The sequence below is a fragment of the Accipiter gentilis genome, chromosome 25, assembly GCF_929443795.1.
Source record: "Accipiter gentilis chromosome 25, bAccGen1.1, whole genome shotgun sequence".
Lineage (NCBI taxonomy): Eukaryota > Metazoa > Chordata > Aves > Accipitriformes > Accipitridae > Astur > Astur gentilis.
In genome coordinates, this window is record NC_064904.1 from 3,395,579 (window position 1) to 3,517,474 (window position 121,896).

At 38.7% G+C, this 121,896-nt stretch overlaps 2 protein-coding genes across 9 annotated transcripts; one reads left to right on the forward strand and one right to left on the reverse strand.

Moving 5' to 3' along the window:
• Nucleotides 1-15,937: 15,937 nt before the first annotated feature.
• On the forward strand, nt 15,938-63,095 carry SPATA7 (spermatogenesis associated 7). Of its 4 annotated transcripts, none has more exons than XM_049828688.1 (12): nt 15,938-16,045; nt 27,987-28,067; nt 28,735-28,827; nt 30,400-30,447; nt 41,388-41,521; nt 53,113-53,588; nt 54,676-54,742; nt 56,386-56,456; nt 57,426-57,479; nt 58,867-58,944; nt 61,065-61,122; nt 61,475-63,095. In XM_049828688.1, exons 1-12 carry the CDS (start codon nt 16,006-16,008, stop codon nt 61,955-61,957), a joined length of 1,683 nt encoding a protein of 560 aa, XP_049684645.1. In that variant the 5' UTR covers nt 15,938-16,005; the 3' UTR covers nt 61,958-63,095. The 4 variants fall into 4 exon arrangements, with proteins under 4 accessions (XP_049684645.1, XP_049684643.1, XP_049684642.1 ...); XM_049828686.1 differs by lacking the exon at nt 15,938-16,045 and adding an exon at nt 20,966-21,131 and having other exon boundaries at nt 30,403-30,447; XM_049828685.1 differs by lacking the exon at nt 15,938-16,045 and adding an exon at nt 20,967-21,131.
• Nucleotides 63,096-72,190: 9,095 nt separating this feature from the next.
• On the reverse strand, nt 72,191-120,509 carry PTPN21 (protein tyrosine phosphatase non-receptor type 21). 5 transcript variants are annotated; one of them, XM_049828517.1, is made up of 22 exons: nt 120,131-120,509; nt 118,104-118,227; nt 116,754-116,870; nt 116,061-116,443; nt 104,098-104,267; nt 101,338-101,435; nt 98,763-98,830; nt 98,250-98,320; nt 96,849-96,936; nt 96,560-96,648; nt 94,359-94,446; nt 93,551-93,630; nt 92,268-92,369; nt 91,542-91,602; nt 90,889-90,973; nt 87,323-88,788; nt 84,964-85,101; nt 82,221-82,442; nt 80,891-81,019; nt 80,342-80,576; nt 79,626-79,786; nt 72,191-78,777 (listed from the first exon to the last, which is right to left on the reverse strand). In XM_049828517.1, exons 4-22 carry the CDS (start codon nt 116,238-116,240, stop codon nt 78,649-78,651), a joined length of 3,660 nt encoding a protein of 1,219 aa, XP_049684474.1. In that variant the 5' UTR covers nt 116,241-116,443; nt 116,754-116,870; nt 118,104-118,227; nt 120,131-120,509; the 3' UTR covers nt 72,191-78,648. The 5 variants fall into 5 exon arrangements, with proteins under 5 accessions (XP_049684474.1, XP_049684477.1, XP_049684478.1 ...); XM_049828520.1 differs by lacking the exon at nt 118,104-118,227; XM_049828521.1 differs by lacking the exon at nt 92,268-92,369.
• Between the last annotated feature and the right edge of the window lie 1,387 nt (nt 120,510-121,896).

Here is a 121,896-nt window from a genome sequence, read left to right on the forward strand (position 1 = left end):
AGGCATGGAAGTTTGCTATTACAGGTCCTTGCTAGATAGATCAATAACTTTCTTTTGCCAATGCTTGTGCTTGATATTTCAAGGAGAAACAATACAGCTAATTCTATTTTCTTTAGAATCTTCCAGCTGAGTATCTGAAAACACTCTACCAGCAAAAGTGAATCATGGAAACCTTTTAAAATAAATATTATTATGGCCATTTACAGATGAGGTAATTGGTATATAGAATGGTCTAGCATCTCATCTAATTTCCTGAGAATCCTGAATACAGTGAAAAATGAAAATGAGATTTTCCAAAGCCCAACTACTTAATCAGAAAAAAAGGGTAAGTTCATGACATAAGAACCCAGTCTGGTATACTGAAAAATATTGTTGATAAAGAAATAATATAAGAATCAAGACATATACATATCTGTTACTATCATTTTGCTTGGTAAAAATATATCTCTTATTCCAGCAGTTTATTCCATACAAAACCTTTGCATAAAACCACCCTCCCTCTCAATTACCACAAACATCTATAAATTATACATGCTGGCTATTTGGGTTATAAATCAGCATTTCATATTAATTTCTGGCCATACAGCATCCTCCTTTAATTATAATAAATATCTCATTCTTGATTTTGTAACAGTCCAAAAAGAATAAATCACAAAGGCTCTTTAGTTTTTCATTTTGTGTAATCACAGAAATCTATAGCTGTCAATTTATCCCTGTATGTCAATTTCCTTTTTCTCACTCCCAGAATTCTCTTTCTCTTTTCGATCCTCATTCCACTGTCTTGAGAATTGGCCAAAACTGAGTGAAACACAGATATGTTCACTAAAGATCTTTTTCAACTTTATTTAATTACAAAGCAAAGCTTTTTTGCATTATCTTCCATGCTTTTCAACATTGTTAATGCATTTTGTTTCTCTCATAACTGGGTAAAGACATACACTCAAGGCAAACTACAGAAAAGCTGGGATCCTATTGTTTCCCCATTTCTTGTAAGAAATTCACTGAAGCACTGAAATCAGTACTCACTTAAGCTGTGACAAATTCTAAAACAAATGAGGTGATATTTGGTATTGGACTCTTCAACAGTTTTTTTCTGCTTCAGATGTGTGGCATCTTCATGGCAGATAGGACCTGGTTTGGTTCTGCTTCACTCTGATTTGGCATGGATATTTTAAAAAGTGGGTTTTTTTCTTTTTTTATGCAATGAACACAAAACAAGTTTTGAGATATAGTGAGTATATGCTTTGTGCATGAAAATTCTGTAAGATTGTGGCTGTTTGTCACAAAATTTCCCAAAATGAATAATATTTCAGTTTTGGCTTTAGGAATTATATCATTAAAACAAACATCTATTTTTGGGCCTACTTTATCCTCTACCATGACATTCATTATTCATTAATCAGGGGTTAGTAATAAAAGGCAGTCAACTTCCTTTTGTTAGTAGTGGTTTCTGATTCACACACAGTGGTAGGAGGAAATCCAACTGTTGCAAACATTGGATACACAACAGTCAGACAGCCCATAGCATCTTTAGAGCTGGAGAGACTGCCATGGGAACTGACAAAAGTAAACCAATATAGCTATACATTTCATTAGTTTGGAGAAACAAGTTTTCAGATCAGTAACACCGCAGCAGCCACCACACGGCAAACGTGAGCTAGTTACCAGTAATATAATCCTCAAAACCTACTGAGATCCAAATGAAAAGAAAATTATCAGTAGCCAAAAAAGAAAGGCAATCTAGCTCTACTTTCAGCAAATAAAATTACAATCATTTTTTCTTACACACAAAGAAAAACCAGCTGAACTACCCCTATCCCATTTGCACTTTGTAAGTCAAAGATTTCTGCTACTGTCTTGACTTTTACTAAAAGAACCAATTTTTCTTCAGTCATTTCCAAAGCAACAAGGAAAATATCTCTTATCTGCAAATCTAAAGACAACAGTCTTACACGGAGCCTTGCGTTCACCTCCATTTTGTTTTGATCATGACTGCTTTGTTTTCTGTGTCATCTTCCTTCTCAGATATTTTATTCCACCTTAAAAATTGCTAATGTTCTTAAGGCCAAGAAAACTGAGGTGATTTAAAACTTGCATTAAGCTTTAATCAATCAAGTAATTTGTGTCTTAAATTGCTAACTCCTGAGTCCCTAGACTTAGAGATATGATTAACAAACACCATTAGAATCAAATTACTGCACCTCCAGTAAAGTGAATAGAAATTCCTTCCCCATAACTTCTGCTGAGGTGGAAAGAGCCTGCTAAAATTTTCTAACTCATGGTATTAATGTATAGTTTATTGGGTACTTACTGAAGAGCGTGGTGCCTCATGGTTGTCAGGTGTCTTAGCCCGTCATGGATGAAGGTGAGGACACTGGTCCTTAGCTGTCAGACAGAGCAAGCTTATGAAGTTTAACAACACAATGAAGTTTCTCCAGAAATCTTTCCATAGTTCTGAGAAAACTGAAAAAAGGCAAAGAGAATTGTATGGAGGAGAGGAACATGACTAGCCATAACCAAGCTACCAAGCTCACGGTGATACCAAATAACTGGAAAATTGTGAACATAATATCTGTAATCTAGAAAGGATGAAAATGATCCAGGTAGTCACAGGCCTGCTAGTTTGACCTCAACATTCTTCAAGGATATATTTTAAAGAAAGCAGAAACCAATGGCACGTGGAAATAATTAGTAAATGCAATAAAACCTAATACGTTTTATTAACCAAATAGAACCTGAGAGGTTCTTGAGATGCACTTAGCTAAAAGGGAGACAATGATAGGTAAACTACAAGGATTGGAGAGAGGTTACTGGTGATGATCCTGGAAGACCAGTCTTGGAAGACTTTTGATACTTTCACAGTACATTTGGTGAAATAGCTAGTTGTGCATCTTTATAATGTATGGAATGTGGGAATGATAGAAATTGGAAGGTATTGCCAATACTGAGAAGGAACAGGTTATGATTTGGAAAGTATTTATTAATACTGCAAATTTGTGTGGTACAGCTTAGAACACAATTAGTATTAGCAGCAGCAAGTGCAAAGGCATGCACTGGAGGACAAAGAAGAACTGTTATTACGAACAGCAAATGACACAGGAGGAAAGAGACACAGGAATGTTAAGTGAACATGGGAAGTCTTGGAAAATAAAATTCATATGAATCAGGTAAATGTTTCTAGCACAGATCTTACTAGAATATATGAAGAAAAACATGCATTGGGGGAATAGAAATACTAATTTCTGAAAAGTCAGTAGATGAGCATGAGACTAATACTGGTACAACATTAACAGAGTATACACTGATCATGAATTTAAAGGTTTCTAGCTATGCAAGGAATTGAATTTTTGAGCAAATTTTGAAGAGGGCTGCAAGAATAAAAGCATACAACTTCCAAGACAGAGTTTGAACAGTTTATGGGAGAGATTTATATGATGATGTTGTCTGTCATTAAAGAAACCATTGTAACACATTAAGACTTCTCCCTATCCTAGTCCTATTTCCTTTTATTTCTACATTGGAGAACTGATTTGCTTACTAAGAGTAAATTCAACCCCTTCTAGTCTTGTGTGGAATTGTTATACTCCACTACAGATATTCATGTTTAATATTAAAAATCACTGGCCCTACTGGCTTCTATGACATTAGATTAGGGATAAATACCATTCTGTGTTTAGGTCTCAACTATACCATGTAATCTGCAGTTTCGATATTTATTATTCAAAGGATAGATGTCATTTCTGTTTCTATTGATGATAAGCACAGTGCAAAAAGACTCATCCCAAAAATGCAGACAGGCACATGAACTTAAGTGTCTCCATTTTTACTACGAACTATGCATCACGTTGAGGTGATTTAGACTGCAGCCTGCTCAGGCACCCAAATTAGTGTACACAAGGTCACACAAGTCACTGACAAAGCTATAAACAAACCCTGAGCATCTTGACTCTTGGACCTGTGAAACATCCATCAAACTGAAGTCCCTTTCTTATCTGATGTAACATATTAATGGGAAGGAAAAAAAAAAAAAGGCTTTATACCAAATTTTAAAACAGTAAAATTCAGGTTCTGTCTAAATCTGAACATGGATATTCCTGAATTCTTATGATGACAGTAACAACATAGAAATTTAGTAAGTAGCAGGTGTTTTCCTTGGAACATAACTTTTAGCTGAAGGGAAGTCCTAGACAATGTCACAGAAAGTACTTATGACAATTCTTCCTAGGATTTTTTTTTTTTGTATTAATGAAATGATTCCACAGAAAAATTACTCTTAGAGGATTTCATTGCAACAATTAAACTTCACATATTACATTTTGATTCCTGCCATTTTCTTGCCCATTGCTTTCTTTCACACATGGTTACAAGTGGTTAACATGATGTTGGGAATGTCAGTTTATTTCTAGTAAAACTGTATTTCACATTCACGCAGATATTGAAAAAGTATCAAAGTGCTGTGGAAAATCATAATATTGTATTGTCTTTTGCAGGCAATTCTGAAGCTGCCCTTGAGAATTCCTCTTCTTGACCTTGGCAAAGCTGAAGGTACTCTCTTCAGAACATAGGATCCTGTAGGGTTTAGGGATTAATCCATGCAGGGCCCGGACGACGGAACACCAATGTGATGATTAAAGTCGCCAGTTTATTGAGCTTAGCTAATCATTTTTATACAATTCTCTAAGTTGTTGAGAGACTTTGATTGGCTACTACATGCAAGCACTTGGTGTCCACACGCACAAGCATAAGCGGTGATTGGTTACATCGGTACTGTCCACGCGCACAAACAGAAGACATAATTGGTTGTGTTAATTAGAGCATACAAGACTTGTCTTAGTCCAATTGGTCAAGATAAGCCCCTGAATTGAGGTTGTTTGTGCCAAGTTCCCTTTATCGTGGAATGTGCACCTGTGTTTTCCTAATTGGGATCTTTCTTCTTCTATCTTCTTATTTATTCTGTTCAAGGCCTTCTAAAGGCGCCTGGAACAATCTTGTGACCATGAGCTATTTTCAGGTCCAATAACTAACTTCCATATAACTGAACCCTACATCTCCCCCTCTCTCACTTTTTTTTTTTTTTTTTTTTTTTTTTTTTTGGATAGCATATTGCTGTCTTGTTCCGCAAACGTAGCCCAGCAATCAGTAGGTGTCAGTTTTATGTGGGTGTCCCTACGGAGGCAACTATGGTTTTGCTGCACACCAGCCTGATGCTCTTCGGAAAATCCCGGTATTTATACATTTTCAGAGGAATGGATTTTAGCACACGTGGCCGGCGGGTGCCAAAATCCACCTCAATTGAAAACCTATGACGCATGCACTCGCTGGCCAGGCGCACTGCACAAGTCATAGTTATCTTATCAGTTCGTTCATGGGCTTTGTGATGCGGCCATAATGCACTGAGAATTTTAATCTGTTATGTTAGCTAAGATGACCTACGCATTAGTTTTTGGCTGAGGTGGAATTCGTATTGCCGCACCATCTATGATGCTTCAGGTGATGATGGTCGCATAAATCAAACGGAAGTCCATCAGGGGCTTGCACCTGTGAAAACATAAGCATAATCTCGCCCCGAGGTTATTAATGAAAAATGGACTCTCCCATCACCCTATTTCTAGATTGTTAACTGAGTCTATGACCTTACTTCTAATTTCAGTTTTAACTAACTGTTAGCAAAAAAATTATTTTTTTTTTTTATTTTTTTTTTTTATGAATGACTACATATCAGGTATCTTAAAACTACTTCCACACTCGGCTTCTGTGAGTAATGTTTCGCCGAGGACTGATTAACATTAAACTATATATATATTTACTTATTCTCTACAGCACTTATTCTAAACTGCTTAGCCTCTATACAATTAGTTATAGGTTAGTAGGTTAGTTGATTATGATTAGTTGAATGTCTGTTACAGTGGTTAAAAAAAAATTATTTTTTTTTTTTTGGTGATTAACTCTCTTTTCTACCCACTCGCACTAAAATACATATTCAAAAATGATATCATACTCCATGTTTTTTACACGCATTCTTAATCTCCACATTGACTGCCGGTCTCCGTCGTGATTTGTCTAGTCGGTCTATGTAGGGCTTCAGGACCTGCTGACGTCTCCGCTGCCTCTTGCTCTTGCTCTTCTGAGTTGTTTATGGCATCTGGTCGCTCGATCCATGGCTTGACCCATTTCGCCGGTATCCAATGGGCTTGTTCGTTACCTGTGGAAACACAAGCATACCCTCTTCCCCACGTAAATAATTTGCAAGGTCCTTGCCACTGCTGTAAAACCGGATCGAATACTGAAACTTGCGGCTGATTTTTATCAACATTTTTGTTCCCACACATATGCCTATTAATTGGGATCTGATCCTCAGTACCACGTGGCTGTAGCCAATTCAAAACATACAGTGCTTTACTTATTAACTCTTGGGGAGTACAGTGCCGCATATCTTCCCCCATTTTTAAAATGTTTAAACGATCCTTTAAGGTCCGATGTGCACATTCAACAATAGTTTGACCAGTGGAATTGTGGGGTACGCCAAAATTATGAGCTACCCCCCACATCTGTAAAAATGTTTCTAATGACTGTGCGCGATATCCCGGGCCATTGTCTGTTTTAATTTCTGTTGGCACTCCCATGGCGGCAAATGCTGCCAAAAGGTGCTTAATTACGGCTTTAGCATTGGTTGATATATGAACAGTAGCCCACATAAGGTTCGAATATGTGTCAATAGATACGTGAATAAATTTATATCTCCCAAAACTGGGATATTCCGTAACATCTGTTTGCCAAATTTGCAATGATGATAATCCCCGGGGGTTCACCCCCTGTGGTTGTAAGTTTGGAATATTCGCACAGTCTGGGCAAGCAGCAAGAATAGCTCTGGTTTGCTGCAATGGAAGATTAAATTGTTTACTCAGCACTTTTGCCGACTGATGATAAAATTTATGGGATAGCAGTGCTTGTCCAAACAAATCAGGTTTGGGTGTATTAAAATAGATGTTTGCATTGGCTACTACCAGTTGATCCGCGCGCGCATTACCTTCCACAATGAATCCCGGCAGCGTTGTATGGCTACGAACATGATCGATAAATAATAAGTCTGTCCATTTTTCTAGTAACATCCATAATTTTAAAAGTGTCATAAACAGCTGCTTATTGTTTACAGTTTTTAGTAGGGACCTATGCATACGTTTGACTATCCCCACGACATATTGAGAATCCGAAATAAGGTTGACAGGTGTTTTATCCCATTTTTTAAAAACAGAGCATACGGCTAATAGCTCAAGCACTTGTACTGACCCCTCTGACAGAATGACTTCGGATTTCCAGGATCCATCCTGTAAATATACAAATCCTGCTTTACCTGTCTTGCTGCTAGCATCAGTAAAAACGGTAATGGCCTCCAGCGGCTTATTGCTGCAGATAGAGTGTGGTTCCATTGTTAACATTCTTTTAAATAATGGGTGTGGGGGGGGTAGTGATTATCTACTTCCCCCTTGAAGTCCAGCAGAGCTACTGCAAGGCAGTCATTTTTCATCATGGCATTATTCACAATATCAAGTGATACAGGTAAAATGATTTTGTCCATTTGCTTCCCTGAAATTTGTATCGCCCTTACCCCTGCTTTTTGAATGCACATCCCCAGAGCTTCAATTCTAGTGACTACCGTTTTTGACATGCTAGCAGGCAAGAATATCCATTCTAGTATTACCAATGGGTTTTGTTTTTGCTGCTTATCCCACTGACCCAGAATTCCCGCAACTTCCTTGTCTGAGTTATATACATACAAATTTATGGGCAAATCAGGGATATATCTGCCAGACATAGATGATGTGATTTTCTGCTCAATTGCTGTCAAGGCTCGCCACCCGGGCGCACTTAGATGTAGTACAGAAGTTAGGCTATTGCTGCCCCGCAATAAGTCCAACAGTGGTTGTAAGTCTGTATTGGTGATACCACAATAAGGCCGGATCCACTGCAGGTCTCTGACAAGTTTTTGTACATCATGTACATTTCGTATGTCTTTGTGTAGCGATAGCTTTTGTGGATGTACAGAGGCTTCTGCAACCTCTCACAGACCCCAGGAAAGTTTGACCGGCTGCTGTTAGTCCGTGCCGGCACAGATCGAGGCTGCGTTGCTATGTGTTGAGGGCACGCACGTCTCAAATGCCCTGGCTGACCGCACCGATGACACGTGGGGGGGTCTTTGTATGGGCCGTAGTCTCCTTTTCCCTGTCGCACCATCAGTCGTAATGCTACCGCAAGTGCTACAGCGTGAGCTTCAGCATGTATTTTAGCTTTCTCTTGTTCTTGTATTATAGTAGCCAAATCCTCGTTTGCATTATTTGAATCAGGGTATATGCTAGGTATAATTTGTTCATGTTGAACGGTGGTATCTGGGGACTGTTTTCTCATAGGTGGATTTTTGCTCACTCCCTGATTCTGTAGAGTTTCCTTTAATCGTACAGTTAGGGAGGCTTGGGAACTGTCAGATGGCTGATTAATATCGGCAGTCCCAGGGAGTGGAGCAGAAGTCAAGAGCACAGGAGCAGGCGGACAAGCTCCAAAAAGTCTCTCTTGCTGCATTATGTTTTTCTCCCCGCTTTTCCCTTTCACTTGCGGTTGGAGAGAGAGAGCAGCAAAAGCAGACGCAGACACTTTCATTTCTTGCAGAGTTGTCTTAATCAATTTCCCTAAAGTTGCAAGACCTTTAACTTCTTTAGACCTGTCACTAATTTCATCCCATAGGGAGGTTCCGATAGCTTTCCAGGTACTAAGCTCAAAAGCTGTACCCACACTAATTGAAAGGTTTCTGTCCTTTTTAATATTTTTCTCTGTTTTTTCAACCAGCCTCATAAATATCTTTCCGGCTGTCTTTTCCCTCGCAGATGCTGCGAAACCCTTGCCGCCCTTTTTATCAATGTAAGCTTACGATTTTACCTGCTTTTCCCAAGCAGTGTCCTGCCTCTCTCGAGCAGTGCCGGTGCTGTCTTTCAAGCCACCGTGGTCCGCGGCAATTCCCCCGCCTTTTCAGTAGCGTTGCCTCTTGTTCCTCTTCGGATCACGTCGGAGGTCGCCAAATGTAGGGTTTAGGGATTAATCCGTGCGGGGCCCGGACGACGGAACACCAATGTGATGATTAAAGTCGCCAGTTTATTGAGCTTAGCTAATCATTTTTATACAATTCTCTAAGTTGTTGAGAGACTTTGATTGGCTACTACATGCAAGCACTTGGTGTCCACACGCACAAGCATAAGCGGTGATTGGTTACATCGGTACTGTCCATGCACATAAGCATAAGCGGTGATTGGTTACATCGGTACTGTCCACGCGCACAAACAGAAGACATAATTGGTTGTGTTAATTAGAGCATACAAGACTTGTCTTAGTCCAATTGGTCAAGATAAGCCCCTGAATTGAGGTTGTTTGTGCCAAGTTCCCTTTATCGTGGAATGTGCACCTGTGTTTTCCTAATTGGGATCTTTCTTCTTCTATCTTCTTATTTATTCTGTTCAAGGCCTTCTAGAGGCACCTGGAACAATCTTGTGACCATGAGCTATTTTCAGGTCCAATAACTAACTTCCATATAACTGAACCCTACAGGATCCCATTTGTTCAAGCATGTGCATGGATTAATACACTCATAGGCAAGTCTCAGCATGCTGTAGTAGCTGTGTAGAAGATGGGTGGGCCACACAAAATACCACACTGACATTCTTCTGTCTGCCTGCCACAGACTGGGTAGACGTAGTCAATCCACCTCAGCCTAAGCAGGAATAGCTTCACTGGATTTAATGGAGTTGTATCATTTATATATGTCTAATCTGAGTCCTTAATTTCTGATATTGAATGAAATATTAAAAATATGTTTTCATCCTGTTTCTCATTAATTACTATGAGTAAGCATTTCCATGTGGCACAATAGGTAAATCTGTTAGAAAATAAAGCATTTCTTATGGTCTAGAAAACTGAGTTATGATATTTACATAGTTTTTTTTCCCTTTAAAAGTCCAATTACTCAGTTAGTTACTGCAGTCTGCAATCTTTAATACCTAATAGCTCAAGTAAAGTAATGAGAAAAGACCAGCCCTCAGCAGTCAGCCCTAATAAAGGACATTTTTTCACATACAAGCCTCCTGTCTGCAAACTTTCATGGGAATAGTAGATAAACAGAAAATGGGACAGTGTAAGAATAAATATAAGCAGATCTTGAGTCACCCCAGCTACTAGGTTTTACATTACAGCCGAGAATAAAATCTTATACAATTTATAGAGGTTTCTTCCTTGCCACATTTAAAAATACTCTTGTATCATGGGGATAGATGCATTAGAAGACTCTGTATAGAATCATAGAATCATTTAGGTTGGAAAAGACCTTTAAGATCATCGAGTCCAACCGTCAACCCAACACCACCATGCCCACTAAACCATGTCCTGAAGTGCCACGTGTACGTGCTTTTTTGAACACCTCCAGGGATGGTGACTCAACCACTTCCCTGGGCAGCCTGTTCCAATGCCTGACAACCCTTTCAGTAAAGAATTTTTTTCCTAATATCCAACCTAAACCTCCCCTGGTGCAACTCAAGGCCATTTCCTCTCATCCTATCACTAGTAACTTGATAGAAGTTACTCACTACCACCTCACTACAATCTCCTTTCAGGAGGTATAGATCTGAAGAGAAAGAATAGTTGTACAGAGCATGTCTGCACAGCAGCTTCCTGAAGAGTTTTGGCAGTAGTTATTCATACTGCAGGGGAGACTTTTTCTTCTAAGCTGATAAATATTACAGTGGTTTAACACTGTGTTCATAGAAACCTTATGTCATGACACCAAGCTGAGAGGTAGGGTTGATCTGCTCGAGGGTAGGAAGGCTCTACAGCAGGATCTGGACAGGCTGGATCAATGGGCCGAGGCCAATTGTATGACGTTCAAGGCCAAGTGCCGGGTCCTGCACTTGGCTCACAACAGCCCCACGCAGCACTACAGACTTGGGGAAGGGTGGCTGGAAAGCTGCCCGGTGGAAAAAGACCTGGGGGTGTTGGTTGACAGCCGGCTGAATGTGAGCCAGAAGTGTGCCCAGGTGGGCAAGGCGGCTGACGGCATCCTGGCCTGTATCAGAAACAGTGTGGCCAGCAAGAGCAGGGAAGTGATCGTCCCCTGTATTCGGCACTGGTGAGGCCGCACCTCGAGTCCTGTGTTCAGTTTTGGGCTCCTCACTACAGGAAAGACATTGAGGTGCTGGAGCGTGTCCAGAGAAGGGCGACCAAGCTGGTGAGGGGCCTGGAGCACAAGTCTTATGAGGAGCAGCTGAGGGAGCTGGGGCTGTTTAGTCTTGAGAAGAGGAGGCTGAGGGGAGACCTTATCGCTCATTACAACTACCTGAAAGGGGAGTGTAGTGAGGGGGGTGCTGGTCTCTTCTGTCAGGTGGCTGGAGATAGGACAAGAGGAAATGGCCTCAAGTTGCAGCAGGGGAGTTTTAGATTGGATATTAGGAAAAAACTCTTTACTGAAAGGGTTGTCAGGTATTGGAATAGGCTGCCCAAGGAAGTGGTTGAGTCACCATCCCTGGAGGTGTTCAAAAAGCACATAGACAAGGCACTTGAGGGCATGGTTGATGGTTGGACTCAATGATCTTAAAGGTCTTTTCCAACCTAAATGATTCTATGATTCTATGATTATATATTCCTACAGTTCCTCTCATTTTCCTTATGACATTCCCTCTTACTTTAAGTTAGCTTCCTTATTGCATTCCAAATTACAGGGTATTAAATACTGCAGTTTTTAAGACATGGACCATCTCCTCTGAATTGTTTCTGCATCATCTTTCCCACTGGAGCCCTAGCTTTACAAAAATCTCTGACTACTGCTGCCATACAGACAATAACAAAACAACTAAATGCATTGCCATGAAGAAAGGGAAAGAGTTTCCAGCCCTGCCAGAACACATAACTTTCTATCATTTAGAAAGTTGGAATGATATTTCAAGACTGTACATGATTTTAAATAACTCAAAGAACGATATGACCCAAAGAACACACAGCAAACATGAGGCAGGAAAGAACCTATCATTCCTCCTGGAAAAGTATGCTTTTAAAAAAACCCACAACTGTTTCAGCAGTTAAGTCTTTTCTGTTTTCCCCTCGCACCAGCTGCATAAGAGCTAATCCAATTGTTTGACACAGGAATTTCCTAAGTAGGTAGCAAAAAAACCTGCTCAGGAAGCCTGTTTAAATGCTTTTAGAAAGCACTGCCTCCTCTGATCTTTCAGGGAAACGTTTTTCTTTCCAGAGAGTTGTAGAGGAAGGGATTGCAAGGTTAATGGTCTGAACTCACCGGCTGGGGATTGCTGCAAGTCAGTGGCAGCCTGCTGCGAGCAGCAGCAAGGGCTTGGAATGCTGACACCCCAAGCCACAGGTGGGCGACAAATCCACACTAGGAAAGGGTACTGATGCCAAATAAAAACTCAAGTAAATCCAGGAGATTTATTTCCATCATAAAGTACACAGTGTGATGAATTTAGGGCTCTTCTAGAACACTCTGTGAATATGGTGTGCAGATCTGGTTGTTGAGATGTTTTCTGCCTGCATATGTAGGCTTACTTTGATAGACAGCTGTCAGGAAAAGCTAGCATGAAAGAAAATCAATGGCTTGAAATAAGCAAAGATTCTCCAAAACACTGCAGATTTCAATTTTCTAGTGTACACACAAACTATTTTTTCCAAGAAAGCCAAATCCCACAAATGCAGAGTTCTGACATTATGAACAGATCTCGGTCCCAAGAGAGCAGGTAACTGTAACTGAGGTCCTGCCAGACATCCAGTCTTTTTCAGAGGAAACTTGTCCTGTCCCTGGGCTAAGTGTGCAAAAGAAAGTGAGCATCATATGGGCTATTTCTTTTTTTAAAAAAATCTTTTTCTCTAACAATTTTGTTTCTTTCACAAAAATAAACACTACCCTGGGCTTAAAAATGCTGTTTTGTTGCTGAATACTATTAACTGTACATTTTCACAGCAGTTAGGTGTCTACAGTGGCTGATACTCAGGGCAGAGGTAGTAGACAAGAAGGCGATAGTTCTTTAAGTCCATGTCAGGGTAGGGACAGATGCTCATCTACACTTAAAAATGTGACTCTCTCAATATATTCCTGCTGCTTTCATTCCGTTCCAGTGTAGGTGTGTTTTAAAACCATGTTCTGTTGTAATGCATTCCAAGGAAAAGAGGAAAATGCCCAGCTGAAAAGACAGCCAACAACATTCAGTGCTGTGTTTCCTCTTTTCAAATTGGGAAAGGACAAATCTTACAGGTTTTGTCATATTATTGTTTCTTCAACAATGGTAGGCTCTCTGCAGCAATCTGTGCTATTTACTTCTGCACTTGTTCGGATGGATCAAAGTCCAGGACTGATACAATTTGTGCGAAGGCTTATTTTTATTTATTACATGTTACAGGACTTAATGTGTTAGCACATTGCTATACATCTGGGTTACTTTTTAATTACACTTAAAATATATATAGTCTCACAGACCAAAGGGAGCCAAAGGCCAAAGGACCATAAGTCATACAAATTAGAAATACATAAAGCTTTGGTATGTCTTGCCATTAGACGTCAAAAATTTCAGAGCCAGGACATCTCTAGGATGTGGCTGCTGATTGAGAGGGAAGTAGTGGAAATCACTACATTCCCTCAGCGTTGCCTAGAAACCAGGGGAATAGTTGTGATATGTTTCTAAAAATGCTTACATTTGGGTGTTTTAATTATCTATATGGTGGGAAAAAAGTATAGGAACAATAGGGAGGAGACTATGAGAAATCCACCATTTGGGTTGGACAGAACAGCCTACTTACTGCATGTTGGGTATTGCACACTGAGAATTGGGCAACATGAAATTCAGAATTCAGATAATGAAACAAAAAGGGGTTTTAAAAAAGTATAAAAATATTACTATGAGCAGCTCATTTTTTCAAAAAAAAAAAAAAGAAAACAGAGAGAAGTGTTTTCTGTAGCATGATCTCTGCGGCCAATAGAGAGTATTACAGCTAACAGGATACCACGCAGAGGTGAGCATCTCATACACTTATATTCTCTCTAGTATCTGCAGGTATCTGAAATGGAAACTGGTTTAAGACTTTCTCTACCTCTACAATCTACAGATTAACTATTTGGATTATATCAAAGTCTAAACCAGAGACCCTGAAACACAAGAACTATGGTAATTAATTTCCTGAAGCCCTTTCCCCAAATCTCTGATTTCATACGCAATCAAAAATCTGCTTCAGAGAAAACCAAACCAAACCAAAACAAAACAAAAAGAATTGTTGGATTTGGGGCTTTGTAGATTTGTAGGTTTTGCATGAAGGAGTGAGGAGAACAGATACTCTCCATGACATTGCCCTCACATCCAAGAGACATAAGAGAAAATGACAAAATGCTATCAAATTACTTTGACAAAAAGGTAAGGTGTTTGTGGCATCATGGCTGACGGTAGTTGAAAGGCCACGGGAATAGGTGCTTTATGAAAAAAAGCAGTCAGAAAGACAGAGGACCACCAGAGGATGGAGGACCAATGGGTTTCCAAGGCATATGTTCCCTCTCCTGACCTCTCCCAGACAAATTTAACACCAACTACATTTATAGATGATTTTACAGAAAACAGTGTTAGACTGCCAAAATGATCGCTGCAACGTGAAGCACAAGAATATAGGCCATATCCAAAGAGTACTTCATAGAGCTAATGGGAACATCTAAAGTTATAAGGGAAATCACAGGCTGACCACCAACAGCTAGGGGTTAGCAAGACATTTCTGCTAACATTCAATAGTCGACAACTGAAAAGTTTTCTGAAGTATTTGTTAAGAGTCTACACAAAGTATGGGGGTAGATAAACTGCAGGTTTCATCCAGCATGAATGTTTGTGTGACTTACTGGGAGCTTTGAATGAGGCAGAAACAAGGAAGAAAATTTGTTTTAGAATACCATCCCCTTGATTTTGCTATGATTTTGAGCTACATTCAAACTATTTTTCCTAGCATGTAAGGAAGGGTAGCAAATCACATAAGAAACTGTATTTAGCCTATAATTAGTAGAAATTGCTAGATGGTGAAGGGGAATGTCCCTCCAGCTGGGACAACACGTAGACTTTTTTGAGGTGTCTGACTATGGAGGAGACCGCAGTACCCCTGGCTGATCAGTGAGAAGCAGATTCACATAAACGGCACACGCAAAGGGTTTTCTTGCAAAAAGCCTTGGAGATTTCACGTTAAGGAAAATAGCAGCCTGCCTGACAAAAACTAAATATGAGCCTATGGCTTCTTCAAAAAGTTAAAATCTAACACATCAGCATGAATACATTCATCAGCGATGGGATCGAATGCTGCTTTTCAAAAGTTTACTTCTGTGGTTCATTTCTAAGGTGCTGTTTATTTTGGAAGATACTGAGAATTAATTTCTTCAGTGTAACGCGCTGGGAATGCTCTAGGCTCTCGATTTGTCATTTGCTCCTCTGGAACATGAGCAATTTGCCTTAAATCACTCCCTGGCATCCATTATTCGTCGACTTCCTGTCAAGTTACACGAAAAAGGCTTAAATAATTAGGGCACCTTTCACCGACGGGGCACGACTTTCGCTTGGCTGCAATGCCCCGCTTGAAGGGACGCCTTGGCCGGGGCCGGGGCCGGGGCCGGGGCCGGGGCCGGGGCCGAGCCCGAGGGGTGAGGGGGCAGCCGCAGCGCCCTGCGCCTCCTCCACCTCGCCAACCCGCGGCGGGGGCTGGGGGAGCGGGCACCCCCCCTCCCCACGGCGAGGGCCGCAGGCCGCGGGCTGGGGCCGCGGGGCGCAGGCCTCCCCGCCCGGCGCCGCGCTCCCGTGGCCATGGCAACGCCGGAGGCGGCCCAGCCAGGCCGCGGCCCAGCGCCGCGCCGCGCCCCGCCCCGCTCGCCCGCCCGCAGCTGGGGACGAACCGCCGTCGCCGCCGAGCGGAGCGCCGGCCTCCGCCGCCCCTCTGGGTCCGGCCGGCACCATGGGACTGAGGATGGAGAGCGGCAGCAGGCGGAGCCAAGGTGCGGCAGGAGCTCGGTGGCGGCTCCGCGGCCGAGCTGGAGGGTGCGGGAGGCGTGCGGGGCGGCGGCTGCCTGCCGACCGGCGGCTGCCTGCCGATCGGCGGGGCGCGCTGCCGATCGGCCTCCCCCGTCCCTGCCGGGCGTGTGGCGGCGGGCACGGCGGCGCCGCTGCTGGGCGGGGGAGGGCCGGGCACGGAGGCGGGCACGGAACCTGCCCGGGGCCGCTCGAGGCGCCGTGGCTCTCGCAGCCGGCCCTGAGGGGGGCTCGGGGCTTGGGGCTTGCCCCTGTCACGCACGGCTGCCCTTAGCTATGCCGTCCGGTTCGTCACGCGTGGGGAGCTGGGCCCGGGGCCGGGCTGTGAGGCAGCGCTGCTGGGCCACCCGTGCGGCGGTGGAAATAGCCAAGCGCAGGCGCCTGCCCTCACTGAGCGCGGCTTGACCGCTGGGGCTGTGAAAGGTTACACATAAAACCCCTGAAAGGTTATAATCCTCCTAGAAACGTGGCCTTAAATTGTCTAGCTTACAGCCATCATCGCAAGCGTGCATATGTATTTTAACGGCATTTGGTGCTGCTGTGGTGAATGTTTCAGGCTGCCGGTGTCAGCCGCTTCGTTTTTGAGGCCTAAATGCCTGTGCTGTTCGGAGTCAGCTTTGTTCTTCTCCAAAACTGGTATTCGTGGATTATACTGGATTTTACCCAATGCGTAGAACATCACTTACGTGGGATTTGGATGTAGATCCAAGGTTTTTGGTTTGTTGGGGCTTCAATGCAAGTGTAGTAGAAAAATAGAAGACTCAAAAGCTTTGAAGCTCTTATAAAGTGATTCCTTACCCAGATTTAACCCGCCGTGGGCTGCTCTTATGCTCTGTTCCTATGAATAATCTTAGAGGCGTTTGTCATTCATGATAAAAACAGGCATAAACATGCAAAAATATTTGCATGAGCCAGCTCTGGCTCCTGGAAAATACCTAAAATATTTTTAGACCTGAACTGGATGACATGCATAATGTAAAACAATGGTAGGAATTATTCAATGCTGTGCTGTAATGTCAAAATCATACGTAGCTTCATAAGGTCAGATCCTCTGAGGTAACGCTATGCTTTCATGTTGCATCTCAACGTCAGTTCCAGTCTTTGGAGATAGTGGCGGATGTCACTCCAGAAGATGTGTGATATCAAAGTAGAATTTGAACATGACTTCTAATACTATATGGGAATATGAAATTCAGAGCAAAAACTAGTGTCTTGGGCATCCAATTTTTATTCTCTCTTATGTAGTGTGAAGTCAATTTTATTACAAATTTATCCTTTTTCTGACTATTCTTATTTTTTTATTGTCAAAATATTTTTATAGACAAACAGAAGGCATGCTGATTGTATGTTGACCATAAAGTGAGAATAAATAGGATGGAAGATGTAAATTTCATTCCGGTTGCAGCAAGCTTTGCATGAATGACTCCTGTTTAAAAACCAATAGTTCAAAAGTAGGAAAGAATGAATGTGTGTCTGTTTACATGGGAAGCTATTGCTTGTCTGCATAGGAGGTTATCACAGAGTCAGTAGTACGTGAATAGACAGCCCCGTGTCTAGTTTCACAGACACACAGAAAGAATCTTTACAGACGACGGGGATTAGCACAGACAGATACTAATTCCTTACAGTGAGCTAACCTCAAATCTGTGTGCCTGAGCAAACTTGACAGAACAGCCATTGGATTGCTTGCAGACAGTTTATGAAAGAGGCAGAGCACATCATATTTGTGGTTTGTCTATAAGACAGTTGTATCCATGCACTGTCTATCAAGAATGTTAATACAGAAGAGGTGGGATACCCTATTTCATGTCCTAGTATATAGTCTGTGCAAAGTTTCTTGTTTAGACCTGGCCTCGTGATTGTAAAGAAAGAATCAAAATTTTATATTTTTTTGTATCAGGGTTTCTGTTTTGTCTAGTGAGAATACTGAGCAAAAAGAAAAATCTGTTTTTTCTGGTTTGGTTTATATATATATATATATATGTATATATATACTGGACTATATATGATTTGCCTGTAGGTCTTTTCAAAATTCAAATAAGGCTGAGATTTTTCCCTGGTAAAAATATTGAAGAATTAATCCTTTATGTTTTTGCTTAATTCCAGGTATGAAACTCCAGGTTATTTATTTATGAATTAGTAATTTCAGGAGTTGATTACTGCAGTCACAGATTTATAGTATGACCTCAAATACTCTGAATAATGTAATTCTAAACTAGCTTTGTTGATTAAATCTGGTCTCGTGCATTGGGCTGTTTAATTCCCACAGGCAGTGATTGGCACATATCTGAACAGCAATGAAATAATATGCTTATTGTTAATCAGTGACATGTATTTGTGTCATTGTTGCATTACAATGATGGGGAAGTCATCATCATTGCTGCATGGAGGCTGCTGTTAGGTTTAGGCAGTTTGCACAGGCTTCAAAGATTCTAAAATAAAATGAAAACAGTTGCTGTGTTTAGGGAGAACACCACCCTATTTAGATTTTTCCTACATTGCAGGAAATCCTTGCACTAATCTGACTGGAGCTGGAAGGGTGTTAACACACATCAGTGACTTGTGAGCTTCTTTCTTTTTCCTCTGTATTCCCTCATTTGCCACTTTGGTAATACCAGTTTGATTTTTCAGAAGCTGAAGTTGCCTTTGACCAGCAGGGATGATGAAAAAGAATCTGTGTCTTCAAGGAAAGAAGGGTGTTTAGAATTTATATTTGAAACACAATGGTACATTTTAACTGAAATTGGGAAATGTTAATCACCATCCTTAACTTTTTACCAAATTAAAACCTTGTCTCAGCAAATCACTTGAACCTATCCTTAATTTGACCATTAGTCAAATAGTCTATTAAGTGAGTTTTAGTCACTTAATGTGACTAATCCCATCTCCATTCAGCAAATAATTTAAATTTTTAATAGGACTTAAGTACCTGATTGGTCCCATTTCATTGAAGATTTCTTGCATGCTTCAAGTGAAATATGTGCTAAAGTAAACAGGATTCAGATCATTAACCCTACTAGCTATTTTGCTCCAGATTATACCCTGCAACTTTCTCTGAAGCACAGCAGATCAAGGTTTCTCTGCTCTCCATTCTGGGTGAGGCCAGCTGCGCATTAGAGTTTTGTTAATGTATTTTCAGCTACAAATGTGAGAGGGTGGAAGTTACTAACACTAATGGGCAGGGGGAGGCTTCCTTGTAAGCACAGATTATACTAACAAAAGAGATTTTTTTTCAATGCGTAGAGAAGAATCTAAATATAGTGTGTCTATACATTTAGACATATACATATATTTTATCTGCTGGTCAGTTTGACACTAGATATTGAAACACCTTCAAAATGCAGGTTCATGGGATGACATAATGTTGAGTTTCTTATAGCAGTAGAAGCCACACATGCATTTGTCTTGTAGGACATGCTCATGAACTAGTGTTCTAGCACCCTTGAATAACAGCACCATTCCCACAGGAGAATTGTTACAGCACATGGTAGCAAATGCTCCTGGATTACTCTGTGCCGTCTTGCACAGGGACAACTATCCAGTGAATTCAGGTTAGTAACCTTTTTAGCCAGAATTTTCTAAACCGTGGTATTGATAGTTGTACACATATCACTTAAAAGTAGCATACGGACACTTCTGGAACACCATCCCTTCTGGTGCCGCTGCTAACTCTATAGAGGTGCTGCCCAAGAAAATGGTGATGGGACTGACTTAAGTTCATTTGCTTCTGCCTGCAATTTGTATTACAAAATGTGCTGCTGACAGATAGAGCAATTTGTTTCTGCTTTTGTAGTATGAAGAGAGCAATAACCTGCTTCCAAAATTTCCCTTACTGGTCATGTGAAGCCGGTAGCTAGAAAAATTGTAACAAACGTTTTTCGAGAATTACTTCATCAAATATGACTCAATTAGCATATTTTAAGGGTACTGTATACAACTATTTAATTAGATTTCTTAAATTTATCAAAGGAGTTTTGGGATCTTGAAACTGAAACACAAGTTTGGTTGAATGGTTTGCATTTATGCAGAATACTATTAGATTATTAGTTGTAAAGATCTGAGAAACCTAACACTTCGGTGTTGGGAGTAGATGTAAAGAAAAGCTTTTGTGTAATCCAGCATAGTGAGTGTATAAATAGCGCCCATCTAATTAATGGCTTAGAAGATTATGTATGGTGCATGAGTCATGGAGTGATAAATTGTGTAACTTTCATCATATTTTGCCTCTGACACAACAGATCCCATGCAAAATTCAAGTGGAACATTTAGGACTTTATTTCAAAATTGGGATATTGTAGCTTCTTGGGGCTTTAGTCATAAAGTTTTGCTTCAGAAAATGTAGAAAATAGCGACTATATTTTGTCCTCTGGTGGATTCTGCCATTTCTTAATCATCTTAAATGTGATTCTGTTAAAGCCAGTTTCACATCTAAGGCTTTGTACTCTCAGAATTGATGGGAGTTTTGTCATCACTGAAACCAGAAATGGGTTCAAGAGGCTTCTGTTTCCCTTGCATGAGCAGGAAAAAAATAGAGGTGTGATTATGAAGTGCTCAGTTTTGCCCCACTGTAACTTTCAAATAAAATGGAACACTATCAGTGCATTCAGTAACCAGCTAAATCTAAAGTAATGTTTGAAGTTCTCTTGTGATTGCATAGATGCTGCAGAAAAGCAGTGGAGGCTTGCCATGCTTTAACCTCTTCTAAAGAAGTAGCCTGTGGGTGGGTCACTGCTCTCTGCCAGCTTTGTCCTCTTTCCAGTTCTGCATCTGCCAGCCAACTTCACCCAGCTATGAGTAAGAAGTATGAGTCTTAGTGGTAGAAATGACTGTGGCTGGGTGGGAGAAACCCCCCAGATTTAACATACTTTTTTTAGAGAAACTCATTCTGTTCTTTGTCCATTCTCACATATGCATCTAGAGGATAAGCAGCTAGTCAGCCAAGGATAAGCAACCAGAGAAGCTTAAACTAGATGACCAATTATAACACCTGTAGCACCTCATCAGCCACAGCTGAGCAAGTAGGAGATATTAGACGGAGGGGGAGGACTGCAGGTAAGGAAGAGGCAGCAAATTGGGGAAATTGAAAGTTTAGGGAGTATGGTAGGAAGATGTAAGCTACATCAGTAGGAGAACAAGCCTTATTAGTAGTACTACTAATAGAGCATCCTATTATTCTTTTTTAATAATGAAAGTATATTATCATGCAGATATAAAAGAAAGATGGTAATTACTTCTTATTGAAATAAATTAAGTTTAAATCCAGCGTGGATTTTCGTAACCAGGTTAATCTCTTAACTTACTTTGAGATAGCAGTGTTTACTCTGTATATTTCTGTGTTGTATTCGTATCTACAGTTATTTCTGTAGCATAAAGAATTAATGGATATTTTGATTTAAAAATTCTCATAGTATTAAAAAGGGAGAAACCTATATTTCAGGTCCTAATTTCATGCCTCTAAATATGACCTTTTCAGAAGTGTTAGATTAGATGCTTGAAGGAATGTCCATCATTACTCCTAAATCATTTAGGATTTCACAGAGATTATTTAAGCCACTTCTGTTCCCTTCTCAGCATGTATACAGCATTAGTGCTGTAGTGTACTGTTAGTGTGTACAGAGTTAGAAGAATGAATTCATAGCAGGAAGCCCACTGAAAAAAAATCACTAAACTAGTCAGTGGAGCAAGGGTGGTAGTGATAGAGCATCCTTGACTTCTATTAAATTCACAGCACAAAACCCTTTCTGCATCTAGTTGCCTGAATTACCCACTTAGACAAAGGTGTCTCGCTAACTATTTTTGGTTTAGAGCACTGAAGGATTAGGGAAGAAGAGAAGAAGAAAAGGAGCTGGCAGTGGAAGGTGGAAGAGGTAACAGCACCAAACCTTCATAAATGAATGCAGTGGATAGAGCATTTGCAAAGCATTTGTCAACTTGGATTGTGTGTCCTTATCAGCCTCAGGGGGATCAAATCCTCGCATCTCTTGCAAATGTTGCAATTCTAGTCCATTATAGGCAGAGGTGCTTCCTACGTTTCCAGCTGAGAGGTGGCCACTGTGCAGCTGAGAATGCAAGAGTCCTGGAGCCACCAAAAAACTGCACAAAAGGGGTGGTGCCTTGGCTGAGTGATGGGCATGCTCCGCTGGGACAGCTGGGGAGACCTGAGGTCTACATCCACCTGGAGCTGAGGGTTGTTTTAACCCAGGCTAAGGTCTGGGAGCTGCTCTTAGGAAAATACAGTGTTCATGCATCTCTACACAGCGAAGTGGAGGTTTTCAGCCTTGTAGTGCTAGATTTAGAAGCCTATATCCAATATTCCACCTAAGGTCTCTGTATTTTTAATGGGTTATCCTCTAAATAGCAAGTCTTGGTAGGTAAGGGTAACCTGAATGATTTTTTTTTTTCTCCCAGTATTTTTGATTTGCAATGTCTAAAGTGCAGGTTTGTTGTAAACATAGCAAGTCTAATGCTTGTGTTTAAAATCCTTCCTATAAGGACATTGTAATGAAAGACTGGGCTTCTTTCCAGTACATACTCACATTCCAAATCTGGAATGGCTTTGTAGAAAAATAATTTCCATAAATTCTGCATATCCACTGACAACTAGGAAACACCAATTTCCATAATTTTTAAGACTGTAAAATTAGAAATAAAGATAGGATGCCTTTTAAATGAAATGAAAAGATAATTTAAACGAAATATCTTAAAAATCTCTTTGCAATAATATAGTTGTTACTTACCTTGGATACCAGCTGGAAGGAATTACAGAGAAAGGGGTTTTCTGGTTTTTTTTCTCTGTTGTATAGTGTCACACACTTGCGAGGAAAGCCTACAACAAACAAATAAAAGCATTAATAAGGAGCTAAAAGATCTAATTAATTTTTAGAAATATTTGTTTGCTCTCTGTACTTTAGAGAACACACAGCGCGAGAATCCTGATTTTATATTCAGTGTGGACAGTCCACTTATACCTATGAGGAAGTGTATGTTTAGATCACATAGTTACGTGTATAGTTTATCAAAGATAGAAGTCCATTATATGTCTCAGTTTCTGAGGTTTAAATCTCAGAAAATAATTTCTTAAACAAAATGGAATTCTCTTGAACAGTTTCCAGTCCAGTTCTGGAAATATATTTACGTAGACCTTGAATTTGTGACTGGATGTTTTTTATTGTAAGAAGTAGAAAGTGTGCATTTTAGTCAGGAAACTTAATTATTGCAAAAGCTGCTATAGTACTGCAAGTACTGGGATCAGTTCTGCTAAGTCCAGTTCAGACAAGTGCTCCTATTCCCAAATATCTTATTATTTAAGAACCATCAAAATCAGTAGAAGATTTTTCTCTGAAAAAATTCTCTCTCGCATGCATGGGTTTTGAAAAAAAAGAGGCAAAGTAGCCAAAATGCATACTGCTTTCACTCTGCTTACAGTCCTAAACCAGTACAGCTTCCATCACTCCCATAGCTATCCAGGTGCTTTAGTTATTATGCTTTGTAGTTATTGTCCTTTGTCAGGTTCATATTTGGTTCCTATGTAATTTGCTGAAAATCCCCTTCCCCTTTAAAATTCTCTTCATATATCTAAGCCTTCAGTTTAAGTTTAGTTTCTGCTATTGTTCAAATAACTTTGAAAACAGACCGAATCTAAACAAATACCTGTTGAAGTCAGTAGACAACCTGAAATTATACTTGTGAAACATTTGAACATTGACGCTTTCTACTTGACTTCAGTTGTTTTGTGGAAACAGTAAAATACATCAGATATCCTCTGCATACCAAATCATCCAGTTTCTCCTCTGACATTAGCAACGTACGTCTTCATTGCAAATATTTGACACTGTAAAAAGTGGGTTTGAGTTTCAGAGTGAAGATATAGGTAGGATATTATAAGTTGAATTCGGTGTAGAAACAATACATTTGATGGAATGTCTATGTGAAACAGCCTGGGATCCTAAGAAAACAAAGGTTTACTTAGTATTCTTTGCCTCTCCTGTTTTCAATAGTGCTAGGCATTATTTCAGCCAAATTAGTGTCTTTGACCCTTTTTATGTGATAAGTATTCTACATGTTTTGTGAAAGTGGGTGGTTCACAGAGAGCATTTGAGACTCTCATTGATGAACAAGTTACAAAAATATCTCAGTTCCTTTATTTGGCATGAGAGTCAGAGGGTGTAGGAGCAAGCACCATGGGTTGCCATGGGAGGTCCATAGGAAGCGTTCATCACAAGTTCTGCTGTTTATGGAAATATTTTTAGGTTAAAGACTGTTCTATTCTTTAATTGACGCTATAATAATATATACGATTTGCCAGGATAGAGCCCCCGGGATCCAGCTAGATACTAAAAAGAAGTTGTTCAGCATAAACTTTTGCCCAGCAAGGAAGTGTTCTAAACAGCAAGAAAATGTCATTTGTTAATGGCATGAAAGCTTTCAACAGGTCCAGGTGCTAGTGGGGCTGCAACCCTGACATTTCAAGGCTATCCTAAAATCTGAGCAGTCAGAAACACTTTTATTCAAGGTCCTCCACTTCCTGGAAAATGGTTCAACATTGTAATGGCCCAAGTATTTCCGGGGCGGGGGGGGGGGGGCAGTTCAGAGATACCTGTGAAAGGAGTAAGTATTGTTCTTACCCTGCAATTAGCCGGAGTTGGGTTGGAAATACATTTGGTTGGATCAAGGGCCTGAAACCTTTCCTCGGCAGCAGAGGAGTTACAGCATGCTGGGAAGATAGCACAGGGGACATAGGCACCTGCGCAAACACCATGACCTCTTCATAAATGGTGTTGTGTTTCCATTGCCTTTGGGACTTCTGCAAATTGGGGGTTTCTGCATGGATTGGAGGCGATCTCTGCGCTGTCCATGTGCCCGTAATTGGAACAGGCTGAGGAAACTGTAAAATGCTTCTCCCTCCTGACCCTTTTCTGATCTTTTTGCTCGCCTATGAAATAATGATGCAGGATGGGGGGGGGGCTGACTCCACCCCCGCCCCGCCAAGCCTGGTACAGATTAATCCTAAAGAACTCAGTAGTTCTTTCGTTACCGTTTACCTGTGTGCCATCTGCTGGTGATGCAGAGCAAATGAACATTTCAAAATAGTCTGTTTTTCCTGTGGTGCTGAATAGATGCATCTCCAGCTGAAGACAGTAAAAGCAACAGGCTTCTGAGCATCTCTGATCATCTTTTAACTCAGGGCAAAGGCATTTAGGTTACCTGAAGAGAATCAACTGTAATTATAACAATGTCTCTGCATTTTTGAGATGCCCATGCCTACCTCTCTATGATTCTGTCACACAAAAATGACTTAAAGGTGCTCTTGTAAGCTTTTATCTAACGGTATGTGTCCGCTTCTGGAATTATAACTTAGCTCTGAAATACAGAAAATACTAGAATATTTAGATTATTTTGAGCAACTGTGAATGAAACCCTTCTGATTCTCAGGTGTCTGCTATAAGCTATATTTCTGGTGTATACATTTTTTTAAATTACCATTCGGACAAACTTTTATCTACTAAAATATTATAATCTAACATTCAAGTCCTCCCAAAGGACTGCATTCTTTAAACACATGAGTATTGTAACTTCAGGAAGTCGTGAGTTTCAGGGCAGGTGTCCAGCTAGACACTGAATACTACTTATATGTAATAGTGTATGGTAGAGAAATATAATACTTAAATAAGAAAGAAGGCCATTATTGGCAAAAGTTTAAAACTGTTGCAGAGACAGTAATTCTAAACCTGATAAATTCTTGCTGTATGTTTAGAATTTTAATATTTTAAAAATAACTTCTCATTGTTTGTTCATATATGTGTTTAAATCACAAATAGAGATTAGGAAGAATTGTACCGTGAGGGGAATTTAAAACAAGCCATTTGTAATTGATACAGATGAGCAGGAACGTTGTCCTTTGGCTTTAAAGAAAACAGTATAAAGATAAAACAGTTGCAGGACAGAGTTGAAAAAATCTACAGCAGCATTTTCTGTCTTTTTTTTTTTTTTTTCCTTGACCCTTTCCTACTGCTGGTCTGGCAACTTCACAGCAGAGAGTAGTGGGAGCACTATTATTGCAGACACTGCCTCTAATACTGTAAAACCGCAGAATCCCATGGCTTGCTTTTCTAAGTGTGAAATCCTCATACTAATTCAAAACTGCCTTAATATTTTTGGGACTTCATAAGAGTGGGGATTGAGTTTATTAATCCAGATTTAGTGTAATTTCACAACAGGATCCCAAGAAAGTACTCTGCAAATTTCCACGTGTGCTCATGATTTGCATTTTATTTCTTTTCTCAAGATACATTTTGTTGCTTCCCCAACTGATCCTAGTCACTTGAAATTTATAAGGTGTTTTTATAAGGCCTTTAGGGAAATGATATTAAAACATTGTTAAAGGAACGATTTGGTTTTCTGCAATCTCTACTAATTAATAGTCAGACACTGTGTTAACCATCTTGTGCAACATGCTGTTGCACTTAAAGTAGAGCTACAGAATGTGTAGTTATGTATGTAATTGCAATAGTACTCTAACAGTCATTACATAACTGTGGGAAATCAGGGGTAGGGGGGACACATGACAAACTGGAAAGCCAGGGGCTGGGCATGCAGGAGGTAAGAAGCCGTAACAGGTAGAATTAAGGGGCTTTTAACATGTGTGACATGGCTTCTTGCACCCCCCAGTCAGCTTGTAATTATGTCTGCCTTTGTTGACCCAGCTGAAGGCCACTGAGAAGAGATTCCCACTCATTTTGGGTAGGTCCAGCTTGCTTTGTCATCCGATAAATGGTGGAAAGCTGGAGGTCGCCAGTAAGTGTAGAGCGGTAGAGTTACTGCCCCAGAGCTGTAGTGCCTCCAATTGCTAGGAAACGCTTACATGGCAATTGCAGACTCTTGGATTGACAGATGAGAAGTAGGATGGGAATGGGAAGGACAAATGGACCTTGATAGTCATAATAAATTTGTAGAAATTGGCTGCGTGGTTTTGTAATTGATGTTCAGTAAGTGTGGTATGTTTACTCTGTTACAGGAAACATGTTTGTTTTGCTTTACGTTTTAAGCAGGGTCTTGGAAACCTTAAAGGAACGCTTTGTATACACTAGTATTTGTAGTAATAGGATATTTTCTGTTAAAATTTGCTTTTAACATAGTGCAGATAATTAATTGAGGTGCAGATTTTTAAATCATAGGTTGTGTAACAGACAGTAGTTGTGAGCCTGACAGTACAGCATTTATTTTCAAGGAGGAGAGGTAGAGCTTTTAATTCACATTCCTTCATTTTTCGGAACAACTGGTTGTTGTAAGTTTTGTCAGCATCTACACTTGTCTATAGAGTTCCCGGTCTATCAAACTGCCAGCAGATTGAATGGCAAACCAAATTCCTCTTACATTAACAATATATTTTTGAAATAATGTGTTCTCATTGATAGGATGATTTTCACACAAGCATAATTCCTTCAATCTATTAAACTTGCATTTTAGTATAATACTAATCACAATCATTGTCTACATACAGAATGTTTTTCACATTAGTCATTTGATGTAATGATAAAATTCGATCAATAAAACTTTAAAACAAATGGGAGGTTAGCATAGGTACAAAACTGTGGCCACACCTCTGTGCAGTTTAATGACCAATGTAAAGTTCAGACTGAAGTGATCTAATGGTTTCTTCTGCTGTTTAGCTCCCTGAACCAGTAAAGGTACTGCCATTGTATCTTGGTGTTTAGATTAAGTTACTTAACTACACTGTTTTACTTCAGTAGTAGTATAATGTTTAAAAACGATTTTTTTCCTCTGTGAAAAAGGACCACTACAGTCATTCATGAGTTCTTTGGAGAAAGATTCTCTGCTTTATCTTGTCTGTCAAAATATGTGTTTTCTTTTTTCTAACATTCTGTTTTGGTTGACACTTTATTAAAGTGAGTGAATACTCAGCTGCTGACGTTCCCAGATGTGGTCCAGCAAGTCCATTTAAAGGACACTTGAGTACTAAGAGTAATGGTAAGTAACACATGTGCTTTCATCAGAAGGTTGACATGGTTCCTTTTATGTGAATTCATTGATTTTATGATTAAAATGTTTTTATAATTAAAACCTTCGTGCTGTGCTCAATTGGTGAAATTTAATACTACTTACATTTAGTATGCATTACTGAAATTACTTTTCAGTGAGTTTTGCCTTGAGTGTACTGCTAGCTAGAAATAGATAGCAAGATATCCATATATATATATATGTCACATCAGTATTAGCTGGAGTATCGATATGGTTACTGCTTTAAACAGCCCTTGAGGTTAAACACATTCCTTTACAGTCAGTGGTTCACATGGGCTAGTGTATGTTTCTGTGCCGTACTGCCACTTCAGACACTTTTTTCAAAAGAGAATGGAGAAATGAGAAGTTTCCTGCTGATGTTTTCATGGTCCAACTTAAGCCACTTCTGTAGGTATGTATTGAGTTAATGGCTCAGTGGGGGCGAAAAAAAAAAACAAAGGAGACAGGATGATTTCATGTGATAGTAGCTGCTAAAGAAAAATGACTGCCATTGGGCAAAGAAGTTAAGCACGCAGAATTTAAAATTTGTGGCTTTGAATTGCAGTTAATAACTCTTTAAAATTTTAGTATTCTTGTGCCTGCCTTTATAATGTTTAAATATATTTTAATCTTACAGCTTTCTGCATTGACTCCTCCCAAAGTCTAACTAGCCAGTACCTGATCAGAGATCACATGGTGTTTCATTACAACAAAATCCTTTCAGCCAAAGGTAAAAATGTGCATATATGAATAAACTTTCTACCCCCAGATTTAGCTTATTCTTTCAGAATAGGCTCATATCAAGAGGGAATGAACTGGATTGTAGGAAGTGGTGTTTCATTCCTGTTTCATACTCAGTCTGATGTCAGCAAGGAAGTATGACTGCTACTTAATACTAGTTTTGTATTATTGGAATGGGAAGTTTTGTATGAAAATATTTTCCTTAAGTGCTACCAAAGATACTACTTTAAGTTTAGGGTACTTTGTGCTGTATTCTCTTCATTCTGCTTTGATTAAATAATGAGTTATGAAACAATATGCTGAACTGAAAAACATGGAGATAGTCACAATAGCAAACATACAGAATTTATTTTAGCAATGAACACAGAACATTTTCAATTAAACTCAGACCACTGTGTCTTTTTTCTTTTTTTTAATTTAAAAATGATCATTATCTTTTTTCATATATCAATCAATGGCATTAGGTAGTTTTAAGGACTTTGAAAATTGCCCCATGTTTTTTCAAGTGAGAAAGTCATGTTACTAATCTGTATTACTGAGCACTAAATATGCATAAGATTTTTTTCACATATTTTAATGTTAGAAGGTACTTACATTTGTCAAAGGACAAATACTATGAAATCTGGAACTTAAAAGCCTTTTGAACTTGTCGATGTTTGTATGTTTCGTAATTATGGTGAGATCCTGATCAAAAAATTTTCATATCTAGAAATGTGCGTTTACTCCACTATGAACTGACAATACCCTGTTGCCAGTGCGAAAATTGAAAACAAACTGTATTACAGCCAAAGTTACTTTTTTATGGTCATACAAGGAGTATGAAGTACTGTGTTTCAAAAATTATCATGCCCAGAGCTAAGAGAAGTCTGTAGATAGCGGTTACTGTTGTTTACAGTTCACAACCTATTTTCGTTCTTCATGGTATAAACTTGTCTTGGGATCTCAGTCCTAGAGATATTAATGCCAGGGCTTGGCAGGATGTTCCGAGTATTTAAATTAAATGCACAAAAGTTTGCAGGATATGAGTTATGAGATAAATATTTTTTGAATCCCTCCCTAAACATTGTACACTCTTTTTCTAGGTATTTTCAGAAATAGGGTTTTGGAGGTGGTTCTGCTGATTCTCTTTATCATCCCTCCTTTTCTTAATGTCTGCTTTAAAGAGAGGTACACTGGGGCTTTGGGGTCCAGAGTCCATGATCACACATACACTGTCATCTCACCACCATGTAACATACTCAGTATCCTCAAGTGTGCAGTTAAATGCCACCAGCGCAAAGTGTATATAAATCTTTTGTAAATAATCTTCATTTAAATGATGATTCTTCCTTCAAATATGTAGCTTACTTTAACATCTTTATCTTGAAAATTCTCTGACTGTATTACTATTAATCTAATACTTTAAATACACAGTAACTAGCATATTTTAAAATAGAGAACAATTGCTGTGTTCTAATTAAATTAGTCTTTGTTCTGTGTTGTTTTATTGCTACTTTTTTCTAGCCACCACAAATACTAAGTAAATATTGAATCACTTGCTTTTTTTTTTTCTTATTTTCAGCAGCTGTAGACTGTTCAGTGCCCAAAAGTAGGTTGACCAGCATCAAACGTAAGTATTTGTGATGTTAATTCTGCAAAAGCTTCTATGAAACTAACAAAACAAAAGGGCCACAGGAATAGAAGAGTAGCAATAGAACATAACCATTAATAAAGCATTCATGTATTTGCTTGGTTTTTCAGCTTTTCCCATCCTGCTGCAGCTATGTATAAGAATCTGCAGTAACAGTAGTGAGATGGACCTAATCTGTTAGTGATTAGTTGTTCTTAGGATCACAATTAAATTTGCTTAGGATTCTTTTCATCCACACAGTTAATGGAGCATGTAAGAATTTCAGCATTTTGTCTCTCCTTTCTTCTGATATGATGTGAGCTTGAACTTTCAAGAAGAGAGCTTACTAGTGCAAGGTCAAAAGGAATTTTGGGAATGTGGGCAGCGGAGGACTGAAACTTCTCGTTCCATTTCACAGAAAACAGAGCCAGTTACAAGTGCATAGCCCCACAGCCTGAATTAAACTGCAGTTACTTTTTCTGGGAGTTATCTCATTTCTTAACACTGTTTAAAGATATCAGTATTGTTGCCTTACTTCATAATGTTAGCTGAAGAGCAATACATTTAAAATCATTGATTTATGGACTACTAAATGAAGTATATTAGTCAAAGCGGAAAAATAGCAACTGTTTGTTAAAATAACAAAGGTATATTTGTTATCTGTCTTTTTCATTAATGCAATTAGAGAAAGTTGGTTTTTCTCTAATTCAATATTTAGTTACAACTGCTGATGTACTGGGAAAAATTAAAGTATTCTTTCAGGCTGGAAAGATAAATCTTCTGAAGACAGAATACTTTGTGGTTAGTCTCAAATCCAGTCAAACCAGAGTGATACCGTCTTGTAAAATGATCAGACTACCTAGAGCTGATGCAGGAAATCAGTCATCCTTTTGGCAGAAAGACTCAATTTCATTAGAGTTTTTTTCAGTACTTCTGCATAATGGTTGAGACTGAATTAAGCAACAAGCTGCACCATGATCAAAGATGCTCTGTGTGGGCTTGCCTTTTCCTGCTTTCAAAAGGTGCAGCGGAAGCAGCAACAGTATTGCAGGGGTATCTAGAGTCTGCAGATTGCAACAGGAATTTCAGATCACCTGTTCTGCAGAGTCATCTGAAAAAAGTCTTCCTTCTCATGCTCCAGCTCTACCAAGATTTGCTTTGAAACAAGCATGAAAATACAGGGTTAGTGTAGGAAGAAAATTTACACCCATGTGTTTGTGTAATAAAACCCTCATGTAGCTTTTCTTTCTGCCAGAATCTTTCTTAGGTTCCCTAATTAACAATTATTCTTCCATACCTTTTCAGGTCTTGGGTCTTTCTCAACACCAACAAATGCCCATTTGTTTTAGAGTCTACTGTCTTTACAGATAAATGCTTCTGAGCTGGTGGCTTGTGTGTTTCACACCAGAATGAGTTTCCTTGAATAATTAGTTCATCTGGGGAGACAGTGACAGTGCCTTAACCTTCATAGATAATTGTCATGACACTAGCAGGTGTGCCCTGTGGTAAGGAAGTTTCCATTTCAGATAGCAAGGCTTTGTGCAATTGTTCCTCTTTCAGTTCATCTTACTCAGCCCGGTGTCTGACTATGTAAGTCTGTCCTGGTCACAGATAGAACATTAATCTCCTATACAGGGTGTGATGGGAACATTTCACCTCTGTTGCTGCTTTTGTTTTTACCCATCTGTTTGACAAAATTGGTACACTAAATCCTTGCTAAATTGCTCTTTCACCTATTTTCAAACTGATCTGGAAAAAGCTGTTGCTGTGTTTTATCATATTAGAACATGCATACAAGCAACACAGCCCTAGAAGATGTTTCCTGTTCACAAAGGAAAAAAGCTTAAAGCTAGGGGGAAAAAAATAAAGCCTTTGATTACAAAAAAAATTCCTCAATTTACCTACTGTAATTCTAGCCTAAGACTTGGGAGTGCTAATTGTTACTTAGTTGAAATTTATTATATTCCCAAAATAGAGCTAGCTTATAAAGTGAAGCTGAGCATCATAGCTCAAGGATCAGGATCCTAGTTATTAGCACAGGATTCATTTTGAAGAAATGTTGGACTTAATTCTTGGTCTCCCAGAGTATGCGATGTGGTTAGAGCTTTTTAGCCTTAGATTTAGCTAAGTTCTAAAATATAGTTTGTTTGCTTGATGTTCTGCACTGAGGGGAATTGTGCAATTATAAAGTGACAATTAATTTGCTATTTTAAAAAATCTGTTTAACAAAGCAATAAATAATGTTGTATTTTTTTCCTAAAAGTGGCTTCTCAAGACAGTATTATGTCTCTGCCCCAGTTTTCAGGTTTTATTTTGTGAGGTACTTCATGTTCTCTAATAAAAATGAGAGTGCCAAGTGAAAGATAGAAAGTAAAGTAACAAAGCAAACTTAAGTAAACAATATCTTTTTATTAGAATATTCCTCAACGTACTGTTTTTACTTTGCAATGCTGAAAAATGTTCCAATTACATTTTCATATTAAATTGCCTGCATAAAATGCTATAAACACTTATTTTTCTTGCAGTAGAAGATTCCCTTTTTTTTTTTTCCTGCAAGAGTGAGAGAAGTGTCTCAACATCTGATTTTGCTGCAGTTCAGCACTTGCCCCAGACAAAAGGCTAGAAGTTGTATAGCTTGTTTGCTGGTTCTGTTTACCACTTCAGAAGAGGGTATTTCTACCCAGTAGAGATGAGAGATGCTGGTTCATAGATTGCCTGTCTAGTGATTTCCTTCAACAGCTCAGTCTGTATGTGTTGTCATTTCTCCTAACATTTTGGAAGCTCAACTTCTGTCACATACCTGCCTCCCTGGAATCACAGAAATGTTGGTTGTAAGAGACCTTCGGAGTCCTCCTTGAGCTTCCTGCTCAGGGTAGGATTCCTGCCAACACTAGATCAGTCAGCCAAGTCTCGGAAACCTCCAGAGATGGAGATTCTGCAACCTGAGTAACCTATTCCAATGTTGCAATATTTACATAGCTGAAAGATTTTTTCCAGCTGTCCAATTCAAACACTGTCAGGATTAGAACTGAATTTACTTGAAAGCGTTTATCCTGATAATTCTGGTTTTAAAAGGCAAATTTTGGATGGTGGAATGTAAGGGGTTTAGATGCCGTAGTTGAAATCATTGTTTTGTGATGGTCAACAGCAAAAGTGTCTCAACTGCAGTAGGTCCAGGGTTTTCATGTATGTGTTTGTACCAGATACTTAAAGTTATCCTTTCTTAATAAAAATTTTTGAGGATTAATATCTATAGTCAATGTGTGCATCTAACTGGTATTTTTTTCTGACCTGCTTTCTTCATATGTTTTGTCACCTGACTGAGATCACTTTATAAAGAGATAAGAATCTCTGCCACACAGGCTGAAATTTGTGAAGAATTAGCAAAGGGATATTTCCATGGGCACATCTACTCAGGCACCCCTGGTCCAGTATCTGCACTAATCTTATAATCTCTAGATGTTTAGAATGAAATTGAAAATTATTTCAATTTATTTCATACCTAAAATTAGAGTGGTTGGGGTTTTTTCCTATGCATTGTTCATCAAGAACTGCAGATTTCTGTACTGTAATAATAGCTCAACCAAGTGTTCTGTGTTCAGGTGTTAAACTCAGTACAAGGTATAATTTCTAGTGTCTCTAGCAATCCACCAGAGAATAGTTTTTCTTCCTCTGTCTTTTATGAAACAGATTATGTGGCGATGACAGCCAATAGCTCAGGCAGTAAGAGTATTGAAAATGTACTAAGGAAGAAAGTAAGGGAAAAGGATTTTTAGAATATTTTCAAACCAGTTTCTTTTTTCTTGCTGGAGATGGAACACACAATTCATCCAGGGACAGTTGCAACATCAATATGACTGAATATCAGGAGAATCTCTATAGTTGAGGGGTTTACAGCTTTATTCTTCCAGTACTTCTGTGCCTGCCATGGCCTCAGCTGAAGCATATTATTACTTTTTTCTTTTTGTATTCCTTGTCTTAATACTTATTGCATCCCAAATAAGGTTTTTGTTTCCCCTCTATTTCAAAAGATTTGTGGAGGGGGGTAAATTTTCAGTTTGAAATGCTAAGATTTATTAATAGCATAGTGTTACAAAACAGAATTCCTGCAGATAGTGTTAAAAAGCATCCCCTGAAAATGTGCTTCATGTACTGCTAAAATAGCAGGTGAGTATTTCCCTTTGGGGTTGTTGCCATGAATCAGTCATTAGTGTTTAAGAATTAAACATGATATTGTAGTTGGCATTCTCCCTGGCCAACTGAATGTGTTCTGTCCTTAAAGGGGATTTAGTTTCCACTGTTCTTTTGCTGGTATCTTAGCTGGCAGCAAAGTAGGCAAGCTGCCATGCCACTGGGCTAGCAGTGAGCATGTTCTTGTGTATTAGATCAGCCTTATTGACTTAAAATAGTTGTTAAAATGTGAAACTTCTTGAAATGTGAAACTTCTATGTTCAGAATTAGTCCAAGCATGTTGATTGATACCAGTGGCCATTAGAAGTCTGTGGTTGTGGAATTTGTGCCAGAAAACTTGACAAAAGCTATGCCAAGTAAGACAGCTGCTGCTACACATGCCTGGTTTCTAACAGTACTAACTTTTCAACCCATATGTTTAAAGGTTTTTCCACAGGGCATATTGATAGTACAGCATGAACCCAGTGATTCGTGTGCTTGAGAATGCAGGTCTCTGATACCCAGAGGGGGAGGGGAAGAAAAAGGAAAAAAAGTATTCTGAGAAGTTACCCACCAGAAATCTATTTTAGCCTGATGGAACGTGAATACTTGGAGGGGGGATTGAGAGATGGGGAGAGACAATTCAGACTGATGAGTAATGTTGGTTTTCTACTTTGGGGGGGTGTGTGGGGGTAGGTTTAAGTAGAAATATCAAGAAATATATATTCTTATATAATTGTGTATTTAAAATTTATTTTTTCATGTAATCACATATTTTACATTGTATCTGTCTACCCTTTGTGCTATGAAAAGGAGATATCTATGAAAAGCTGTCTTATATATTTTGTTGTTGCTGCTATTTTACAGGAAGCTTTCACAAAATCACCCCTTCTTTGATTCTTAACTTTTCTGTTGAATCTTGACCTTACATATGCATTTCTGAAAATGAAATGTAGAAGCAACTAATATAAATTCTTTAAAGTTAAACACTCTGCTAATTCTAACACGTATGTTTTCAGAGTTCAAGTACGTATTTGGAAAGATGTTCTAGTATATTTATCAAGTCTGAATTTTTGGAAAACAGGAAAACCCACTGTGTAAAACATCTTTATGAACCTGTAATTTTAACTGTAGTAATTTTATTTTCTTTTTGCAAAAGTCATTTACTTTAAAGTTTCTTCTACAGGAAAGTTTTCTTTCTTTTTTTATGAGAGGCAATTCATTTTACAAATGTATTCAGTACATCAAAAATACATTTTTCACAGAGTTTGTAGTTGCAAAAAGACATTAGATCATCCAATCTGACATCATGAGTTAAGCAGACCAAAAATTTCATCCAGTTGTGCTAATATGGAACTCAACAACCATACTGAATATGGTAAATAAAGCACATAAACAAGAAAGGCCTGCAGTCTTGACCTGTAAATTTAAAAAATAGAGAAAACATAATTTCCTTATGTAGTTGCTTCAGTAGTTAATCATAATTATTATTGTAAATGTGTCCCTGATTTTTAATTGAATTTACCCAGCTTTACCATCTGTCCACTTGGGGGGGGGGGGGGGGGATTGTTGTTTTTATACTATTTTCCATTATTACTGAGGATCACAAAATAGTTAGAGCATACCAGAGAACAGGAATAAAATTATGCTTTCCACTTATTCTCAGCATTAACTTGGTACAATATGTCTAAATTGTTCTTGGGGTACCCAGGTGGTACCCTGAGACAAAATCTACTGTCCAAGCCCACGTAGAAGCCAGGTGGACCTCTCTCTAGGGTACACAAATGGAGGTTTACCTGAGGACGCTCAGAAGTTGGTGCAGCATTTTACAATTTCCATGTAGTAGGCTCTGCACAGGCTGCTGTAGCTGTATCACTCATATGGCTGACAGAAGTATCTGTAAGACGTCTGTCAGATGAAGACCCCATACAAGGATCAGAGGTGGAGGGGTTTGGGATAATCCTCTGCTTCTAGCCTCTCCTGAAATTCCCTTGAAGTATTCATGTCTCACTGTTAGGCTTTATTTCCAAGCTTTAGCAATGGTGAAATTTTGCCATTAGTAGTTTTGTCAAGCAATACCACATTTCTGAAGTACATGCCCTGTACAAACATTACTTTCTATTTGATACAAGCAAGGCTGTAGTATCAAGCCCTTAATAAATCCTTTGTCACCTTTTTTAATGGTGATTCTTCCCTTATTTGATGAAACAGTGTTCCTGATAATGGATGTGAAGAAGGACTGCAGAATCGTCTCTTAGAGTTATGAAAATTAAAATTTCTGTGTCAAGAAATTTAGACTCACGAGAAACCCAATCTTCTCATCCAATGGCAAAATTCAATTTGCATTTGATGAGATCTCACCCCAGGTGCTTTAATCATGGTGTATTGGGGATTTGTGTAGAGCTAGGAGGCTGACAGTAAAAATTCTTGCAGAAGGAAGAGCTTGCTTGCAGAAGTAATACCACCAGCTGATATGCTGAACACTTTAATTATGGTCACTGCAGGCACTTCAAGCTCAGCAGAAATGAGGTTGATGTTTGCATTGTTTATCTAAGCAATTCATAAGGGAAATAATAACCAGAAGTGTGTTACTGCAAAAATAGCTGATATAAAAACACAATGGAAAAATGCTTGGTGTTAGACAAATGTTTTGAGATACATTGTTCTGCAAGCTGAATGCAGTTTAAATTGAACTTAATATTTCATTGCTGCCATGGATTATTTACATCAAAAATGAAATAACTTGAAGGTTAACTACCAGTTGTACTGTGATGTGACATACAAATTTAGAGACTGGAAATTCAGAGCAAAGGACAACCACTGGCATTCCAAATCATACTGTCCTCATATGTGCAGAGCTTTCAAACTGCTTAGGAGTGTGATATGTATGATTATTTTGTTTCTTCCAGGTTTATGGCATTTGTTTTGTAACTCTAAGCATGTGTCTAGAAAAACTGCTGCCTAGGCTTAAGGAAAAAATGAACCAAGCCTATAGAGGGAGTATTCTAACAGGGAAATATAACAATGTGATCTCTGATTTGGAAGTGTGGTGCACTCTTTGCGAAAAGGGTGTTTGCCTAGGAAACAGTGTTACTTTTATGACAGATTGATCAGTGTTCCATAGGTAGCTCTTTATGGAGAATGCTACAGTTCAACTTCTAAAATTTATGGTCTTTCTTGTGCTTCCTGTCATAAACAATAAATGTAAGAGAACAGATTCATGGGGTAACTGCAATAAGTTACGGAATTTAGTTTCACATACTCTGAATTTATCTGATATACAAAAATCACTACTTTGTTTATAATTTAATACATTTTCTCTTCACTATACTATAAAAGTTTGTGGTGCTTTTGAGCACAGCAGTTAATGAGATATAATTAATCTCAAAGTCTCTAATAAGGCTTTAAAGGGAATCATTTTTGTTGGATCTATGGACTGTATTTTTTTATCTCTAAGCATTTAGTTTTCCCTTTTTAAAGAGATGAAAAAAACCCAGTGGTTTCCTTTCTTCTCTTCTTTGTCACAAGATACTTATTGTCTTGAACTTTTACCATATTTAACTGTACAAATGTGATATCTTTCTGGAGCCAATGTACTGTAAGAGCTACTTGAAGTGAAATTATTAAGTATCTGTTAACAAATGCAGTTGATGTTTACTCCCCACTAGTCTATGACAGTATGTCAATGGCACTCTTGTCAAATTTAGTTTAACCTTATTGAAAACTAAAGAAGTTATATCTGTGATTGATCTGAAGCAGAAGATATCTTCAACAGTGAGCAACCTTTCCAATTAACAGATCAATCTCCCTTTTAAAACTGCATGTTTCTTCCTGAATGCTGGTCTCATTCTTTCTGTGTTTAATATATTCACAGCTGCAGGACAAGTGGTAACGTATGGCAGCCTTAACTATCTTCAACTCCCATCAGTAGTAATATTGTAATTAGTGCCTCAAAGGTTCAGGCCATTTGTATGATACCATTTTCTGTCTGGCTAAAGTAAAATGGAAAGACTGGATTCTCCAGTCCCTGCCTGGGGAAAGGCCATGTGAAGTAAGGGGAGGTAGGCAGCATGCATGTTTTTGTGTCTGTACCCACACCCTTGTCTGTGTTACTTGCTGACTGCCTCAGGGCTGTCCTAACTTACATCTAGCTGTCTGTTTACATGTACGTTGACTCTTTTCAAGAAGGATTTCTTTTTCTCTTGCTTTGCTGGTTTCACAGTTCCTAGCTTTTACAGCTGACTTAGCCTGAAAATTCCCTAGTTTGGCAACACGATGGGTACACTGCTGGGATTTTCTGCCATTCTGTTTTGTGTATGTCTGCTCCGCCTTGCAGTACGCGTGAATGACTTTATAGCTTTTGGAACGCACTTAATGGATTAGCTGAGCTAAGCTCACTATATTACTGGTGCAAGGTAAAGACTTTACATTTCCCTTGCAGGTGACAGTAGTCCCAATGGGTCATTCTGACATCCAAAGATAGCCGTAGCTGGCATACTTACTGTTCTTTCTTTCTTTACTCATGGGCACAAGCCGTGCTTTGGCTGAGGAGTTATAGCACACAGTCCTGGAGGAGATTTGTAGTAGTTGGCTCTCATAGCTTTGAACGCCAGTAGTAAAGGCAGAGTCTGTCCATGTATGTTAAATCTCAGACTTCATCCTGTAAAGAGCAGAATAAGGACAACACGAGAACTCAGTTTTGCAATAATATTCACGCTGCTTTGCACTTTGCCTAGAAACTCCTGTTAAGCCATAGTGTGCCATGGTGTGCAGGTAGAACATGCAGTAAAGTGATTAAGCCTGTCTTGTCTTAGACAAACCCACTTTCCACCTAAGCACTTGAGAATAAGGAAATTTCTGTTTCAGGCATCTACTTGCACATACAAACTGAGACACCCATACTTCTGTACAATTTGCATTTTTGCTTTGTAGAGCATTGTTCCCCTAGATATTTGTTCCACACGCATTTCAGCCACCACCATTGATGGCTACTGAGCAGTAGGCAAGACTTGAGTTTTTACACCTTCCATGCATGCACACACACAGACACACTCTGTTGGCCCAGCATGAGTAATTATTTATCTCAAACGTATAAAACTTCGGCCTGTAGCTAATTTTTGAGTGCTCATCTGTAACTTTTAAGACAAACACAATTAGAAGTAACAGTAATTTAGAATAGCCACATAATAATAAGTTAGTGTAGGAAGAAAAATACTGATATTCAATTATTTAATGGTATGCTATTTTTTTCCTTCTGTTAGAAGGCACATTTTTTAATTCAGAGTTGTAGAATTTAGCATATCTTAACTTCAGCTAATGTTTTTCCAGTAGCAAAAGTAACTTCATATTTTAAGTACTCTAATGGAACATGCTGAATAAATCAGCAGCCATAAAAGAAATTACCTTTTATTTTACATATCAATTTTAAGAATTGAGAGAAAGAGGGATTTCCCTGAGGAATGAAAGCAAGGATGTTGCATCTGAAAGAATCATTTCTAGTTTAAAAGGGGACTAAAATGTTTAATAAAATGAATACACATACTTATATAATTCCTAGAGATTAACATGTCTGTAGGGTTAATGTACACAGATGAATGTATTTTAAAGGTTGATTAAATGTCATCAGATTACTGTAGTTCTCAGCTGTCTAGAAGAATGTACCACACCAATCCATGAAGTTATTTACATTTCCATGTGTTAGCTATAGTACTATGTGTGAAGATTAGGGTCTACCACAATATGATATAAATACATTATGAAACCAAAGAAGTCATCTGCAAAGGTCTTTCTGTGCGTCTGTTTCAAACAAACCATTCATACACTTGGGTCCGTGTTAAGTGAATGAGAAATGTAGTCAAGAGTTAAAACAGGTTTCATTGTGTATACAGACTTCAAAAGTGTGCTCGCTTATATAAACCCTTTTCTTTCCCATTTGGAAATGAAATTATTAATGTTTTTCATCAGCCTCATCTGGATTTTTCAACTTTGTGAACTTTTATCTCTGGCATGCAGGTGCTCAATATACAAAAACTTTGGACTGTATTATGCAAGATAGCAGATATAGGTGACCAATAGCAAACTCGAACACAGAAAATTTACCCATCTTTTGGGCTCCTCTCTTTATCTGATGGCATAGATACCTAACTCCTCTTCTGTGCTGCATGGACACTGTGAACAAGGTCTTGGACTGCAAACCACTGTAGACTGATAACAATTTCCCCTCCTGATCTGACAGCAGACCATTCATGGTGTTTACCTTCATTTTTTATGTTCTTGACGTGAACTTCCTTGTTTTGCCATGGATTTCTGTACTTGGGAGATTACTCGCTATTTTTCCATAGTGTGAGCATGGATTTTTTACACGTCAAATTTGCTAACAGTAAACATGGGTTTTTTCTGAAATACTGGATGAGAGTACAGTCAAAGGAGTTCTATGTGTAGTAAATTGAGAGCAAAGTTGTGAGTTTTTGAGCATAGTGCTCTGTTAGCAATATTGATCTTGGAATTCCTGCATAGTGGTGTATTAGTTGGGAGATGAGAATATTTCAGGGAAGCTAAGGTACAGCTTCAGCTACCAGCATACTCTTAATATTTTTCTTCTAAGAATAGAGGTAATTTTTTATAATTGTTGTGTGTTGGAAGTGGAACATATCTCAATAGTCTGACTTTGCTGAGCAATTGGAAACTCCTATGACATTCTCAAAGCACTTAGGACAAAAAAAAGAATAATATTTCAGTTTGGATCTGACAAGCTTTGTCTCTTTCCTAAGTTGCTGACCAGCAAAGAAGAGAGAAACTGAAAAAGAAGATAGCCAGGTGTGAAGAGGAAATGAGTGTGGGTAAAACTGCCTCCCGATCCAGCTCAAGAGAGAGTAGAAGGCTGCTGCCATCCTCTTTTGGAAAGGTAGATATTTTAATTTTGGTTAGTAGATATCATAGTCTACTTGCCTCCCATAATAACAGCTGATCACTGCTGTGCAGCAGCTCTAGAGGGAGGGCTGGCATTTTTCAAGCAGCAGAAAATAGACAAGGGTCTTCCTGATATGTGCCCAACACCAAATGCCTGTCTTAGCCTTCTGACAAAGATGACATGTATCTGGATGAAGAGTGCTTGTGGTAAATTCACACTCTAGTTACCCTTGAATTCTCTTGCTTTCATCTCAGCTGAAATTCCCATGCCCTCTCTGTGACTCCAGAGCTTTCTACCATTTCCTAACACAGAAGTCTAGTTACCACTAACCTTCCTAGAAGAAGAATCAAGAATCCTCTTCTTTTTTTTTTTCTGTATGCAAAGTCCTACTTTGGAAATACATTTCATATCTAACAGTATACTACATGCTCAAATTGCAGTTATTGAAAGTGAAAATAGTACTTGAGCCATCAGAATAAGTGCTTTTCTGTCTATATACGTAGGCTCACTTATTTTGTCTGGCATTTCATCCAGATATGTGGCATATATTTCCAAATAATAAATAAATAGCCTAATAAATTACATTCTCTTGTTCATCACTGTAAAGGAGCAATTGCAGCTTAAAACAGAATGATGTTTTAACTCTGTTGATTTTAACAGCAAATGCTTCATGTGTTGTTTAAATATGTGGAGAGCTGGAGAACATTTCCAAGTAGTACAGAAAACTCACCATTAGTTTCTTTCTGTGTGACTGGTTTTTACAGCAGGCAGTCTGAATGTCACCTTATTGCAGTGCAGAGAAATAATGCTTTGAAATTCAGTACATGGCTGTTAGTTATGGATGAAAGTGCAGGCATGCATAAGAAAAGGGAGGAAATGTCATATTTAAAATCCAAATTTTAGTTTTTATTAATATGACTTTTGTCCTTCCATGTTATTTTCTGCAAACTGGGGGCAGGAGAAGTTCCTTAAATTATTTCATTGTGAAACCAAGTAAAGTGTGCTTAAACTGTATCTCTAATTACTGCATAAATTCTTATTTTAAAATGAAAGGATGCACTTGTGGTCTTTAATATAGCATTATAACAGACTCGCTTTTTTCCTTGTTTTAATCTTCTGCAAAACAAGGTCTTTCTAAAATAATATCTGTCCCAGTTTTTCTAATTACTTACAGGTGCCTTCCCACCATTTATCTTGAAAGTGTAATCTGTGTTATGCCAACAGAAACTGCAGCTTTCCTTATGTTTACTAGACTCAGGGTATAATTCAACAAACTGTCTGAGTCTGAATTTCAAGTTATCAACTGAAAAGTATATTTTAGAAAGTGATGTTGGGAGACTTGCCAAATTAATGTTTAACCACACATAAAAAGTAATTTTGGGATGTAATACTTTTTTTGCTTCTAGGTTGTTTTTTTAACTTTACAAATGCAAAGAGTAATCTTCACTAAAATATTATTTGGCACTTTGTTAATCAAATTGATTGCTGGACTTAGAAATTACTTTTCACTATAGTATAAAAAAGAGCACCACTGAGTCAGTAAGAAGTGAAAATCTGTAAGTGAGCCTTCTGGTAGAAGGGTAGGCAGTGGCAGTAATTGGGCTGTCATGTTTTTGTGCTAAAAGTGAAGCACTATTTAAACTTTACTTCATTTGCCAAAATATACATTGATTTCCTATGCTTGTTTATACATCAAGGGAGGATTCTTCTACTTCAATGATTAGATGTCCTCTAATGCATTGTGAGGCTGAGTTAGTCATTCTAATTGTATTTCTCTAGCCATCAGGATATATCCATAGGTGACAGTTGGAAAACAAATTTTAAGGATGCCTATTAAAGCATATGATAATGTAGAGGATTTTTGCCACACAGTAATCATATTATTGCTGTCACTGTTGCCATTAGGAAAAAGCTGATTATACATCCTCTGTTTGTGGAACTGCTATAAAAATTGCTTTGTTGAATTCGGATATTCCTGGGTTGGGATGAAATTCAGCACAGATTTGAAGCAGTCAACCTTGGAATACTCCAGGTTTCCAGGGAGGTAATGGGAAGAGTAGAATGTGGTCCTGTGCTTAATAAATATCTTACAACATTACAGGAGGAGTGTAAGAAAAAGACAAGACGAATTATACTGGCTTTGCCACTGTTACATTTAAATGTAAGAATACAAAAGTTAAAGAAATTACTTTCATGGTGCATAATTTCTTGCCTAATAAAATGTGGCTCTTGTAAAATGTATATCAGTTTAAGAGTAACATGCATATGTATATACGTATATAAAAAAATAATAACCATTGTAACTCTGACAAGGTCAATGTCTGACTAGATTATAGGCTAAATACATCTAACCAGCTTTGATATATGCACCTGACTTTCTATTTTCAAAAGGCTTCATTCATTAGCATTCACTTTTTATGCATTCTGCTAAGTCTGGCTGCCTTTATTTCATCATTTTCATTTTTCACATAGCTGCATTTATTATTATTTAATGCTGCAATAGAGCACAGAAACTATTTTCACTTAAGACTCTGCTTTGTGTATGGTAAAACTGAAAAGAAGTAAAAAGAATTCCTCTAAATTATATAATTCATGACACATTTCTTAAAACTTCTGTGATTTAGACAGTGTATTTTTTTTATACATTGAGCTGACTATGAAACTGAATAGCTATAATGTGTCTTGAACCTGACTGGCATCCTCTTTGACTGTTTTGTATGAGGGTTTAAATGCACAAGAACAGTGAATTCTTTATTTGTTTTATCTAGTTATAAACATAAAATTACTGTAATGTGAGAATCTGCTATGATATGTAATGAACTGAGAGAGTTATTTCTGTTGTGGTTACCTAGATTTCATTACTGACTTTTTTAAATAATCAGTGATTCTAATCAAAGATGATAGTATTTTGATCACAGAGATAAAAATATTCCATCTAGAGCCGTGGGTTAGGATGTGATAGATGTTTATGGCGCGTCATGCATTTCTCTACTTTCAGCAGAAGACCTAAGTGAGAAGCTAAGGAGCAGGCTTATTTTCAAATGGCACAATGGAGCAGTCTTTGGATGGGATCGCTAGCAACTAAATTACTTCAAGGACAGTAGTTTATCTCTCACAGTCAAGTAGAGGGGCAGTGAAAGCATAAGATGTCCTGGGGGCAGCTGTACTTCTCTTCTGCTCCTCTCTTTCCACGTAGCATAATAATGATGATTGACACCGTGTGTGAAAGTTAATCAAAATAGGATGATAAGCTACAGATACGGATGCTGAAAGGGCTGCTAACTTTGTGAATATGTAATTTTTAAGTGAGTATTTAGAGACTTATTTAGACTGAATAGCTTGAGGATGGATAAGCAGCATATTTGTGGGTATCCACTCATTTATCTGTCAGCAAATTACTTATACATACTCCTTTAATGAATTACTCTGTTTTCTCACAATAGAAAAGGCTGTTTGACAGAGTCTGGAAAATACCATAATGTCTATGCATAGAATGTCACTACCAATGTAGTCTTCCCAACTGCTGCCTTGGATGGAAAGCTATATCATAGTAAAATACCTAGATTTTTCATTTTTATTTTTCTGTACAAAGCTGATTTGGATTTTTAAACATTCATCTGAGTGATTCAGTGGGTTAAACTGCCTGAAGCTCAATATGACTTACCTCTGAAGCAAGAAAACCTGAATTGAGGTGGCCATTAGTAAAATGTCTGATTTGAGCAAGACTTGGTATTTCATATCCCATGTTCAGATAATCCTATTAAAAGGCATTTCTGGCTGCTAATGAATTTTTTTAAAGAAATTAATCCATGCCAAAAGTCAGTCAGAGGAAGGCTGCTCCATAGGAGGGTAAATTTTCTCTTTTTAACCATTTGAAGTATGGTTGCCATTGCCTTGACATTTCAAGATCCTTTTCAGCCTGGTTTTGAGACTTTTTTGATTTCTTAAGGATGACAGTTATGACCATCTGCTTGTGCATATGAGCATATGAAATATAGATTAGGAAACACCCTTAACTCTTTCTAATCTCTGTTGTTAATTTTGTATGCAGCACACATGCGTGGCTATGTGAATTGACTACTCAAATGCTTTAGATTTAACGATTTAGTATACGGTTGTGATATTAACAGTCCAAAGATGTATTGTGCTTGAATTAGTTCTGTCAGAATGAGAGATGTAAGTGACTAAAGAAAGCAGAACCTTCTGAGCATCAAAGATGTTTTTATCAGGAATGTTCAGTACAGGTTTCCTTTCAGGCTTCATAGTGACAATCACCTCTCATGCTGGTTGTTTGAATTAAGACATTTCCATATGCACATTCAGTAATATCCCTTTATTAATAACATCACAGTATTTGATGAAAGTGGGAACATACCACATTATACAATTGAATAGCACACACACAGAAGGAAAGAATGTAACAGGAACATAGTTTTGAATGAGAAAAATGGTTATTATTGATGCCAGTATGTAAACTGATTATATTCATACATTATTTGTTCGCAGATTTGTGTGAATTTTCTCTCTTGCCTTTCTCAATTCTTAACTAATTACCGAAATGCGTAATGAAATGAACAGATGACATCATACAAGGGGGTTATGAGAGCAGCAACTGTAAAGGCAGCTTTTCACTTAGTACAGAAGACCTTTGCTCTGTCCAGGCAGTGGAGAACAGGCGCTTAGCCCGTATACAACAATATTAAAGTGGCTTATAAATAGAACTGTCTCAAGTTAAAAGAATCAGATGCTCATTTATTGCAAAATTGCAGCTTCTGTATCTTGACAGTGCAGTTCATAAAGTGTCCCTCTGATCTCATTTTATGATGGTAGATGAACTATTCTACTGGAAGACCTTTTCATACAAGAACAAGTTAATTTCGAGACTTAAATTCATCTTGGTGTAACTTCAGTGACCCCAGTGAGAGGTGCCTTTGGACCTTTTATGTGAAAATAGATTTAACAAGCTTTCTTTTCAAAGTTTCATTTTTATAAGGCAGCTGTACCTCAGTGGCTTTTGAGTTGAGAAACTAAACTTCTTTTAGAAACTAAAAGTAACTTAGAGAGAAATCTGGATTCTTTCTCTGTGTTACTTCTCTTGCCTGTCAGAAGACAGTGGTATGCTTTGATCTATTTTTACTGAACTTTCTCTTCCACAGAGTCCATGAAGATTCAGGGGTCCTCTCTATACAAGCTTGCTGCAAGTAATACTCCATTTAGCCCAGTTTTGTGACTAACAAAACTGAAGCATAAATAAGTAATTTATGAAACCTTTTTATGGGGTTATTATTACTGAAATATACCATTCAGTAAATTTCAAAATAAATTACAGTTGGTTGACTCAATAGAATAGGAACATGTATTGCTAAGCAAGATAGGTGTCAAGATTCTTGACTCCAGATTACCCTAGTTACAGTTCTTGATAGTGCTAATGTCCAAAGCTATGATACTTACATGGAATATTTTTTTTTAATTGTATCTAAAGAATAGAGCTAAATATGTTTCAATCATTGTGTTATTGCATATTTATAGGCATGTTTTTGTCATTTTTTTTTTTCCCAGCTAAACATCTGACATTTTTATAGATAGAGATTGGAGAAGAAAATGAACATACTTGCTTACAGTTAACTTGCCTATACAAACACAGGTGTACAAATAATTTTCTGAAAGCTTGGTGACAAATTACAGACAAACAGCATTCTCTGACACTCCTTAAAATCTTTTTGAAGTCACCAACATAGTTCCTTGTTCCTGATATTGTTTCTTTGTGTATCCAAAGGCTGAACTGCCTACCTGTTTGGGCAGTAAAGGGTTACCCCACTATAAGGGCTTCAAAAGACATTCTTTTTTCTCAGTACTTGAATGAGTATATCTCAAGACTGACATAGTCATGGCTTGGGTTTGCAGTTCTATCTAGTCACTACCGTAGCTACTTGGTCTGTTCTACTTATGATACGTGTGAGGAGGAGAACTGCCCTAAGCTTCCTCATGAATAAGGAATGCTTAAATTTATGACATTGCCACGTTTACCCTGTACCTTTGTCTTGGTTTAGGATCAGCTCAACTGCCTCCAAGGAATAGAACGTGGCTTTCATGAGATGTGGTTGTGTAATTGGCTAATATCGCTTAATTTCTTTTTTTATTATTATTTTGTATATTGCAGGGCACCAGTCCTGATCGTATGTTCACAAATGCTTCTACAGTCTGATTTATATTGCAGGTCCATGAACTGTTTTAATCGCTGAGAATAAAAAGTATACAAGAAGAAATAGTTGTTTATAATACATACTGAAGGGTATGGAATTAGCTTTTCAAAATATCTCTATAGGTGGATTCTGAAACTTTTCAGTCTTACTGGTTTTCTGTAGTGCTGAGCTACCACTGCAAGTACTTTATATGCAAACAATCACACTGGTAAGTGTATTGGGTTTGTGTGGCAAGGTTTTGGTAGCAGGGGGGCTACAAGGGTGGCTTCTGTGAGAAGCTGCTGGAAGCTTCCCCCATGCCCAATAGAGCCATTGCCAGCCAGTTCCAAGACAGACCTGCCGCTGGCCAAGGCCAAGCCCATCAGTGATGGTGGTAGCGCCTCTGGGAGAACAGATTTAAGAAGTGGGGAAAAACCCCAACCCTGCACAACTGCAGCCAGAGAGAGGAGAATATGTGAGCAGAACAACCCTGCAGACTCCAAGGTCAGTGAAGAAGGAGGGGGAGGAGAAGCTCCAGGTGCCGGAGAAGAGATTCCTCTGCAGCCCGTGGTGAAGACCATGGTGAGGCAGGCTGTCCCCCTGCAGCCCATGGAGGTCCACGGTGGAGCAGATCTCTACCTGCAGCCCGTGGAGGAGCCCACGCTGGAGCACGTGGATGCCCGAAGGAGGCTGTGACCCTGTGGGAAGCCCGCGCTGGAGCAGGCTCCTGGCAGGACCCGCGGACCCGTGAAGAGAGGAGCCCACGCTGGAGCAGGTTTTCTGGCAGGACTTGTGACCCCGTGGGAAACCCGCGCTGGAGCAGTCTGTGCCTGAAGGACTGCAGCCTGCAGAAAGGACCCATGTTGGAGCAGTCTGTGGAGGACTGTCTCCCGTGGGAGGAACCCCACGCTGGAGCAGGGGAAGAGTGTGAGGAGTCTGGCCCCTGAGGAGGAAGGAGTGGCAGAAACAACGTGTGATGGACTGACCCCAACCCCTATTCCCTGTCCCCCTGTGCCACTGAGGGGAGGAGGTAGAGAAAAGCGGGAGTAAAGTTAAGCCCGGGAAGAAGGGAGGGGTGGGGGGAAGGTGTTATTAAGATTTAGTTTTTATTTCTCATTACCTTACTCTGATTTTATTGGTACTAAATGAAACTAATTTCCCCAAGTCAAGTCTGTTTTGCGTGTGATGGTAATTAGTGAATGATCTCTCCCTGTCCTTATCTTGACCCATGATCCTTTCATCATATTTTCTCTCCCCTGTCCAGCTGAGGAGGGGAGTGACAGAGCAGCTTTGGTGGGCACCTGGCGTCCAGCCAGGGTCAACCCACCACAGTAAGCCTTACTATACTGCTTGCTAACACAGGCATTTGTTTGGCATTGTTACTGCATGTTATCAGTTCAGCATTTAATTATGCTGTAGTAGTAAAATAAAGTTGGTTCACATGAGACACCATCAAGAAGGGCTTATTTTGGCTCAGCTAGCTAAAAAAAAATACCTCTTTGCATTAGACATCAGCCACTATGGACATTGCAGGATACTGGAATAGCATAGATGGGTCTTACTGATACAGGAGAACATTCTTGTGTGGAATTGTGGTGAAGGAAATAGATGGTATGCAGCAGTGTGATCTGTGACTTAATTTTGATGGTAAACTATCTGCATTTTTTAATATTCCTCTAAATAGCATTTACTACATGCTACAAAATGTATATTCATCGTCTTGAGTTTTAATTTAAAATATTAAGTGGTTCTGAAAGGGAAAAAATGGAATAGCATAGATTCAAAGCAGTAACAGTAGCAGTGTTCTGAGAAAATGCAGCATTTATACAGTAAGAGTCATATTGCTTAGAAGTTTTAAGAACATTTTTAGGATTTGAATGATAGATTAGAAAATCTGTGTATATTTACAAGCTATACTATGAATTACATCAGTTCATATACTATACTATTTATTACCAGTTTACTAGTAATATATTACTATCCAATACTACATATTAGTAGGTTACAATGTCATGAATTTTCAACACATGTATAAGGTTTTCCAAGTTTGGTTGTTTGGTTTTTTAACCCTGCCTACATCCCCTAGTAGGAGAATTCAAAAGTCTCACAAGTATTGATTATCTTGCAGAATTCCCACAGGTACTTTCTTTTACAGTTGATTTTGCCGCTTTTGTTGGCATTCAGTCTGTTGTCAGTTACTGGTGGGGAAAAATCACACATCCAGCCTTCAACCCACATCTTAATCATCTGATTATTTTTATAAAGCAAAGTGTTCTTGAGGGTTTTCTCTAGGTTTATATTGTGCTCTGGCAATGAAGCACTGCTGGAAATCCACTGAATCCATGCTTCAGTGTTAGTCTCTCAAAATAATTTCCACATGGATTAATTACAAGATCAGGATCGGCTGCTGGGTTAATCTGTGAATCTTCTCAACTGGCACTTAGGGTTGTATGTCATAAATAAATGCATATCACAGCATATGTTTAAGTCATATCATACTGGATCCACTCTTTCTCAGTCTTTCTATAGGGGAGCTATTCCTTCAGTGACTTCAGTAATGTAATGCTTCTACTTAATAGTTTTTACTTGTTTAATAGAGATGAATGGAATTACATACAGAAATCAACTTCCCTTTCTCCCTTTTTTCACTACAGAGCTTTATGGCCTGTACAGGTCTCTCCTTATCTTCCTGTTCTTTGTTCAAATGATGGAGGTACATCAACAAGTTAATCTCTGTGTAAGCCTATCTGAACCTAAACTTTAGGGTTGTTAAAAATCTAGTCCTTAATTGGCCTTAGAAAATGAATTTTTTTCTTAGGAAACACCTCTGATTGTATACATTCTCTTAAATCTTGCAGCACTTGGTTGCTGTTGATGTGGAGCCTTATGAACTGCCTGTGTGTAAGGAAAGTAAAATAATTATTTTTAAAAGTCTGGCTAGTTAGTTGAAACTGAATTAATTTGGGTTTGTTAGCTGTTGGTTTTGAATTGGGTTTTCTCAGATGATGTTTTATTTTAGCTGTTATTTTGCCTTGTATTATACTGATTGCATGGTATGGCAATGAGATTTTCCAGAATAACACTATCCTCGGCTTGTCCCCCTCACTGTTGTAGGACCTAGGTGCAAGCACTGTCTCTGGGAGTTGTACTGCTAGGTAGCCTGAGTACACACAATGTGAGTCATCTCTTCTCCATCATACAGTTGTGTGTAACAGAATTTGAATTGCATAAATAGTTATACATGTGGATGAAATGTTAGTTTATACAAAACTTTGTTTGCTGTTAGGCTTCTGGTTTAATCTTCTAATTCTGTAATATGGCTGTCCTTGGGAGATTGTAAAATGTCATACATACTTTTCACTGACTGACCGAATATTCAGTGTCATAGGCAGGAAAAACATATACAACAGCTGTCTTGCTAAGACGCTTCCTAACTTTTCAGACACATTGTAAAGCACATTTACTAATGCACATACCCTGTCCAGGTATTAATGTTTGAAGTTGCAAGTTTTTCAAAATTCTCTCTATGACAGAATTGTTCGTTCTTATTTGACCAAAAAAAAAAGCAGCTTAAGATGTCACTTAGGTTTAGTTGTGTTTCTGTCTTACTTGTCTTTGCCACAGTGTCATAATACAACTCGGGAATAATGTTTAATTTTTAAGCATTAAGATTTTTTGTCAGAAAGCAGAAAAATTAGCATGGTCTTTCCAAATAAGTCATTCTTTAACCTTTCGCAATGACAGACTTACTTTTCAAATTTTGATTTTAGGTTATCAACTGTTTTCTTATCCCTGGCATTAAAATGATGTTTCTGATAAGAGCCCTTCTAAAATTGAATGTGTTGGAAAATTCCCCATAACCTTCCACATGACAGATTTACGTTCATCGTCATCACTAGTCTCTGGTGTACTTGGCTTCTTTCTTATTAACTACTCTTAGTATTTGTTGTAGTGCTTCACTAACTTTTTAACTTACTCAAGACTTGAAAATAACCTTACAGATGTCAAAGAGAAAAAGAAGAGATGCATAGATGAGCTTTTGCTGTAAGGTTTCCCATTTTGTTTTGATTGTCCTCCACATCAATGAGATTTGTTTGACTAGATTCTATACAAAATAGATGGTTACTGAAAACTGCAATTAGGTGTTCTTACCAACTAAAGTTGACACCTGCGTATAAAATAGACTTATATTGTGCTTCTTTTGGTGAGGAGTGAGTTAGCTGACCATAATTTTGGTCTGAACCACACACTGCCTACATCTCACCTTAGCCATACCACTATGTGCTACTGATTTGTCTCTATTAGTTTATTGTCTAACTAGTAGCATTTAACTGTCCTTTTAAAGTAACATTGAATATGAGTTTGCTTCTGAGAATTGAAGTACATTTTTAAATTCTAATGTGTTGAACAGTTAAGAAGCAGAAGCAGTAATACCATTTCTCTACCATCGCATGAAATTGAGTATATTTATTTATAAACTCAGCACATTGTTATCTGTCCTGTTTAACTGTAGTAAGCTAACTACTTGCACTGTTGGCTTTCTGTAGTGTTAGAGGGAAAGTTTCACAGCTGCCTATGTACCTGCTGGGTTGAGAAACCCAAAGGAGAAGAGGATAGAAACTTGACTGTGTCTGCTGGAGGACATTATGATTACTTGTATTATCATAGCAATTAGGACATTTCTCATGGAGCAGGATACCGTTACACAAGGTAACATCCTGTGTTTGTAGAGCCCTACCAAAGATGTGTATCTGTCTCCCATGTACAGGAAGGAAAGGGTCACACAGGGAATAAACAGTTAGTTATAGTTTTCTTATTCTGTGTCTTAAACCACATTTCAGTATTTTCTGTATGGTCTAAGTTGAATCAGTAAGCGGTGCCCCTTACAGAATATACATCTTATAAAGATAGCCGGTGTGTGATATGCTTTGAAGCTAATAGGATTTGGAGAGGCAACAACTCCACACTTGCAGAGAATACATACTATGAACTGGTCAGTAGGATAATTATGGGTAATGTCTACCTTACCTTGCCCAGGTGGTATAAAAAGAGCATACCCAGATAAAATAATTTGCCTCGATGCAATGATTCCTTGACATTTTAAAATGTCTTGAGCCCTTGGACTAAAGCGATTAAAACTCTTGGTTTGATGTAGCTGTCAATATTCTGTAACAAAGCACCAATGTTTTGCTACTGAAGCAAACCATTTTCTTATTACTCTCTTATTTCCAATGACTAGCTGTTATCACTGGGGCTGCTCTGAAACCAGTTTGATTTTACAAAAATTGAAAAGTTTTTACATAGAAAATACCTCCAAGTTGGTAACAGTAACAGCTAGGAGTACCAACTTGAGCAAAGGTTGTAACTTGCAAAGTAACCAAATCTTGTTTTAATTTTTTCTAGATTTTCTTGGAAGCAGAAGACAAAGATGGTCTCTTCCCGTGTGTTCGGCAGGCACAGTACCTATCAAGAGTGCTGTCTCCTTATGGCAAGCATGGCTTGGTTCGCTCCAGTCCAGTAAAATACACCAGAAAAGATTCTCAGAATGCATCTAACGCATCTAACTCAAACTCGAGTGTCAGTACATCAAGTACACCAAGAAAACGCTCTGGACTTCCATGCAGCTCCACTAATAGTTTTGTGAGTGTTAGTCATTTGCAGAGGTGTCAAGGGAGCAACTCCCAAGTATGCAGTGGTGATCTTCTAGTCAGGCACTCTGAATTCTTTACTGATGGCCAAAAACCTTTTACTCCACGCACCTTAATATCAGATGCTAAATCCTTCCTGTCAGAGTACAGGTATTACACTCCTGCTCGAAGGAAAAGGAAAAATCACTGCAAGCAGCATGTGGAAGCTCAAACGCAGACTGATGTGATCAGGTACAGAGATTAAAACTTTATTTTGAAACTGTGGAATTTAGATGTTATCATAAGAGTATCTTCATAAAAGCAACATGTTTTGCTCTCATTTACGTTTGTACAAAACCAGAATAATTACTCTGAAATTATTCTAGATATGCCTTAGCAAAAGCTAGAACAGAATGTGATTTTCCTTTTTTCACTGGTATATTTTGTTGTCTTGTCTCCAGAGGAACTGGTTTCATCTATACAAATTGGATACAAAGTGCCACTAAATCCAAACTGGGATCTCACATCTGCTGGGGATAGTTGTTCCCTCTCTCTTTTCTTTGCTGTCTCTAGTGTATAGCTGTGCTTCCTGTCTTCTAAAGAATTAACTACTATAAGCATGCAAGTAGTTGCCCACTGTTGCTGCTGTTGTCTCATAGTTTCAAATTAATTAATACATCATGCAAAGATATTTTTTTTTGTCTTGAATGCAGCTCTTATTTTCATCTTTTTAAATGCCTTCAGATGTATCCTATATGAAATATTTTATGCAAAATTAATGTACTTCTCTTGCATTGAATTCCTTCTTAGCAATTTAAACAGTTTTGATTTAGTTTTGTTTTCACTAAAACTACCTCATAAAGAGAAATCTTGTCTCTTTTGTGTCCTCAGTGCCTGCATGTCTAACTGTTTTTGCCCTAGAGCAAATTAGGAATTTTGTAAGACTGGAGTTATGATAGCTTCGGCTCCATATTGCAACTATTGATTTTTCTGGCTGTGGGTCATATATTTTCCTGATGCGCTTTTAATGCATAGTATTATCTCCATTCTCAATTCTGAACAATTATTTTGGATAATTTAGCAATCCCCTGTAAATATGCAGCTGAATAATGGATTTGGATCACCTGTGTATGACTATTGTCTTCCTTCAAAACGAACTAAAACTTAATTTTAATATGTGAATGGAAGTCTGGCAGAAATTTTCTCAACTGTCTGAGACATTTTACTACTAGGTCCCGTTCAGATTGATGGGAAATTTCCATAGTGGTACTGGTATTCTCATCCTGCATATTTTGAAAGTAGCCTTCTTGGAAATCTAATACATCTCTAAATTTTGTAGCTTTCCATCTGCAGACAAAGTCTTTGAGAGAAAAGTTATGACTGAACAGCAGAATGTCACATTGAAGGTAATACATCTGTCTGTCATCTGAGTACTCTTACCACACCCTTCACCATCATTTTGGAGTATATACTTCATCTCTGCCACAGCAGTATACAACTGATTTAAGTTTCTTTTTCTTTATTGTCGTGAGATGAATTAGTTCTGTAGAGGAAAGAGAGTTTCAGAAGAATGAGTGGAAACAATAAGAAAAAATATTGAGGCATGTGAAGAGATCTTAGAATATGATATTACAAAATTTAATATTTTTTTTCCAAGAGTTTTTACAAGTGCACTTGTATTTGTTAAGGACATAGATAATCAGTACATTATTTTTCAGCAGAAGGTGGTACCTCTTTTTCAAGGACTTTTTTTTCTCCATTTTTACATTGGATAACATATTGCAAAAAGCCCTCAACAGGAGAATTGGAACCAGGGAGTTCCTTCCTCTGAGGAAGCACCCGAACTAGCTGGTGGTGAAGTTTTTCTTTATACTATTTGCTTTCTGCCTTGCTGAATGTATCTGGAATGCTTTAATGAATAATCACACCACTTCAAATTCTATGAGCTCCTAGGGTTTTTTTGTCATAGTCACAGAAATGTTTGCATCCAACATTTTGATTTGAATTGCTGTTTGTGACAGTTGAACTTAGTTTTCCAGTTATTTGGTCTTTCAGAAATTGCCTTAGTGTGTGGTGGTTTAAGATTATTAAATTTTAAAGATGAAATGGAATACCAGCATCTTTGGGAGACAGAGGGAAGCAAGCAAAAGGCCTGAAATATTTCTTAAGATTTCAAATCTGAAGTTATTTTCTCTTAATTTGTACTTATATTTGGATGGAAGTGTTTGACAGAAGTTAGGTTCATTCTTTGTGCTGTATCTTGTAGCCACTATACAGATAAGTCCTTAAACAACCAGCTCTGTCAAACATACTTGAATAACTGTGGACTTCCTTCCTGAATAAAGGCTACAGGGTCAGACTCTCCATGTCTCTAGTTTAATAAGGCAAATAATTATGCTTTATTTATTGGAGGAGAGGGGTGAGAGAGAATATGTATTTATAGCTTTACTGAAAGTAGAAGAGTGATGACCTGAATTGATCTGAATATGCAGCTGATGTCATTAAGAAAAGGTTAAGTGATTATTCAGAAAGCTTTACTCCAGTTCCATGAAGAACTTCTGATTTAATTTCAAAACTGTCATACCTGACTTTTTCTTTGGTTGTTGTAAAAGTGACAACAGTAAGTCATGTAGCTTTACACTAGCCCTTTCAGAGTATTACCATTTAAAATGCAGGTAGTCAGCAACTTTACTTTCCATCAGTTTTGTGCAAGCAGCTCAAGAGATGTGATTTAGAGTGCTGGTTCCTGGTTTTGCATACCAGATTTTACTCCTGTTGGTGACAGTGACCCCCCCCTAACTTTTAGAGAATTCATCTTTGACATACTTGTCAGGGGAGAAATGTTCCACATCTGTTGCCCCTGACTAAAATTTTGGATGTCAAAGCTGATGACCCTTTGATGCTATATGTCTTAGGTTACCCGAAGCTTCTCAGAAAAGACATAGAATTTGTAGGGCAGCTTAATCACAGATAGTTATTAGGTTCACTTTAATGGTAAAATTTGCTGTGTATTTGCACTGATAATAAAGATTTTATCTCTGTGTTGTAGGCTGAAGATGGACGATATACTGTGGATAAGCCTGAGAGAGGAATAGCTGCTTTTCCATACTCCTTCCTAAGGTGCCCGATTTACAGCAGGAAGGAATATTTGAAGCATTCCTTATTGCTTTCTATACAGCTGCTTCTTAGGCCATAAGCCTTCACTACCATTTCTCTTTATAAGTCTCTTCTCACAGGACTTTGGTTTGGTTGGGTTTTTTACGTCAATGGCCTTTCCCAACTTCAAAATTCATTATTTTCTTATGATAAAGTTCCACTGGGAAGCCAATTTAAGAAAGAGAGCTCTGAAACGTATGAGTGTTTTTGTCAGGAGTGAGAGCGATGACATGTTAATACAGCTGTTAGTTCTGTACGTCCGAGCATACAACTGAGCTTACAGACTTATATATTTCTTATACAGTACTACAACTAAATAGTGGATTGGTTTGCCAATTGGTATTTCCTTTCAGGAAAAAGGGTCGCCAGACATCCAGCCTTTTAAATCTATGATCTGTGAGAATTGCAGACCAGAGGCATTTCCTACATCTTTTTCTGAAAATGTAACACTGAGATCTAGAATATTGTCTATGATATAACAGTGTTGGAAGTCAGGCCAGAACCCAAGGGCTCACAGCTGATTCTCTTTATTGCTGACCTAAGTAGCATGCATGACTCACTGGTTTGCTCTCTGGCCTTTTTATACAAAGGCATTTTCACCTAAGGAAAAAATTGTACTCTGAGTTAAAAAAGCACTTTTATGGATAATGGAGGTCTGTATAGCATCTGAAGTAACACTGAGGTCTTTTGAGGTATTAAAGAGTACTGCATCTAGGGAGGTGTTATAATACTCTTGAAACATAGTCTTTCAGGCTTCAATGTAAGCAGTGGATTTTGCTAGTGGAGCAGGGTTTGGGGGTGTTCTAGTGGGTTTTTTTCCAAGAGGAAGTGGGACAGTGGCACAGCATGGCTCCAAAAGAAAGTGAGATGCAAGGTAGTATAAAAAGCTTTTAGTATGTTGCTCTCTTTCTTACCCTCTGATTTGCTCATTAGAGAGACATCGCTGCATTCTCAGCAGTCTTCAGCAAGGAGGACAATCAAGGCTGAGTAAGTATGCTTAAACCATTTTTCTGCTAGCTTGCAACATTAAACTAGACACTCTTCCTCAAAATTGATGAACTTCAAAGAGTAAATGAGAACTCAGAATAAACTGTTCATAATTTACAGTAGAATTGACATGACTATGAATTGTTACATAATACTTAAAAAATTCTGTGTGAATCTAAAAATGAAGAAAATTCATTATAACTTTGGAAGAAAGATAGACTTCTCTTCTTGTCCAGTGGCTATACTCTAAAAGTTTCCAGTTCTTTTTCAATCTGTAATCTCTGAAGCAAATGTTGGCAAAATAAAGTATCAAGTTGAAGGGCATTCTTACCACATTTCTACTCTGAAATTTGATGAGAATTAGCAGAGGTTTGAGTTATATTCAGAAACACTGCCAATGCTTTATTGTGTGACCTTGGGAAAGTCATTAATTCTTTGTGCTTTAGGACAGGCTTGTTCTTGCCTAACTTTAAGGATGTAATATAGATCAGCTGTAACTATCTTTCTTGACTATAGAGGGAACCAAAATGACAATCTTCAGGCTGAATGACGAATTTTACATAATTAAAGTCATGCACGATGTATCCCATTTTTTATTTTCTGTTTATTAAGACCAGAGGATGATTTGATAGAGCTTGATTGGATAGTTCGGGATATTTAGAAAGATGCTATGAAAGAGAAACAGCACTGAAGTCTCTTCTTTTGGGGTTTTCCTTCTTGTTTTCCAAATAGAACTCCAAACCTCTGGAGAGTCTCCCATTTAGAGCAATTGGCATCAACAAGGCTTTAAGAGGTATTAAAATAGGGAGAAATTTGATCAAGGAGGTGAAAGCCACATCTCACACTAACAAGGATTTTGTACATCAAAGAGTTATTGTTTGAAAGGAATGGAGGCTGTCAAATAAGCACTTATATTTTTCTGAGCTTCCATTGAGGACTAGCAATTTTCAGCTGCAGTCCGATTCTCTAGAAGCTCCTTTGGAAGCCTTTACTCAGACCATCAAACTGCAATTTTACACTTTCTTCCCAGTTAGCACCCCTTTCTTCTTGAGTGCAAAGCAGGTTCTGAACACTTCCCAAGATTTGCTCATTTCCTCACTCAGGATCTCAGTGCTAATTTATACCACCACAGAGAGTTAGCATAAACATGAAGCACCATAGCGACCTTTCTAACAGTCTAATATTTTACACAGGGTTTTTATTATAATTATTCAAACTGAATGAAAGGCTTAGTTTGTCCTGACAGAACCACCTTTTCTAGCACCTGGTGCCAAGAACTATACAGTCTTCTTAATCGCACATCCCTAAAGCTGACTGGACCTACTGCATTGTGTAATGTGTCTCTATTTTAAAACATTTAATGTTGGGTTTTCTGTTCTCCCTGCAGGGAAGAAGAGCTTTTATATTTAGCTTTCATTGAAGATGTAACAAATGAAATTCTTAGCCTTGGGCTATTTTCTAACAGGTAGGTTACAGTTGTTTTCAAATTTGTAATGCTGTGTCATCAACACATAGACTTCTTTGCCTTTAAGAATATATAGATACATAGTTACCCCTTCCTTTTGTTTTGTTTCCCTTCTTTTTTGCTTTATGTAAGAAAGGGGAGCTAGGAAAGACCTGTGGGGTCATCTACTTTGATCTGTTGCTATGTGCCATGAGATAAAGCCTCTGCTAGTAACTGACCTGGAACCCTAGGTGGAATAATGCTAAGAAGAAATCATTTTAATCTGAAACATCTGTTTTGCGAAATAAACCAAGTTACTAATCTTTCACACAACACATCCTCCATCTCCCTTCTGTCCTTGTTCCTGTTGCAGTATGAATTCAATCTTCAACATCGGTTGTCAGGATTACATACTGTTTCAGATAAGGGTTCAACAGTTGCTAAATCAGATATTTTTTTTTTCAATAATGAAACAATAAGTTATGAGACAATTCATCTATTTGAGTAGTACTCCCAAATTCTTTTCCATACCAGTTCTTTCTGATAAGGAACTCTCAGTTTATAGCAAAAAAAACCCTGCAGTATTTCTGATACAGAATTTTAACCCATTTTTGTAATTCCATTTTCAAGGCATCTAATTTCAGCATAATACTCTGATTTTGCTCTGGGTTGATAATGTTCCCAGCTGTTTTTCTATTCTGTGCACTCTTGGGTTTTTTTTCTCTCATGTCAAGGCAATCAATGAGAATGTTAAATACACTAAATCAAAAAATTACTCTTTGAGAAATTTCAAGAGCAGTCTCCCTCTGGTTCTTTTTTTACAGAAATGTTGTCTTCCCTTAAAACCTTTCCTATACAATTTTTTTTTCCTAATAATTTCTTACGTAAGGTAGATTAAATTCACTTGACCCTCTGGAAATCCGTTCCAGTGACTGTGTGCCTTAGTTGTCACAGAACACTTCCTCTGTGCTGAAATTTTTTCTCATCCTGCTTAAGCAATGAAAGAGAGCTCTCAGGACAGAGGACTTTTCTCTGGATTTTTTTCTGAAGCTGGATTTTATTCCTTCCCTTTATTTACACTTGTGTGTATCAGCCACTGTGGTGCACCTAAGAGATTGTGGATACTTCAGCATGCCAGTAGAACCACCACTGGATTGTTGGTTTCTGCCACCACATAGACCCAGCAGTAAAACACACCCAGAGATGTGCTACGACTCACCCCATGGTTACCATCTGCTGCCCAAAGCTGAGTCTGCCTGCTGAGTACCTGTCCAGTGGGATGCTGGCTCTGGGTGGCCCTCTTTGTGACAGAGCATAATTGAAACAGTCTTGGAATCATAGAATCATTTAAGTTGGAAAAGACCTTTGGGATTGAGTCCAACTGTTAAGTTAGCACTGCCAAGTCCACCACTAAACCATGTCCCTAAGCGTCATGTCTACACATCTTTTAAATACCTCCAGGGATGGTGACTCAACCACTTCCCTGGGCAGCCTGTTCCAATGCTAGACAACCCTTTCGGTGAAGAATTTTTTCCTAATAGCCAACCTAAACTTCCCCTGATGCAACTCAAGGCCATTTCCTCTAGTCCTATCAGCAGTTACTTGATAGAAGAGACCAGTACCCACCTCACTACAACCTCCTTTCAGGTTGTTGTAGAGAGTGATAAGGTCTCCTCCCCTCAGCCTCCTCTTTTCCAGACTAAACAGCCCCAGCTCCCTCAGCTGCTCCTCATAAGACTTGTGCTCCAGGCCCCTCACCAGCTTCATTGTCCTTCTCTGGACATGCTCCAGCACCTCAGCGTCTTACCTGTAGTGAGGAGCCCAAAACTGAACACAGTACTCGAGGTGCGGCCTCACCAGTGCCAAGTATGGGGAACAACCCCCTCCCTGCTGCTGCTGGCCACACTATTTCTGATACACGCCAGGATGCTGTTGATGTTCTTGGCCACCTGGGCACACTGCCAGCTCATATTCAGCCAGCTGTCGACCAACACCCCCAGGTCCTTTTCTGCTGAGTCAGAATCGTAGTTGAGCCATTCACTTAAGAAATGACAATAAAAAAAAAAAAAGGTAATTGATTTATGTAGATTTGTTACAAGTTGGTTTTCTTCCTGTGAAATCATTTAATTGTTCATTTGTAGAGTTCTGGAACAACTGTTTGAGTGTCATATACAAGAAAATAAGAACCGTTTGGATGAGGTAAGCACTGCCCCTATAACTCTCCCTCTCCGCATGTGACTTTAGGGATGTTTCCAAAGTACAGTGGAAATGCACTGGTGTATTTGCAGGTAAAGGTGACCAGAATGCTGAGTGGGGAGCATCTCTCTCCATAAATGAGATTTGCAGACTCATGGATCATGGTAGATCGGGACTCACAGGCACAGTCACAAAAAAGGAATAATAGTCAACTCAGTTTGGTGACACTTGCTGTATAATTTAGTCACTTGATTGCAAGCAACCTCCCTTTCCTATGTCAGAATCAAGCCCCGAGTTCTGGGCAGATAGGTGCTGTGGGGATGAAGTGTCACCCCTTTCTTCCTTCATCCCCTAGAACAAAATGCGCTACTTGTTGGATGTACTGAAAGCAGACCTCGACTGCAGCCCCGGCAGTGGTGCAGAGCAAATCCATGCAGGCTGGGAAGCCTTTGAGTCAATGGCTCTGCAACAGTTTGATACGATGGAAGAGCTTGAGTTTACCAGTAAAAGTCAAAGAAAAGCTACCAAAAGTGAAGTCTCTGGGACCACAGACTTATCATTAAAGGAACCAAACAAATGTGAATCACCGTTATGCAGGGAAAGTTCAAAGGAGACACCGAGCAAGGATGACTTTTCAGAAGATGTCGCTGAAATGATGGACGCTGGGACAGAGTCTGATTCTTATGTGAAAGCTGAAGATGACCCAGAGACTTCACCCTCATGTGAGGCAACTTTAAACTTGATTACTTGTGACAGTGATTTGGAACCTACCAAGGAACTTGATGACCTCGAGGAAAGCTTTGCAGAGGCCCTTCAGCTCTCACATGACTATTCATAATAGTAGCCAAAACTTAGCTGTTAAATAGGGATAGAGCTAGTTCTGTGGAGAACTGCCATTTGTTAAACAGTAAATTATTTGTTTTATTTTCAATTTATTTCTGTTTAAATACTGCTAAACTCTCTCTAGCAGGATATTGTTAATTGGGCATTAATTAATTTCTGTATTAATGTAGACTCTAAAGGGTAAAGCATCACTTATCAAAATATAAAAAATTTTTTTGTCTATAATTGTATAACTTGGAACTAACTTTTGAGAATGTTAAAATTAGATGTATATTTTTAGAAAGCTGTAAGTTATGAAATATTTATTGTTTTTTATTTATAATAAATAAATTCATTGCTAGTGTAGTTGAGGTCCTGCTATAAAGATCCAAGATTTTGTAGTCTGCAAGAATTCAACTTATCCACATCAAAACACAGTATACTACACACCTGCAGAGCAGAGATGGAACTGTTTGCCCATCCTGGAAGAGGCATTGTTTGATGTTAAATCCCATTGAGGCACAAAGTTCCTATAATCAACTTTTTTCCTTTTATACTAACTGTAGAACATAAGATATGTTCCTTTTCCTTGAATTACCTAGGGTGACATAAAGAATGAGTGTGGACGGGCAACTTCTCAAACATAAGAATTTCTTTTGGTGCTGGTAGATGATCATTCCTTCTTCAGCCCTCAACCATAACTCAATTGTCTTATTCCTTATACCTACAGGTATAAAGAGCCATTTTGCAGTATTAGCTGCTCTTAGTCTTTGCCTAACCCCTGTCAGCTTTCTGGCCTGAAAAGGACATTTATCTCTAGCTACTGCATATGGCAGCTCTTGAGCTGTTCAATACGCAGCTCTTTTCTTTGTTTTATATGTAGCTCTTGAGCTGTATAATCCTAATTGTCCATGATTCAGCTGATATTTCTGGAAAGTGAAGACTGCAACAAGTTTCAAACTGCACAACACTAAAATGCACAGTTCAATTTCTTGCATTAATGACAACCTTGGCATAGCATTCTGCATTGAGCTCTGGTTTTGAAAAAAGATTTGAGTTGGGTACGGGTTGATGACTAGGACTGCACTGGAAGACATATCACATATCTTGTACAGCAATTAGAGAAAAGGTGGTCTATTTTATCAATGAAATTTAAACTGAAGTTAGTGCATGCATTGCACAGAATCAGCCCAAATTTCTTTGTCTAATCGGAGTACGGCTATTACCTGGCATTCACATTACCGCAGAAGGAGCTCAACGGGTTCTGAGGAAATGGCGGGAAGTTATATCATCTTGCTGTAGGTGAGGAACTGTAAGCCTTAGGAACCGGATAAAGCCTGTCCCCAAATACCTCTAAGACCAACCCTAAATCTGCTTCCTCCAAGGACAAACCCAAGTGGTTACAGTTCGTACATAAAACTGGTACCACCTGCCTCACCTGTGGCTCCTGAGTTTCTACCAAAGACTGTTGATTCTGTAAAGCTAGATGACCCATTACAGCTCTAAGTAGCTCCAACAGACATAAACCACTGCTTCACTTGTGAAGCATAAACTTTTTTGGGGAAAAAAACCCCAAATGAATCTCAAAAACACTCTAGAGAGTACCAGAAATGTTGCTTTTGTTTGATTGGCTGAGTCATCAGCATTGCAGCGCAGAACAAAATTCCCCCAAAAAGCAAAAGACACTTTCCTGACTGCCTTGGCCATGATAATAAATTACACTTGTTGACAATGACAGCAGACTAGGATTTATTTTAGCCATGTACATGCGCTGTGCAGGTGGGCACTAGCCTTTTATCTGCTGCACTCAGCTGGCTGTCTTGTAAATCTGGCCTGCAGCGTGAGTGCTCCGGCTCCAGCTCACTGAAAAGTAGGCAAGATAACATGAGGATTTTGCATCCCTCCATCAGAGCTTGTCTTCTTGAAAAGACACACCCACAGGGCTGTTTCAGTACAGTGCAGGGACGGTTTGTCCTTGATCACAAGTGATCAAAGCCCTTCTGCCATCCCCAAGGAAAGTCCCTCTCTATTCCTTACCCCAAAGAGCTGAAGGGCAGGAAGCACCTAGGGAACTATTGTTTCTCTTGTATGAACAATTCTAACACAGAGGAGGTGGTTAGAAAACTAAAGAGAGTGATTAGACGTATCCCAAGTATAAAGCCTTTCTGCTCCTCAGCCAGGACTTCACCCACCCTTGGGGGCCCTCCATTCTGAGTTCTCCAAACTTGGTCAATAATGGAATTTAGGGGTTTTTTTACCTACCTATCACTACACTGTGTGTATGTCTTGCATGTCATAAAAAAGATCACTCAGCAAACTTTGGCTTGTGGTCAACATGAGTCTGATGAAAGATTAATAAGAATTTCACATTTAAATTCCACAAATAAAAAAACCCTAAACACCACAGCAGTGAAAGAGGTCATGACATCACCTCACAGAAAAGTGCAAATAATGACACACTCATTTCCTATAATATGATTAACACAAAAATAAACAAAACCAGTTCCTTGACCGTATTTCCTGTTGATAAGCTGTCTGAACATTGATGACATTTTTTCTGGGTAGATGGAACTTAAAAGAGTAAATAAATTCATTAAAACAGACCTTTCACAAACAAAGTATATGCCTGCCTAAACCATAACTGTGAACATTTCTTGGACTAAGAGTGAAATTTCTGGTAAAGAACCAGAAGATCATCCACTCCAGTATCGTAGCAGCTAGAGCAGTCAGTCCAGTCCAAGGAACTGGTTTCTCATTGTACAGCCTCTCCCACCAGATAGTGGGGGAAAAACATTCTAGATGAACGTTATCTATATAAAATCAATTAGTTTATTTACAGATCCAAAAGCAAATTCAGGCTATCGAGGGCTTAAAATTTCCTTTTATTCACGTTTACTTTAAGGTGGCACTTCAAACATAAGTTGCTTAAGCAGCTTGATATGCAAGCCTGACCCACATCAATTATAAGATTAATCAACAGTGCAAGCTGGTGGTTTTTTTCTGAGGGGTTGTTTTTTGTTTGGGTTTTTTTTTTTTTTTTTGGTCTCAACACCTTTTACTTGGTGATATACTTGGATCTTGGCGCAAGCAACAGCAGAACAAGGTAGTCAAGACACCATTACAAATCTGAATGCTTCAGAAGTAGCAATTGTAGGAGCAGTCGGCAGCTGCGATCTGCAATGTAAAGACTTATTTCTGCCCAGATTTATGTGGGTGATGAGCATATGTATAACAACATCAATGTTTACTTCAAATGGACAAAAGTCCGCTGTTGTTACTTCACTGTAACAAACCGGTCTCTTATCTTTAAAACCTACAGTTTTGTCATCACTGCTCTTGTTTTCAAAGGTAGGATTCTGTTTATTTACAAAGCAAAGTGGGGCTTTTGGCCATTTGAAGTACAGATTAATGTGATGAAAGAAAAAGGTGCTTAGATGTCTTAGGGTTGACCAGAAAACAAAACCTGCAAGCAAAACCCAAGCTATCATTTTATCCCTGATTGACCCCATGTCTAAGACACCTACACATCTTTCATTTAGGCTTAGCTGCAGAATGACTCCAGGGTCCTGTTTCTCTGCCTTTCTGTACATTTTTACATCATTTATTGCTACGCAACCGTAGTTGTAGAATGGTGCAGTTTGACTGATAACATTTCATAATTCAAGTACAAATGGCTCCATCAGACAGCGAGAAAAAAACCAGCTATTTTTCTCAGCCATGATCTGTGCAAGGAGTATGAATGAGTACTGGAGCATCAGCATAAATAAAAATTAGGTCCAGGAGTTTCATTTCTAGCACCCAGTGCAGGCTGTTTCAATGCAGTGACAGCACAGCTTCTAACCAACAAGGCATCCCAGTAACACCCTTCAGTGCAGTGCTACTGTTCCTCTGTGCCTGAGCACCACTGAAAGGTTAGCAGTCCCAGGCCACAATGTGGGGGAAGGAGAAATAGGAATGGAAAATGAATGTTAAAGGGAATGTAGGAAGAAAGGAAAGGGAAATTGTTATTTATTCCACCTTTTAAAAAAATGGCAAGGCCTATTATCAGGTAGAACACAGGTGCACAGTAGAAATTTAGATGCCATTTGTTAACATTGGTCTTCAAACATATTTTAGACCTCCCTCAATTTTTCCACTTCTGTATTGTAGCATTTGTATCTGAGTATTTGAGGCCTAAAAACTAATGAAAAAGGGAAAAACCACAAAATTGTAGCTCAGAGTGTACTTCGGGGAACTATGGGAAACTCCAGCATCCCACTTTAGTTTTTGACTCCCCAAGTCAGAGGCAAACACTGACAAGCAAGTGCAAGGCACTGCAGCTGCATGATGTCTCTAGAGCCACCAAACCTTTCCCTCTGGCACTTCCCAGGGACTTAGCCTGCTGTTCTCAGAAGCTAACACCTGTATGTACACAGATTACAAGGAACAGAAGAGCAACCAGTGATACTAATAAAAACAATTTCTCACTCTCCAAAACAACCAAACCAGATACTCACAAGCAGTCCAATCTTCCTGTTTCCTTTATCAATAGCGAAATCCGCTTCATTCAGAAACGACCATCTTCAGTTTCTATTCCAAGTAGCAAAGCAAGTGATAAGCAAACAGGTGAGTGGTAAATTTATCTGCCGCACCAGCCATTGCACCCCCTTGGGTCACAACCAGTCAAGGGATCCAGTTTCAAAGCCTGTAGCGGGTCGTGGGCCAGCGGAAGCTGAGCATGTCACAGGGATAAAGCATCGCTGAGAAGGGAAAGAAGAATCGGCAGTTATCACTGGCATGACAAATCATCAGTTGAGCTGTAGAGCACCCGTAGCTCATCACCTCAACCACCTTAAAGAAAACCTAGGAGGACTCCAGGGTGTCAGGCAGTCCACAAGTAGCAATAAGAAGAGTTAATTCCAGTGAAGGGAACCAAAATCAAGAATGCTGCGTCTACTGCGCACAGGACTTTCCGCTCTCTGTAGAAAGCCTCCAGAGCAGCTGGGCTCTCACTTCAGGCCTCCTAAAGGGACTGATCCTTTCAGCTCACCCACTAAGCTAATTCCAGCAGACAGCCAAGGGCAGGAGGTGTGCCTGACACCCAGGTGACAACACACGAAAGTGACATTTGCATTCATCTTGTAAATTGTGAGGCTGGCCCGCAAAAGGTGTGGGCTCCCAACCCAGTGCCAGGTTTGGGGCTGGAGGAATGCCGGAGGTACCCAACGCCCATCCCCACTGGGCAGAGGCACGGGCGGCTGCTGCGCCCTCACTGCTTTTGTAGATCACAGGCTTTGGCACACACGGCCTCCCCTGCAATCCTTCCAGCCCTACCGTATCGGGGGAATGAAATTAGACCTTGAGAAGGGCAAGTAAAGGCTACATAAATGGAGTAGGGAGGCATATGAAACTTGAGAGAGAGAGAAACTCGAACACAGCCTCAGCCTGGCAGGCCACAGAGCTATGCTGTCCCATTCTCACAGAGGACAGGCAGCGTGATCTGTAGCACGAGGTGCAAAGCTCTCTGCAGTTATCCCAAGAATTCAGCAAGACCATAGGACTCCCCTTACAGTATCTGCATGAGAGCTGCAGCATACCTTACATCTCACAGCAGCCAGAGCCTGATTCCAGAAGATGAGTAACAGAACTACGAGGTGACCCCCAGCTATTTGTTTCTCTCACTCATAAGCATGCTCACACGCCAAATACAAAGTGAAGCAACGTGTCAAAGGCCATCAGCTCTCCTGTCAACCTCAGAATTCCTTGCAGGACCTCAGAGGTATAGCCTCTCCCTCCAGAAATTCAGGTCAGAGGCATTTGGCACGCTGCTTTTTCCCCGATGTTTGACACAAGCAAGACCAGAGATCATGCAGATAGCGTAGGTTTGGGAGCTGGCTATGAGGCTTCCCAAATGCTGGGCACAACCATCTAAGATAACTGTGGATTGTAAGAGAAAGAAGAGCTCCTCGAGCGCTCATCTCGGTTCCCTTTTCCCCAAAAATAAGCTTACACAATGGGTCCTAGCCTTCCGCCTTGAGAGTCTTAAGCTTTACACAGGGGCTTTTAGCTCAAGTGTAGGTCTTTCAAAGGCCCTCACTGTAGCTTTCCATAGCATGTGTTCTCTCTATGGCTTTTCCTCAATATTTGAACTTCTTAGAGCCTCTGTTCAGTTCACTTCATGGTGCAATCGCATCTCCCCAAAGGGTTCTTGCACACATCTCTACAACCAGTGCCTTCTTGTCCATCCCTTTACCTGAAGAAGCAACTGGCAGGTGAGAGCACACCCCAGCCATAAAGCACCCATGATGCAGTCTCGGGCACGCTCCAGTAACAAAGCCATGGGGCAGGTGAGCAATGGTGCAGGCCAGCTCATGGCCAAAGTTAGCTTCACAGGTATCAGGACAATTCAGCCTGTAGTATTAGTGCAGTATTTCCAGTTTCTTTCAAGGGAGAATGTAAAGTAGCCTCAGTTCTGCTTATTTGTCATTATTTAAACACCAGCATTGTGCAGAGGGATAAGGCTGAACTTTTGTCCTGAAAACAGGCTCAAATGGAGCTTGATGCATAAATGCACCTGAAGTGCTAAACTCACCTTGGCAGCCCTCCTAACTAACAGCATGGCACTAAGGATGAATTCTGCTCTGACTGCAGGGTGTGCATACACTCAGCAATGCTCCTTATTTTAGGTAGATTTGTTTTTTTCGCAGAGCATCAAAGCTACTGCATCTAATATCAGTTGTTTGGATTCCTATCACTCTTCTGATGGAGGTGGCTGTGAAACAGGCTCCTTCTGCCCTTTAAAACCTAAAGGAACTTGGGAAGAGGACAAATCCTTCATCAACCATCTATGTTTGTTTCTGTTTTGGTGAACAATTGCACTTTCCTCCTCTTTCCTAATTACATTTAGATCCTGACTACTAACAAGATGCAGTGTTTCCCCTCTCCTTATGAAGGAGAAAACAGATGTCCTCATCTGGACAGGGCATCGCTACAGGAACCCATGCACTCTAGCAAGAGTCAGTACATCTACAGAATGTGGCAGGGATCATTTTCAGGTAAGGCTGAAAGAGCAATCCAGCAGGACAGAGGAAGAAAGAATCACCTACCAGCACCCTGGAAGGAACAAGTCCTTGAGCCCAGCGTCCCAGGGGCATATTTCACCATAACAAGCGCGATCAGCAGGCCAGCTGGCTCAGACTGGCTGAGCCACTGTGTTGCATGTGATTTTCTCCTTAATCCTTCTGGAGCTGCTGTCAGGAACCAAATCAAACCCCAAGTTTTGATAGACTTGATTCTTATCTATATACTTCTCTTTTTCAAGCAGAAGGCACCCCCAAAAGAAAATCTAATCAGATTTACTGTTTATCCTAGCTGGACCACCTCTGCAACATAGCTTTCAGGACCACAAGAATCAGGAAATAAATATAATGTCATATTTTTAATGGACCAGTGAAAGGATGGCTTAAACAGAAAAACTGAGGCAGTACAATTCCCTAAGATTTACAGTTTAAAATTAAATTGCTTCTCCTAATTCAGGGAGAAAAGTAAACATTTGGTGACTGGTGGAATTTAAAGCGAGGGAGACCTACAGCTCCTGGTCTTCTGGAAACAACACAAATTTTTTAAATACAGAGTGAGCACTTGCTATTTCTGGAGGCTTAGAGACAGTCACTTCAGAACAAACGAATTTATTTCTGTACTGCTATGGTTCAGGAAACTCAATAAACCCTGATAAATCTGCTAAAATAATATTTTCCACATTATCAAAGTAAAAACAAATTATCTTCTAATTTCCTGAAGTCTTTTGCTAAAGATTTTGTCAATGGAAAGACATTTTCAGCTTCCATCAGTCATGAATAGCACAGCATGCAGACAGAAATAAGATACACACATGCACACACAAAGTATGTAGTTCCTTCAAATCACTGATTATCAGTATTAGCCAGGCTTGACAGGGGCTTTCTTGATAGGTACTTAACACCAGTGAAAATTCTTCATTTGCCTCTGGATATCATAATTTGGGGTCTGTTCGTGGAAGGATTTGATGTCCTTCTAAATTTACGTAAGGCACATGACTGTCATTTTAGAAATGGCTAATAATAATAATAAGCTGAACCTCATCTGTAAGTCCTCCAAGTCTTTTCCAGTTGTTTTGTTCATTACAGCAGATATTTTAAAACCACAGAATAAGCAGGGCAGCACATAATACTAGCTTGGTATGTTGGGGATGGCAGATGTTTGGTTTAAACTTAGGTGCCTGAAAGATTGTCATGCAGATCAGTTTGGGAGATGTGGCGACTGATCAGAAATGGGACAGGATTTTTCTAATTTCTCTACCCCTTCTAGTTCCCACATCTGTGTTGTGCCATTTTGCAAGCTGAAAGCCCAAGAACGTGCGTGTGCCCTGAAGTCCTTGCTTCAGAAAAGCTCCCAAAGGATGCCATGAAGTCAAATGTTACGTGTCTTCAGCCCTGTGCACCTCTGGCAGACAAAGAAGTTTTGTAGTAAAATAGTCCCAGGCTCACCAATATCCTACTTATGCTTGGTTTTTCTTTGAATTAATGAGGGTAGTTTAAAGCAATTGTAATAACAACAGAACTAGCTTTTAAGGATCAGAACCACCATTTCCCTAAGCATTATGTTCCCCTGGAGCAACAGAACTGCCATCACCCAAACGCAAGTGCTGCTGGCAGAGGTTCAACTTGCCCTAGAGCCAGACTGAGCCAATGGGATATACAATGATACGAAATAACTTGCTTAGTTCAGAGTTGATGAGCATTCATCACCCAGTCCTCACTCAACTCCCAACTCTCCTGCAACACCATTCTGTCAGTACCTGCGTAAGTGACATTCCCATCATACTCACAAATTGTGATCATCCACAGATAGTTCTCGGGCTGCAGGAGGTAAACGGGCAACGTTTCCGTGGCACTGGGCAGCTTCTGTCTTCATGCAGAGTCCAGCCTTTCCGGGGATGCTCATAAAAATAGTGGAGAGAAAGAACACACATTTATATGCTATCATTGACCCTCCGGGGAAAAGGAATGGGTGTAAAAAAAAACCCCATCAGATCCTGAACAGAGCAACTGTCAGAGCATGTAAATCTTCCAGCTAGGTACCTAGCATTGCTGAGTTTCATGTAACCTTCATCTATCCACAGCCATTCCAGATTTAAACAACCCCAACAGCTGAATGAGAGCTACTTCAGTTCCGCTAGTCAAGGCACTAGGCAAGGAACCTCTCTCATCAGCTCCCTTGGCTTCTCTTGTACCAAGTCCTGGAGCTCTTGCCCAAGAAAGCGGCTGGCTGGCTGTGCCAAATCCAAGAATCAAGCTGCTTCCTTATCAGCCAGCTCTGGCCACCAGAAGGCTCTAAGGAGGATTTGACAGTGGCTGGAGAACAACAGCTACAGTTTAGAGCTATTTGAATTTAGGGAAAATTTAGGTTTCTGAAGAGACCTTTGCCTCAGGTCTAAAACTACCATAAATAGTAAGCCTGACAAGAACTGCTGCATGTTTTTACCATGTACTTAGGACCCTCAGAAGTCACAATTCCCTCTTCTGATTTTGAATCCATGTCAAATAAGAGAGCTTTGCCCACAGTGACCACCGCACAGGACGTTCCCCAGTTTTTGGGAACTGATCAGACAAGTACACAGATAGCTGGTATGTTACTGTCCTACCTTAAGCTGATTAATGCCATCAAATTGATCATACCTAGAAGACAAATTTTAGTTAAAAGCTTTGTCATTTCAGATACAGTTAGGTGGGCAGCACACGAGGCATTTAAGAAAAGGGAAATGCAATTGTCCAGTGTGAAATTGTGATGTCCAGCATGCGATTCATTTACCATGACGTTATGAAGTCTTGTGCTGCACCAGGTGTTACGCAGTATACAATCAACTGCTTCCTCTCTCACATGCTTTTGGAAAGTGTTTTTCAACTTTCAAAACCTTTTTATCCCTTCCTCCACTTAAAGGTTACAGGGAAATTGAATGCTCAATACTAAAAATAGTTTTAGAAAGTGCAAAACATTATAAACAATAATGTTAGGGCAGCAGCCACAAGACTTTCCTGCCACCGAGATGACAGCTATCACTATTTGACAGCAGAAGTTTTACATTCGTACCGAGATGCAGGACAGTACTTGCACCAGTTTAGAAGAGGGATAGCAGCTTTCTGTATAGAAGGTAAATTCCCAGCCTAGGACTAAACATGAAAACTAAGTTCTCTGATTTTTCTTTTAATAATAGGACAATAAAAACTCATAGTTGCTTCAAATATTTATTTCCATGGCAAAAATAGACTATAATATATTCATTTCACATATATTACATTCAGTAATATAAGCTTTTCTGTCTATGAAACACAATTTGTACATTGTTTTACAAACCAATTTCAGTTTTACAAGAATTAAAGCTGTTTTGATTATACAATTTTACAGTATTGGTGGCAAGACAGCAAAAATAGACATGTTAACCACTAACAGTACTAGAAAATAATATTTCATGCTTGCTACTGTTTAAACAAAGTTCCATTTAAATCCTTGGATACTGGCTCAAATGAAAATGGAAGAAAATGGAGCCAGATCCTGCATTCCTCTGACATTAAGGATTCAACTGCTGAAAGGACTTCAAACACCCATTTGCTTTAACTGAATGACGAGATTTCAGCAATGTGCAGGAGTGTACATACTTACCGATTTGCCAGGTCAAGCCTCTAAAATTTCCATCCAAATCCCCCCAGATCAGCCAAAAAGAGGGCAGATATGTTGGGTATTTCAAAGCAATTTAAGGAAGTATCTTTATAAAGAGCATATACACCTTGTCTGTCAGAATCATCCAGGATTAGCAAGGTGACAGACTGGAGGATTTTACATGGGGTTTCCCCATCAAGATTCCTACCATTCTAAAAATAATGGCATTTGCAGAGTCTTTAAAGTACTTTAAAAGTCTCCTAATTTTACCTAAATATTTCCAAATGGAAAAAACAGCATTTCAAGTTCCCTTTATAAAAGTTAGGCACCTTCTGAAACTGTGCTCATAAAATTAGTAATTTGGTAGCTTTGATTGCCGTATATCTGAACCAAAATAACGTTATGGTATCTACAGACTTGCTCTCTAACTGGCCACAGGCTGGATCCGTTGTAAACTCTATTCATTAGATTCTTTGCATTTGATTTCTCCCTTAGCTCCCCAATTAGAGCTGAAGAATAGACTTTTAAAAAACAAATACACTGGAGGTTATTCTTCACCACTGAACACAGCATCATGTGGAAAATAGCAAGGTATAGAACCAAAGGCCATTTAGCAACTGTTGTTTGAAATGCTCATTCAAGTTAACAAATCTTTTTTTTTTCAGCCCCTGTAGACCTTAAAGTAACATATATGATGCCAACAGAATGCACCAAGTTAGCTGGTCCCCAACAGGATCTTACTAAGAAATTTTTTTTTTTTTTAATTTTTTTTTTTTTTACAGACATGTTTGCAACAGCTTTTAGAAGTTTAAGATTTTTTCCCTTACCTTAGCACAGTATTATATTAATATCACTGTATTGCAAATGCTGCACTGCAACATAATTTCTAAGCACATGTTAAATTCCACATTTCCAGGGCCTGATTTTCAGCCCAGCCTTAACCTGGTGCAATTCACACCTACTGTAAACACCTGGCTGCATTCATAAAGTATTCAAATCATCTAACCTACAACTATTAGAAATTATCACTGCAAAATTGCATGTATGCCTCCTCCCCCTGCATTTTGCATGTGTAAAACCAGAGACCATAGTTTGAAAAATCTGACCCTCAATAAGTAAACAGAAACTAAGCTGACAGATTGCATTAAAAACATTTGGAAAGGAAGATAGGTAAAAATAAGAGAGCCTCTGAAAAAAATATTTGGAGTTTCAAAAATCACATCTTAAAAAGCCAGTAAAAATAACGCCTACGACTACATATTCACTTACCCTACCATGCCATGAAAAACATACCATATGAATCAAACCCTCCTAGCAGCTCTGCAGATACAAAATGTTCCAAATCCTCCTCCATATGCCTTCATCCATTCCTTAAATTCTCACACTCTATTTCCAACATTTGGTACTTTCAGAAGAGAATTTCTTCCAAACTATCTCTGCTACTTTTCCTTTGAATGCTGTAGCTTCATGTATGCACATCCCCGCTGCATTCTTTTGGTTAATTCTTGTAATCTGTATTTAAATTTAAAGCAGATATGTGAGTATTCATGCTTTAAGGGCTCAAGCTTTCACTGGCAATAAGCCCATTTTAATTCCTACAAGATCAGGAAGAACTGCAGGAATTTTGCCTCTTGCAGGACTGGACTCTGGCTTTGTAGGACTTTGCAGTATTGAAGAAAAAACCCAAACAAACTCTAAACTCTGAAGCACAGAGTTCTTACCAACTGAAGTCTTGTTTCTTATTAATTAATAATTTGAACTATTTTAATATAGTAATGGGTTCACTATTTTTAAGTCCAGTGTTTTAGTAACGGTACTGATATTAAAACTGAGGTCTCATTACAGAGATAGCTTGTGTGATAAACAACCCTGCAGTTCCCAAGTTTGGTCCAGAGGCCATTGAAATCTAGGAGCCACTAAACTTCAACAGCTGCTCCAACAAGAAAAATGTAGCAGCAGCCTCAGATAGTCTTACTTATTAAATTTAAGAAGCCATTTTTGGAGAAAATTCCTCCAAATGTCATCCACTTCAAAAGATACACAGAATTAATTACAAGAGGTGTCAAAAATACATTTCTCAAAATGCCGATTTTTTTTTCCATTTTAGTACACATTTTACTTTTGTTATTAGCTTATTTTACTTTTTTTCTAAATGTTGTTGATAACTTAGAGCAGCTTTTCATCCACAGAAATTTTAACTGCCTTGCTCACCTGCTTTGAACTAGATGTATTTCTAGATATAAACCATAGTACCCTACGCTTGTAGTTTTTACCATTCACTTCTGCAAAAGGTAATCACAATGAGAGCAATAATAAGGCATAAAACTTTTCCTGCTTTTCATGGGAGACAGCAGAAAAGAGCACGGCTGTGCACGCTGCAGAAAAGCTATGCACAACTCCCCTGTGTACCATGGAGCTTCTCCCTCACAGAACAGGGCGAGGAATTATTTGCAGCCTAAAGCTAAGCCTCCTAAGTCAGTGACAGCTTTGCAATGAACAGGGCTCTGACTTACGTTCTTAGAGAAGAGCTGCTAGCCCAAGACTACAAAGGTTCACTGGCCAAAAAATCTCTCATCAGACCAACCAAGAAAGAAACCAAACATGTAGAAGCCCTTACTACAATTTGTGGGTTCTTCTCCTGACTCTTCATAGAATTTGATCCTAAAAAGCATTTTCCACCTAGCCCACAAAAGACAGTCAAATCTGTCTCTTGACAGTATATAGCACCTTTATTTATCCCTGAGAGCTCTGACATCCCTAGAGGTCAGCATCATCTTTGCCATTTATTGCGAGAACGTCTTCATACAACTTCTCTTACTAAAAGACTCAGCTCAAATCTTGCATAATTATCTGGTTTCATCCCCATAAAAACAGAAGTACATTTGGCAAAAATGGACAGACTTATAGTGGAATTTTAAGCTTCTGACAAATACATCTACCTCCAACTCACACTGCAACTGGATTTGGACAGTGGATGTTATAATGTCCAACACTTCATGAAGCACTCAGCACAACTACATGTAAAAAAGCATCCCTTTTCAAGGCTCAGAAGAAAGTGCTAAAAACTGAATTTTCTTTTAAGTTAACTGAAAATCTAAACAATGGTTTTAAAATTAATTTTGTTACAAGAGGTTGTGAAGTTTATTTTCATTTGGTATCTTTAGAAGAGAAACTGCTCATTCTCAATGCTTGCTTGGAGCCATGTGCTTACATACAAAAGCAATCCTGCCATCTTCAGTAGAAAAACTCACATAAAGTCAAGTCTGTTAAGGTCAAGTCTACTCATGCAAAAAAAGACTGCTGATGGACAGAACTGAAAGCTGAAGTGGAGGAGGTAGCAATGTTATGCTAAATCAAAACTGTGACTACCAGATTAGAGAGCAACTGCCTCTAAAAGTGAATACAACTTCTTTCAGCAAAACAGAAAAGAAAGCCAAAAGACACACATTTTTCCTCACCCACCTCAGACGATCCCATAAGTTTTGGTTTAAATCACTTGTTTTAACTGCTCCTTTTAATGCCTCACAGCTGTTCTCTCCCAGTAACTGCTGAAGAGCTAAAAATTGTCGCTTGAAGTTGTGGTTGTTTATAATTTCACTGAAAGCTGCATGTATCAGGTTATGAAGATAACAGTCCAAAGTTTAGAAAAGGAAATGGGACAAGCTACATTTTAGAGCATACCTTCCCATTCAAAAATATTTCTGAAGATAGAAGTGAACTGTGGCCAAAAGTAGCAATGTTTTTAAAACACAGCATGATAGAAATAGCTTAGGTATGCTTTGTATTCTTTCAATACTTCTGTTAACACAGATATGTCAAATTGGTTTGTTTGCAAGACTTAAAGACTCGGTCTCTAGTTACTGGTTTCCCCTGGACTTCCAGTTTTACATTCGGCAGTTAATACTTCCTAGGCATTTTATAATTACAACAAGAACTGACCCCCCACCCTCCCATCTGAAACATTCAGTATTACTTTTACCGAGAGTAGAACAATTCAGACTGCCTGAAAGTAGACCAAATGCACTAGATTAATACAGTGTACTTTAAAGTAACACATTTTGTACAGAATGACATATTAGCACAATGTCATTTGGAGCGCGTGTTTTTCTTTGTGGAAGTAGCTCATCACAGAGGAAATTGAGGCAACCTATTTATTATTCTTAATTAATGTTTTGGGAGACAATTATTGTTTTGAAGAGGTTTTAATTATTCATAATAGTTTCCAAAACCCTTGCTACAGCTCAGAAAAATAACATAATTTAACCAGTGAAAAAAAATGACTTTCAGTCTCATTTCATTTTGCTAAGCAGGTATCAAGGGACATGGACACTTACACATACCTGAAGACTGGTCTACCATAGGGGTTTTTTTAAATTAAACCAGATAGCTACAAACTAATAGCTCACTTTTGAATAGGGATTTTCAACTCAGCATCTCAAAACACTTGAAAAGGCAGGTAAAACCACACTGTCCCCATTTGAAAACCACAGACAGAGGATTATTTAGGGATACCATCATTAGACCAGACCCATGGGACAAAATGGAAATTACCAAAGGTACAACTTATCTTCAGGTCCATGCCACAGCAGCTGACTCAGCCACGTACATAGCTATTAAAATATCCACATCTCCAGTGCTACCTCTAACAGCTCTTACATTCTGCAGGTGTTCTCAAACAGCTTCTGTGGATATTCTTCATTGCAATGCTGTACAGCATTAGCAAAATCTGTTCCGGTACTGACAAAATAATCTGGAGGATTCTACAGAAACTTCCAGTGCTTTAAAGGCTTTCTTGACTGGGAACATAAATATTTTTAATGGTCACCTTTGCACTGTGTAAACCAGCAATCACAGCTGCCACACCTCCTCCATTATGTTTCATACGATGATTTCCATTTCGCCACAATGCACCTTCTTACTCCAATTTTGGTTCTCTCACTTCATCAACTTAAAAGGGTCTTCCTAAAATAACAGGTTAGTAATCGTATATTACCATATGAAACAATGCATGATTATAGTTTCTATGTTTAACTACATAAATAACAGAGCAAAAAAAAGTGCTTAAAACATTTGCATCCACTTTGATTTCAGCCAGTAAAATCAAACTGTCCTCTAAATACATGAATAATACTGAATATGTACTTTCTCTCATCCATTTGTTTCCAATAACCTTGTCGATAATTAGAATATTTTCCTCCCCGCTTGTTGCAGGTAAACATGCCTCTGCTCAATTGGAAGTTATCAACAGTTAACATCATCTTCACTTGTCAGTTCTATTATACAGCACTACAACTAACTACCAATAGCTTCCTCTAGTACTTTCTGCATGGCATTTGAAAACTTAGTTCAAACATTGTCAGTCTTCTCCTCTGAAGATGTTACGCTGTTTAAAAAATTTTGGGTTGTGGCATTTGGTTTGTTGTTTTTTGTTTTTCTAATTAAAAAAATGCTGAATATAAAAATAACTGTCCATAAAGCAACAGCTTAAAAGATCTAAGAGCTGCTAATTTTGCTGAGTAAACCAGAGGAAACTGAAAGTTCATTTTAAAAAATACAGAAGTACTGTTCTAAATATAAAATTGAAAGCAGAATGAAACTGCATAAGACCTTGACATTCCCAAGGAGCAGGTTTCTCACCCCGTGTGATCTACAGATTTTAGCTTTCGCACAGTTAACAATTATGTTTTAAAACATAATGTTAGTAAAATTATGCTATGTACTTCCATTTCATAAGATACTTATTTTGCCTAGAGTAACACCACTGTAAAGAACATATGCAAGTACTACAGACCCATACAAGTAAAATCATTCCCCAAAATGACTGCAGCTGAACATGGGAAGAATTTAGTCCAGCGAAGATCCTGCTTTGCAGGGACTGTTACACTGACTTGCATTTAACAGTCACACACCAGCCCTAGAAGGTAACTGTGTAATTCATCATACAAAGAAGACACCAGTGAGAGCAGGTCTGCCTGGACAACTGTAATTTTCTTTCTGTAAACTCTTGCAGTGTCCCTTAGGAAGTGGCAGGGATTATATAAGTCTAGAACTTTTGAGAAACTGAATGAGAACTCCATAGACGAAAGTGTACTGCGAAAGAGTCTGCACCATCATCATTCTCTGCTGCCTCAACATATCCAGCACTCGTGGGATGTCCAGCATCTGGAGGAAGAGAACAAACCATTACAAGTGACTAGTGAGCAAGGATACTGGCCTGCACTTTCTCAGCAGGAGGTTCAGGGTGGTAGCAGTGATCCAGCTGCTCTAATTTCAGCTCTGACAATTCATTGCCCATGCCTGCAATATGGACTGCACTATACTACTGACCACACCTGCCTCCTCCTTTGTAAAATATGCATAAACTTGTTTATCTCATGGGGTATGGGTCTTCACAAATCTAATGGCTGCAGAAGTCTGTCACAGTGTTAGGACAGGGATGCACAGCAAAACAATCAGTTTGTTGACTCTCAGCTGGCATATTATATTATTAATAAACACTTTACAGCTGTTCACTTCTGGCTAAGAGCTGACAGGAGCAGATTTTATTCTATTAAACTACCGCTTTTTCCTCTGCTGAGACTGATAGCGCAAATACACTACACTTCGGAACAAAATATTTAATAACAAGCACAGAGACTGGCTACAAAGCGTGTTCTTGAATATTTTCCATTAAAACTAAGGCATGAAGTAGAAGTGGTAAAGTCAGAGTGAAATTGTGAAATATGCTTAGTAGCCTAGAGCAAACCTTATTTCACTTGGTGACTCAGTATCTTAGGGAGTCAAGAATCCAAATAAGCATTCTAGTACCCAGTATGTAAGTGGGCAACTCTAGAAGACTATTACTTTCTGCTGAATTGCCAAGAGCTCTTTCAACCACAGTTGTAAGGGCTCTTCCAAAGGCGACATCGTGGGAAAGCTCAGATGACCACCCATAAAATACTTATTAGGTAGGTTATTTACTCTTTCACTACCTAACATTATTTAAAAGACGAGAAAGAAAAAGAGATCACCTCATTGTGTTCCAAGCAAGCGATCATGATCTCTGACAGTATGACCACTCCTGTTCGTCCTACACCTGCACTGCAATGTACCAGTACAGGAGGATTACAGTTTTTCGGATCTGCAGTGCTGTTCGTGTGGCGTCGCACTGACTGTATCTCTTCCAAGTATGCTATTAAGTTCAACAAGATAAGAATAATAAACTTAGGAGATGAAGCCCCAAAAGCCATGCTATTATACTGTATGACCACCAGAAAAGCAGCAATTTAACAAATGACGTCTCACATAAAAATGATGTACCCTCTAAATCACAAGACATACCCCAACTAAAGCAATACAGGTCTATAAAGATCATCTGACTTCTGTAAGGCTTTCCTTGCCTTGTTCCCTCATTGCCCACCAAAGGCAGCTTGTGGTGACCTTGCTGCTGCTGGAGGCTACTCAAACGTGTAGTATGTGATGCAATTATGTTTTTATCTATATGAACTTTAGTAAATTATATATATTTGGCTTTAGACATCAACAGTTACTTTAACAAACCGGCAGGTATATTTCTGCCAAAAATATAATTCAGTATCTCTTGCTGGTGTGAAGAAACCTTTTACAGCAGAATGCTTGGTATACTTATCAAAAGCTAATTCACGTACAGCAGTAATTTTAGGAGGTATTGAAAAAAACAAAACCCAAACAAACCAAAACCAAAACAAAGCTATTAAATACAACTTACAAAGAAATCCCTTTAAATCCTCTGGACACCCATGCTCTGGCCAGTCAGTATACTGCAGATGCCAAACTGTTCTTTCCTGTCCTGTGAGAAGGTGTTTTATCTTCAAACCCGTAGTTGCATAGCAGCCTGAGTCAGTACGGAATCGTGTGGTAATCTTAAATCTTCCGTATGTTACAGTGTTGTGTCTTGAACCCAGACGTGGCCAGTATCTGAAGCTTTTTTCTCGACCACTTTCCTTAAAAGTAAAACATTTGCTTAACAAGAAACATAAGAACACTCATACAACTAATGCTCCTGTAACAACTGTATCTCACCTCTACTAAGTACTACTACAGTGTTACGGTTTCTCACCGAGTAAACGAACTTTCCAGCAGAAAGAGTTTGCAAATTTTCATCTTTTTGCCAAGGAAAGCAAGACAAAATGGCAAAGGCATCACTAGAAATTTATCTTAGATTGGTCTTGTTGGAGCAAAGATCCCCTTCCTCTAACAGATCGTAATAAAATCATTGCAGAATTTCTGGGAGGAACCTGACTCAGTTTATACTCACTTCCTCTGCAGTGACCATAGCTATGATGGCAATCCCTTGTTCCCAGATCATCTGCCAGAAATCCTGACATGTATTCTGCAAAGGACCCTGTGTAGCAATGTAATCCCACTCAATGCCACCAACAGAGATCTGTAAAAAGAAAAACATTAGATCAGTAATTATCGAAAACTCCCCTTCCCCTTAAGTCAGCCATTTGAAGATGCACAAACTGAAAAAAAGACAGCAACACTGCAGAAGTAGGACCCCATTGTGAGTTACATCTGTCTCCCATTTTTTAGCCACATCTTGTCACATCAGATGCAGAAGAGACACAAATGTTTAAAATTGTATATGCACATAAATAAATAAATGTATTTTACATCAGAAGCATAATGTAAAAGTGAGTAAATAAAACTGTATTTCTCTTTTGTGAATTTAAGGCATTCTAACCAATTTGGTTTTAGAGAAGCTTTCATACCCTGGTGCTGTAAATGCTATTATATGCACTAAAAAGTCAGAATCAGCTGATGTTTCCTCAAAAAACTATTACCTTGTTTGAGAAGGATCAGAAGAGTTACTCAAAATTTGTGAATGAGCTGAAGTATAGAAACTATGGCACCATGACAGTGTACAAACATTTATTAAAAAAAGACTGCAACACAACTAGAACTGCTGCTTTGTGGATCTCAACTCATTTTAGAGAAAGCATGAAGCCAATTGTAGGTGTACTTCAAGTAGATAAGTGCACTGAAAATGAACAAACTGCTTTAAAGATTCTTGAGGTCACCCTGCAATTTCTTCACTTTTTTTAAACAGAGTTTAAAGAGCTAAGGCTGGGAAAGGGGGCAACTGAAGATTATGAAAGAGCAGATTTTCCCCTGGCTTCATCTGTTCCTCTAACCATCCAAAAAAGCTTAAGCTGGAAGCTAGTTTACTGCCTGTTGCAGATCTAGTCTGAGAGTACAGAAGAATAATGAGGATTGTCACTGCAGTTCAAAAATATCATGATCATTGCAAAGGATCCCAGTTTGTTATAAAGCTATCTGCCTTAACTCTGGTAGGAACAGACATGCCTTCTGTTAGCACCAATCCACAGAGACACAAGACAGAGAGAGAAAGGAGACAGTGGATCAATACAGAAGTGAAATGCAAAAGACCTCTCCAATAATTAACCCTCCATTATTCTAGGTAATGAGGAAAACCAGGTTCCTCCTTTCCCCAAAGAAACCTCTGCAGAAGGGAGAGAGATGGAGGGATTCTCACTCATCTGATCAAACCAAAATTGATAGCTAAATCCATTTTTAGTTACCACATGAACTGGAAAAAATTTATTCAACAGTATTTCTCTCACCTTGATATGAGATGCATTGATGTAACCCGTGTTATTTTCTTTGGTTGGGACTAGCTCTACTCTGGTATCATCATAAGGAAGGACGTCCTGGAATCGGTTTCTTTCAGCATTTTCAGGAAGCCGAGCTATGGAGCACTCACCATCTATAAGTCTTTTTTTCTGAATGCGCTCATATTCAGTAAACACCATCCCCTGCTCTAACCGTTGTTCCAGAACTTTACACTGAAAGACAGAACACAGATAACCATACAAAGTCAGGTTCTAAGGCGAGTCTATTTTAAGAGAATTCATGAAGGATAAAATGTATGTATTTTCCTCTCCTACATACTTTTCCAATGCTTTTCCAGCTATTAATGTTTTCACAAACATACCAGAATAAATAAGAAGCAACCCTAACCAGCAGAAATTTTGTTCAAGTGAAAACTAAGAAGCCTGTTATACTTCATTAGGTCAAAAAAGACTGTGGATACCACTGGTGAAAGAAAAATGACTTCATAGTTTCTATAAAGACAACACAGTGGGCAAAGAAATATTTGGCCAAACCAGATAGCTATACTATATTACAAACCACCTCAAATACCTTTGAACAAGAAATACTCATTAATCATCCTGCTCAATATAGCATGTTAGATTACATAATTTGAAATGGTCTCCTTCAACCCTGTAATCAAAAAAAAATTTATTTGGATGGAGAAAAACCTCTAAAAATGTAAAAAACCCCACATGCCTCAGTCAATGAGCTAATACTTCACTACCAATATTCCACGTTTTCTTAGGCTGAAGATACTTAACGTTGCATACAACTGCAAAGCCTTCTTAAAACCTCTTGCTGCAGCTGAGGTATAAACCCAGTATTTTTTCTACTAGTATAATTCAATCTGTTTTATTTAATAAGCTGCTCACCCCCCTCACCCTCCCGATTTATTCTTTTGAAACCAAGTTCTTTCTAAATCATAAGACACTTCTGGAATTTCAGCATCTCTTTGCCAACAATAATTAGAAGTATAACATGTAAGATTTCAGCCAGAAAATTTCATCTATGTCACATGTCCCCAGCCTCTCACAGCAACTGCTCCACAGTATCAGATCAGAAAAGTGGCTTGTATCAAATAACCGTAATGCCAAATGTTGCAGGGCAAGGTGCAAAACCTCAACCATACACAATTTGCACATCAAAACAACTGTCCAAACTCCTTTATTATGTTTAGGCTAAATTCCCTCATTTAAACTGATAACAACATGAAGCTAGCAACAAAACAGGCACTGAATCAACTTTAAAGTCATCTTCTAAAATACCTGCACTCTGGACTTCCTTTCATGCCACATGCCTGCTTTGCATTGCCTCTTCCCAACTGTTTTAGGAATTACCCACATTTCATGATATCTATCCTGCCTCTACACGACTGCCTGAAGAAAAAGCGTAGTGACATGTCCTTTTCATAACTTGACTTTATGGATTCTTCTTTTACCTCAACACTTCAGGCAACACTAGCTGAATAACAGTATGTCTGAATTCAATAAAGGTCAACCCAGGAAGAGATGATCACTATAAGTAAGAGGAAATAACCAACACAGGTACTAAATGTAGAACTGTATCTCAATAACACAACGTTAATTTTTGTCCCTTAGCATCTATAAGGAGTGTATATATAGTTCAGAAAGAACTTCAACTATGTTGAAATGAACAGTCAAATCTCCCTCCTATCGATCTCACTCCAAGCCTTCAAACTCCAAGACTGAACTTCTACTGTGTAACTTGCAATTAATTTTCTTGGCCTATTCCTTAAAACTGCAGCTGATGAGAGCAGGACTGTTCCTCCAGGTTCTAATCCCTGCTTAGTGACTGTCAACAAATTGAGCTAAAGGGGGTCTGCAGCTGAGGATGCCTAACCATGCTCAGAACTGGATTCTACAGAGACCACTGGTCACAGAACGTACAGTAACCACTGCAGACCCTGGTGTATCTAGTTGCTCCCTGGTCAGATGTTTGATGAAATCACTGTTTTACATAGCCCTTAACAGGCTGGATATTGACTGTATTTCACTTTCCTGTACCTATTTAATGATATACAAGGCAGGCTGAAGTGTATTTACTGACATTGTTTACCCTGACACAAGCGATCGAGTCTTATATTTCTCCAAGAATGATCCTCAAATTCTAGAGCCTGATATTCTCTCAGTGATCTGAGATACTTTACTGAATTTAAAATTTCTGCAGATCGCACAAGTTCCATCTGTATCTTCAGGGATCATCCTGAGAAAAACAGATAAATACAACCTGCACAAGTTGTACCCTGGGAATGCAATTTAACTACAAAATTTATTGTTAAATTTGTATGAATTACTAATAATTACAACTAAGTTCAATCTCACGCTCAGAATTTTAATTTTCATACTTTTTCAGTCTGGAAAACCCCCAAATTAAGAGAGAAAACAGAAAGACATGGCACAAAAATGTATCAGTAGACACTAGTTAGTTTGCTTCCTATATGGTCAAAGGGTAAACTATAATCTGAATCACTGTCATCTTAAATCTTGAAGAAAAATCTGAGTTACACCCAATACTTCTAGCAACAATTTATCAATCAGAAGTCTCATTCTTCATTTTTTCCTATTCTGAGTATTTGAGTTGCTTTGAATCTGAAGCATTTTAAAGTCAACACAAAGCACCATTCATATGCATTTCATTTTGAAAAATCACTAGTGTAAAAAAGAAATCAAGCATTAAAAACCTTCAACATACCCGTTCATCATTTGTTGCTCTTGTCGATTCTTCCTTTCCCTCATCTGGCAGAGGAATTCTAGTCAAAGCTAGTCCATTTAGGGCAGCTAACTTTAGAGGCCCTATTTTTTTTGCATCATTTTTATTCTTTTTCATACCCTACAAAAGAAAAGCTAAAACTTGTAAATATTCTTAAATATCTGATGAAGTTATAAAGCAGAAACCAGATGAGTTCAATTTAGCAAAGGATACTTCTTTGACCCCTTCTGCAAACAGCTCTGACCTTTTTTTTTTTTTTTTTTTTGATAAACACTGCAGTGAGAGATTAGGGTGGTGGGACTACATTCCTCCAAGGACACAATACAAGTCTGTCTTCATTCCAGACAGGTTAATGAAACTGAATGAGAATGACAAATACTGTTCCCTACAAAGCTCACAACTGAGGGTGTGAGGTGACAACTCTGGATAATTAACATTCTTGGACAGAACTGGAAACACTTTCCAACACCAAAAACACACAAAAATGATTCCTTACTAGACTATTCAGTTTGCAGGCACTTTTCTTCCCTAGAAGTGAGCATAACAACGAGCATACAAAACATGAACACAGAACTGCAGACAGATCTGAGCCCTGAACCAGACCAAGAATCATTGATTATTTGAGAAAAATACCAAAGGAGGATTTTTATGAAAGAATAAATTCAAATCATTCTTTTAAAAAGTGTAAGAGAAAACTTCATCTGCAGTTGCTAAGTTTGGTTGTTAACAAAAATACACTGAAAATGTAAGGGTATATGCTGCTTGAATGATAATCGATGCTTTCAAAAGCTAAATGGTAGTAAGGAATGGGATGAGACCACATTTAAAAGTGAAGAAATGAACACAAACACAATAGTAAGAGTTCATTGAAAAGCAAAAGGTGCAAACATTGGTAGGGGCCACCTTTGCTACCAGGACATTCATCTCAATATTGAATACAAAAAGGTAATATTCTCTATTACGCAATGGCACTCTTAAATGTTACTGAACTAGAAAGTATTTTACTGATCACTTCCAGTGAAAAAGTTTTAATATCAATTTAATTTCAAAGGTTGACTTGAACATTTACATAGCTATCAGAAGGAAAAGGCAGAGTAGGATTTTGGTAGACACATCAACATCTGAAAGTGTATCTTTTGGAGAACAAAATATTAAGTGACTATCTAAATGTGAACACAAGGAGGAAGGTACCACCTTTTCTTCCTACATCCACGTAACAAACAGGAGGAAGGAGATTCAGAAAAGCATACACAATTATAAAATTAATTGAAGGTGATGAACGTTCATTTAATTGTGTTCAGCTCCATGTATAGCAAGACTGACAGACAAAAGATTGCGAGAGCAGTAACTGTTTAAATACATAGCTTTTGCATAGGTTAGCTTTTGCAGCATCAGCTGTAACAGTTACTACAGCAGTAGGATATGGTAGTTCCAATGCAGTCCAATTTGTGCAGAAAACTATATGACACCAATTCACGCAAGCAAAGTTAACAACAATCAATTTTAAAAGGCAAAATAATAATAAAAATGGTCTTTCTCCATTAGCACCTGAAATATGCCAAAGACTACATAAAACTGAACAAAAGCTGAAAACAAAATGAGTGGTAAGGACTGCCAGTGAAATTGTACAGTCCCCCACACACCTTGATGTTTCTATGAGGTGGGAATTACAGGGAAGGTGAAACCTGCAGTTGTTCACTATTTATGGCTTCATAAGATTGGAGTAAGAGAAAGAGACATGGCAAGCAACAAATAACTTTAGTGGGACAAAAACAGCCTGAAGAAAAGGCAAAAGTGAAAAGATATGAAAAGGGGAAGGGATGGAGGAGAGAAGAGAATGCAAGGGAAACATTTATTGCCTAATGTGTCAGGTCCCTCTCATAGGTCAGAAGAAGAAAGCAAACAAATAAAAAAAAATAAACAATCTGCTACATCCAATTTTTCAGTGAGAAGAAGATTAGAAAGCTGGTAGTGGAATGGAAACAGTTGTTTCTGTTCCAGATACGGACAGGTAGGGCAGAATTTGGGATATAGAACTGACTTTAAATTAGCTCATTCTACAGTTGCTAGCCAGGTTAGGTATATCAGATGGAGGCTGCACAGCTGGATTTGTGTGGGAGGACTATACAAACAGAACTCAGACATGGCAAAGGGATAAAAGATAGCTAAGCAAAGTTAATCAGGGAAAACCAGAAAAATAAAGGTCAACCTTAAGTTAGCTTTTAATTCACATGTTTTAAAAGCATCTCAGGTTGATTAAAAAAAACCCCCAAACCTCATACAAAAGCCCCACACAACTCCTGCTACAAAACAACCCAAAACAAGAATAGTATCCACTTACACCTAGTGGGGGAAGGCCTTCCACAACATTCTTCTTCCCAGACAAAAGATCAGACACAGGTCTCTTCTTTACTGAATCTTTCCTTACTCTGTATCTCCCTGATGTTGTAAGATCAGATTCTGACATAGACGGAGTAAGCAGTCCTTCCCCTCTTCTCTGGACCTGGCTTTCTACTAGTAAATGAACAGGGGTCATATCTTTCATTCTCTTTTCTGTCTCTGTAATATGTAATTTAGGTTCAAGAATATGCAAAGGGCCAGCAGATGAAGCAACAGAGCTGTAAGGGTAGTTCAGTACTGAATCATGAGAATAACCACCCATAACAGATGAAAGTTGCGTTTGATCTTCAGGGAGAGGAGAAAGACTTGTAATAGCCTTGTTTTCTTCTTCAAATTCTTCTTCTTCCTCACTGCTGTGAATCAGCATAGTGGCATCTGAAAGGGTTTTCTTATGATCACAGTTCACACTTTCTTCTTGCTCACCTTCTTTTTGCTTTGTTCTCTCCATCAGAATGTTGGGCTGTGACCCTTCTGAGATAACTCTTGGAAGAGCCACATCTGCTGCAGAAGCTGACATGGTCCTCTCTTTAATTCTTATTCCTTCAAAGCTGGGAGTTAAGCCTGCTATTTCAATACTGTTCCTCTTCTGCAGCTGAGCATGGCGAGCCGATGTTAGAGGTTCACTGACCTCCTGAAGAGAATGTGCCACAGGCAGGCTGTCCTCCTGAAACGTCTGGACAGAATGGTGCACTCGCCTTGTGATAAGATCCGGATTGCTGCTGCTAATGTAGATGTGTCGTGAAAGGTCTGGCGTACTATTTGCAGGTCTTGGGTACGGGTATGGGGGAGGTGGTCGATAGACTTGGGTCTTCATTATATTTGGTGCTGGATAGTCCTGAGCCTGGAGCTGCACATTTGTCAACTCAGGCACACTGACTGCTCCAACAACTGGGCGCTTTTCAGCAGGATAGGGGTAGGGGGATTGGCTATGAAAACTGTAGTTCAGATTAAATGGATAATGGTTAGATTGTGGGGAAGCGAAGTGAGCATGTTCTCGTATTTCGGGTTGACTGTAAACTAACGCATCAGGCCTGCTGTAAGCATATGAATTGCTGATGTTAAGATTTCTCATTGAATGACTCTGCCTATCTGTGTGCACCATTCCCCTGTTGAGCTGTCTCATCACAGTTTCATAGTCTGGCGTGGGACGATAAGAAGGTGGTATTAGTGCACTATGTCTATGTGACGGGACATAATCAGTTCTGAGGACATCGCTTCCAGTAATGCTTGGGTTAGAGGACATGGGGGACGGCTGCAAGTAATGTTGTGGATTGTTCAAGGAGTTTGTGCTATGTGCACTATAGACACTACCATTGCGGATCCGACCACTGTAGTCATGAGGGGCTCTATCCAAGCTAGTCTGAGAGTGACAGTAGTATCCATTCTGATTGCTCACAAAGAGGTTATCTGAAAGGAAAGTTTAAGAACAATCTTTATGTCCAAGACATCAAACAAAGATATCCTCTCTTAAGACGTATCTAACCAATGTCTGAGATTTTCAAAATCTCACTTATTCTTAGCTATGTATTGAAATGGGAAATAAAAAAACCACCAACCCCACAACCCCAACTTTGTTGTTGTTGATACCTAAGGTATTTGTACCAGAATAACCTATTATGTTCATTTAATTATGCAAATTACTATCGGAAAACATTGTCTCTGTTTAAAAATGGCTTTCTTCTGTTTATGGTAGCTTTGCTAAGTTTCAGTCCAAGTTAAACAAAATCCATATAAATCTTAAACCACACTAACTGAAAGAAAGAAAGTCTACACCAAGGTTTGCACTAATCTAATGAGATCAGTTTAAACAGCAAGAAAAAAAAAACGTGCAAACAAAAAAAAGGCACCAAAAACCTAAAAGCACCCCCACAACGACCAAACAAAAAACCCCCTCACTCTTCTTCTCCTCCCCCACCCCCAGCTGTAAATAGATATAGTACCACAAAAAATCAAATTATCTTTTCTTCAGAAATCTTGGAGACAGTCTAAACCACCACCATATATTGTCTGCATATTAATGTATAACCACTCTTATGGGTAAAGAAAATGATCTAACAGTTTATACATCCAATATATATTTAATAATTTAACCATTACTTCATTGGATGTACCATTTGCCAAGCTCCAGAAGAGAACAGTTCAGTCACTGCTTTAGATGCCTTTCATGATTTCACTCTCCAAGTTCACCAAAATAATCGCCATACTTATGTTAATGAATTTGCTAATAATCAGAAATTCTTTTGTTTGTGAAAAAAATTGTTCAAAGAGGATGTGTGCAGTAGCAAGTATCCAGCAATAATTGCAACACTATATTAGAAAGAATTCAGTTACATTCTGAGTTTATATACCTGTACCTTCATGAATACTTGTGTAACTCTATTTAATAGAAAACGTGCTTATTCCCTTACTAGTGAGTTGTCACAGTATTTTTTTTACTCAGAAAACATGTAGGACTGGAAGGTCCCTATCAAAACTGAGGCAACTTCACAAAAGATTAGATTAAGCCCTTCAGGGAAGCAACTTTGTTAATTAAAGACACAATGTGTAACAATCAAAAAAAAAGGAAAGAAAGCAGCCATGACTCCACTGTAAACCGCTTAAATTAGGAGTGTACATTCCTTGAGAATTGTAATTAGGGTTTGCTTGGGTTTTTTTTTCCTTTCCTTTTTTCAATCAAATGTATACCAATTCTGTAACTTGCAGAATTCCTAAGCCTTTGAATTCTCCACCACTTTGTAGTCTAGCAAACTCTCAGAGAAACTGCTCTCTTTTTGCATAGTGGGTTTAATAATTTTTTTTTAATTGTCTGAATTGTCTTGGGGCTCAGTTACTCTTCACGGCTATTAAGATCAATATTGACAAGGATCTCACAATGCCATAAGGGACCACAGTCTATACTTGCTGTATATGCTATCATAACTAATTTTGCTCATATCCCATAGGAGCAGCTGAGGGAAGTGGTGGTGTTTAGCCTGGAGAAGAGGAGGCTGAGGGGAGACCTTATCGCTCTCTACAACTACCTGAAAGGAGGGTGTAGTGAGGGGGGTGTTGGTCTCTTCTCCCAAGTAACAAGTGATAGGACAAGAGGAAATGGCCTCAAGCTGCGCCAGGGGAAGTTTGGATATTAGGAAAAATTTCTTTACTGAAAGGGTTGTCAGGTGTTGGAACAGGCTGCCCAGGGTAAGTGGCGAAGTCACCATCCCTGGAGATGTTCAGAAGACGTGGTACTTAGGGACATGGTTTAGTGGTGGACTTGGCAGTGCTAGGTTAACAGTGGGACTTGATGATCTTAAAGGTCTTTTCCAACCTGACCAATTCTATGATTAGACTTCACATTAGCCTATATGCCTAGAGTAGCAGCAAGCACTTCAATGAGCGTTGTAGTACAAACTTATCCCATGTTGACCCTATGAATTTATTCAGGTGTAGCTAAAGTAGCTATAAGTGCAAATTATAGCTTTTACCTTCTTAAATTGTTTAGTCTGGCCTTGGATTTAATGAACTTACCTTGGGAGGACGCATATGGTTCCGTATAATGACCATTGTAATGCAGCTGAGGTGGTGGAGGCATCATATAAGGCTGAGGCTTGGGCTGAGAAATCAAGCATCTTATTGTTAGTTAAAAATTTGTGATTTATTTTTAAAATAAGTCTTGAAGGTTTTTTTAAATATAATGTAAGATATTATATATATAATATATAATGTATAATACACGCACACACATACACAAAGCCTTAGTCTTAAACCATTTCTCTAAATCTGCAATGTAAGTTTCTCCTGTGAGGTCATACAAGAAATAGTAAAAAAAAAAAAAAAAAAAAAAAAAAAAAAAGACCAAAAATAAACCAAAACCACACACCACCAACCTAAGACCATATCTTGCCATCTGACATCTAGGAGAATCTCCTAGACAAGACTCCTAGAGACAGAGCAATCAAACTAAAAATAGAAGTGTTTAAAATATTTTTCATTGTAATTATTCTAATTACATTATTCAGGTATTTACATAGCAGCTTTTTCTACAAGTCAGAAACAGTTCCTCACATACTAGGCTCATCTTTTTCACTGCTCATTTTATTTCACTGAAGGAAACTAATACCTGATTCAAAATCAATTGAAATCCATAAAAATGCAAACACAAAACTATTTGCTCTCCTTACCATGGACATCCTGGATGAAGACCGCCTTCTAACAGGATTCACTGTAACAGGCTGAGTTTGTCTACAGAAGAAATTTTATGGTGAGACCATAACAACACCAAGACCTATTCCAAACCCTCGAAAGTGCTCCCAAGTTCAGTTAAAAATCACTCTACATTTCTTGGAGCCCGGCTCTGTGTTAAATAGTCCTCCCCAACAGTCTCAAAAGGAAACAGTTCTGTGCATAAACCACCACTGCAGACAGTATGAGCAGAATCACAAAACCAGGATCAAAATACCTCAGTTATTTCTTTGCCTCTTTTCTATGAAGCACAAAAAGGAGATGCCCCTGAAGCACTGCAGCAGGGCAGAAAAAGCAGCAGAGTAACTGGGGACTGCTTCCAAATTTGAACCCCATATAAAATCTCATACTCTAAGTTAGCTGTTCTACAAGACCAGACACAAAATTGTTTACAGAATATAATGTTACAGATATTATAGGAAGTGGAAAGCACGACCATACTGCATGAGCATTTGTAAGTTCTAACATTCAAGCTAATGGTAATAAATTTTCAGAATTTGTTGGATTGCCTCCAGGGTGTATGGTTCAGAAACCTTAAGCTCCTTTTCCCCCACCTTACACTGCACCTGTACTCTGCATCTTGCAGCAAGACAGAAGTCAAAAGACAGCAGAATAATACAAATGCAGTAACTGCCAGATTTCATAAAGATGATTTTTCAGCTCACCCTTTGGGAAGTGAAGGTCGAGAAAGGATTGGAAAGCGTGGAAGGGAAAGAATGAGGGAAGATTTCTGAGAGCCCTCCTCAGGTGGAGAGTCCAGGGAGTCTCTAAAGACAAGGTATGTACAGATAAAGAAAAAAAAACCCTGAACTTAATACAGGCATGCATAAGACAGTTTTCAGCAGCAGGACCAGATGACAGGGAATCTTAGAGTAGAGACGATAAGAAAAGGTTTTTTTAAGGACTTCACCGATTAGTAAAACCACGTTGTGGTGAAAGGGTTGAAATAAGTAATCCTAGAGACTGACATTCAATACAGAACTGTAGAACTGGAATTATTCAGATAGCAATGCACAAGCCCCACAAATGCACTACCTCTACGACCACTCCTTATCCCTCTCAGAAGGCAGCCAGGTTTACAAGCTTGGAGGTATGAGGTCTACTCTATTCCAAATCCATCTTACTCTTCTAAAATAAATTAGGATTAAACACACTAGCAAGTCATCTGTGGTACAAAAATATTCCATTATCTGTCCACTGGACTCAGCAAATTTTGGACCAACCCCTCCATAGTTATCTTCTTGTGTACAAAGAAGAGAAATGGAACATTTGGGAATCATGCTTCTTTACGGCAGACTATTCACTGGGTCTAATTCTCTATTCTTTGACTACAGTAACTTAACTGAAGGAAAGCTGTACCAATGAAGTAGCTCAAATTCCAGCCCTTGATTTACAAGTTGGAGACCAGCCCATTTAAATTTAATTTGATGAATTGTATTAAATTTACTTTGCACTGGTGCTACTTGAGCTATACAGATTCCATGGATATCCAAAGGACCACATACCTCTCAGCTGTCAATCCAGCACATTTCAAGAGTGCTTCACATACACTTCCCACCCTTTTAAAGGCCTCTAGAGTGTCCTTTCAAAGCAGTTCACCCAAACCCAGGCCAAAATCCCAGTGATTCCAGTAACTCACAAACAATCTAGCAATAGTAGCCCCCAAAGCAACTGAGGTCTGTCATAGCACTGAGATCCAGCAGCAGTGGCCAAACACTATTACTTTTGGTAAGATTTCAGTGTTTAATATTATCCTCTGTTATAAAGCAGGACATGCTTGAGAAACTGCTGCTAAGTATTTCTCAAAAAAGATTAAGGAAAAAACCCCAAGTCATTAATTACTACCATTTAAAAAGGACAGTAAAGACATTACAGATGTTATAAAAGATATCACTTCCCAATGCAAGCTTCAAGGGCACCAAGAGTTCTGCTAATGTGTTCTACTTACAGGCTGCATTTATTTAGTCTGTAAAATTTGTGTCTAGCCACACACATCCTCCACACATATTTTGCTGTTTCCATATCTTCCTGCCAAAAAACAAAAACAAAATTTGCATATTAGGCCAAATATGCATACCCTTCACTTGTGTTCAGACAAGCCACTGTAATTTTTGAGATTAAATTAGCATTGACCCATTTCATTTTAATATAACTTCATTACTGTCACCAGGTTTTCCCTAAAACTGTAGGCCTGAACATGCAACTCTAGCCTAACAATTTCATTATTTATGAAAGTTGAAAGTAGAAGCCTTTTGTTGAAGACACTCTTATTAGCTATAACACTAACACAATTTACAGTGTGTATATATATATATATATATCATGCCATAAGATCGCCAACAGCTGCCTTCTTGACAAAGACAACTAGTAAACGCCACATAAAATTAATTCTGCAAGCAATGCCGTGGCCCATTCCAGCAAAGCTCTAAGACCATGCTTATCTTTAAATGCCACTGATTTAAAAGTCAAAACAATATGCTAGAAATTTTACTGGAATGGAGGAAAGCGTTTATGAGTACCTGAACCAAACTTGTCAGCGTACTCAACAAAAAAGGTCAGATATTTAACATCCTCCCATAGAAAGCTAGCCAGAGACAGTATTATTACTTTTGACTTATTCATACAGGTCAAAGTTGCTAAATATATAAAAAGTAGGTTTTATCCTTTGAGTTAAATTAGCAGTCTTAATTTGTGGTTTTATTTACTGATGCCTTCCTTAGTGAGAAAAAAAAAAAAAAAAGTAAAAATCTACTCACAGTTTGGAATTGGATTGTCTCTTCTTTGTTTGCCAGCTCTAATGCGAAAAACGATTTGTTGTGGGACATGTTGGCAATATCATGCCACCTGCACACAAAAGGGATAGAACATGACTGGCAAGCTCTGATTTTCAAACCATAGAAAATGCAACTGTAGAACAGAACCACCACCAAGAATATGGATAAAGAACTGAGAAACAAATAAAAAGTTCATCAATCTGTCTGAACAAGTTGCAGCCCATCACTTCCATATCCATTAAACAACTGCTGAAAGGAAAATATGTGACTAACTCTTTTGATGATGAGCAACATAACACCAGCAACATAACAAACAGTAATAAGTTTATTACTTGTCTTCCATTTGAAATTCTTTCAAGTGTTCTTCTTTTAAAAAAAAAAAATTTAAAAAAATCAAGTTTAGACAAACTTAGTTCTCAGTAAATTATAATGTCCTGGCTGCTTAAAAGCAAACCATACATTCTAGAGGAAAAAAAAAATAATAAAAAAAATCTATACTTAACAAAGCCATTAAGGAATTATTATACATATTTTCTAGCACTCTCTTGCATATTGACAGATGAGAAAAAGTTAGACTGCAAGAAATATAATACCATGTATTTATACAACTTCTTGTTAAATATAAATGTAGTTTGCTCCATTTGTATTACATTACTGTAAATAAAGTCTATATCATTGATTTAATAAAAGAATATTCTGCAGTGCACAAACACAGGGAAAAAGCATGATCTACATACAGGACTCTCTCTAAAGGTATTTATATGATTTCTATTTGCATTATACAGATGTGGCTGATAGCATTTTCTATAGCTACTCACCATCATATGCACAAGGCAGAGAAACGTTAATGTCCCCATTTTGATGTAGAACAAGGACCCCTCAAATTTAAGGCCTTGATTCATAGGCATTTATGGATGCAATTACAAAATTACTTGCAACAGTCTGAAGCATAACCCAGCCTTGTAAACTGTATTAGTGGGCCATTTGTCTACACTTTTTTGCCACCCAAATACTACGATATATCTATCCCCAGTAGAAAGCCCATCCATAGTCATACAACAAATAAACAACAGAGCAGAAAACTGGACCCTGAAATTGGAATAGGAGTACTGTCTGATGCTCTCCAATGTGCAACTTTTTTCTTATGTTTATACAGACACCGCTTTCACAATTATTTGGGAAATTATGTGAAATGCATGGACAAAGCTTTATTCCTCTCCCCTGTGTGCTTGGAAAGTCAGACAGCAGAACCGTTGTTGCTTCGTTCTGCAAGAAAGCAGAGTAGGGCACTTCTACAACTCTACACAATTAAAAAGAACTTGGCATCAGCTCTCCTATCAGCAGCAGAGATAGAGATTTTTGTGAAGGACAGTTAACAATACCGAATTTATAAATTCGGTAAAAAACAAGACCACTAACAAAAGAAGTACAGTTGCTACTTTCTCTAACCCCAGAAATTCACCATGAGTTCCAGTAACTGTTAGACCTCAGGATTTCAAGATTCTTTTCATATGCAGCCAAAAATTCAACTCTGGAAGACTAAAGTTCGCCAAGAATAAAGCCTTTCTTGCTCTAGCGATAACTGCAGATTACTAAGATGCATTAAAAAAAAAATCGGTATGTATTTTTTTAAATTTATTTCAAATTCTGTCCAGAGATGCCCAAGCAACCCCTCTCAAAATCAGTGGGAACAAGGCCATTTCACAATTTAACTATCAGAACATTAAATAATAAATTAAAACAATGTATGAATCCAAAATAATGAAACAAATATTATCATGTGACTCTCCTCTATTTCTTTTACATGTAATATATGAAAGGAACTCCTGGATAATTTTACAATTGAATATGTCCAAGTGAAATTGATGTGCCCATCTTGGGACTTGAGAAGTTCTATATGCAAAGAATAGCTCCTTTTTGACTCAATAAATGTTTTGCAATGGAATGTGTATTAAACATTCATCTCTTAGAATTAATCTGGCTTAAAGAGATTCATCCTGCAGTCAATACATTGAAAACCTCCCATGGACCTCAGTATTCACTGTAACATGACGACTGCAAGACTGTGTTCCAGTTTGTCAAAAGAATAAATACACATCACACCTAAGAGTCATTCATGCTAATGAGAAACACTTTTAAAATATCTTTGTGCACTTCACATTTTATATAAGAACAATACTAACCTAAATACAACAGGAGGACGACCATTTTTGTGTTTCACAAAGATACCATCAAGACATGCTCCAATGAATATGTCACTTCCTTGGCTGTCCTGTAAGAAGTTGCAAAAAATTATGCAAATACAGAAAAAGGGCTTTGAAAGCAAACTTACATGAGGAGCAACTACTTTTACAGTTCTGGGGGAGAAAAGGAGTGGTGTGGTTTTTGGGTTTGATTTGTTTTTGGCAGGAAGGAAATCTTTTTTAAATAGGGAAAAAAAGCAACTGAGACAAAGATCAAAGCTCTGTTTACCTTTGCAGGATAGGTCTCTTCACCATAGCCCTCCATTCTCTCTACTTCTTGCATATATAACATTTCCGCATCAGGAGGAGTAAGGCCTCTACGAATGAAAACAACAATCAGCTAGTACTCTCAGTAAGAAAAAAAATCATCTTTGTTTTACTCTGAGGCAGTTAAAGCATGAAAAGCATCCCCAAGACATCCAGACAACCATCAAATCATGCTGTTTTCCTCTGTATATATTTGTCTCAGCTGATATATTTGTCTCAGCCTTTACGCCAATTCTAGTAACTTCTTTCTCTCAGGCATCTCTAGGGGTAAATGGCTACAAAGACCAGTTAAAATTATCATCTCTGCTAATGGCAGACAATTATCACGTTCTTCTTCAAATCCATCATTGCCACCGTATTTTCTCACTTTATCAGAATGATTATTCTGGCACACATGTTCAAGATGTGTATTTCTCCTACTGCAGTATACACGTTTAGGACCAATATGAAGTTTGATGCTTCACATTTCAGGAAAGAGCGTCTCATTTTCTAAATGCTGACAGAGTTTTAACTGTAATGGTTTGAAAACATGAGAAGGACAAGATCTGTAGGTAAAGGTAGTATTTTTTTTAACTAGACCAAGTGGCAAAGACAGTTTTCGCACAGACTTGCAGTAGTGACACAAGGATTAAAAGCTTATGGTTCCCCATCTACCTCAGTTGATCTCATAAAAGACATTATCTCTACCTGCAAAATCCTGTCATGCTCATTCTTATGTCTCTCAATACTTCTTCAATCATCAATCTCTCTGTTTCTTTACTTCTTCCTAATGTCATGCGCATCAAGTTTTCTTTGCTGAACCTTAACCATGCAATCTTGTTAGGAAAGCATTTCAAAGATAAATTGATTTGAAATTTTCAAATGCTTATTTTAAAACAATACAGGAAAAGTACTCAGTATTTTTCACTGATGAACTGACAACAGAGAACTTTCCTTTGTCTTGGACAACTGCATCTTAGCTACCTTTTACTTAAGATCATAAGCATTCTGGCACAGCAACTGCCTCTAAATTTACACTGCCCTCAGTATCTGCCAATGTTGTTTATCAAGAAACATCCTTACTGGAGTCACAACTTCATATAAACAAGTTTCAGAAACATTATACAGGTGAAGTCGCACTATTTAATTGTGTCCTGTATTCTTAATTTTCAAGCAGAATCCTCTCATTTATTTTATCAGTCATTCTGTTCTCTTTTCACTTTTATTCAGCAAAACCTCTTGTAATTTTAATGCAGAAGTATCAGTGAAAAACTCATTTGAATGGGAGGTGAAATTACTCCAACTGTCTTCTGAGATTCCCAACTTCCTGAGCTACTGTAGCAATCACATCAAAATTAAGCAATAGAGTTTTATGAAGTTTTACCTGTACTTCTGATGTAGCAAGGCAACTTTCTGTGTTGCTTCTTCCAATATTTTTTCTTCTTGTAGCCAACCCTTAAGGCAAGATAGTGTTTACAGAATGAAATACAAAAAAGTCTGCAAAATTAAATGGTTATAGTTTCTTTACACAGGCGAATCAATCCTCCACTCTAGTCTTGGACCTTAGATGCTGTAATATGCACACAGATAAAAAGCAAAAGCACAAACACTGTTTTGAAGTGGTTTTACTCACTTTCCCATCTCCACCCCAACCTTCTTTTCAGTGTAATATATAATAAAATTGAAAAGATCTTGCAATGTCTTTGCTTCTGTGTAATATAAGGTATCATACCTCACTCCAGTCTCAAAGAAAACCTCTACTGAATTTGACAATCTAGGGAGCAGTCAGACAGATGGATCATGGAGTCTTTAATAATGATTTGCATTTACCAATCTAAAGAAAGATTTAAATTTATATTTAAGAATTTTAATGTATCAATTTAAAGTAAATACTTACCACTGGAAACAAAGCAAATCTTTGTAGAAACTCCTGAGATTCATACTGATCATAGTCTCCAAAATCAGCTAAAAAATAAAAAATTTCTTGGATTCAAACATTTGCAACAAAATGATTCAATACCCGATTAATTGCAGCAGGATCTCCAAGTAGCAAATCTCCATCCTATTGAACTACGATCTGAAAGTAAAACAATGGAACAAACTAACCAGTAATATTTATGAAGAGTAAAAATAAAAACACATCCCATCTTTCTACCTTGTTCAGAAAAATTGGTAACACTCCTTGTGGGTAGGAAAGGAGAAGAAATGATGAAACAATCAAAGTGTTGCTCCAAGTTCCTTAGTTCCTTGAGGTTTTTATTTGTTTGGGTTTTAATCACAGAACAGTTGAAGTTGGAAGGGGCCTCTGGATATCTAGCCCTAAGCAGGGTCAGCTACAGCAGACTGTCTCAGAGTCTTCTCGGGTCAAATTTTGACTACAAAGGATGGAGACTTTACAACCTCCCTGGACAACCTGTTCCAGTGTTTCACCACTCTCAGAACAGCAAACTTTTATGAGGTTTAGACGAAACTGCCTGTATTTCAATTTGTGCCCGTTGCCCAAGTCTGGCTCCATCTTCACTCCCTCCTGTCAGATACTTAATTACTTGCAGTATAGCACTGGTAGACTGCTCTAACTTGCAGCTGGACTCAAACACTGCACACAGCAGCTGTAGCACCCTTCCCCTCTCAAGCCTTCTACAGCTCCCTGCACCCAGGCATGCAGAAAGTCAGACCTAGAAGCCTTCCCAGACTCAGGGCATGCTCAGAAGGGACTTAATAACACTTTTTACTTTAATAACAGTTTTGATTTTATGTCATGCCAAAAGGCATCCCAAGGAATTTGCCTCTTTTTCTGTTTCCAGGAAAAAACTAGCCAGCATTTCAAAGGAGAGGAACAGAACAGTCTAAATTGGAAAAGTTATGTACCAGTCTCACAGGAGAAACTGTGGAACAGCAGTCTGTACGGAACAGCTGCTCCCCAAAAAATAAACACAATCCCCAAGTATACAGATGCGATTTACGTTACCACAGATCCTTGTCCATAATAGTATAATTTTAGAGACATTTAGGAACCAAATTTGTATTAAGCATTAACAATTAATATGCAAGTTACTTACGATGAAAGGGGAGAACTTGGGACATGCTATACCAACACAGCACTTGAGGTAAAGCAGTGTTTAGAATTAGCCTATTGTAATTATTTCAAATACAGATCATTCTTGAAACCAGTTCACTCGAAACAGCAAACAACTGCTTCTGTTCATTCACCAGCTAAAATTAACTAACCTACCTGGTATAAGCTACTTCAGTCATCGGAGCACATTATTTTAGAACTTGCATTTTTTCTGAATTGTTTTTTCACTGTGTTAGCAACATATACAGTTTCTTATACAAGACTGAAAAAGGAATGTGAAAGCTGAAAGGATAAATATTTTCCATCTGGAAAGAGGATTATATTGAAAGATTTCTATAAACAACTCACTGAGCAGAGAGACGTTTACACTGTCCAAAGATATGAAAATAACAAAGCAAGATTTTGTCAGTTAAAGACCATTAAATCCCAGCTTGGATTAAACAGATTCACTGTTATATAAACAAGGCACTAGTATAATTCACCCTACTCCACTAGTAACCACATTTTCAAAAAGCATAATCATCATCTTTAATGTGATACTACCAACACATGTAATTTTAAAAAGGCAAAAACCACTTAAGTTGTATGTACTGCCAATGATTTTAAGTCCCTTTCAAATTTGGCAGATGTACAATTGCTGTTAGATATACTGGAGTGACATTCACTGTGAAGCAATATACAAACATACTAAACAAAGCTGTTGCCATTAAAAACTCTTATTTTGAGAGATTTACGATCAAACAAGCTTGTTAGCAGGGAACACCAGACATAATCAGTGCAGACAGACTTAAGACTGGTGGTCTTCTGGTGTATACTCTATCCCACATGACCCCAGTTAAATAAAGCAGCCATTTTCACGTAGATATCACAGAAATAGGTCTTCAGGAGCGATTTGAACATACGAATTGTTAACAGTCTTGCATGCTAACTTGAAATAATCGTAGGTGTTCAGATATTTGGGAGAAAAAGCGGAGATACAAGTACTACTGTACATTCAAATTTGCTTATTTATTAAAACATGTCTCTTTCCCTTGTTACCATGTCAGAATAAAGAGTCTTCATTAACAGAAATGGATGAAAGGTCTGTCGATGTAAGCAGACAACTAAAGCCTTTGCCCCCAAAGGAACTCCAATGTCCAGTTCAAACGCAACTCCTGAAAATACGTCTTAGATACCCAGGCACACCTCTGAGGACTGCACAGTAATACCAGCATGTTTGGGATCACTGATCCTACTGCTCCACCTCCTCAGCCCATATGACAAAGTTCTAAGGAGCAAGCCTTTCATAACTTACTGAATTGGGTCTTTGAGCAATAAATAGAAAACATGCAATAGAAAATATCTCACCAAAGTTTCTAATGCAACATTAGCTAACTGGCACAATTGCCTTACTTACCCTGAACAGCTAAACCAGCCAGATGTATTGCTTGTTCCAGTGTGCAAGGAATGTTGCCCTCCAAGATATCTTTTTTTAATTGCAAATAATACTGATACCTACATGGGGAAAAAAGAAAAAGCTAGTGTGGGCTTCTTAATTTAAAGAGAGTGCAGATGAATATGCCTGCATCTCCTATTCCTCTCTGCATTCCCTGGTTTGTGTGGAGGGTAGTCTTCCTCATCATTCAGACCCACTACTTCATGGTTGTTGTTAACTCCTCCCTTAGCTTTCAAATATCAATGCAGAATCAAATTCTGTTAACTTTTAAAATAAAAGAATCTCCACGATTTCTATCTACTACCATACTCTCATCATTTTTTTTACCTCTTCTTTCCTTAATATTCTTATTACCTCCTCTTTACAATGTTCAGTACACTGCTGCTGTATTGCTGCATTCTCTTCCAACAGATGCAACATTGCACAACCCTTCAATCACAACAGTGACTTTCATTTCTGTATTACAATTTCTGAGTACGTTTCGTTCTCACTTTCAAGGCACCATTTTTTTCCCTTTAATCTGTCCTTTTCCTGGGTTATCTCTCTTGTACATGCAATGACTACAAGCTGCACCATTTGTACACAATCCGAACCACTGTTTTCTTTAATTTCTTGTGCCCCTTTCAGCCATCCATGGAACACCCTATCTTGAGCCCAAAACACCTCAAAACTCAAAAATACCATTACAGCTACACAGATTTGCCAAGAAGGGCATTTGTCTTCTGTAAGCCTAGTTTTAAAAACTTCTTAACTTCCCCATACTGTATATTAACTCCTGTGAAGTAAGGCTTTAATACTGAGAACATGGAAGCATGTGCTGCAATTCATTCAGTAATTACAAAGGTCAGGTAAACTCCACACAGATTTTTACCAAGCTACAAGATGGCTCCTTCCCTCACTATTTAACAGCCTGTTAAATACAGTGACATTTTATAAATATTGTTTAGACTCTTCTGGATCCTACAGAAAAGCAGTATGCCATATGACAGTAGATAATATGTTTATACAGCACACACAAGAACAGCTGGGACTAAACCAGGCCCTAAAAAAACAAGGAAAGGAAAAAGCCACCGCATGTCAAGGCATTTGGGGAAATAAATTTTCCCAGTCAAGCAGTAGAACGTAAGCTCTGTTCATAGAACCGCTAGAAAAAATAAACATACAGATGACGAACCTTGACACCACCTCACAATAGTACAAATACCACCTCTTTTGTCTATGACATTTCCATTTCCTGGTATACATTAAACACCTAATTTACTTAAACTTGCTCAATCTCATTTATATTGAAAAGGCACGGAAAAAATCCAGATTTCTGAAACTAATCCAGACTAATCAAAGCAAGTACCATCCTCTAGAACTTCAGTATAAGGTTGGCACATAAATTCCTGCTTTCTACGTGGCAGCAAACTGCAAAATTGCTGCTACAGCTCCAGCATAAACATCATATTGTTTAAATATATGCTGGAGAAGAATATTCAAGGTTTTTCAGGCAATTTAGCTCTTCAATGCAACACCATGACATTTATCTTACTCTGATGCATCCTAGTACACCAACAAGCACAGAATCTGAACCAAAGATTGATTATAAAAAAAAAACCGAACCACTAGAATTACTTCTTAAGTCAGTAAAAATCCTGAGAAAAAGCACAAAACTTCAGAGTTTTCAGAAAGAAAATAATCTTACAGAAATTACACATAAAACAAAAACTAAAGTGGCCAAGTATTGAGCAATACATTACAGCAGCAGTGTCTGCACCAAGAGGCTTATCTCCCTGAAAATCTTTCACACTACAATTAGAGGGAAGAGTCTCTGGCAAGGTATTTTAGCACCAGAGTATATAAGGACAGTTTCATGTAACCACAGAATAAATTAAGCTGGAAAGGACCTCTGAGCGATCATCTGGTTCAACTCCCCACTCAAAAGCAGGGCCAACTTGAAGTTACCCCCTTAAATGGGTTAACTAATGCAAGCACCTATTTTTTGAAATAACAAATACATGTTTCTAATCCAGTTACTGGTTTTGTACTTACTTGCCTGTTAAAAATTACATCAGAACAACTATATACATTAAGACACTAGAAGCCAAGGTATAGGCCCATAGGAATAACTGGCCAGTATATATGCTCAATTTTACTTTTCCCCTGCAGTCAGCACCACTTATGTGACGTTCCCCAGATTCACAGTAGAAATAGATATATGATATCAAAGCTAACATCCATCTTCATTGCCCAGTGATACACAAAAAAATCACAAGCTGAAGCTTAGCCTGCAGTTTGCCAACGCACTGTAGTGAAAATACTGAAAGTACTGAAAGCAAAATAAAGGAAAGTGCAGCTCAAAAAAATCTGCATGTGCTTTGTGCAGGACAGACATTCCTGAAAGCAACATGTGGCCCTTCAAAACAAAAAAACCAAACAAACAAAAAAAGAGCCAAACATGAAGAGACGAAAACAATTAAAAGTCTGACCATGCAAGTATGCCCATTACTGAAAACAGGTTTGAATAGATTCCTAAGATCACCGAAAAGTTAGTTGCTTAGTTTATCACATATTTTAAATATTCAAAAGGGAAATAAATACATAGTTTGAACATAAATTCTGCCTAAAGTAATAATTTCCATTTCTCTATAGGTGGGGCAGGGAAGCAGACAATTTTTAAATAAAACATACATTTCAGAATGCTGAAATCAAAATTACAGACACATGTATGAAGTTTACCTGGTAATCTCCTGCTGAAGCTGAGAAACAGTAGGCACGTAGAACACTACTCCAAAATACACAGTTGGCTCCAAGGCATATTTGTCCAGCTGCTTTTTCAGAGGCTTGTCCAAATCTACCCATCTGCGCTGATTCTGTTTATTATAATACCACAGACTGAAATATGTAATCTGAAAAAGAGGCATTTCAATGATGAAAAAAGTTAATATTGCAATATTAGATAAAATACATCGTATGAAAGCCTTGCTACTTAGAAATAAGTGTTTGTGCTGGCTTTGGCTGGGATAAGAGTTCATTTTCTTCATAGTAGCTAGTATGGGACTACGTTTTGGATTTGTGCTGGAAACAGTGTTGGTAACACAGGAATGTTTTCCTTACTGCTGAGCAGTGCTTGCAGAGTGTCAAGGCATTGCCTGCTCCTCACCCCACCCCACCAGCGAGTAGCTGGGGGTGCACAAGGAGTTGGGAGGGGACACAGCTGGGACAGCTGACCCCAAATGACCCCAGGGGTATTCCAGACCATAGGACGTCATGCTCAAGCATGGGGGAAGAAGAAGGAAGGTGAGGATGTTCGGAGTGATGGTGTTTGTCTCCCCAAGTAAGCGTAACGCGTGCTGGAGCCCTGCTTTCCTGGAGATGGCTGAACACCTGCCTGCCGATGGGAAGTGGTGAATGAACTCCTTGTTTTGCTTTCCTTGCGTGCGTGGCTTTTGCTTTACTTATTGAACTGCCTTTACCTCAACCCGTGAGTTTTCTCACTTTTACTCTTCTGATTCTCTCCCCCATCCCACTAGGGGGGACTGAGCAAGTGGCTGCGTGGGGCTGAGCTGCTGGCTGGGGTTAAACCACGACAAGGTTTTAAAACATGGACTAAGGCTATGGGTTATTGAAAACTTACAGAACTGGAGAGACATTTAATATCAAAAGGAGACATTACTTCCAGATAAGCAATTCACATACATAAGGGCCCTCACCTAAACATCATCAAACCTACTCTTTTATTTGCAAACAGTCCCTGAGCCTGTTGTGGCAACTCACAGATGTTAGTCATAAGCACTTATGTGTGACAGGAAAGCTAAGGGAAGCAAGGAAGACAAATAGAAAATGACATTGGAGAGCAGGAGAACAGTCTATGGCTTCTCAGGGGAACTGGCAGGCAGGCTCACATGGGATGCTGAAGGACAAAAGAGCACAGGACAGCTGCTCAGTTGAAGACAAGCTCATTAAAGCACATGTATGGCTCATCCCATGAGCAAGAAAATGATCAGACACAGCAGCAAGCCACTTTGCCTGAGCAGGCAACTATTGACCAAACCAAAACACAAAATACAGTATGCACTGGAACAGACTGCACCGAGAGGCTGAGGGATGTCCATCCCTCCAATGTCAAAATCCCACTGGACAACATCATGAGCAACACAATCTAACTTTGATCAGATCTCCTCTGAGGAGGAGTCTGGATGAGACTATTTTTCTATCACTCCACAGTATAGTTCTAAATCCACACTGCAGAGCCACTCATTCAAATTTAAATTCCTCCACTATGTTTAAACTGATTAAAATCTGCTCCTGCAGTACTTACTTCATTCAGTTCTGGACCAGCAAACAGACGTGGACTAGAAAATATTCATGTCATTATCACAGCAAAACTAGAAATCACAATTACAAGTTTTTTAATTGAGGGAGGAAGATAAGGGAATGCTACTAATTACCAATTATGTCTGTAGGTATTTACATGGAAATTCTCCAAGTCCTTGCTACATACACATTATTATATGACGAAACAGTAGAAATACCAACACCTTTAATCCAACACTTTTCTTTATGTATTTTCAGATGTTTTTAACTTATAAAAAATAATGCTATTAAGGATGAAGTTTTATAAAACAAAGGACTATTCATCACAGTGATTTTTTTACATCAATGATTTATGTGAATTAAGTCAACTTGGAAAAATTGTCTACCTAGCAAACAAAGTATTTACTGTTGTTTTCGCAGAAGCTCTAGCATTTTGATGCTTTGGAGCACAGATCGGAAATTCATTAGGGAGTGACAGCTGGTAGTAGAGAAAGGCCACGTTAGTACTTTCCTGTGAGAACTCGTCTATATATACAACTCTGAAAACTCACATACGTACATCTTCTTAAGTTTAGAGTCTAAAGAGGACGAAGAGTCTACACTCATGGGGTTCTGACTATCCCTTACAGCTCTGACAGGCTGACTATGCATGTAACAACCACGGCATGGGCAGGTTTACTACATCCCAAACTTCCAAGGACAGCAGTGAAGTCAATGCTCCGTATCAGCATGGATCGGTAAGTAATTTGGGGCACGAAAGTCAAGGTGTAGCATTGAATTAATAAAACCAACTATTCCATAAAGGCATTTTCTCTGGGAAATTAGAGCCAATTCTACAGCATAATGTTCCATTAATGTTGCATACTGGCAAAACGTACTTCTTTTACCACTCTCTAAATTGGCATCAACAGTTTTAAGTGATTGTTGGTGGTTTTTTTTTCCCCCAGTGTTTAAAAAAAAAAAAAAATCCTCTAAATTAAAATTACTGTTACCATGTAATTTCAAAATCAGTATTCAGAAGATAAGAAAAATGTTAGGATGAAGTCTGCCTACTTAATCTTAATTAAAATCCCTTCTGCAAACTCTAAGACAACTCTGGTCCTATTTGATAGAAAGGCAGGCTGTAATACTAAAATTAAATTGAATTAGAACTGTTCATAGAAGAAAAAAGCAGTGTTTCAGTATAGTGGAAGATATCTGCAGAAAAGGCAGAACGCTGATACAAACAAAATAGTTTCATGGTTGGGAAAGTTTAAAAATCAGCATAGAGAAACAGACTGTATTCCCACATCAGAAACAGAATTCTCTTGTAAAGCGATCCTACAAACCAAGTTTTTCACAGGTGGACACTATGGGCTTCTCACTTCTGAATTTCAAAAGCCAAGAGTCAAATTTAAGAAGTCATAAATACTTCCAGTTTCAAGGGGACAAAAGGAATGTGGCTCTGAATACAAATACAATAAACAACACTATTTTCTAAATTTCTCAGTCCAGGTGACAATATTTGCTGATACCTTAGACAACATTTGCTTTTATTTCTGTGCTTCAATCCCCCGACCATTGGGTACAGTGTGTGGTAACCTCTGCCATCCCACAAGGATATTGAAAAGACAGTATCTTAAGATCCCATAAGGTATTAGGAATTATAACAGTAGTACCACACAAACTCCATTAAGAAAGAAATATTATCTTCACGGCAACATCACACTGAAAAGGATAAAATGTACCAAATGACTACTCTTCAATCTTTCCTGCAGACTGAATGAGGAAAGGAATGCATGTAAAAAGTTGTATTTGTCTTTCACTACAAGACTGTTAACATCATGGGCACAGTCACAGGAGCCACAGTCAGACTGTGATGCTGACATCCTGTAACTTCCGAGTGTTATAAACATTAATGTATATAAAATGCAAGACAGCGAGTAAACTAGGGGACCAAAAAACCACCCATGAACCCACCAGTTAAAGTTGAACTATATGCCATGAGCTACTTGATCTCACTTGGTAGAAAGGGCTCAAAAAAGAAAGCCTGCTGTGCTGGCCCAGCCCTCCTGCCCAACAGGTCAACCACATCAGCCCTGGGCTGAGCGAGATCTGAAACGTCAAACCACCACCTTCTGGGGGACAGCAGAGACCAAGGTGGAGACTGAAACCTAAGGGTAACAGCTACAGAGCCACAGAAGCACACCAACCAAGTTGAAAGACTTCTGTAAAAGATACCACACAAACACAACCACAAATGTATACAAAAACTTCTAAGCAACTGTTTGAATAACTTTCACCTGCAGCCCTGGTGTATTTACAGAAAGGTAAGGAGAGAAAGAGCACAAACTTCTGTTAACACCACCACAGTCTCAAACTCTCTGATGTAAGATACTCCTGGTTCTACACCCTGAAGTCTAAACTGAATGTATAGCCTGTTTTTAAGGCACCGATGATCACTTGCACTGGTCTGTTTCTTTATAGCACCGACCACTTTTTCTTGCCTACACACAGAACCTATTAGTTACTGGCACAACAGACTAAGAAAAATGTTTCCATGTTTTAAAATATTCTCTGGAATCCAGCATATCTTTAAACAAGATTTTTCTGCTACAGTATTTTCCCTTACAAACTCCTCCAATCTGCCCTATCAAAAATAAAATGAAAGCCAAGCAAAACACTACGGACCAAAGCCTGTCTTCTGACTTGCATGCAAGCCTTTCACTTGACTTCAAGGGCAAAATTTGATCCTGTGAGTTTTCAGAGGAGCTTATGCACCCTGGAATATTCTCACTGATTAAAATAGAATCCATTTTTGTTCACTGCTAAAACATTTTATTATTAGCAGCTCAGGACAACATCCAATGCTAAAAAGAACGTCATGACATAATTCTTAAAATATGTTAAGCTGTTAAGATTAACACTAATTTGATGTTCATTTATTTTAGTGATTTATTCATGACCCAACCCCTTTGAAGAAAACCAAATAGAAATCAAACAAACATATAATTTCTGCACAGTTACTTTCTACACAGCTGCTTTCTGTCACTATGGACAGGAATAGGGAGCATTTTTGCATAAAAGTTCAAGAGTTACCAAGAACACCAAAGCACCACAAGCCCAACGCAGTATTGCAGCTCACAAGTTGGTGGGAGTGGAGTGACCTCGTCTATGAAGTCAACCAGACTTCCTAAGCAAAGCAGAGGCGCTTCATCAGGTATGAGTGCCACAAACCTACGTTACTGCAGGTGACTATATTATATCTTTTGGCATCACGTATGAGAGTCAGAGAAGTGCAGCTGACCAGTTTTAAGAGACTAAAGTAAAATCTTACTGTGGACTTCAGTTGCCTAACAGCTGGCTATAGAGAAGCCAGAGACAGCCTCTTCTTGAAAGTGCTCACTGCAAGTATGAGAAACACTGGACACAAGCTGCAATGTGGGAAATTCCAATTAGATCAGGCAAAAAAATTCACAAGACGACTAGCCAAACACTGGAACAGGTAGCCCAAAAAGGTGTCAAATCTCTACCCTTGGAGGCACCCAAACTCACCCAGACAATCTCTGAGGCACTTGATCCAAGCTGGCTTTCCTGGGCAGAGGGTGGGACCATGCAACCCTCAGAGGTCCCCTCCAACTCAAACTATTACGTGATTCTATGCCATCATAGAATTGGTGCTGACAAAGAGAAACATCTTACTGAGAAATTCTTGGATGTAAACTAAATAACACCTTTTTTTAAAAAAAAACCCGCTATATTTTACAAACCTATTAAAAACTGAGCTTTAAATCTTACAGTTCTCATCAGTTTCCACATCTATTAAGCATACTTTGCTGTTTCTCATGTGTTTTATAATTTGAAATGGAATCAGTGAGATAGTCATTCTTCCCTGTACCAACTGCCTTATATTTGTTAGCTGCAACTAACTGCTGTATTTCATTTTATTTTCCTTAATATAGATCAGGCTCATCCCTAATATAATTCCACTTTGGCTCTAATCTAAACATCATTTGTACATATCAGTTATTCTGATTAGCAGTATAGAAAAAAAAAAAGTTTTAATATAGAATCTCAGGGTCTATTTTGGTCACAGTTTACACTACCTAGAAAAGAAATAGAAACGACAAATATATATACCAGATATCAAATGTGTGTAATCTTCTCACTGGAGTTTAACAGCATCCATTATAATCCCCAAACTCGACTGTGCCTTCCATTCTTTGGCCACATAATATCAAGAAAAAGTCATGTTCCCCAGGATTTTGAAACAACACTATTACTGCCATCTTTAAAAACAAACAACAAAAAAAAAAAAAAAAAGAGAAAACAACCCAACAAAATCTCTATAAAACCTTAGACTAAAGGAAAAAAAACAACTACTTTTTGTGGATCGAAGCAGGAAGGACAAATAGACTTTACCACACATTCCCCTGAGGCATAGCAGTGTTCAAAGTTTACTTCGAACTTATGTATTTAATTATTTATTTCCCAGCTAATTTCCATATCCTGTATTATAAATCTTACAGAATATCTCACAGGTTATGAATAGACTGGAAGAGAGAATTGTTTTCTAATTGTTAATACAGTGCCTTCTAATCAATGTAATCTGCTACCTGCCTCAAGGGTAGAGTGACCTGAGGAATCACCATCCTAAGATGTGAGGCAAGAAATTAAAAAAAAAGAAAACAATAACAGGGTTTACAGAAGAATGCAATCAAAATATATTTTCAGGCTTTTCCTCTTTTACATTGGTACACAAGCCATAAGACTTCCCTGAACAGGGTGCTGAAAACACCTTCTCATTATTGAAGGATAAGCACTGCAGTTGGACTTACAAAATCCCAGTTAGCCCAAGGGCTCCACTGCGTCTAGCTTTATTACATGCTTGGATACAAAACAGCTCCTGCCATCAGGATATCACAGTTTAAGTAAACTGCATGCAGGAGAACTGGGTCAATAATCTCGTACTACGCACGACTGCCAGATACCACATGAAAGCTTTACGCTATGTCCAATGTTAAGAAGTACATAAGGAGACAAGAGGCCCTGAAAATTCCGCAGAAACTCCACTCTTATCACAGCAGACAACCTCCTCCACAAGTCTTCCCAATCTCTAGGGCAGGAAGGATTTGGAGCAGCCTGGACTGGCCAGTCTACAAGACCCAAGACTTCCTGGAAGTGGTGGAGAAAAAACCTGTGAGTCTTGCCACGTACCAGCCACCGACTGGAAAGTTGCACTCCTCTACATACTACCATGAACAATTCTTCTTGCAGAAAAAGGAGGACCGCTGGCTAGCCTCATAAAAATCTCTCCCGTTTCCCCATCTTGAAGCTACTCACTTTAGGGTCCTTTTGCTTATACCATTTTTGTTGTTCTAGTACTGACAAGATCATCAACTGTAGCTTCAGGAGGGAGTATTTAGCAGGGTAGCTATACAGAGAGAAGTGAGTCTTAAGTCTTAGTTTTTTCATAATGAAATTATCCCCCCCCCCCCCCCCCAATAATTTTCTCCTAACTAATCCAATATGGGTTTCACAAATGCTATTTAAAGAAGGCAATTGTCAACTACAGCTTAAAGCAAAACAGCCGGGATAAGAAATAAACAAAATCAATACCTTGCAAGGTAATCTGATATTCTAATTTATTCAAATTAAAACATTGCACGAATAACAATACAGTGTGGTTTACACCTTTCAATTATCTTGAATAAACGGTCTTCTGACAGGCAAAGCAGATTCTACTCATCGGTACATTAAACAAAGGTAAACAGGCTAATTTGCAAGTGAAAGAGCGCGTAGAACACATTCTATCCAAGACATTTTAACCTCTTGTAGAAACAGGTCAGCTACCAACATGATAAAGAAATGTAGAAACATACTTTTTTGGTTTTAATTATGTTACTTTTTCCCACCACTGGCCAAGGCTCCAAGAAGGATGGACTCACACAGATCTGCTTTTGACTCACACTTTACACAGCGCTGACATTAAAGGGAGTATCACATTCCTATTCATCAGAGGCTTAAATTCTGATTGCTTTACAACAGGGAAAAGCAAAATTTCAAAGTAGTCTAAAAACACTAAACAATAAGCTCATGTCTTTGCTTCAGAAGTAGAGAAAACCTCTTCTGTCAAAATTAGTATAAAACTGTACAGCAATTCACAGACATTGTGATAGTGAAAAAATACAATTAAGTGGTTCAAATTCTGGCCTAACTTTATAAAAAAGCTTAACAAATCAGGGGACAAAGATTCCCAATTGCCACTATTGCTTTCATGGAAAAAAACTTAATTTTGTGCTGCTCAGCACAGCAAGACTGAATGCAAATCCTATACCTCAGTGTATAGCTTTTTTCCTTCAGAAAAAGGAAGAACAACAATAATTGCAGAGATAATTACTGATTTTTGGCCGACTGCTCTGTCCTTCAATTTATCGTGGTTTCCAAATCACAATTACAGCACACTTACAATTAATATGTTTTAGATTAAGTCAAGTTTGTAGCATCTTTTAAATTAATTAGATTACACACGGAAGGTCTCCATTTTTATCCACATTCCTCCATGTCAATTTCTCCTGTCTTAATTTTAAGGAAAATTTGGTTCAGAGAGACAATCATAGCAATTCAACTGTGGGCACTGTTCCTCCTCTTATTTCTCAAAGCATTAGCTAAAATTTTGTCAGACTTTGATACAAGGCATAAACATAATTATGTTAGTGATCCCTCTGTCATGACTTGGCCCATCTTTTTATTTGCTAGTCAGTATGTTTACTGATACGTATACATGTAAGAATATTTATGGTTTCACTTGATCTTATTTTAAAAACACTCTTTACATATGCAAAACACATTTAAGAAACCATCACACTGAATTAAAGGGTTTTTTTTGTGGTTTCTCCAAACAAGAGCTGATATTTTAGAATTCAGAGCAAAGTTTTCCAGCATAGTTCAAGCATTTCTGAAGCACTGTTTCAGAACTTCGAAGTTATTCAGGATCTGGATAGCCTTGATCCCTTCTTTCCTATTCATGTCCAAAACAAACACAGGAACTTGCACACGCACAACACCTACTCTCCATCTTCACCACATATCTGCAGTTAAGTCAGACTCTGCTTGTACACAGGAGCAGAATTTGCCCCTTCATTCTAGTTTAGAAGTGTTATTAGAAAACAGAAATAAAGTAAGATACAGCAACAGAGGTAAATCAGTTGTAATGCCTCCTACCAAACATCCTATAGATATCTAGCTGTATTAACATTAAAAAACCCCACCATTCCTATATTTTCAAGTATTTAATTTGTATACTCACACCCTAGATGCAAGACGAGCAGTGTTGCACATACTTTTAAAGGTAGTTAACAATCAGACCTCTCAGCAATTTTTCAAAACTTGTAATTCCAGAATGGTTTTCCGCAACAAATACAGCTTTTTGCATACATCAAGTTTGGTTATAGTTCTCTCACAGGATAAAACACAGGCTGCGCTACAAAGGGTAAGTAACTTAAGTTTCCTGTTCCCTTTGGCTTCTTTCCCCAGTTCCTCAGTTTAAGAGAGCTGGATTACATACTCATTGCTGATTGAGTCACATTCTGGGAATACCAGATGTTCTGCTTAGTTGAATGCATTCATTTCGCTTTTCTACTATTCAGTAAAAAAATATAAAATTGTCAACATACTTAAGACTTCCTAAACCCTAACTATGTGTCCATACTAGCATACAACTTGGAAATTGAGAAGTACTAATTGGAAAATCAGAAGAAAACCAGTGTTTAGCCTCGCAAAGCATAATTTGAAGACCACTCATTTACATAACAATCTGTTAAATATCTTAAAAGATGGCACTGTATTAAAAATAAGCCATTCAGTTCACTGTCCAAATTCCATAATTGCAGACTACACCAGAGAGAAAGAGATATTTCTAAATTTTACCACTGAATGTGTAAAAAGGTAGAGATTCCCCTCATGCCTCCTGCAATAAGCTATTTTGAAGGAGCATGGGAACCGCATGTCCTAACTGTGTAGCCCATACACAGTAATCGGAAACTGATGCCTTGGTTTTCATAACTGCTTGAAGTCTCAGTATTCAAATAAACAGTCATACTTTCATGTTTAACACTGTGAATTCACACTCATGCTTTAAGGGTGCTTAGTGCATTAACAATATGCAACATCTTACAGAAAGTACATAGTATTTTACAGTATCGAGGACTAATGTTGGTTTTGCAGATTTAAGCAAAATGTTGAGCAAATTTTTCTTTCTGAAAACTTTCTACTATGCAAGCAATCAGGAATGATCCAGTATCTGCTTGACAAATCTATTTAAAGGCAGAACAACATTTTTTGAATGCAAGCTCTGGAAAGTAATTTATATCCTCATTTTCCATTCCCTTTTATTGCAACACATTTTCCTGCCAAAATAATCCATGCAAGAACGCATGACTGAAGGAATCTGCTCAGAGTTCAATAGTGTACTGTCAACTCCCTTAGTCAAATATATGACTCTTAATTGAGGGAATTGCCATTTTTTTTTTTTTTAAACGGATTTTTAGCAGTAGCTAAAGAAAGAGATAATGAAGAATAGCTGAAAAAAACCTGCTATCTCCAACACTGTGCCTCATTCAATAAAAGCTAGCAGTCATCATTCAGGAAGACAAAGCCTTTGTGTTTTGCAAACCAAATATAATTAAAATTCTTTACCTTCTGTTGACTTAGCAGTAACAACTGAAAGTGGATAGATAAAATTGACAAACTCCATTTACACAACAATAACTGAATTCTAAGTATATGATATCTGATGTATTTTAAGTAAACACTAAGGCTACGAGAGAGAGTCATTAGATTCTCCCTTTGCTAGAAGGACCAAGATAAAAAAAGTCATACTGTTGCACAGAATTGCATATTTCAAAAATAACTGTACAGTAAAAAAAAATATTTGGTGAATATATGAGAATGCATATTGGGATTGAAAACAACCGCAGTAAACAAACACTTAGAGATTAATGGATTCACATCTATTTCATTTATTTATTATTCTCAAAACAGAAAAAAAAAATCTGAAAACAACTGACTATATATAGCATTTCCTACTGAAAATCCTACAGTAATGCATGCTGTGTACAGTAATAAATGTTTGCAGGATTGAGTCCTAAATTTATTTGCTCAATATTTGAGCAAAGTTATAAGCAGTTGCCATTGCTTGACAATGAAAATATAACATTTCAAAAATCATAGTTATTAGGCAACAATTATTTTCATGATTACTCTTATTTTGGTTACCTAGGTCTAGGGTTTTCATCCTGTATTTGAATCCCATATTCAAAACGCCATTATATGTCAGACTACATAACAGAGCAAAAGCATCTTTTTCAGAACAATGTTAGCAGCACTGAACTTTTATTACAAGTTTTCTCTCTCCTGCCCCCTGAAAGTACACATGCCATCACAGTTTAATGGCTACAAAATGAACCTTTTGAGGGTCTAGTGGGAAATGTCAATTTACACAGGGTCAAGAGCATTCAACTACTGCAATCAAATCCACCTGTGTTCAACAAAATTATAAAACAATGACATTGGTTCATATGTTGGTAATCTATGTAGATTTCTATAAACAATGTTTCACAGCTCAGCATTTCAGAAGTAATTCACTCAATACAGGAGATACATAAATAATCACTAAACATGTGGGAGAAGAGTAAGTTTCAGTTGCAAAAGGATCCTTCGAAATACCAAGTAAGGAATTTTTTTGGGAAAAAGGCAGGTTACACAAATATATACAGACAAAACTAGTACAAACCATCTTTCCTCATGAGGCCAGCACCTGATCTAAATGACTATATTCTTGCTCCAAGACAGTGTCTGCAAACATGTTTGTGGTATTTGAACAAGCAATATAAATAGTTGGTCACTGGTACACTTATCACATTTTGCGCTTTAGGTTCTTTTCACAGTACTAAACCATCAGAAAAAAAAACCAAACATGCACACAAATAACACTCTCTTTCATATCCTTAGCTAAAAGTTGTTTCAAGCCTTGCAGTAATTCTTAACCATGTTGCTTAGGCAGAAATTTTTTGTTGTTGTTGTTCCTTTGTGGTTTTTTCTTAAACAGCATTTTCAGCGTTGTAAGTTTTAAAAAACAGTCGCATTGTTTATTGCTCTAAGCTTCTATTCGCTGCCACTTCTAACAACACGTCCTCCCCTTGGGCATTCCCTAGCTCTGTAACGTAAGTTTTTCAACTGTTTTGGAGCAATCGAAGTCCCTTCAAGACCAGAAGGTGAAGAAACAAGGAGAACACAGGACAGTTGCTCCAGTAAATAAACTGATTGCCCCAAATGGTACAGATTCACCACATAGGTCATCTAGCACCAGAGACAAAAATCACGCCTTCAATCAACAGTTTGCTTACCTCCCGCAATTCAAGCCTCTGAGCCACTGCTTCCAGACTTTCCTGGCCTGTACTTTCCACCGACAGCGTGAACTCCACAAATTCATTGTTGAGCAGCTGGATACGAGCCACCAAGCAACTCTTGCTAGATACTGTATAACGCCGAGTTCGTTTCAATTTTAACCCAAAAGGTAGAGGCATCTTCTTCCCCCCCGCCCCCCGCCCGAGGTGGTTACTGATAAAAAGCTACTACCACCAGGACCTTGAGAGGGGACAAGTAGCTATCTCCTCTCAAAAGGTAAGGAGCTGTAAAGTCTCCAGAGATCAACCAGCAGCAGCAGTATCCATTAAAGACAATCAAGTTTTCCACCAGGAGACAAGTAGAAGGGGCATCCACTGGAATCCTAGTAAGGAGCAAAAGAGAAAGAATAAATACAAGAAACAGAAATATTTTTACTAAAAGGGGAATGGTAACATGGGAAATAACATGTCTATTTTTTCTAAATCTAAATAATCAGTCTCCTTTTCCAAAATGCAGAGCTGTTTTGCATTCAGATAATGAAATAAGCACCAGAGTTTCTGGTTCTTCCACAGATGACACCAGTCTTTGGCAAGTTGGTTGTTTTTTTTTTAACTCACAAGTGAATAATGAGTCTTAATCAAATGCAGCTGCAATAAGTATTTCTAAACTGAATCAGTATTTAAATGAAATACCTCTACGAAGTCCGAGTTGCCTAAGGTATTTCTAATACTGAACAAAGCCATTTTCTGTAAGCGCAAATCCAGCAATCTGGCTTGTTTTTCAGAGCAGCGTGCAGCCTCAGCCGCTATCTGTTGGATTAAACACAAAACCAAGCCCCATAAACGATTAAGGGAAAAAAAAGAAAGGCAGGAAGAGAGGCATTAAAGCTCACACCTTAGCCATTTCCTACCAACTAAAATCCAATTCCTCTAATTCTCCCTGAATTACAGCTAGCTGTACCATTATTTCTTAATACCTAAGCTGCTGTAGGATGTTTCGGGTTACGCTTTGCCTCGCCGAGAGAGTATGCGGATTCTGAGAACCATTTATGGTCTAATTTTTCCTTGAAAAACATACTTATTCCCAGTCTAAAGGTGGCCACCCGCTTCCCCACCTTTTGCAAACACCTTCGCGCCTCCTCTCCTGTCAACTCGGTAACGTGCAAGCTTCGCCTTTCTCCTCGCGTGTTCGTACCGCACGCACCCTAGCCTAAGAAAGCTGTCATTCTTCCTAGCGCTGTTTTTCAGTGGCACACGCAAAATAAAAGCGTTCTGTAAATACGGGGGGGGGGGGCGGAAGCAGGTGTGTTGAGAGCAGTCGCTACAGCGAGGCTGGGCACTGCGGCTACCACTGAAGCGAAAGCGCTTCACACACCCGAGATAAAGCCGCCGCCGCCGCCTCCCTCACGGCGCCGCGCCCCAGGGCTGGGGGGCGATGCGCCCCCCGGCGCCGCCTAACACCCCCGCACGGGGCCCGCCTACTCCGCGCCGCCGGCGCGGGGCTGAGCGGCCGTGGGGCGAGGCAGTGCGCCGGGGCCAGCGCCGTGCGCGTGGCGGCCGTTGCCCTGCCCGCGCCGAGCCGAGCCGGCAGCCGCGCCCGGGCCCGCGCTGCCCGCAGCCCCTGGACCGGACCGGACCGGGCCGGGCCTGAGGGCCGGGGCCGAGCCGAGCCTGAGGGCCGGGGCCGAGCCGCCCGGGGCCAAGCTACGCTTCTTCCTCTCATTGTTAGCTGCCGTTGCCCTGGAGGGCTCTGCCTGGGGACCTCTAGTGGCAGCGCCGCGCCGCACCTCCTGAATGGAAACTGAAAACAAGCACCTACGGTTTTTTTTCAGGCCGGTATGTATTAGTAGCACATTTTAAAAGGCACCATTTGATTTATGTAGACTCTTAGAATTACCAGAGAGGAATAACACGAAGACATCCATTTATTTGGAGGGGTGGAATTGGAAGAAGTAGTCTTCCTAGCGCACCTGTTTTTAAACTCAAAGATATAGCTATAAACAAAGAGATGGCCACATACTACTTGCACGTTTATATACATACCTAGAAAGTTAATGTTATTCAACACAACCACAAACTCGTTAGGTTGAAGACCTCGTATCAGACTCCCGACTCCCTTGTAAGCAGCACGGCAAAGAAGAAAGGGAGGCGGAAAGGCACTACAGGCCTAAAATGGGGAGAAAGAGGAGGCAGCACAGCATTTTTCCTCAATGACATCTTTGCAACCCTACTCCAAAGAATGACCATAAACATATTTCATGACCACGCTTCTAATAATGTGGAAGCAGTTCTACCATCCTACACAATCCCTGTCCTCAACAGATACCACTTAAAATCTTAAATGAATAAAAAAAACCCCTGACCCAAACACCAACTAGTTTATTTTTGGGTGCAGCTGCAGAATAGCAACAGGTTTCCCTGAAAAATTTAGGGATACACAGGGACTCCTCAGTTTATTACTCACTCTGCACTTTGATCCTCCAATTCCTGCCCCCCTGGAGCAGCATGCAGGGAATGCTCTACAGACAGAAGCTTTTAGTTTCCTGCCCACCGCCAGCAGAATCTCGCACTGGGTTTATTCCTGGCAGAGTAACTTTTGGCTGACTGACCTCAGCTCACGTCCCCAGGGCCCGTTTTCCAATACGTTCTGTGCAGAGTTACGTACTTTCTTTGGTGCTGCAGCAATGAGAGAAACCAACTTACTCATCTTTTACAAAGCTGCAGTCAGAAGTGCAATGCTGTTTTAATCTCAGTTTTTACATAGTACCACTGAATACGAGAGACTTTCAAACTTTCATGCCCCCATCGGGCCCTTAGAAAAGTATTCGAAGGGCATGGGAAAAAAGTATTAAAAAAAAATAATAATCACTAACCAGAGGCTGACCTGACAGGTGAAATTTCCAAACCACCTAATGCTGACATGAGGCAATCTCAAACTTTAAGTTATTTCACTATGCAGACATGCAGCAATGCAAAAACATAGGAAGTTTAGAGCAGAATTTTCAGAACATGCCAGGAGTGCTCTTCAGGTTATGATCTGTTGTTTGCACTTACTGCTCTACTGAGCATTTACCCTAAATTATTTCATTTTAATTTAGTACATGCCTGACATCATCTTCATTACTTCTGAAACACATTTATAATAAGGAAAACTTAAGTAACTAACTTCCAGTCCAAGTCACAAAAGACCAACTGTAAAATAAAAATTCCTGACATATAATAAATATTGTAGAATAAAGGCAAGTTTGATGAATAACACTGAGGTATCATTCAGTAACTTCTACTGCTAGCCATGTATACTTCTTGAAGACAGAGCTGTGCTGTTTTTATTCAGCAGCTGTGCATTCTGCAATGCTAGGTGCTGTCCTATTTGCCTTCTGCATTACTTAAATTCGGACACATGGGCATTGTTATAAAGCTACTTTAGCAAAAAGGAACTATGTACCACCAGGAGTTACAAATCCAACTGATGACCTCTACATTAACAAGCCTTTATTTAGCAAGCCTGGAATTTTCACGCAGCAGCTAAAAATGTCTTTAGTGGTCAAACTTTGTACATTTATATTTCAACACAAACATGCAGTTTCAAAAATGTTATATTAGAATTTCAGCAACATGGCCGTGACTGACACATGATTACTGAGCACTGTGGTATCTTTACCTACACCTCCCACTCCCCCCTCAATAATTAGCATTTTACTTTACAAAGATTTTTTTAAACAGCCTGCGTGAATGACAGCATGCAAAATAAAACTGTGATACATGATGGTGAAAAAGGGTTCCTATTATTTCAAATGCTTAAAATACATATATTTATTTCAGAAATATTTGGAGAGCCAAAAAATCAGAATACTCCACCCTCCCCTTGTTTTACCAGTTCATCTTTGACATGACTCCTGGACTAAAAGAGCCGCAATAAGTGCCTATCTCAAACCTCCCCTACTTCCAGAAGCACAGTCCTACAGCCTTTACTTTTCAAAAAGGAAATATGCTTGAAACGCCTCAGTCTTGCGGCACACAGCAGAGATCACCCGCTGGTTTTTTTACTGTGCCTGCTGTTTTCCCCTTACCTTGTGCAGCGATCCAAAGACACTGAGTTTCCTTTCACATACGTGTATCCAAAAAAACCCCACAGTGCTCCAAGACTTTTTCTCCCGGAGCCATCTCATCTGTATTCCTCAGGAACTGACTTTCTGTGTTCCTCTTGCCCGAAACAGCTGCTATCTCGGCTAACCCACCTTCTTCTCAGATCACTCATAGTGAAAACATTCCTCACTTCCTGTCTCAAAAAACTTGCTCTGGATATCATTCCACTGGGTAAAGAGCTAGAGGTGGAAGAAAATATTACAGCAAAATAAACCTGTGCCAGACAGCAATTCAGGCAGCCTTTTTGATGTGACTCTGCACTGCATGAGCGCAAAGTGCGTTCTCGGGAATATTTTCAAATGGCCCGTCTCTGTGTGCCTCTGTGCGTGTGCATTTAATTTCTTTTCCTGGAGGCGTTCCCCTCGCTCTATCCATGCGGAAGGATACGCTGAAAGAATTAAAGCAAAGGCCCGTATGCTTGTAGCCCATTACCTCAGAGAGTTGGAATGCCTGGCAGGGAGAATGTCAGCAATGAACAGCTGCTTCTCTGGCTACAGGGGCATTACAGAAATAGGGGTTACAACAAATAGCAGGCAATCCTTGCTTTTTTTAATCATATGATCATTTATTTTAAGCCTTTCCAATTAAGTCAAATCTCTTACCAAAAATTCTGGTGGTCTGATTTTCACGCAGCTTGGAAATATTTTCAAGGTTTAATCTGTATGTGCTGTACCAAATGACCTATGCACATACATTTACGTCTGCAGCTAAAAACAAAAGTGCTTGCAGAGTTTCAGCTGTTGGTAATATACACAGCAAGAAAACGCAGGCTAAAGACTGATCTTTCAGCCCTTGTCTGGACTTAAAACTCCCAAAGGTGTCAGTAGAAATTGTGCCCTTAGTAACAACTGTCTTAGCACGCATCAAATGCCTATCAATTACGTAATACTTACAGTGTTTAACCAATGCAAACAACATATAAGGGGCTGCACTCCAGTCCCATAAATATATGGAGACCTCTGTGCCTGTGCTTGCACACCTGTGAAATCAACAATTGGGGTATGCAATTTGGAATTTCATGGCTCTCCGCATTGCGTGAGCCAGGCAAAAGTATATACAAACTTGAAACACGTCAGGGGTGAGGAAAAAGGTAAAGTGAATGTGTGAACGCTGACTCATAACTGTAAAACTTAGAAAGTGTCTTGGTAATGTAAAGCACACAAACATGCTACTATCTGAGCAGGTCTAACCTGCAGATCTACTATGCAAATAACATGTTACTCAGGAGGACAATAATCTCATCTGAAATACATAGGTAATTTTGTACTATGAAGAATTCTTCCGAGTTATTTCTCTTAGGCACAATGATCTTTCCTCAGATCAGGGGAATATCTCCTTTTTTTTTCCCCTCCATACATCAGACATAGTTATGATGAGCAGTCCATAAACCACAAAAAAGAATTTATTCAGGGAAATTTTATATTGAGTAAAATAAACTAACTTTGAACTAACCTAAACAGATACCCTTTCCTAATGGTATCTGCTACAGGCCAGAACTATGGTCACTTGCCAGAGAGAACTGACTGATACAGGGCATGACAAATCCAAGACATGAAATTTTAGGGTAACAGAGGCAACCCCTCCTATTTCTAAACAATCGATACTGGAAACAAGGTCTCAATTCTCTTATCTGTCACATTTCCTATTCTAAATCTTGATCACACCCATTTCCTGCCTGATTCCCTATCTA

What these genes read in the sequence shown, in the direction of transcription:
- SPATA7 (XM_049828685.1), top strand. Translation starts at nt 21,050, where the DNA reads ATGACCAATTATAACACCTGTAGCACCTCATCAGCCACAGCTGAGCAA. An exon ending in ACGGAGGGGGAGGACTGCAG is followed by an intron (nt 21,132 to 27,986) that starts GTAAGGAAGAGG and finishes ACTTTATTAAAG; the next exon opens with TGAGTGAATACTCAGCTGCT. An exon ending in AGCAGAATGTCACATTGAAG is followed by an intron (nt 54,743 to 56,385) that starts GTAATACATCTG and finishes TCTGTGTTGTAG; the next exon opens with GCTGAAGATGGACGATATAC.
- PTPN21 (XM_049828518.1), bottom strand. Translation starts at nt 116,240, where the DNA reads ATGCCTCTACCTTTTGGGTTAAAATTGAAACGAACTCGGCGTTATACA. An exon ending in GGCTGGTTTAGCTGTTCAGG is followed by an intron (nt 98,831 to 101,337) that starts GTAAGTAAGGCA and finishes TTTATTTTTTAG; the next exon opens with CTGATTTTGGAGACTATGAT. An exon ending in CGTCCTCCTGTTGTATTTAG is followed by an intron (nt 94,447 to 96,559) that starts GTTAGTATTGTT and finishes TTTTGTGTGCAG; the next exon opens with GTGGCATGATATTGCCAACA.